This window comes from Lontra canadensis, unplaced genomic scaffold (assembly GCF_010015895.1).
Source record: "Lontra canadensis isolate GAN:19392208 unplaced genomic scaffold, GSC_riverotter_1.0 scaffold10, whole genome shotgun sequence".
NCBI lineage: Eukaryota > Metazoa > Chordata > Mammalia > Carnivora > Mustelidae > Lontra > Lontra canadensis.
Window position 1 is genome coordinate 17,946,831 of NW_022631004.1, and position 141,976 is coordinate 18,088,806.

Genomic DNA, 141,976 nt, shown 5'->3' on the forward strand with positions numbered 1-141,976 from the left:
CCCATGATGCTGGGGCTCACAGAGACTCCTCTTTGCTGGGCCTCCTCAGCAGCAGAGCTATAGCTGACTGTGGCCTTCCTACGTTCTCCCCGCAGAGGCCCAGCTCCCAACCCCCAAATCCTTCTGGCTGTAGCAGAGAATATTTTTAAACAAAGATTCTGTTTTAATCATCATTTACGTCGCTTTCTTCCGTGAAGGCCACCCTCGTGTACCTTCCTAACCCACAAACCTGTTAACATTGTCTTAAGGTGGAATGGCTGTAAAATCAGTATTTAACTAATAAATTCATCTGTACTCCTCTTTTCCTTCTCCTCCCTCAGAGGTCATTACTGGGAGGCTCGATGCCGCCCTTTGCGAGCGAGGTAGTCCTGAGTCGCAGAGGCCCCTTCGCCGATCTGCCCACAGACTGCACAAAATCGTGTTCTCTCTTCACTTACGTATGGCAGTTGGCCAGGACTTCTGTATGAGACGCTGGCTAGTGAAAAGAACCCTCGTCCCAGCCCTGCTACTGACTAGTTTGCCACCTTGCCCGGTAACCTCTAGGCTTTGGTTTCCTAACAGAGGGTCGGGCCAGCCATTAACTAAAGTTCCTTTTGCCCAACGGTTGCTGCCTGATGAAGGGGGCCATTTCTAGAGCTTTCCTCAGGGTCAGTGGGTGTGGGGGGTGGGGCGTGAGGCAGAGTGCAGAGCGGTGGTCTGTCCATCCCACCTGGCTTAAGATCACCCTAACTTGTTCTTGCCCTCATCCACTTCTTCTTTATGGTTTGATCCAAACCAGCTTCTAGAGAGGAGATGAAAACTTATCCCTTATCCATTTGTCTTCACCTGCTTAGGCGACAGAATGGCTTAATCACTTCATTGTAAAAGTGGGCTAGGAGTGGGGGCAGTGGGCCTGGGGCCACCCTCTGACTCAGTACCTGTGGGATGGGACCCACACAAGCAAACCTTCCCCCATTCAGAGCTATTCATGGTGGCCGCCTGCTGCTCTCACCTGGCTTTTGCCAAACCCACGGGCAACTGTGGCCTTGGCTTTTCAGAGCACCCCCATTATTTCTGAGCAGGTAAGGGGAAAAAAACATAGGACAACCACATTTTATGTAAAATTAGAAAAGCTTTTAAATTTGCTAAGGAACAGTTAAACCTACTAAATAAACATAGGTATAATCCAGAAGAACGTGTAGTGGATGACTGACAACTACGAGTAATAAGAGATTGAAAAACATAAACCCTAACAGGATTTATGCTGGTTTTGGGAAGCACACGTTTTCTGATGACTAAGTCTTGGCTGAAGACATCTGCCACTTCCCTTTAGGAATGGCTTTTTTTTTTTTTTTTAAGGTTTTATTTATTTATTTGACAGAGACACAGCAAGAGAGGGAACACAAGCAGGGGGAGTGGGAAAGGGAGAAGCAGGCTTCTGGCCAAGCAGGGAGCCCGATGCAGGGCTCAATCCAGACCCTGGGATCATGACCTAAGCCAAAGGCAGATGCTTAATAACTGAGCCACCCAGGGGTCCCTAGGAATGGCTTTCAGAACAACCTCATTCCTTACAGAGTCATAACTTGCTCTTCAGCTCAGATGGTAATCAGCAAGCTGGATTCAGCTTTCCTGCTCACCAGACTTGGTTGCTTCCCCAGATGACGTCCATCCTCAGAAGAGGTCAAGTTGCTATCAATCAGGATATTCTAAAGGATGCAATTCCCCGAAGGGCAGGAAGTGGCTGGTGTGGAAGTATTGGAGGTGGGGGGCTCTCTCAACGACGGCATCGTTACAGTGAATGTCTGGCCTGATGTGGTGAGTGAAGCAGATAAGGCATGTGTCCAGGTTAATCAATCCTTCACATTCTCACCTTTTGCTAGGGCAAAACCTTTGGAAGTGCAGTTTAAAGTAATAGTCGGAGAGCATTTTTTGAATTTTTGTAGCATGTTTAGCTGTGATTATACCTGGCTTGGGATGGTAAGAGTGAAAATATGTTTATATTCACTGGACATTCACCTCATGGAACTGGGTACGGGTTATTTAGATGAACCTCCCACCCCTTGAGCTCCTAGAACTTGACACACCTGAATACTGAGTGCACAAGAAATAGCCATTTGGAAAGCTGCTTTTGGAGTGGAAGGTTTTTTGTTGTTGTTGTTGTTTGCTTTTTAATCATTTTCCGACATTGGAGACTACTCTTCAGATTGCGTCCTTGCCTTGCTTGAAGCTAGAACAAATGCCATCTCCCGTAACAACCCAAATAGGTGTGTCATCCCATAACCAAGGACCAGCCTCAGAGCTTCAGAGTTTAGCCTGGGAGGTGGATCCTGGATTCCCAAGGTCTCTGCCCCCCGACACTTCTTTCATTTCAGCCACTGAGGCCTCTGTCCTGCAGCCTCCTGGGGCATACCGCTATTCTAAACCACACTGGGTCCAGGACGATTTTACTCTCCCCTTTAGGGGCTGTGGCATGTCGCTCGTGAACAGACTGTTCAGTAACTGTGAGAACTAAACAATCCAAGCGCAGAAAACATGAAAACAGACCTCATTTTTCCAAGTCCAGTTCGCTTTTGGTCTGAAGCCTGGGAATGCGTGGGTTCAGTTTTGCAGAGGTGATCTACAGTGCTGCTGGCAGTTACCAGGAACAGAGGAGTTAGAAAAAGCCTGCAAGGCGCCCTGCGCTCGGGCCTAGCCTCTAGAAGTGGTTGCAGGACCTTTGTGGGGAGGTCTTCAGATGGACGCGAAGAGGGAGCTTCTCCTGCTGAGTGAAGGGTGATAAATGAGACCCCCTTGCCTACACTTCACACACACACACACACACACACGCACACGCACACACATACACTCCATCCCCTCCTCTCCCTGCTCTCTGGTGATTGCCTTCTGTCCTACAACTGTGGTGGCTCCCTTTCACCTGAGAAACGAGGATGGGCCCACCTCCACCTATCCTTTTATAAGGATATTATAAGGTTTATAAGAGGTTTTTAAATAGGGGCACCTGCTGTTCTAATCACGGAGCAGTGGCAGGTTTCTAACCAGTGAAACTCTGATTGCGAGGAGTTACTCAGAAGAAGCACAATACTGGTAAATAGACCATACTGTAGACCCTTTACAAGGACTGCAGTCTCTCGTGCGGCCTCTTCTTCTTCTTCTTTTTTTTTTTTTTTAAAGATTTTATTTATTCATTTGACAGACAGAGATCACAAGTAGGCAGAGAGGCAGGCAGAGAGAGAGGAAGGGAAGCAGGGTCCCTGCTGAGCAGAGAGCCCAACTTGGGGCTCGATCCCAGGACCCTGAGATCATGACCTGAGCTGAAGGCAGAGGCTTTAACCCACTGAGCCACCCAGGTGCCCCTCATGCGGCCTATTCTTTAAAGCAGAGTTACTCAAATGAAATGGGTTCTAATGAGAGATGTAAACAATTTAGACTTCTTATTTCCTCCCTTGTTCTTTTCCTTTGGAACTCAAGAAAATAAAAAATTGGCAATATCTGTTATTTCTAGGGTTCTTGATTATCTGAAACGTTTGATCTGGGATGGGGGACGGGTATGGTAAGAAAAGACTGAAGTAACAGAATCCTCAATAGGCCCAAGACCAGGCCTCTCTGCCGAACAAAACAATGGGTAATGTGCTTTTCATCCTAAAGACAATGCTCTATTATTCAAAGAATCCCCCAGCACTGCTCTACCGATATGGGTGGGAAACACTTCCGGGAGGTCAACCCATGTCCCCCCTCCGGCTCTGTGACATCCTTGACAGCTGTTTCCTGGTGCAGCTCGCCTTGCAGATATCCTTAATATGGCTTCCAGCCTTATCACGGCCAAAGTCCCCTTCACCCCATCCCACCCCTGCCATAATTCTCATGATTTGAAACTGTTTTATTTACATGATTATTTAGGCTTTTCCTCATTTTTCACAGATCAAAGACAGAACCACATGTAAGTGACACCTTCATTTTTAAAAGAAGGAAGACAACTGCTAATCCCTGCTAACAAGCTCCAGATAGCTGATAACACTGAGCTGGTTGACCTCCCATCCATGGCAAGGACATCCAATTTGGTTTGCTTTATGATCCTGGTATGGCAATTAGATGGATGGTTACCTTGGACCATTTTGACTATTTAAAAATGGCTTGTGGATTCTTACTGGGTGAATCATAGGGCCCCAGGGGTTCTAGAAGGGGACCACTGTTGTATACTCCTGCAATGGATTCCATACCCATCTCTATCCATGCTTCTTCCCCAAACACTGAGGGAGGAAGCCTACCAGAAAGAGCCAAAGATGGAACCTGCGATTTCAGAATTATAGTTCGGTTTGGCTGTCATCTAGCTGCAATAGTTAGGGCAGTTCACCAAAAGGCTCTTCCCCTTAGCATCTTTATCTGTGAAATGCTTTGGACCTAGGAGATCTTTAAGGTCCCTTTGAGTTCTAAGCAGTCATGATTGCTCCAATAACCTGAAATCATCCTTGCCATGCTGCCTTTCCTTTTTGTCATGTTGTGAGAATGGTCAGGAAAAGACATAAAGACATTATTCCCCAGACACACACTGAACTCAGTTTAGCATCCAGGATTGGGCCAACGGCTCTGAAATTATAAGAAAGGGGCTCACCTCTCAATCTTTTTTTTTGTTTTTAAGATTTTATTTATGTATTTATGTATTTATTTATTTAGGAGAGAAAGCACAAGCAGGGGAAGGGGCAGAAGAAGAGGGAGAAGCAGAGTCCCCGCTAAGTAGGGAGCCCAAAGTGGGGCTCCATCCCAGAATCCCAGGATCCCAGGATCATGACCTGAACTGAAGGCAGACGCTCAACTGGGTCACCCAGACACCCCACCTCTCAATCCTATATGCTCTTGTTGGTACAGATGAAACCTCAGGGTCCCAATATCTGAAAAGTTTCCTCTGGAGACTCCAGGGTGAGGTTCTTCAAATGGAAAACTGTACCTTTTTCTTGTGACCTAAGTAATGACTTAAAAATGTTTCAGAAGCTATACATACATTAAGTATCATGTCACAAAGTAGCCATCCTGGAGACTACTTTTTCTAAAGTTGCAGCCATTGTATAAATACATGTTCGAATTCCCTTTAGATTCCCTTTAGACAATCTGCTCATCTCAACCTAAGAGAACCAGGCTATGGCTTCTTAGCCATATTTAGTTTAGGGCCCCAAGTAGAATTAAATCGCCTGACCGATTTTTGCCATCAGCCCTATCTAAATGTCCCTCATAAGGATAAGAATTTGTCATCAGTGACAAGCTACTGAGGAATGTTCTGTAGACTCTGAAAGGGTCTGATGCCAGCAAAGGAAGCAGGGAAAGTGGGAAACATTTTTCGGGTCTTCTGCGGCAGCTACACTGCAGAGGAAAGCATGCTATGTGTTAGTTCTGGTGCATTTTCTTAAATCCAGTGATGCAGGTGTCTTCCCTTACTACACAGCTGCACTGAAGAGGTTTGAGAGGTACCACAGGTCATGGAACTGGAACACACTTCTGAGGCTTCCTGCAGGGTCCTGCATAGAGAGCATTCTAAGTAAGTCATTTCTGCAATTTGGGGCAGTGGTTGTTTTTTTGTTTTTTTTTTTTTTTTTTAGATTTTGGGGGTCCAGACCCCTCTGAAAATATAATAAAAACCAGACCCACTTTCTCAGAAAGGTACCCATACCCTGAGATTTTGCACACTATTCACTATTTTAAGGGTTTTATGAACTCTGGAAACTTCTCCATACACCCCAGGTTAAGAACTCCTGCTCTCAAGGCTCTGGTTTAGTCTAGTGCTGCAAGGCTCTGTTGGCCAAACTGACCGGGTCAGCTCCATCTAGGGTATCCTGGCCCTTGGTAGGACCTTTCTATTAAAGCTATGAAGTCAAGCAGTCAAACAATCTCAGGGCAGTTGTCAGGGGCCCTGGTGCAGCTTAGGCACCCAGGAGGCCCTGCAGCCTAAAATCCAACTATTCCCATGAGGACACCCTCACTGAGGAATTCCTGGGAGCTTCTGGGTCTGAGTCCGCGGGAATACAATGCGGCTACAAGATACAAGCTGCTAAGGATTTGGGAAGTTAGTATTACCAAGGTTTCTAGTAGATGGCCTGGGAGAGTCAAACTGAAAGAAAACTGAACTCCGCTAGAAGAAAGGATACCTGGGTTGGAAGACCAGGTCTGACTCATTTACAGATCATGAGGGGTCTCGAGGATCATCTGGTCCAACCCCTCCTGTCCCACCATTATTGAGGGAACTCGCCCAAAGCCATGGAGCTGGTGTGAGGAAGAGCCACTCTTAAGCACCTACCCGTCTAGGGAGGCTCCTGAGACAGGCACTGAGGTCCCATCCTTGTAGTTACTGCACTCACCATGTGGGGGCACCAGTGTTCTCCTCGCCTGTGGTCACCAGACTATAAAAGCCTGATTTTCAAGCAGAGGTCAGCCCAGAAATCATGCTAAAAAAAGCACCTACCGCTTATTAAGCACTAGTGCAGGTCAGACTTTATATATTATATATATTATATATTATATATTATATATATAATATATATATTATATATTATATAGCTTTATATATTCACATAACACATGTATATCCCTCACAGTCATGTTTCCAGCACAAAGAAGATAACGACCCCTGGATTTTAAGTAGCTCACTGAAGGTCACAAAACTCATATGCCTCTAGACACAGGTAAAACCTCCTCTCTGTGGTTCAGAATCCCCAAACTCTTTCTTTGGCAGTCTGATTCCTCACCAGATTCTACTGCTTTTCTCCTATTTTTCTCCTATTCCTTTTTCACTGACTTTGAGGTGGCTGTATATTCGATTTTCATGTTCACTGTAACTTTAATCCTGTTGGAGAAATCAGGGACACAAAGGAAGACAGAGGAGTTGGTTGCATGGCCCTTAGAAGGCTAGGTGCTGAGGCCCAGGCTCCTGTGGGCTTTGGGGTTGCCCCAAATCCAGGAGACAAATAATAATAACTAAAACATACTGAACTCTAGGCCAGGCCCAGTACTAAGAGATTTATGTGAATCATCTCAGTAAGTCCCACTTTGGCCCAGTAAGTTACGCATTTCACTCCATTTTACAGATGAAGAAACTGAGGCACAGAAAGGTAAATTACTTGCCCAAGCTCCGCCCACTGAGTGTTGAGATTTGGACTCAGGTAGTCTGATGCAGAAACAGTATTCTTCACTTCACTGCTATTCTATAGATATACTCTTTTAGGAGTTTGTCCTTCCCCAACCTTATTGTCTTAGAATGATGTTTACATACACTTCCACAGCACTTTACAGTTTATGAGTGTTTTGCATCTAATGTCTCATTTAATCATTCATTCAAAGAATACTTATCACTGAGTGTCTGCCAACTGCCTACCAACTGTCAAGTCCTTGCTGCTCCAAGTGCAGTCCCTGGACCCAGCAGCAACAGCAGCAGCCCCTGGGAGCTTGCTGGAAAGGCACAATGTTGCACCCTGCTAGAAACCTGAGTCAGAATCTTCATCTAAATAAGATTCCCAGGTGATTCATTGGCATGAGAAGTTTGAGAAACAAGTTTGAGAAACCCTCCTTTTTGATATTTCCATGATAAATCCATATATATATCTCACTTACAACATGAATAGATACAGAGATACTGTGACTTGCTTGTCTTCCCACGGCTGATAATGTGGCAGTTCAACATAAAGAGCTTACAGCTGTGCTTTGCACATAGGATGTACTCAACAAATAGCTATTAGTATGAATGACAGAATCAAGCTGTGAACCATTTCTTTTTTTTTTTTTAATTTATTTATTTGACAGACAGAGATCACAAGTAGGCAGAGAGGCAGGCAGAGAGAGGAGGAAGCAGACTCCCTGCTGAGCAGAGAGCCTGATGCGGGGATCGATTCTTGGATGCTGGGATCATGACCTGAGCTGAAGGCAGAGGCTTTAACCCACTGAGCCATCCAGGCGCCCCAAACCATTTGATTTCTTGACTCTAGAGTCCTCTGGCCTCTGCAGAGCCTTCTCAGGCATCAGGCATTCATTCCAAAAGGCGAGGCAATGATTGTGGCTCTGGCTTCCCAGCTCAGCCAGGGTCTAGACAATGTGGATTTAGGGCTTCAGAAGCTACTGTTTGTGTACACCTGATCCTAGAGCAGGGGCATCCCAGTGGGGATGCTGTTCTCCAGAAGAGGCCAGATATAGAAAGAGGGAGACCAGAAGGTTCTCAGGGGATCCTTCCTGGAAATTCAGCACCTGCAAACCTCATGCCCTCTGTCTCCAGGATCCCACTGTGTTGAGGAACTTCAGTACCCCAAAACTTCCTAGACTTCCTGTCCTCACTTCCTGCCCCTATTCCCTTCAGGCCACCTGTACTGCTCCCTCTCAATCAGCAGTACACAACCTGAGAAAGAAATGGGCCTGTCTCCCGTCCTGACCAAGTCCTTCTCCTCAGGACTCTCTCCCGTCCATGGTTCCTGCCATCCAGAACACGTGCTCTGGCACTTCCCCAAACAACCCTGCTGTCTTCTTGGAGACCGCTGGCTCCCCATCCTCTTTGGAGAACTAACAATAGAAGACAATTATTTCTGAATAGTCTACCGTTTTATCTTTATTACTCTCTGAAACAAAAATTTAAATGTTACTTTTGATAAAGCAAAAGTTGCTTATGACAAAATCAATAATACTCAAATAATATAAAGTGAAAGATCCCACTCTTTAAAATTTTCATGAGAATTTCTTGACAACCTCTTTCCTTTGCCAAATGACCTGAGCTTGGAAGCCGTTCAAAATCAACTCAAAGAAAAGTTCTCAGAAGACCCTTCACTTTTCTCTATAACCTCATGTCTCCGTAAGACAATAAACAAAGGCGATTTGCCTCGTCTCTGCCACATGCCCGATCTCTGACCCCCGGCCCTTCTCCCACTCTCCCTGGCCCTTTACTCCCCAAGTGCGGCCCCGGCCCCGCCTCCAGAGACCCCCCCGCCCCCAGGGGAAGAGCCTCGCGCCCTCCCCAGTCCCTGCGGGGCCCCCAGGGGCTCCGCCCCGCCCTAGGGGCGGAGTCCCGCTCTATCCCACGTCCCGGGGGAACTGCAAGCTCTTCCCCGGCGAAGGAGGAGCCTTGCGCCACCCCGCCTCTCACCACTTCGAGACCTTTCCCGGCTCCCTGCTCCCGGGACCCTTCCGCATCCATCGACGGGCGGAGAGTGCGCGGACGCGGGGCGGCCGAGTCCTCTACGCCCTGCGTCGGAGGCGGCGTGCGGGCCTCGCCGCGGGGCTGGGGCGGGCCGAGGGGCACGGGCCCGGAGCCGGTGAGTGCAGCTGCTCGCCCCTCAACGCGGCCGGCGCGCGCGGGGAGAGGAGCAGGCCGGCGTGGGGGGGCGGCGTAGGCTCCTTGCTCAGCGGTGCGCGGAGCCGCTGCGGTCGGGAGTGCCCGCCTCTCCCGCGGCCTCCGCGCAGTCGTCGCCTGCTACCAGCGAGAGAGCGCAGTGACCGGCAGTTAGAAGAAGCATGCCTTACGGGACTGCACCCCGGCCCAGTTTTTTGGTTGGTGTATGCACCACTGGTCCGCCCTGCATTTATCTCTGAGAGCCTCCCCCAGTGCCCTTAAGCCTGTCTCCGAGACCCCCCATCTTCTCCCTCACCCCGAGAAAGAGTTGGGAAAAGAAGCCATTTTAGTCTCCCAGGGGGAGTGAGTGGTTAACCTCAGAGAAGAGGACGCCCTGACGCCCCTCTTCTCCGCCACTAGCCATTAACTAACGAGCCTCACTGCCGTTAGCGTCCTGAAGTCCTTTACGCATCTACTCCCTTAAGGCTAGGGCGGAGACAACTTGCTGCCCGCCTTTACATCTCCGTGAGTATACCTTAAATGTGCCCCTCTGTGAAAGAGATTTCAAGGATTAGGTGCATTTCAGATGAAAGCCTTTCCAGAAGCTTCGTTTTTTTTTTTTCTTTTTTTTTCTTTTTTTTTTGGAGAGGACCCGGGCACTGAGAGCTGGCTGAGGTTAACGTAGGCTGCAGTCAGGAGGTCTCCTTGCAACCCAACCCAGCGCTTTTGTCAGTATGGGCTCTCCAGTGTCTTGAAGATCTGACTGGGGGAAATGGCACTACTTTTTAGCAAATCTAAAGCACCACCAGGTGTAAAGTACACATTATTGGATGTGCTGCTAATTCAGCTGTGAGAAGGCATGGATATAGTAAGAGGCATCCTCGTTTTAGAGATAATTAATTGTGTTTTAGAATTGCTGAACTACGATAGCTACCCCCCTGCAGGGTATCCACGCAGTTCTTCAGGTTTTCATCATAACTTACAGAGTCTTGTGCAGGGGGCGGGGGTGGGGGTGGAGAACAGGTGGTTAAGCAGTGTAACCTGGGTGAGGGGGGCGGGAAGGGACTCTGAGTTTCCAGAAGCAAGGGTACACACCACTCAGACTCAAACATGTCAATGCTTTATACATAAACTCTGAGTGAACTTAGATGATTGGGGCAGAGATAGATGGGGTCACAGATAACCATACCTCAGGGTTAAAACAACCCCAGTTGTTTTCAGTTCCCAGGGGCAATTATCTGCGGTTAGGCTGGAGGTAGCCTTTCCATGCTCTGAACTAACATGACCCTGTGTCTGCACTTGTCATGGTCCTGAGCTCCGCCTCCTCATCACATACACAGTTCCCCTACTAGTGGTCCTGGGAAGTCAGTGGCTACTTTTCCCCATTTCCGCCTGTAGGGATGCCAGAGGGACCATCTGTGAGGAAGTTCCACCGCTTGGTCTCCCCCTTTGTGGGGCAGCAGGTGGTCAAGACAGGGGGCAGCAGTCAGAAGCTGACCCCTGCCAGCTTGCAGTCTCTGTGGCTCCAAGATACACAGGTGAGTTCCTCCGGGCTTGTTTGACACCTCAGGTAAATGGGCGGGCTCCATCACCACATCCTGTGATTCCCTTAGAATTTATCTCAAGACTTTGGTGCCATCACTTCCTCCAGCCCAGGGCAACCACACGAGGACCCCCATAGCGCTCATCCCCTTTAGGTCTGATGTTTAGGTCTGATGTTAGCCAGGAGTGGGCATTGCAGTGGCATATGGAACTAGATAAAGTACCCTGTGCAGGCATGGGCTGTAGATTCTGATTCAGAGTCTGGAGTGATTCTGGTCATCGAATGTGCTTCTGTGGTTGGGAACTAGCAGGGACGGAAGGAAAGAGCATAGCCTTCTGATCTGGATTCTGGTGGCCTCATCCATGCCCTTAGCATCAGGCAGAATTGCCTGCAGGGGCTCCCAGGGCTTCTGTGGTCTGGTTTGTGCCTCTTTAGGCCTGCTTCTTCCCCTGTCCCAAATCTCTCTTCCAATCCTGTCGAACTCTCTGGGGCTCCTCCACCAATCCTTATTGCCCATGGTTTTGATGTGCTGCTCCCCTGCTTGGGCAGATCTTCCTTTTTTCACCCCAACTCTGCTCCCGTTCTCATCCTTTCACGTGACCATGGTAATTCCTCGTCTTCAGGATTCAGCCTCTCCATCACATCCTCTGAAAAGCCTGGCCTGCCTGTTCTGAGGGTGGGGAGAGACTTCTCTGTGCTTGCTGGGGACCCTGTACTTCCTCCTAATAGATCCTTATTGCTGAGTTTCTCCTGCTGGTTGAGTGGAGGAGACTAAGCAACAGGGTAGACGCATGCCCTCATCAGTATTGTATGCCTAAGCACTTCTCTGAGTGCCAGCTCTTAGGAAGCATATATATGGTAATTGTCTATAGAAAAAATAAATTAGCTCTGCTGTTTAGCTGTGAGCTCCTAAGCAAGTTGCTTAATCTCTTAGCTGTAGTTTCTGCAGTTGTAAAATGGGGATAAATACTTAGCAGTTACAATTGTATTAAACAGACTTTATGTCTGGCACAGGTGCTCAATAAATACTGATTCTCTTTTTCCCACCTTGTCCTTCGCACACACCTCGTGGGTTATAAACCCATTCTTGGTTAGAACTGAAAGAGGTCTTCTAGACGTTCACTTACCTTTTCTACCTTTGGAGATGGGGCCCCAGAGGGAGAACCCTCCATCCAAGTTGATGTCGCTTGTGGGGGCCCAGGTCACCTGACCTCCAGGTATGCACTCCTACCGGGAGAGTTTTTGGACTCTGACCAGACCGCTGCAAGGTTGGCAGGGGCAGGATTAGATCCTTTCATCACTGGAACCCCAGCACTTAGCCTGTGCCTGTTACAGAGCTGGCTCGCAGAGATTATTTATGGAATGGTTGAATGTACAGACAGTGTGTGGACGGGGAGCCTTGAGATGGAACTGGGAGCTGGTCTTCTAGTAAACCAAGGCAGAGATTGGTGTTGTGGGAGCCCAAGAACCCTGAGGGACACAGCCTTGAGGAACTGCCTGGCATGTAGGGGTATAAGTTCTCATCACTGTGCTCCCTTCTTTGCACCTCTGCCTCCTAAGGACCTGAGAGTTGAATTTGGAAAGTAAGACCTGTATCTACAACAGGGGAAACTATTAGGTAACAGTGACTGGGAAGGAGGGGAGCATATGATTAAGGCTCATTTGAGGGCCTCAGCAGAGAAGAGGTGCTGTAGCCTGGAGTAAGAGACTTCATAGGGCTCCTGGGTGGCTCAGTTGGTTAGGTGTCTGCCTTCAGCTCAAGTCATGATCCCAGGGTCCCGGGATCAAGTACCACATCTGGCTCCCTGCTTTGCTTCCACCTCTTTCTCTGCCTCTCCCCTCTGCTCCTGCTCTCTCTCTCAAATAAAATAAAAAATAAAATAACATAAAATCTTTAGAAAAAACAAGAAGGCTTCATGAAGGAGGTGAGATTTGAGTTGGACCTTGAAGGATGGAGGATTTAGATCGACCAAAAGGAAAACAAAGGGCACTTCGGGTTTGTGAAGCAGTTATAGACAGGCAGATGGAGATAGAATGAGCACACTGGGCTAATGAAGGAGGGAAGAGATTGGCTGCACTCTGTGCCACCTGTTTTTTCTGGCAAGCTCCTTCCCTGTCTTTACAGGTTGGTTTCTCCAGTTTCTGTATTAGGATTGTGTTTGCTTACTCATAACGGATTCAGAAGAACAGATTATTTGTGTCTGGAGTGTGTGGGTTTTTTTTTTCCCCTCCCTTGACATAATGTCAAGTCCAGAGGAGGAAGTCCAGGATGTTATGGGAGCAACGCGAGATCACTGGGCACCAATGATGCTCTTCCACTCTCCCCTCCCTGGGGTGTGACCCTCATTCTCATGGTGATAACATGGCAGCTGAGATTCCAGCCATTACATTCTAGGCAGGAAGAAAGAGGAAGGAAAGGAGATAGGGCAAAAGGGACCTAGAAGCCTGTTCATCTATTTTAAAGAACTTTTCTGGAAACCACATTTGAGCACTCCTGCATATGTTTCACTGGCTGCCCCATCTCTAAGGGAGTCTGGGAGACAGATTTTTTAGCTGAGGACGTTGAAGCACCCTAAATCAGTAGCTGAGGTTATTGAGGTCCCTGTAAATTGGTAGATTTGTTAATAGGGAAGAGGGGAGAGGGATATTGGGAAATAGTCAGTAGTCTCCCTGCACCTGGTCCATTATCTTCTCCTGAGAAAGAGTGCATGGGGGATAAGTATTGAGTTCTTCTTTACATGGTTGTTAATGTTTCTATTCCATCCTAGTTTCGGCGGATTACTGAGACTACAGAGACTTATAACCAGTTCTCCAGCTTTTAAACAATATATAACAGCTTTACTGAGATAAAATTTACATAACATACAATTCACCCACTTAAAGTGTGCAGTTCGGTGGCTTTTAGTGTCTTCACACAGAGTTGTACAACCATCACCACAATCAATTTTAGAACATTTTCATCTCCCCAGAAAGAAACCGTTTGCCTATTAGCAGTCCCTCCTCATTTCACCCTTGCCTTCTGCTTCCAGTCGTAAGCAACCACTAGTCTATTTCCTGTTTCTATAGATTTGCTGGGGTTTTTTTTTTTTTGATATTTTACATATATGGAATTATACAGCATGTGTTCTTTTGTGAGTGGCTTCTTCTTTTTTTTTTTTAAATTAATTTATTTGTCGGAGAGAAAGAGAGAACACACAAGCAGACAAAGAGGCAGGCAGAGGCAGAGAGAGAAGCAGGGTCCCCACCGAGCAGAGAGCCTGATGTGGTACTCGATCCCAGGATCTTGGGATCATGACCTGAGCCGAAGGCAGCGGCTCAACCCACTGAGCCACCCAGGCATCCCGTGAGTGGCTTCTTTTACCGAGCATAATGTTTTCAAGGTTCGTGTAGCACGTGTCAGAATTTCCTTCTCTTCAAATACTGAGTTTCCAGAGGGAACTGAGTGGAGCCTTCCTCATCTGTATGCCCCTCTGAACCTAGCACACTGCCTGGCACATTGTAAAAGCTCAGTTAAGGGTCAGCTAATTGAAATAACAACAGTGTCCCAGGAATTTAAAAGAGGGACAGTAGAAATTGCCATAGTTGGAGAGGACACAAAGATGTCCTGACCTAGGCATTTTTGACCCGGTAAATGTTTTGATCCGAGGGGCATTTTGCATGTATTTTCATCAGCATTATACCAACATTGCTGAAATTGCATCAAAAAAATACTTTTTGGAATGAATTCTATCATGCCCACTTAATTCTTTTTTTTTTTTTTTTTAAGATTTTGTTTATTTAGGGGCGCCTGGGTGGCTCAGTGGGTTAAAGCCTCTGCCTTTGGATCAGGTCATGATCCCAGGGTCCTGGGATGGAGTCCTACATCCGGCTCTCTGCTCAGCAGGGAGCCTGCTTCCTCCTCTCTTTCCCTGCCTGCCTCTCTGACTAGTTGGGATCTCTATCAAATAAATAAATAAAATATTAAAAAAAAAGATTTTGTTTATTTATTTGACAGAGATCGTAAGTAGGCAGAGAGAGAGGGCGAAACAGGCTCCCTGCTGAGCAGGCTCCCTGCTGAGCAGAGAGCCTGATAATGGTCTCCATCCTAGGACCCTGGGATCATGACCTGAGCCTAAGGCAGAGGCTTTAACCCACTGAACCACCCAGGCGCCCCATGCCTACTTAATTCTTGCTCAGTTTTTTATGTAGTTCAGTTAAGCCATTTCTAATATGTGGCAGCAAACTTCTGTGCTCACGTTTGCTGATGAGTTATTCTGGAATTATTTAGAAAGGTAATGCCTTCTTTTAGGGAGAGGATTTCAAAGACTACTACAGTTAAGATTTTTATGCTAATTGACAAATTGGAGATCATATCAGAACTGTGGTCTCTAAGTATGTACTTTCGGAGGCCAAAAAAGTAACACAGGCATTTCCATTGTCGATGCCAGGTGTTTTGCTTTTAAAAGGCTGCTGGAATTTCAGAACATGCTGAACAGGCTCATCCTGGAATCTGGACTTGCACATTACATAGTAGGGCTAGCTATGAAAATAGAATACAAAGCACATGGAACATTCTTTTACATTTCCTGTTCTCATCCACTTTTCTTGAAATCGTTTTCATTGGGGATGAAGTTAATTCTTTTTCTTTGTACATTTTATATACATTTTACGGTTTGATCCATTCATCAGTGTTTGTGTCAATACTCACCTTCTATTAATTGTCGCTTTCTTTCTTTCTTTTTTCTTTTTTTTTTTTTTTTAAGATTTTATTTATTTATTTGACAGACAGAGATCACAAGTAGATGGAGAGGCAGGCAGAGAGAGAGAGAGGGAAACAGGCTCCCCGCTGAGCAGAGAGCCCGATGTGGGACTCGATCCCAGGACCCTGAGATCATGACCCGAGCCGAAGGCAGCGGCTTAACCCACTGAGCCACCCAGGCGCCCCTGTCGCTTTCTTTTTTATTGTGAGTTCTCTTGTGGCCATTTCTTCTACCAGATCCAATTTCATCGAGTGAGAGGTACCAAATTCTACAATGTGTAAAATTCGTTGTGTATTTACAGCATCTGAAATGTAGTGTACTTTAGCTGCCATCCATTAGTGTATGCGGTGTGTGTGCGTGTGTGTGTGTGTTTGCTGCTTATTTCTAACAAAGAAGTATTATGAATTAAATACAGGATGACAGTTTGTATTTCTTTCTCAGCTAATTCGTGAACACATCGGGAGCATTTCCCCTCCCTTATTCTAGGGTGGTCCTGCTTTCTAGCATGGATCTGTGTTACTGCTAGTCCAATTCTTGCTTTCAGTCACTTTGAAAACCATGTGCTAACTGCCGGTACCACTGGAGCAAAGGGCCAAAGGCAGGTCCAAAATACTCAGCTTGGGAAAGCTTCCTCGAAGAGGCAGGGGATAAGTTTGCATTATAAACATTGGCATATACCTCTTTAGTCTTTCCTTTTCTGGGTCTGTAAGGCTTAGGCCATTCAGGTCCTATAGCACAACAGCACAGACTGAGTGGCTTAAAACCAACAGAAATTTAGTTCTCACAGTTCCAGAGGCTGGAAGTCTAAGATCAGACAGCCTGGCAGTTTTGGTGTCTGGTGAGAGCCTGCTTCCCGGTTCATACACAGCCAGCTTCTCGCCTTCTTCACATCACATGGTGTAAGGAGCAGGGGAGTTCCCTGGGGCCTCTTTTATAAGGACACTAATCCCATTTGCATGGACTTCACCCTGCTGACCTAATTACCTCCCAGAGGCCCACCTCCACATACACATTTGCAGGGGGAAGGGCACAAACAAGTCCACAGCAAAGACTGAGATCGTGTCCTTTTTTTAATTCCAGGTCCATGGAAAAAAATTATTCCTTAGATTTGATCCAGATGAAGAACTTGGTTCCCTTGGCAACATCTCACTGCCAGAGTCTCTAGAAAAAGGAGAGAGGAAGGAGGAGGTCCAGGACCAAAAGCAGGCCTCGGGGCCCAGCAGCCAGAATACTTCTCAGCCGCCCTCTCAGTCCCTGGAGCATGTTGCTCCCAGTGGAGACAGTGGTTTGGAGGGTTTGCGGGGAGATGCTGCTGTGGGAGCTGCGGAGAGGTGGCTGCAGGTCAGCTTTGGTATGTTTGGCAGCATTTGGGTGAACGAGTTCTCCAGAGCGAAGAAAGCAAACAAGAGGGGCGACTGGAGGGACCCCATTCCAAGGTAATGGTGTGGTTGGGCAGGCTGTGGCTGTGGCTCTGCAGGTGTTTGGTGTTTGACACGGCCCCCCGTGTGCAGGCTTGGGGCTGGGCTCTGTGGGCTCACTCAGGTGGGTGTCCCACCGACTCGCCGGCAGCCCGAGTCCTAGCAGAGACTACCCGTGCTAGAAAGCGGACTGTGCCTGCATCCAGAGAGGGCTGGAAACATTCTGGGGCGGCGTAGAAAAAGGGAAGAACTTTCCCAACAAGCATGGCTCTTGAGAGTGGGATGGCGCTGAAGGACGTTTTATGGCTTGACGAGTGCACTCTGAATTCAGGGACAGAATTGTCTTGGTTTCCATCTGCCAGTGGTGGGAAGAATATTTTGGTGTGTAAAACTCAGTCCCTGTTCAGGATTATTACCTCCGTGTAGATTTCCCAGAGGAGTCATTGCTGGTCACTGAGAACGAACATCCTCACAGCCTTGCATATGTGCTCATTTAGCCGAATTCTTAACTAGCTTCATGTTGTTTGTATACTTTTTATCAGTTTGTGGAGGCTTTTGTATATTGCATGTTAATCTTTGTGATATGTGATGCCAGTGTTTCAAGTCTACCTGTGTCCTTTGACAGTGTTTGTGCCTTTTGGCATTCAAGATTTAAAAACTTTTTAGGGGCACCTGGGTAGCTTAGTGAGTTAAGTGTCTGACTCTCGGTTTCGGCTTAGGTCACGATCTCATGGATCATGGGAAGGAGCCCCGCGTCGCATCAGGCTTCACGTTCATCAGGGAGTCCCCTTGAGATTCTTGCCCTCTGCCCTCCCGCCACTCATACCTGCTCTTTAATCTAAAACTTTAAAAAATTTTTATTTATTTTTAAAGATGTTTATTGAAGTATAGTTGACATCAATGTTATATCAGTTCCAGGTATAGAAAATAATCATTCAACAATTCTAGACATTACTTAGTGCCTACGATAAATGTGGTCATCATCTGTCACCAAACAATACTATTACTGACTATATTATTATATAATAATATTTATTATTCTATATTATTATAGGATAATATTATTATTGACTGTATTTCCTATGCTGTACTTTTCATCCCTGTGACTTCCTTATTTTATAACTGGAAGTCTAGACCTCTTTTTTTTTTTTTTAAAGATTTTTCTTAATTTATTTGACAGAGAGCGATCACAAGTAGGCAGAGAGGCAGGCAGAGAGAGAGGGGGAAGCAGGCGCCCCGCTGAGCAGAGAGCCCGATATGGGGCTTGATGTGGGGCTCAATCCCAGGCCCCCGATATCACGACCTGAGCCGAAGGCAGAGGCTTAACCCACTGAGCCACCCAGGCACCCTGGAAGTCTAGATCTCTTAATCCTCTATACCTCTTTACCCATCCTCCCACCCCCTGGGATTTTAAGTTTTTATATAGTCAGTAATCAGTATTTTTTTTTTTAAAGATTTTATTTATTTGTTTATTTGACAGGTAGAGATCACAAGTAGGCAGAGAGGCAGGCAGAGAGAGAGGAGGAAGCAGGCTCCCCGCTGAGCAGAGAGCCCGATGTGGGGCTGAATCCCAGGACCCTGGGATCATGACCTGAGCCGATCCCTGCCTTGGGCTTCATGTTCTTGTGACTCTCCTGGGCCTTTTCCCGTATGTTGGTTTTGTCCTTAGACCAGTAGCAAGAGGCTCTTTTGCAGTTCCATGCCTTCTGTCTACACATGAAGAGGGGAAGAGGGAAAGAGATAGTCCTTTTCTAGAAGTTCAGATGAGCAAGCAGAGCTTTCTCAGAAAATCCCAGCCAACCTCTTATGGCCTGAAGCTGGTTCATGGGCGGATTGCTAAATTAGTCACTAGCTAGGGCAGTTGAAATGCCCTTCAAGGGGCGCCTGGGTGGCTCAGTGGTTAACGCCTCTGCCTTCAGCTCAGGTCATGATCTCAGGGTCCTGGGATTGAGTCCGCATCGGGCTCTCTGCTCAGCAGGGAGCCTGCCTCCTCCTCTCTCTCTCTCTGCCTGCCTCTCTGCCTACTTGTGATCTGTCAAAAAAAAAAAAAAATCTTTAAAAAAAAAAAGAAATGCTCTTCAAGAACAAGCCTCAACCCTAACTAGGTTTTCTGAATTTATTGTCACAGAGTTAACATATATCATTCTTTTATTTTTAAAATCTCTTCTTGTGAAGTTATGTCTGCCTTTTCCTTCTTTATGTTTTTTATTTTCATTTGTTGCCTACCTCCTGTTTCTTAATTAGGCTTACCAGAGTTTTATCAATTTTGTTGGTCTTTCAAATAAATAATATTAGTTTTATATACTCTATACGGGAAGAGTATTTTCTGATTTTCCAGACATTTGAGTGGGGTCATCATTTTGTTGTCATTTTTTTATTGGATTGTGATTAGGATATCAGTCTGTAAGTTTTCTACTTTGGGCATATTTACAGTCAAACACGTCATGGGTCTTTGTTTACGTTTTGTGTACGTAAATGAAGACAATATGTTCATAAAAAGCAAAACCTTATATAACTATTAAGAACAGGTTATTGCTTTGGTAATTTAAACACTCTATCCTTGCTTATTTTTTGTTTACTTAATATGCCAAACATGGAAGAGGAGCATTAAAATCCTCTAGGGTGATTGTGGTTTTATGGTTTCTCCTTGTCTTTCTAGTGTGTTTATGTGTTTGCTGCCCTGTTGTCCACAGCATCAAGGTCTCTGACTTCTTTGCAGCTTTTTAAAATAATAGCATACCCTTGGGGCCTCCTGAGTGGCTCAGTCAGTTAAGCATCCGACTCTTGATTTAGACTCAGGTCATGATCTCAGGGTTGTGAGTTTGAGTCCTGTGTTAGGCTCCACACTGAGCATGGAGTCTGATTAAGATTCTCTCTTCCTCTCCCTCTGCCCCTGCCTTCCACCTCCCTCACTCTCTCTTGAAAAGAAAAGAAAAAAAGAAAACAAAAGAAAAGAAATAATAACAGACCTTCTGTTTGCCTTTGGTCTTGAACTCGGCTTTGCTTGATGATAATGATGCCACTCTGTGTTTGGCCCACATAGTCTTTTTCCACTTAGTGTGTGCTTTACAGGTGTGCTTTTTCACTTATTTTAGGTATACTTCTTACAAATGGTGAGTTTCTAGCTTTTGTATCTCTTTAAACTCAAACTCCTTGTTTTGAAATGAGGTGACTATGGTATTTGGATTTTCTTCCTTTGCCATTTTATTATACCTAGTTTCTTTTTTTCTGTTGGATTTTTCAAGTTTCTTTCTTTTCTCCTTTCCCCCCACCATCTTTTATTTCTTTTGAGTAAGTAGCAAGTACTGCTATTCATCTTCTTTCTGTTGGTAATAATGTTCCCTTTAAATTAGACTCATATTTTTCTTGGTTAATAACGACCAAATGTTTAGTAACATTAAACTAATAACATGTCTCCCTTCTTATTGAAACTGGTTTTTTGCTCCTTTCCTTCATCCTTCTGAGAGGAGGCCTTTGAAATAGTTCCACTTCACCACTTCTTTTGTCCTGTTGTCCACCCTATTTCCTGCGGGAGTAAGGGGAGGGGTGAGATAGTTCAGAATTTTAATTCCAGATTGTTAACTATATAATATTATTAATTATGTGTAATTAAGTTAATTAATATTAAATATACATTAACATTATATCTTCTTTTTTTTTTTTTAATTTTATTTATTTATTTGACAGAGATCACGAGTAGGCAGAGAGGCAGGCAGAGAGAGAAGGGGGGGAGCAGGTTCCCTGCTGAGCAGACAGCCCGGTATAGGGCTTGATCCCAGAACCCTGAGATCATGACCTGAGCTGAAGGCAGAAGCTTAACCCACTGAGCCACCCAGGCACCCTGTCTTCTTTGTTTTTATTCAGTTTTGCAACCCTTTATTTTTGTGTGCATAATGCTGATTAACAAGTCTATTCAGTAAAGTTAGAATTCCAGTGAAAAGCAGTTTTTCCGTGAAAGCCTCAGGGCTCCATTGTGTGTCAGACAGCAGGAAGTAGCACTGAATTTGGTGTGAGACTTAGTGACCTTATTTACAGCCTCCAAGGAATCCTCCTGGGTAGTGATTTTTCGATTTTTCGCTGTGCTCTGATGACAAGCATACCAGCTTCTGCTTCTCATCTCCGCAGCAGAGCGATTTGGACACAGTCACTCCAACAACTCAAATCTGACATCTCTATCAACACTCATTGAACGAGCACAAATCTCAGAAATGTGGGTCCGACCCTCTAGATCAGGTAAGCTAAATGCAGTCTTTCTGCCCAGTCCCCCTGGCCTCATCAGTGCTGGTTCTGAAGTGTCAGGTCTCGTGGTGGCCATGAGCCCTTTCCTCTTACCTTGAGGATCAAAACTGCCCAGGTGATTGCTCAGTTTCAGGATCATTCTCTGCACTTCATTGTCTCCTTCAGCCACATCCTCGACACGAGCTCCTCCAGAAGCATCCATTTCACTGAAGAAGATAAGGCAGGCTTTTTTTGTTCTGGTTATTTCAAAGAGTTCCTGAACCATTCGAGCCCCTTCACTGACATTCTTTAGTACAAGTTCAGATCCAGTAACCTGGAAAGCAGACATCAGCCCTTTTAGCAACTGCCCAAGCACAGAATATCTTGCCTATACCTGTGGACCAAAGAGCAGTCCACTCTTGGGAGGCTCAATGTCAAGGTTAACAAATCTGTCTGGATGAAGTATTGGGAGCTCAACTACTACTCAGAGTTTCTGAATCCGTTCCTTAGAGCCAGACACATCACTGTGTGTGACATTAGGTTTTTCCTCCACCTGCATCATGGTAGCGTTGGATCAGTCTTCAGAGGCAGCAGAATATGAATTTGATACTTTGTTCTGTCCACGCCAACTCTGATTCCTTCTTCAGGGCAAGTAGGTGCTACTTGATCACTGAGATCCACCACAGACTTGGCGAACTACTTCACATTGATAATGTACTTCGGGTCCTCCAAGTCTGCACTGATTATCTTTGTACACCTCGTAACCCTCAAAGGCTGTTCACTCTGCAGTGTTTGCTTTTCTGCAGCCAAATCCCTGAATGTGGGTGGACCAGGCCAGTGAGCTCATTAAGCTTCTTAAGACGTTGTCGCATGTCATCTTCAACCCGCTCTATCTGTCTAGAGTCAGTGCTCTGACCATACGTGTTCAGCAAAACGCTCTCCCCCTCATCCAGAGTTAGGCTTCTCGTTCTCGTCCTCCTCCTCCTCCTCCTTGTTTTCCACAGATCAGCACTGAGGTAATCTGCCATTTTAGGAGCTCCAAGTGCCTCAGCTCCTTAGTGATCACACAGCACTTCTCTCGTTTCCAATGGTCAACAAGGGTATCTTCTGGTTCCAGAATTCCTTCTTAATGTGCTACAGTTCTCAGCTGTGCTATCATCCAGTCCTCTGGATCTCTCACAATAAATATTATGCAACCCAGGGCTGCCCCTTCTGTCTTACCCTTTTCCTCTCCCCTTGGCTTGAGGTCCCTGCTGATCTCATTTCCGTTAGGCATTTATTTTTCCTTGAGTAGTTACCTCAGATACTATGGTAGATGTGTCTCTGAGGCTTTTTCCTCTGAAGTTGTCCTGTTGGGGCACCTGGGTGGCTCAGTTGGTTGAGTGTTCAACTCTTGATTTCAACTCAGGTTGTGATTTCGGGTTGTGGGATCAAACCCCCATTGTACTCTGTGCTCAGCACAAAACCTGCTTGTCCCTGTTTCTCTCCTCCTCCCCACAATGACACACACGGAATCTCTCTCTCTCAGATAAATAAAATTTAAAAAAAAAATTGTCCTTTTGTTTCCACGCCAGAATACCACCTAGGTCAGATATATGGATATTTCCCTTCAGATAATGGAGTCTGGCTGATTATCTGCCTTTACATAGTAACCCATTGTGTCTTTATCAAAGATCAGAAAGTTTCTCCTGTGTCCTTGGAATTCAGGAAGTTCAGGGGCATGCGGGTGGGTATGTATTTCTCGTTAAATCTTGCCAGGACTGGGAGCGGTACCTCTCTAGTGTCTATTTCTCTGTCCTTCACAACAAACTCTGCTTTTGTGCAGGTACACACCTCCTGAGCTTTGAGACTTCCATAGGTCATGTTGTCTTTAGTGAACATGTATGGCCCTGATCAGAAAGGTGGAGCAATATATATATGTTTTTTTTTTTTTAAAGATTTTTATTTATTTATTTGACAGAGACCATAAGCAGGCAGAGAGGCAGGCAGAGAGAGAGGAGGAAGCAGGCTCCCCGCAGAGCAGAGAGCCCGATGTGGGGCTCGATCCCAGGACCATGACCCGAGCCGAAGGCAGAGGCTTTAACCCACTGAGCCACCCAGGCGCCCCTATATATGTTTTAATTACTGCATTTAGCCCTGAGAACCATCCCTTTTCTCTCTTGGGGTCTTAGCTTCCCTGGGTGAATCTTGACTGTGGAGTGGGAGCATTATGGACTGTGTGACTTAACTCTTGAGTGGGAGCTGTATGTACGTGTTGTGCCCTGAGCCGCACGCACTTAGGACCTTTTCTTTCTTCCAGGTTGGTCCTGTACTTTGGTGGTGGCGGCTTCCTGGCATTCTATAATTGTCAGATGTCTTGGAGCTCTTCCCCAGTGGTCAGACCTGCCTCTGACATCTTGTCGGAAAAGTTTGATCGACGACAAGCCTTGGAAGCTTTGAGCCAGGAGCAGCCTGTCTGCTATACCCTGTTGGACCAAAGATACTTCTCAGGCTTAGGTATGAGTGATGGGAAAGGGATGAGACCCACCACCTGTGTGCTTGAGGCAATCACTTAATCTCTTTAGTTTCACTTCTTCATTTTTTAAACTAAGGGAGTAAGGGTCGCCTGGGTGGCTCTGTCCATTAAGCATCTGCTGTAAGCTCAGGGCGTGAGCTCAGGGTCCTGGGATTGAGCCTCACATCAGGCTCCCCCCTCAGCGGGGAGTCTGCTTCTCCCTCTCCCTCTGTCCCTCCCCACCACTCATGCTATCTCTCTTTCTCCCCCTCTCTGTCTCAAATAAATTAGTAAAATCTTAAAAAAAAAAAAAAAGTAAATAAACTGAGGGAGTTAGATGAGGCAGTTTCTAACTTCTCTCCTGGCTTCAGAATTCACATCCTAATTACATTATCATCTGGAGTCTGCCCATGGCCACATCACATAATAACTTCCTAAAGGGCAGGAGTCCTGTCTTCTTTCTCCTTGAATCGTCCACTGCCTGGTGTAGCGCCTGGCACAGCGGAGGTACTCAGTTACTCAGTCAGTATCTGCTGGGCACCAGAAGCTGTGCAGTGTACTGAGGGAGAGCAGTGCGTTTGTTAATGGGGCCTCTTGGGCAGATGGCGCTGCCTGCCTGCTGGCAAAGCACAGATGCCTCAGGCCTCCATCAGGATCTTAAAAGATATGGATAAAGAAGCAGGTTCCCTCCCTCTGTTCAGGTGTCATGCACAATGAAACTGTGAGCATTTTCCAGGGGGAGGGAAAAGGAGCTGAGCGATCTGAAAACCAGAACAGCTAACTCACAGAACTAGAAGAACTGATTGCTCTTACTACCTCAGCAGAGGCCTTGTGCCCTGTGACTGGCTGCTGAGGCAGTTGAGGGAACTGATGACAAAATCACCTCATATCCAAGGCCTGATGGTGCCTATTGCTGGCACAGCTCCCCTTAGGAGCTGGGAGGAGGCCCGGGGGCTCCCCAGACAGCGGCCTTGCATTTTCACATTAAGATTATGGGAGCCCTTGTGCCCTGAGGGAGAAAGAGACCTCCAGAAGCAGCCTTTGGGTTATTTATAGCAGGACCTCACGCTCTACTGACTAGTCATTGTTACCAACAGTATTAGTAATAGCCGACATTTTTCGTGTGACTCTTAACGTGCTAGTCGTGTGGCTTCAGCCTTCCTGCTATTCTGTAGGATAGTGACTCGTTAGTTTTCCCTTTCCTCACACAAAGAAGCCAAAGCAAAAGACACGTTGCTGGTATGTGGTGCAGCTGAGATAGGAATCCAGGTAGTTTGCCAGGGAATTGTAGAGAAACAGTTGTGTATGACTAGGGGTGTGATTATGAAGCCCCTGCAAAGAGCAGTGATTTCATTCATCCATTCATCCCACACAAGCTGAATGCTTGCCTTCTACCGAGTTCAAAGTCTCACCTTCAGGAGGTTATTAATGGCCCAGCAAGCATGGGCTCAGTTCACTGCAATTTCAGATAGATTGTGACAAATGCCTGGTAGAAGTTAAAGTGCACCGTTGGGACATTTTGAAGAGAGTTATTGATTCTAGAAGGAGGGGTCAAGACTAGCTTCACCAAGAATGAGGCAGTAGTAGAAAAATAATGAAATAATACCTCCTAAATGATTTATATCTCAGGCAATCTGCTTGGCATTTTAAATAATAGCGGCTAATATTTATTGAGTACTCTCTACATACCAGCCACAGTGCTGAATGTGTATGTGTGTGTGTTTGTGTGTGTGTGTGAGAATTCTCATTTACTGCTCACAAAAGCCAGGTAAGCGATCCCTATTTTACAGGTGAGGAATGTGGAGCTTATAGAAGCTAAGGAACCTGCCAGGGTCACGTAGCTAGGATCTGGTTGAGTGGGGTTCAAATGCTGGCAGTCAGCTTCCTTAGGCTGTTTGGATAACCTCTTTCCTGTAACACGGGCCACACACAAGTTTCATTTTGTTTTGTCTCCACAACAGCCTTAAAGGTAAGTATAAGCAAATCCAGTTGGCAGACAGGGAGGTGGACTCAGAGTAGGTGACTTGCCCGAGAACCCGCAGGCCGTGACAGGGTTGGCCCCAGTCATCTGCAGGAGCCCTCCCGCTGCCATTGTGCCAGCTTCCATTTGTTTTGTCAGTTTTGTGGATGGGGCTCATGACCGAGGTGTTCTTTCTCTTTCCCTTGTCCTCTCCCTGCCTCCCTGCAGGGAACATCATTAAGAATGAAGCCTTGTACAGAGCAGGGATCCATCCCCTTTCTCTCGGCTCTCTCCTCAGCCATCAGCACCTTGAGGCCCTCGTGGATCATGTGGTGGAGTTCAGTGCGGACTGGCTTCAGGGCAAGTTCGAGGGCAGACAGCAGCACCCGCAGATCTACCAGAAAGAACAGTGCCCTGGGGGACACCGGGTCATGAGAGAGGCGTTTGGGCCTCCGGGTGGCTTCCAGAGGCTCACATGGTGGTGCCCGCAGTGCCAGCCCAGGTTGTCTCCTGATGAGCAAGGGCAGGTCCAGCTCTCCTAGGGGACTCCCGCCCATCTTCACAGAACCTGGACCTTGAGGGGCTGTGATTCTGAATGTCCAGAGGGTGGGTGTTGTCAGTGCTTGGGCTTGGCTACAGGAATAGAGGGTGGGGGGATGGGTGTCAGGACTGTTGCAAGCCATCTCACTGGACTTGGGTTGAAGGCTGTTCCTAAAGGGTTAGATGTTTTTTTGCTTCTCTCATTTCTGTTAATTCTTCCATCTAATTCTGCCATTGTGGAAGATGACGAAAAGTCATGAGGACGGTACAGGGAAACACCTCCCAGTGGGGCATTGAAATGAAAGTGCCTGCAAAACAGCTCTGCCTCCACATTGCTTTGTATGGGCTTGGTTTTGTGTTTGAAACCTTGGTTGGTTGTAAGGCTCTCCATTTGAGAAATGGGACAACAGAAGTCTCTTTCTTTGTTCCCCTGGGGGGATCCAGGGGTGAGGATGAGTTGCACACGAGAGGAGGCTGAGGCTGACTCATCCTCCTGTGTGGATCCTTACCCATGGGATGGAGACCCCGAGAGAAGGGCCAGAAGAGGAGAGGGACCAGGGAATTGGCCACCTTCCTGCTGTGCCCAGTGGGCTTTAGAAAAAAGGTACTTCTCTCTACAGTAAGGTGATATTTTTGTGATTGTTGGTGTGTTGAACAGTGCAGGAATCAAGGGTGGTAGAGACACACTGTCAGGTTGTTAGTGACAGCCAGAAGAAAGTAGGACAGTGACATGAAAATAAATCTCTTTGTTATTTTCTGTTGTCATTTTTATTTGGCGGTCAATGCTCTCACACTGTAAATAACTGGGCTCCTAGTGAAGGTGGCTATGTAGGGCTCGCTGAGTTGGCCTGATGGGTCCACTTAAAAGGAACAGGGTAGGGAGGGGGTGAAAACACACCTGCTCTTCTGCCCATAGGTGCCCTGCCAACTTGAAATCTGGCAGAGCGCAGGATTTCCTCCTGTTGGACCAGCCTCTGGCCTGCAGCAGATAGTGAATTGCATGAGAAAAATTGAAAACAGTGGCTAATGTTTCCATCTTCCTTTACTCTCATCTCTCTTACATCATCAAGATTTGTTACTGGGGAAAGCCACTTTATGGCAGACCTGTAACCTGTAGAATATTCATCTGTACTTAATACTTCCCAAAGGAAAGCCTTTAGCCTAATTCTTGCCATATCATCTGTAGAAATCCCTGTGGTGATGAGTACTCTGTCACTGTGTTTTATAGGTGAGGAAACTGACCTCCAGACTAGAGGCTGAGGAACTTGCTTAAGAGCATACAGTTAACAAGGTCAAGGGCGCGCACTTACCACCCACCACTTCGTGGTCCCCTCTGTATCAGGCCTCTGTAGTTGTGCCCCAGCACCGCCCCAAGCGCTGGCTGCCATCACTAGGGGGATGTTCCTGAAAGCAGCCAAGCTTCCTTTGTTCCATCTTCTCTGCAGATAGGCCCCTGGGAAGAAGCAGCAGCTGTGGTGTCTCATAGGTGAAGGGCTCTGTCATCAAATAATGCTCTACCCCCTCTCGGAGCTTGGTGGGGCTCATAAAAGCCTCCAAGAAATTCTGCAGTAGAACAAAGTAAAACACTTTGTGTTTCTAAACCTTATTTTACCATGAAACCCATTTTACCTGTACTCTTCTTTGGAACAGGGTGTAGAAAAGGCTATAATCCATTAAGATCCAACCTTTCTACACGCATCCTTTGAATCTGCTTTCAAATGTCCATCTCCGAGGTCTGTTTCTCCTTGGGGTCATTGTCTGCAACCAGTTTCAGCAACCCCCTGCGGTCATGACAGTTCTACATTGAATCTAAATCCTTCCTGCTTTAAGTATCTTACTCACTGTACCTCATTTATCTCTTTTAGTTGACAGACATGCCAGTTCTTTGGGCCTTAGGTTATGTATGCCTAAGGAAACAGCACGGTCTGGAGACTTAAATGACGGAAATTGCTGCTCTCGCAGTCCTGGAGGCTGGAAGTGTCCCATCAGGGTGCTGGCAGCTTTGCCTCTCCTGAGCTTTCACTCCAGGCCTTGCAGCTGCCTTCTGTGCCCAGGCCCTTTTCTCTATGTGTAGGCACTCCTGGGGCCTCTGCCTCTCCCTACAAGGACACCAGTCCTATAGATGGGTTAGGACCCCATGCTTATGATCTCATTCACCTTAATTACTTCTTCAAAGGTCCTATCCAAATACCCTACATGGTAGGCTAAGGCTTCAAAGTCAGAATTGGCTGGGGTGTGTGTGGTGAGGGTAGTGGACACAATTCAGTCCATAACAGGATACAAAGGGGTTTTGGAGAGAATCTTCAAGTTTTCAGAGGCCATCTCTCTGCACTTTTGTTCTTTTAACTTAAATTAGTTGGTAAAACCCTACTTCCAGACCAGATGGTCTGAAAATCCTATTTGAATAATAGATTTCTGTTTGTATCTACAAGAATATATTTACTCGTGTGTGTGTGTGTGTGTGTGTGTGTGTGTAGTGTTAAGATATATGTGGGGGGGCACCTGGGTGTATGTACACATACACATGTATGTATCCTTAATTCTAATTGACCTTTCTAACCCATACGGGTAACAGAAGTGTGAAATGTTAGGCATAAGCTGGGGCAAAGATGGTGTCCGGCCCGTTTCCTCTAAGTCAACATCTGATCAGTACAGTGGGTCCAGAGTACAGGAGGGCAATGAGATGGGGAAGGTCTGGAGACATGAGGGGAGGACTGGGTGCCATGGCCCACGCATGTGTCTGCACCCATTGTGATTGGTAGAGAAAGAAATGCTATTGCTGTTGTTGCTAAAAGTGCTAGAACTGGAAATAGCAGTGGGAATGGAAAGGAGGAAGGGTATAATGGCATCATGGGGTCGGGCTCCTGGGTGAGCTGGGAGTCGGGAAGCCGAAGATACTGAGGCCTGGCACTCACACTAGAGGAGGCCAGCTGCTGACTGACAGGGGAAGTCAGCCAGGAGCCGAGCAGGTTCTGTGGGGGAAGGTGATCAGATGTGAGGCATGTTGAGCTGAAGGTACCTGTGCGGCACCCCAGCTTGGGGGAGAGCGTAGTTAGGACATAGGCTGGGAGGCACAGATTTGGGAGCGTTCCTCATAGTGGGATGGTCAGTGAGAGAAGGTTAACAAGGGCCGTCACATGGCGTGAGAAAAGATGGCAATCACTGTGGAACCATAGAGAAAGTCTTGTGCTTAAGTGGCGAGAGCAGGAAGCGAAGCGTCAGTGAAAGATCAAACGTAACAGGAGGAAAAATAAGCTTCAGGTAGAAGTGAATAGTCCATAATACTGGCTTATGCTGAGTTGAAGGAGAATGAGAAGAGGCTTTTGGATTTGTCAGTCGATCACATTTGAGGTCATGATCACCTCCAAGAGAGCAATTTGTGCAGAGCGACTGCCAAGTCTGAAGGGGCTGAGACCTGCATGGGAGCTGAGGAAGTAGGAGCGGTGAGGGTGTTCTGCCCTTCAAGATGGCTAGTCCTGAAGGAAATGAGAAAGAGGAGGTCAGGGAGGGGAATCACTTATTAAAGGGTGGTTATAACGTGAGGATTTGTATATGAGGTGTTGAGAGCAAACAGTAGGAGGGCGAGAGCACGCCAGCACCACCAAGATAACTGGGCAAGCACAGGAAGACAAAAATAGATCCAGAGAAAATTCGCTGAAGGTGAGGTCTTTTGAAGTACAAAGGAGGAAGGGGAAGGTTTGTAACAGCTGTCCTGGGAATTTAGAGCCGCTTAGGGTTCCAGGGAAGGGTTATAGAGTCACACAGGGGATCCAGGCTAGATTGCTTCACCTCCCAACTTTCTCCTGCAGGATCTAGTAGCCGAGGATCAAATCCAATGATACAGATGCTGTATGAACCCCGAGTCAAAGGTGGTCAGGATAAGAATGGTAGAAAGCCAAGAGGGTGAATGAGAATATTTACTATTGAAAAATTTTATTATTTTTAAGTTACAAATATCAAAAGATTCAAGTGATATGAAAGTTTACAGAGCAGAACATGGAAGAGTAACTCTCACACCTGCTCCATCCTCTCAGGAGCAGACTTCTTCTGATTTCAGGGACTTAATAAAGTTCATAGAGTGGGGGAAATAGAGCAGCTAGCCGCTGAGTTGTAGGAGTTGTTGGGACCATCAGAATTAGAGCGGAAGTACGCGGACTGGGTTCTGTGTGGAAGAAATGTAGAAACAGAAACGTGGACAGCTGAGTGAAGCCACAGCTGCCATGCTCCCTTCTGAGATTTTATCCATCATGGCAGGAGGTGCTCAGAAAGTTTCAGTTAGTCCCCAAAGGAGGGAGGAAAAGGAGCCATAAGTGGAGTGAATGAGGGAGCTAGAAAAGAGGTAATGGGGGTGTGTGTGGAACAGTGGGAATTACTCAGATTGTCCGTGTGCCTTCAGGATGGAAGGAGAGGTCTTTTGCTTGGCAGAATTACAGGAGAGGGATGGGACACATAGATACAGGTTTCACTCAGAAGTAAGGAGAGATGAGATTTTTTTTTTTTTTTTTCAAATTTTATTTATTTATTCGACAGAGGGAAAGAGGGATCACAAGCAGGCAGACAGGCAAGCGGGGTGGGGTGGGGGGAGCAGGCTCTTTGCCAAGCAGAGAGCCCAATGCGGGGCTTGATCCCAGGACCCTGAGATCATGACCTGAGCTGAAGGCAGAGGCTTAATCTACTGAGCCACCCAGGCGCCCCAGGAGAGGATTTGTACTCAACAGATTCTAGGGGAAAGATTGATTTATCTCCTGAACTTGAGTTTTGTGATAATTGATATAGTGAAAAACTTGATATTTAATGTTAGGTTTCAATGGCCCTAGCCATTCAGTAAGTATTTCTGACAGGCCTCTTAAATGCTGAGTCTGAGAACACAAGAAGGAAAAATACAAAACCCCTACACTAACAGGAGGGGGTTGGCTTATTACCAAGAGTGTTAAAAGTCTTTCAGTAGGGGGGCACCTGTGTGGCTCAGTCGTTAAGTGTCTGCCTTTGGAGCAGGTCATGATCCCAGGGTCCTGGGTTTGAGACCCATTTCTGGCTCCCCACTCAGTGGGAAGCCTGCTTCTCCCTTTCCCACTCCCTCTGCTGTTGTTCCCTCTCTCGCTGTGTCTCTGTCAAATCTTAAAAAAAAAAGTGTTGCGGCGCCTGGGTGGCTCAGTGGGTTAAAGCCTCTGCCTTCAGCTCAGGTCATGATCCCAGAGTCCTGGGATTGAGCCCCGCATCGCATCGGAGCCTGCTTCCTCCTCTCTCTCTCTGCCTGCCTCTCTGCCTACTTGTGATCTCTGTCAAATAAATAAATAAAATCTTTAAAAAAAAAAGTGTTTCAGTAGGTTAGAGAAAAAATAGTGTGTGGGGTGGGGAGGATATAAGTGTGCTCTGAAAGTTCCAGTTCAGGGGCGCCTAGGTGGCTTAGTCAGTTAAACTTATGCCTTCTGTTCAGGTCATGATCCCAGGGTCCTGGGATGGAGCCCCACATCCTGCTTCCTGGTCAGTGGGGAGTCTCCCTCTCCCTCTGTGCTCTAGCACTTCTTTCCTGTCTTTCTCAAGTAAATAAATACAATCTTCAAAAAAGTTCCAGTACAGTCCCAATATAATCAAGCGTGTGTTTTAGATAAATTACTCAAGTTGTCACATGGGAATGCATGAAGAGAGATGGGAAGTGGACTTGAAAAATAGTTTGGGAGAGAAGATGGGGCTTAAACCAAGATGGATCAGAGAGGAGAGATTAAGACGAAAGAGGTTTGGTTCTTAGGCTCCAAAGACTTGAATGATTTCAAAGGGGGCAGGTGTAGGAAGAGAAGGGAGTTAGGGATGACCTCAGGATTTGATAATTAGGCAGCTGGGATGCTGTTAGTGCCATTATCCGAAGAAGCAGTTTCAGTGGGAGAGAGATTTCACTTAGGGACATCATAACTTTGGAGGACATCAAAGAGGAGGAAGTACTGGTCAGTTCGGTAAATACTCATTGTGCCCCTAATATGTGCCAGGCACTGTTCTAGATGCTTGGGGGTATATTAGTGAACAAAATAAAGATGTCAGTCATTGAGCTTCTGCTCTAGCAAGAAGAAACCGACACCGAGTATCATGAGTACATTTTGTATTATATTAGCACGTGATAAATACTATGGGAAAAAACTAGAACGGGATTGGGAATTAGCAGCGGAGGTGGGTGGGAAGATCCAGCTCCAGTGGGGGTTGGCGGGTGAATTCCCGCTCTGCCAGGAGTCCGCTTCTCCCTGTTCGCTCGCGCGCGCTCTCAAATTAAAAAGCAAACGAAACTAAAAACCAAAAAAACAAGGATGGAGATATAAATTTCCGTATCATACACTCTTGACACAGGGGTAGAAACGCTTCAGATCCATTTTGGGGATAAAGTGGGGTTCAACACATTGAAAGAGGTCCTAGAGTTTAAATTCTAGGGCTGAGGTAACTTCGCCCAGAGAGAAGGGAAAAGCCTTGAGGGTTGTGAAGCAGGAAAAGGAGGGGTGTTACTGCTGCACCAGGTGCCCGCTGTACTCTGCGGAGGCGCGCGGAGGTTGATGGTTAACAACTCGGTGGCGAGGCCCTCCCGGCTTTTAAAGGGTCCGCAGCCTCGCGCCGATAGTACAGGAGGGGCGCGTCACTGAAGAGCAGTTCTGGCCGCAGGACAAGCACGACTACCCACGTGAAGGGATTACTGACAAAATCCTCGCGAACTCTCGCCTGCTGGGCTCTCGTCAAAAGCCCACGCACAACGGGGCCAGGACCCATCGCAGGAACGTTACGGCATCGGGTCTGGGTTCGGGCTCCAACTGCTACATAGGGGAAGCGGAGGAAAAGGCCCACCCCCGTAGAAGCACCAATCCAGCTCTACCGTCCTTTTCTCTTCTCCAATGGGCGTACAGGGTATGGTCGTCACGCCAGCCTCATCCTGCCGCCGATTGGCCAGCGTCTTCCTCGTGCGAGCGGTCCTAGCTAGTCCGAGCCCGTCAGCCCACCCCGTGAGCCCACGAGAAGTGGCGCGAGAGCGAGAGACCCGTTGAGGTGGGCGGGGGAGTGGGCGTGGCGCCCGCTTGGGCCCGCCTCTGCTCCGCCCCAGCCGTCGCGCCTACTGGGTTTAATCCGCGGGTGTCCTCCAGGAGTATACGGGAATTGAGCACCGAGCCCTGGCAGCCAGCAGCCTGCTACCAGGATGGAGTTCGTGAAGTGCTTGGGGCGCCCCGAGGAGTTCTACAACCTCCTGCGCTTCCAGATGGGGGGCCGGCGGAAGGTGATACCCAAGATGGACCAGGTGGGACGAGCATCCTTGCATCCAGGCTGGGGCGGGGCGGCTGCGCGCGGTCCCCGGGCGTAGAGCCTGGCTGTTAGGCCCCACAATGGAGGGCGAGGGGCGCGGCGAGCGGGTGCCGGAAGCCTCTGGCGCTCTCCTACCCTAGGGGTAGCAGATACCCAACTCTTCTGGCGGCCCCACCCGCCCAGCCTGGTTCCGCTTCCCTTACCCCAAATCCGGCCCAGGTGGCCGACGTCCCTTCGGCGGGCCTCCGCTTCCCTTCCTCGCCCTCTCTCAGGTGATGGATGATCTTGATGCTTAAAACGTTTCTGTTTTTTTCCAGACATGGGTTGTCAGGTATTTTTTCGTCTGTCCTGTCTTTGAGCATTAATGTTTATCAGTGTCGTAATAGGTGGTTGCAAAATTGAGATCATAATGGGTAGATTAAGTGGGAGAGGACATGTGAGAGCATATCGTGAAGGGTATGAACTATGCAAATATTGCCCCAATACCTTTTCGGGAATGAAACCTTCCTTGCTCATCCTTCAGTTTTTGGTTACACCTCTTCCAAAAGCTTGCCTCACTCTCCTGCAGTCTGATCAATTCCAATTTCGCAGTGCGTCTTCGGTTTTTTTTATAAACACATATTTACTCTTCCAAGTTCTTATTGGTTACCTGTATTCTGTCGATTAGCAACATTGTTGGTCGCATGAAGGCCAGACTTGGTTTTATTTACTTAAATTTCATCTGCCTCATTCTTGTGTCCTTTGCTAAATGAATGCTTACAGAGTTATCTATTACAACAAGAAAATGATTCTTAAGCGATTATTGAATGAATAGACACATTCAGCCAAGTTCGTGGGTTATATCAAAACTTAAATTCTTTTCTCTGATGGGAACATCACGAAGACTATTCTTTGTTTAAATATACTCTTAACTGGTGTCCTTTATTAAACCACTTTAATTTCCCATCAGAAAAAAATTCTGCTCTTTCCCTCATAACTTGGCATCCCTCTCATCTTCAAGGTCTAGCTTCAGTGAGTGCCACCTCTATTCACCATTCAGTGGAGATTTTTGGACACCTGTTTGGTGCTAGATGTTAACGCTGGTTGGACCGTGGCAGGATGGCATGTATAGACAAATAAAACCTACAAAGAGCTCACCATCTTGTCAAGTCAATAAAACATTACGATTGTTAATAGAAAATTCAGGTAGGCACCATAACAAGTTACCTGTGAAACTCCCTCCACCATTTTCTCCGGTACTACTTTGTAACAGTCCCATAGTCTTGTATTGTGGTTATTTGTGTATTAGTCTTATGATCCCCAAATCCCTTTTGGATTTAAGATTCTATATTTGATTCTGGATTTTTAAGCTATTTGGCTATAGGAATCCTGTTCGATGTCCCTTTAGTGAACTAATGAATAAAAGGTGGGTGCACTATCCTCAAGAAACCTCTAGCTTTTTAAACAAGCGAAACTTAAATAACTGTGGCAGAATATAGTAAATGCCATAAGGAAATTTCCAGTAGGGAAAGCTCACTGCTGGCTGGAATAGGGGATTCATCTTTTGGGGGATGCCTAAAGGAATTACAACTAAACATTGCTCCCGTGCCTTGCTCAATAGATGTTTAATCAGAGATTCTTACTAAGAGTTTTTGGAGCTTTCTTGAAATTGTTTGCAAGTATTTATGTTACTGCACATTTGTGTGTTTTGAGGAGAGAACAGTGTCTACTGTCATCATATTCTTCCAGGGACCTGTGACCTAAAATAGTCACTGCTTTGTAATCCAGTTTGTACAGTCTCCTGAACACCGCCTGGGACAGGTAGCTCACTGCCTCTGGAGACTTGCCCACTCCATCCGCAGACAGTTTTGGATTTTAGAAAGTGTTACCTTACAGTAAGCTGACCTTTTTTTCACTCTGTTCTCCCTCTGGAACCAGAGTCCAATCCTTGTTGTGTAATACGGCACTTGCCATATTTTAAGAGAACTCTCATGTTCTCTCTGAGAATACTGATATTCAAGCCAAATGTTCTATGTTCTTCCTTTAGTTATCATTATCTGTTACTCTTTACAGATCATTTACCAACCTGGCGTCTCCTTTTAAAGTCTAGTGTTCAAAGTAGAATGGTACTCTTTCAGTGTTACCTGGTCATTTCGGAACTTAAAATTTCTTTCTTACGGATGCTGTGTAAAACTGCTTTCACTTTGAAAAGTATGTTTTAATTATAAAGTATTTCAAGCAAACAGAAAAATAATGAAAATACTCTAACCAATTTGTGTCTGTTTCCAAGATGTATAGTGTTTGCTATATTTGCTTCATCTTTTGTTTTTTCTTAAGAAATAAAATGGCCATGTACAAATAAAGTCCTTTTACCCGCCCCCCCCCCCCCCCTACATTGGTGTTCCTTGTCTTTTTTAGGTAGCCTCGTGGTGCTGTGGACTTTGAATAGTAGTCAGTTGGATCCCTAATTGCACTTGTTCAGGATGATTTCTTCCATTCTGATACCTGCTGAGAGACTTTTAAAACCTAGATCTTTTACCTTTTAGATAAAGGGCATCACAATAATGGCTAACATTTATTGAGCTCTTATCTATGTGCCAAGCACTATTTTACATACCTGCCTTGCATCTATTATTTAAATGTCCCAGTAACCTTATAAGGAAGGTACTATAATTTTTAGCATTTTGTAGATTAGAACAGAGGCATAAGGTGGCTAATTAACTGCCTGAGGTCCAGTTATCCTGGACTTTGAGCCTGGCTGTCTCACTCCAGAGCTCACTGTCTTACCCCCATCACGCTGCTTGTCATTCAGGTGATGGACCAGACCACACTAAATGAGCACTGTTCAACTTTGACCACTAGACTTTAAAAGGAGAGATGCCAGGTTGGTAAATGATGAAGCAGAGGAGACACATTGAGCAGAGGATTGTCCAGAATCAGCTAAAAATTGAGAACACTTACATGTGATGGACACAGAGTAGAAAATGGCCACCCTGAATATGTTCACAGTCCTATGGAGAATCAGTGTCCCAAGGTCAGATAACCTAGGCAGTGCCAAGTAATCTTTATTTATTTATTTATTTATTTGACACAGAGAGACAGCGCGGGCACAAGTAGGTAGAAGGGCAGGGTGGTGCGGGGGAGTGGAGCAGGCTCCCTGCTGAGTAGAGAGCCTGATGTGGTGCTCAATCCCAGGACCCTGAGACCATGACCGGAGCGGAAGACAGGCTTAACCCACTGAGCCACCCAGGCGCCCCAGTGCCAAGTAATCTTAAGTACACTTTGATTTCAGAAAATTTTAGTGAAATGAGAAATGTCTCCAAGTGAAACAATTTTAGAAAACACAGGAAAAGGGCTTGTAAGTTATTAGATTTAATTTAGTTGGGGAGCCGCCTCAGTTGAAAAAACTACTGTGGGCCAAGTTACAGGGGACTGAGCATGCCCTGAGCAAGTCATAGAGGACTGAGCATGACTGAGCATGTATGGAGTGAAGAGAAAAGGAACCTGAAATTGAAGAATACAAGCTAGAAGTATGAAGTTCATTGAGGGCATGTGGGAGTCCAAGAGCTGAGGTGTCTAATCAGTGACACAGGTAAGGGTTAAGAGCAGAACAGTGACTTGATGAAGGCAACATTTTTGGAACACAAATTTGACAAGTGAGTGGGATTAGGAAGAAATTATATTGTAAGACTAATAAAATTAATAATAATAATAACAGTGTCCTAATAATAATAGCATTTATTGAGTTTTTATGTTTACCAGGCCCTAAGGTCTTCAAGTCTTTTATCTCCAGTATATCAGTTAACTTTCATTGAATAACAAACCATGCCCAAACTGAGTGACTTAATTCTGGAGATTGGGTTTATAACATTGTGAATGTATTTAACACTGCTGAACTGCACACTTAAAAGTGGTTAAGGAGACAAATTTTATGTTCTGTATATTTTTCCATAATTAAAAAAACAAACAATTCAGTGACTTAAAATACCAACAATTTGAGTTCATAGTTTTCTGGGAGAGCTGGGGAGTTCTATGGTCTGGGCCAGTTTGTTGATTTCTTCTGGGCTTGCTCAGCTGGCTGGCCGGGTTGTGGCTGGACAGTCTGGTATTTGGCAGACGGTAGGTTGGAGTGGTGAGGAAAGACTGGTATTTCTGTGTTTCATCATCCACAGGCTAGCCCTGGTATCTTCAAGCCTTTGCATGAGTCACATTTGCTGCTGTCTTATTGGCCAAAAAAAATCACAAGGGAACCCACATGCAGGGAGGCAGAGAGAGAGAGACCCCATCCCTTGATGGGAAGAGCCACAAACTTTTGTGGCCCTTTTGTAACTCATCACATTTAGTCAATCTTGACAACAACCCTAAAGTGACAAGCACTATTATTACTCTTCTTTTATAGATTAGCAAACAGTGGCATAAAATAATTAGATAACTTGTTCAGGTAGTGGTTCTAGGATGCCCACCGAGGCTAGTCTGACAACCTCCATGCTTCCTCTTTGGAGGCTGTCTGCAATGAAGAGCTCAGGTTTGACTGGCCCCAGATCACTGATCAGATCCCAGCGCCATCACACGTGCTCCTGGCACATTGCAGATACCCTTTAATTCCTAGTTCCTTTCTTCCCTTCCCAACCTGGTGTATAGTAGCTTCCTTCCTTCTTTCCTTTCTTGAACAAATACCTGACCACCAAATGCATGGCAGATACTGTCCTAGGTGCCGGAGATAAAAGAGTGAACAAGATGGGCAAGACCTTGCTTTTATGAACCTTACTTACATTCTAAAGGAAGACAAAATAGGGGAAAAAAAAAAAAGCAAGTACAGTTGACCCTGGAACAACATGACTTTGAACTGTGTAGATTTACTTATACATGGATTTTTTTCCCACTAAGTACAGTACGGCACTGTAAATGTATTTTCTCTTTTCTTAAGCTTTATTGTAAGAATACATCATTATATAACATACAAAAAACTATGTGTTAATCGACTGTTTATGTTATCCATAAGTCTTTTGGTCATAGTAGGCTATAAGTAGTTAAGTTTTGGGGGAGTCAAAAGTTATATGCAGATTTTTGGCTGTGCAGAGGTCCATGTCCCTTATCCCCGCATTGTGCAAGAGTTTACTTGAGTAACGTTTCGGTTGGAGGTAAATATTACAAGGAAAAATAATAGCAGGGCAAAGGATCTGAGTGTCTAAAGTCGGGATACACAATTTGTAGGGTTGTGATTTAGGTCCAGAGACCTGACTTCTCTGACTCATTCTCCTCTCTATAAAATAAGACTGTTGGAGGAAAGGGTAGCTTGGTTACCCCTAGAAACAGAAGACTTTCCACGCTATAATCTCTTGATTTTTTTTTTTTTAAGTGAGACTCTTGTAGCTCTAAGATTTGATGAACAGTACAGTACAATATTATCTGTTTTGTTGCTCGCAGTTTTTCTGAGTCCGAAAAACCCTAAGAGCCATTAAAAAAGAAAATGGTTGAATAGAGGGAACATAGGTTCACACATTTTCTTTTGCTTAACATGATCTTAGTTTCTCTCTCTCCCAATATTTGACTTATTTGAGAGAGTGAGCGGGGGGAGTGGGGGGGGGAAACAGGGAGAAGCAGACTCCCCCTTGAGGAAGGAGCTTGATGCCAGGCTCCATACAGGGCTCGATCCCAGTACCCTGGGATCATGACCTGAGCTGAAGGCAGAGACTTAAAACCAGTTGAGCCACTCAGGTGCCCGCTTAGTTTCGCTCTTATGTAACAAAGAAACTGGGGGGAAACGTGCACTTAGCAGATATTGATGGCTGACTATTTCTTTCACAGAAGGATTTGGCTGTAGGAATTCAGGGTTCCGTAAACTTGATTTCTACTGAGTTTTTAGGAGCCTATCCATAAGTAGGGGCATGCTGGTGTGATCACCCAGATGGCACATCCTGGAAAAAGCAGGTGTTTTGTAATCGTGCATTTCTGGCCTCTATTAAGTCTAAATCCTGACTCTTAGCTAAATAACTTTTGGTAACTTAACCTCCAGGTAACAGCTTCTTCATCTATAAAACAGAGATACTGATTGCAGTCCCTGAACCAGGATTTTCCAACTCGGAAATGGTCTGAAGATGACAAATGTTTTCATAAATCTGGCTCAAAGTCATTTGGCAGCAAAACTGCCCCTAACTGAAGTGAATCTGGCTTAGTATAAATATGAGTTTTTGCTGAAGAAATATTAACAATTAATTATGGGATATTACTCCATAGCAGTTGGGGCTGTATGTGCATCTTACTGCCTATTTTCTGAAGCACTAAAAATTCTGAATTCTGCTATACATCTGGCCATGAAGTTTGAATGAAAGTGGATATAGGTCTGTAATATCTTCCTTAAAGGATTTTGTAAGGATAAAAAGTAATATTTGTATTGTGCTTGGCATGCAGGAGCTGCCCAGTCAATGGTAGTTCTTAATCTTACCTAAATTTGGTTAAATTTGTGGGGTTTCTCCCCATTCTGAGGAATCTGCATTCAAGTCTGAAGGAGAGCTGTGGGAATGGTTGATAGCTGTTCACCTGTGGACTTTTCCTGGGAGTCCAAGTCCTGGGAGTTTGGTCTCACACTTCTAGCCACTGCACACTCTTCCTCCAAATGCCCCTCATCCCTGTTTTTCTCTCACTTGCGCGTTCTTGGGAGCGTACTTGACGTACTTGGCGTCAGACAGCCGTGGAAAACATCAGGAGGCTCCAGAGACAGGCAACTGTTACCTCTAGTCTTTTTTCCACCCTCTCCTCCCTGCCAGCCTATGGGAATCAAGCAGTGGAAATTTTCATAGTGAGTCGAGTTCTCCAGTGCTTAATAGTTACAGCTTCCTGTATCTTTTTGGTCATTTGAGGAAATTATTGTTATGGAGTGAGGAACTGAAGCAAATAGGTAACAGGAAGAATGATGAGGGAAGGAGACTGGGAAGGGGTTTATTGACCTTGCTCACTTTAAGAGTGGAAGAGGTGTGTTGATAAGGAAGGGTAGTGTTCTTTAAGGTTGTTGCTCTTCAAAAACCTGTCCAGCTTTTATAGGAGCTCATGGTTAAATGTCAGCCCCTAAACCATAAGTTGTAGTTGAGGATTAAAACATTTGGCAGTGCAGTGAAAGGAATCATTGTGGCCTGGTAACAGCAGTTTCTGTGAAGAGCTGCCATAGAGCTCAGTAGTAGCTGTTAATTCTGTTTCTCTGACTTGACTGCAAAGCTTGAAGCCTGGCCTCTATACTTGAGAGAGAAGGAGTTGGTGAATGGTTTTTAAACACTCTCAGTGGGGGTGGGGGTGGGGTGCATGGGTGGCTCCGTTGGTTAAAGGCTTGCCTTGGGCTCAGGTCATGATCCTAGGCCCACACGGAGGCTCCCGGCTCAGTGGGAGTCTGTTTCTCCCTCTCCCTCAGCCATTCCCCCTACTTGTGCACCCTCTCTCTGTCAAATAAATAAAGAGAATCTTTTTAAAATAAATATATAAATACTCTGAACATATTCATTTATTCATCAAACCTTCACTGAGTATATTTGTATGCCAGACACTGCATGAAATGATTTTACTAATATGGTGCCCAGTAAACACTAATTTTTATTAATCATTTTTTATTGAACATGGCAAGAAAATGAAATTCTCATGATTATGTAATTTTTTTTTAAGCTTTACTCTTGTTAATATGATATGCATCCATGATAGGAAATTGAGGAAATAATACACATAAGAAAGAACATGGGCACGCTAGGGTTCAGGATTCACTGTTAACATTCCAAAGTGACTGCAGTATTTCCCACCAGTGGATATGCCATTAGGTATATTTTTAACCACTGCCCTGTTAGATATTTTAAATGTTTTCTTTTTCTTAAAAAGAGATGGGGGGAGACCAGGGGTTGGTGGGATACACAAGAACTCTGTACTTTGCACTCAGTTTTCCTCTGAACCTAAAACAGCTCTAAAATTAAAGTCTGTATAAAATACACAGCAATTCTTTCAGCTATGCTTGCTTTGAAACTATGGCTTTTTTTTTTTTTCCTGGAAAAAATGATTCTTGCTTTGAAACTGGCTTTTTTTTTTTTCCTGGAAAAAATGATTCTTGCTTTGAAACTATGGCTTTTTTTTTTTTTTTTTCCTGGAAAAAATGATTCTTGTGGGGCGCCTAGGTGACTCAGTGGGTTAAAGCCTCTGCCTTTGGCTCAGGTCATGGTCTCGGGGTCCTGGGATCCAGCCCCACATTGGGCTCTCTGCTCAGCAAGGAGCCTGCTTCCTTATTTCTGCCTGCCACTCTGCCTACTTGTGATCTGTCAAATAAATAAATAAATAAATAAATCTTAAAAAAAACAAAACAAAACAAAAAACGATTCTTGTTTTCCTTAGGGAAGAGTAAAGATCAGGAAGCAGCTCATTACAGCTTACTAATTTGAAAGAGAAAGAGGATCAGAAATCTTAAAAGTAGTATCTTTCCAGAGCATAGAAGAAGTGAGGAAAAAAAAAAAAAAGCCAGAGGTGGACGGTAGTTAAAGCAGTAAAAACAGTTTCCAGAATAGTCATTGCAATGACTCAGTATAGAAAAGAGAAGAAAAGAAACCTCAGTATAGAACTGGGCTTAGTTCTGGGTGCCTGGGTGGCTCAATGGGTTAAAGCCTCTTGCCTTCTGCTCAGGTCACGATCCCTGGGGTCTTGGGATCGAGCCCCCGCATCTGGCTCTTTGCTGGGCAGGGAATCTGTTTCCTCCTCTCTCTCTGCCTACTTGTGATCTCTGTCAAATAAATAAATCTTAAAAAAAAAAAAAAAAAAAGAACTGGGCTCAATTCTGAATACAACAAGGAAAAGTGGGAATTTCTAGCCAAGGAGCAGAGTGGAGAGATCGGTGGATGGAAAAGATGAAGATGGAATATCTGGGGTGAGGGGCGTTCTCACCACACGACCTAACCTAGTGGGATTCTTGCCAGAGGAAGACCAGGGTGATGAGATGATGGGGACTGAGGAACCCTGCCGGTCGGTCGGGTGATCAGTAGCAGGATTCTTGCTAAAATTGAGCCATGCAGGGGTAGACACAGAAGTACAAGAGTGGAGGGTTCAGAGGAGCCCCACTCCAGTTTGGTGAAGGAAAGATTCTGGCACCAGGAGGAAGAGCCAGCTTCTCAGAGTGGACTGGGCTTCGGCAGCTGGCCATGGGGTCCGGGGACAAGGGGAAGACTTGGAGGGAGGCACAGGTGGTGAAGGGATGGCAAGCGGGGGTGGGGGGGGCGGGGTGGGAGGGGAAGGGGCGGGGTTGACCTCGGCCCCCGGGGGGGCGGGGCCGGCCAGCCACAGGCTTGTTGGGGTGGAGGGAGAGCCCGCCCCGCCCCACGGGGTGCCTCCCAGCCCCGCTCGGGTTTATGGAGGAAAAACTCTGCTTGGGCCCCACGATTCCCATGGCCGATTCCCATGGCCGTGGCTGCCTGCGGCACCAAGGCCATGTCCCTGTTCAAGCGGACCTTTGTGCTGAGTCCTGCCGCGGCACCCCGGGGCACAGGCACGGGCGCTGGCTCCCCGCCGCGCGGCTGCCCCTTGTCTCCCGCCGCCTGGCCCTCCAAGGACTGGCCGCGGGGGGAGGGCGTCTGCGGCCGGCTGCGCACCCCGCCGGCAGCCTGCCGCCGGCCCCAGTCCCACTCCTGCTCCTCCGCATCTCCCACCTCAGTGTGTCTTCTCTGTCCCCAGGACTCGCTGAGCAGCAGCTTGAAAACTTGCTACAAGTATCTCAATCAGACCAGTCGCAGTTTTGCAGCTGTCATCGAGGCGCTGGATGGGGAAATGCGGTGAGTGGCCAGACAGCTCCTTTTCACGTGGGGGAGGAGAGCTTTTCCTGGGGACCTTGAGCTAGTCCGGGACGTTGAGCCACTCAAGGCTACTTTCTGACAGCCCCTAGCGTTGTAGTGTCCGCTTGTGGCTCATCTAGAGTGTGCCCCACCAGAGTGAAGGAAATGTGGTTGGAACGCCCATGTATTTACTTTAGAATGCCCTTCCAGGCACTTCGCCATCTAATAGTGTCCCTGTGGGCCCAGCTCTTTCAGGAAAGCGGGGAGGAAGGGGGGTGGGGGATGGTGGTGTTTATTGACTCTTTTTTAGTCCTGGCAGCTGAACTCTGAGTTCTCTGAGTAGGTCATGAATTTTTCTTGGCTTCACTATGCTACTTTGCAATTTTAGTATATGGGGTTAATTCTAATAGAGTTGCTTTTTTTGTTGTTTTAAGTTTTATTCAAGTAATCTCTATACCCCACCTGGTGCTCAAATTTAGGACTACTGTGACTGAACCAGCCCAAGATGCTTCTGGGCAGATTGCCTGCATGAACCTTGACCAATGGCTTTTGTGTATGGTAGTAATTATACTGAGAAGTTATTGTGTTTTTTTTTACTTTATTTTTTATCCGCAAAAATACTAGTTCCATGTAAACACTTGGCCTGTTGATCTTTGTACAGTTGTTCTACGTTGGTTAAATGTAACTCATTCTGGGAGTAGTTGTGACATCCAGCCGGCAGGATTTTTGTTTTGTTTTTTATAAGTAAACCACTGAAGTCTGTTGCTCCCACCTAAGAAAGGAAAACTAAGATGTCTTGTTGTATACAAAAAGCTTTGGCTATCCTTTCATAGTTCTTTAGAGGTAGGGTCCTAGTAGGGTTTGCATAAATGACATGTTATTTTGAAATAAATATCTTGGAATGTTTGTCCTGTTATATTAATAGTTCCTCCATTTTCACAGCCATGCGGTATGCATATTTTATCTGGTCCTCCGAGCCCTGGACACTCTGGAAGATGACATGACCATCAGTATAGAAAAAAAGGTTCCACTGCTACACAACTTTCACTCTTACCTTTATGAACCAGACTGGCGGTATATGGAGAGCAAGGAGAAGGATCGACAAGTGCTAGAGGACTTCCCAACGGTAGTGGAATTACAGATCTCTTCTGCCTATGGTTGTGTGTATAACTGATGATGTAATTGTTAGCCAGCCCTCATCCTTGCAGAGAACTGTAAAATCGTCAGTGTGAGGGTAGTGTAATCTAATGTGATGGGTAAGAACTCTGAAGCTACACTGCCTGGGTTGGAATCCCACCCCTTCCCCTTATTAACTGGTGTGGAGTGATGCGGCCTGTATAAACCTCAGTTTCTCCATCTATAGTGATAATAATAGTACCCACCTCGTAGTATTGTTGTGAGGTTTGAAAGAGTCAAGACAGGTTAGAATGGTATTAGCTACTATTACTGTTACCAGTATGTTGCCTATAAGTCCAGTGTTTCTTCCTTTGGAAGGATACATTTCCTTTTTTTTTTTTTTTTAAGATTTTATTTATTGGGGCGCCTGGGTGGCTTAGTGGGTTAAAGCCTCTGCTTTCGGCTCAGGTCATGATCCCAGGGTCCTGGGATCATGACCTGAGCCGAAGGCAGTGGCTTAACCCACTGAGTCATCTAGATGCCCCTAAATAAGTTCTTCTTTCATATCACATAAATAAAAGGTTGATTTAGTGAAATCTCATGTTCTCTAACAGACCAAAGAAGCCCTTCCTTTTGTAAACAGTTGCCAGAATTTGGGAGGAAGAATTGTCCTCTTGTGGCTGTTGCTACTGAAACAGATCTATATTCCTGAGTGGGGAGGGCTGTAATCCACCTCATACAAAAGAATGTTTGAGAGACTCCTTTGGAGGAAGGGTTATTTCAGATTACTGAGAGCATGTCTTTGGTGTCGAAGACAAAAATGAAAGACAATAAAGTTCAAACCAGAAGAAAAGAAATCTGTGAGAAGTAATTAACATGGAGCTGATACAGTACAATACAATAGAAAACAAGAAAAAGGAAAAAAGAACCCGTGAAGAATAATAAGGTAGAGAGTGAGAGCACTCACCTAGAGAAGGTACCAGTGATTTGGCTCTCCTAGAACACCTCTCACGACCTGAGCTGAAGACAGATGCATAACTGACTGAGCCACCCAGGTGTCCTGATGTGTATTCTCACTTAAAAAAGTTATATTCTAGCTAGAGCCTCCAAAAAAAAAAAAAAGAAAAGAAAAGAAAAACAAAAAACCTTCCACGCTATTTTTGAATTGAGTAGATTCATAACAATTAAATAATTTCTAGTTGTGGGATAAATGTCATAGGTATTTGAAAAATCAAGGCAGCCCTATCCACTTAGCAAAAATGAAAGAATATGAAAATGTGTGAATGTCAGAATAATTTGGGGGGATATAACGAGTAAATGTTTAGATAATATTTCAGTATGCTTAGAAAACCAAAGTTGTCTTTATAAATATTGCATTCCAATGAGAAAACAACAGTTTGTTCAAGCAAATTTCAACATTAAATCGATCTTTTCGTATGTTGGGTAGTGGGGTGAGAGAACAGAGCCTCCCCTGTGGAGAGCAGAAAGTCGCTCTGCCAGAATAGAAGGGAGCAGAGTGCACAGGCCAGGCATCACCATTTTGCTGGTGTTCACTTTTTATATCCTTAAGAATGTGAAATATACGAAGCTATGTGTTGGTGAGGATGGAATTTCAAATCAGAGGTCCTTTCAGCCTGTCATTCCTATTGAGATAGGAATATATGGAAAATCGTAGTGTCTTATTTTCATTGGGAAAGCTTTGCACACCTGCTGATCTATCCCAGCATCTCCTTGAGACAAGATGCACAATTTGAAGGGTAAAGCAGTGTCCTTGGGTTACACGCGCCATCAGTTTCAGGCGAGGTCCTAGGGAAGAACAGTTAACTTGGCCTCACTCACACAGTACTGCTCTTAGACTGAGGGAAGAAGGGCCCGCCCCTCCCAGCCCCTCACTTTAGAGGGCCCCACTCAAAGGGGTGAGGGTTCCCCAGTGCCATGGGAGTGTGCCTACCCAGATCTTACGCAGCTCGCCTTCTAGATTATATTCCAGGTATGTGGAATTCCTTGCCCTCAACTCCCTGAGCCTGCTTTCCAGGTTTGCAGTCTGTTTCCTCAGGCCTGTCTTCTCCAGGGTGAACTGTGTACCAGTGACCCTGCCCCTAGGCCTTCTGGGTGCTAGACAGAGTTGGGAGTGGGAGGGCCAGGCTGCAGACCAAAAGCTGGGGATCGCCAGTCTCTGCTCTGCCTCCTTTTGGAACAGAGCCCTGAGGGAGGTTTAAACTCACACCTGAGTCCTTCAGGTTGTGGTGAAGGTCTTTGTAAAAGCAAGAGAATAGCGCATACTGTTTAACAGGTTACTAGTGTGACTGATAATTTCAAGATTTTGAGCCAGTATGGTGTGTGCACCTCCTTTTGTGCTCTTGTCCCAGGTCCCACAGACTTTAGGCATAAACCTAGACAGAGTGTTCTCACCAAGTGAGCCTCTCCCCAGTGTGTGTGCATTGAGATTGAACCTGGTGTTTTATGCTTTGTGGTCATTAGTTAGTATCATTTGAAGCCAGGCTTTCTAGAACTTTCACTGAATATTATGGATTAGAGCTTATCTTTTTCGCCTGGTACTAGTGGAAACTAGTAGTCTTTGAGACCTACCCAAACACAACTTAAAGAATAGCGTAGGGTTATTTTTAAATGCTAATAGTGGTAATAACATATATTTATTGAGCTATGAATTAGTTATGAAATATATTTCAATGTTCAATGTTTGTATTTTATGGTAATGTAATTTTAACATTTAGCCTTATAGTAGGGGAGACACTATAACTTCCTGATAGAAATTTAGAAATTAATGATAAAAATGGTGGCTCATCTCCTCCGTAGAATGTAAACTGTACCAAGTTTAAGTTTCTGTTCCTTTCCAGGCTGTGTATCCCAAGTGCCTAGAACAAAGCTTGTTACATAGGAAGTGCTTGGTGCATGTTTGAAGGAATGAGTCTTCCCTATCATGAGGTTTGTCTAAAATGGGGCATTCTTCCTAAAATTCTTATGTTTATGTCCACTTTATGTTGAAACACCTCATTTATTATCTATTGGAAAGATGAGTGTAGAGTGAGACTTTGATTTCCTTTAGAAACTTTTTAGCAGTTTTTAGACCCTTCTATTTTAACAATTATAACATTTCTGAGCTTATTACGCAATATGTAGAAAACTAGCATGACCTAGGTTTTAGGCTTATAGATGAATCATCTGGGAGTCTTAATGAGTTCTACTGTTATTTTATCTTACGATCTGTATGTACCATGTTCCCAGTGTAAATACATATTTCATATTTTTTCTTTCTTTTTTTTTGTGTGTGTGATTTCCATTTCCAGATCTCCCTCGAGTTTAGAAATTTGGCTGAGAAATATCAAACAGTGATTGTTGACATTTGCCAGAAAATGGGATTTGGGATGGCGGAGTTTTTGGATAAACACGTAACCTCTGAACAGGAGTGGGACAAGGTCAGTGTTTACAAGCTGTGTTGGTGTGTGGCGCATAGAACAGAGCTGGCAGCACGTGCTGTGAAGTTCAGAGTGAGGAAGAAAGTTGTCTTACCAGTTCCAAGTTTTCTGGTTTTACAGCCCACCTGTGTAGCTTGAATGTCTCATCATAAACACTTAATAAAGGGGCTTAGAGTTGAATACTTGAAATAATTCATGCCCTAGGGAGTTTGCCATTAAGTTAGGCCAAAGTGAATTTAACCTGTCCCAGAGGTACAAACATTAAGCTTCTAGAAGTGCCTCTGACTTGCTGTGAAATTTTAGATAAATGGCCAAATTACTTAATGTAATATAGAGATAGCCGAGGTTTTCAAATCTTCAAAAATGTGGTTTTGGTTATTTGCTTTCTTCCATCACTGAGTATGTGTTTATGTGGACACACCTTAGCATCTGAATCAGTTTCTAGTTCGATCTTAGCACAAGATGACTTTTAAACTCTGTGCCAGCCTGACCCCATTTGTTGAGGAGAAGTAGGTACCACTTAAACTGTTAAATTATATGTGTATTTCCTTTCCAACTTTTTGAGTATCCAGAGGTACTGACTTGGGATCGTGGGTGTGTTGTGCTGAGGAGTGAGTAACTCTCCAATACCGTACTGCTTCCTTTCCTGTCATCTCCTTACCGAATTAACACAATGGGAGAAGTTCCAGGTTTCTCAGCCTCCCTCCCCCAGTTCATATGGCAGTTAGAAACGAATATGTGTGGGGATTAGCAGTGGGAGACCCCACATGGATGAGGTGGTCTTCCTCGGGAGGCAGGGTAGCTGGAAAGGGCAATGAGAGCAGATGATGTGGCAGATAAAATGATGATGACTTTTATTTGGCCTGAGTTTACTCCTGAGCAGCAGCTGCGTAGGATATGGCCAGGGTAGGAGTTAGGGGACAGGGAGAAATTGCCTGTCTAGACAAAGTGACCTAATTGACCATGGGGACTAAACGAAGCATCAAAATACTGGATAGGAAGGAGGGATGTTGCCCATTTTCCGTAGGAATGATGTTTGTGAGACTTCTTCATCTCCCCAGTGGAAGCAAAGACATTTTAAACATCTGAACTATGTGTGTATTTTGTATCTTTAATAGTGTTTAAATTAGGATCTCAGAAGAGGGGTGACTACATGCCTACTCCCTGGGTGAATGTAGGTTCAAAGTCCGGCCTCTTAATCTTTCAGTCCTCAAAACTTGCCAGCAACATCTTTGCGGCTGCTGGATTATGCTCTCCGAGTTAGCATGAGTGATGCTGCTGCTGGAATTACCCATTTATGAAATTAAAGTTAAAGCTGAAACTCCTCTGGGCCAGGAATCAGCACTGGTTAGCTGCGTGGTGACTCCCTTTTCTGCTCTGCAGACCTCTTAGGGAGACCCAGTGACAGTTTGTTGAGTATAATTTCTGATGAGATGAAATTCAGTACTTTGAGTGATTCTCCCCCCCCTTCAACTTTGGAGGAAGAGGACTACTTCCAGTCTAGGAATATTTCTATCCAAAGAACTGTTATCTTCAAATCTCCTTTTCCTAGGGCAAGTGCCAAGGACGTACTGATGTTTTTAAATTTCTAGTAATTCTTTTTAAGTTTCTTTTAGCTGTCCACAGCTCATTTCTCTATTTTAGCCTATCTTTACTCTTTCCAGAGTCTTCCGTTGTTAGACCACATTTTGAGTGCTTTCTCTTTGCCATTTCATTGTGCCCTTTGTTTAGTCTGCCTTTGTGTTTCTTTCATCCAGAGGCCCTCCTTGGGTCTTTCCCGACCATTCACCGTTGCTGTTGTCCACCCCAGAGCGTACCTTCTTTAACTGCTCTCCACCTCTTACAGTGTGTAATGGACATTCATTTCATAAGAGTATTGCATTAAGTTGTCTTGGAATATTCTTCTTAAGAGAGGAGAGCTTTGGCAAACTACTTTTACAGGAAAAAAACTTCTTTGACAATCAAGAATGATGTTTACCAAGATCTCTTTGGAGAAAAGGCAGTTTCAGCAAAGTTGTTAGAACCTGGCTTTTAAGCCAGACCACCTGGCTTTGAGTCCCTCGCCTCTAACTTCCAGATGAGTGATCTTGGGTAATAATTGACCGAACTCTGTCTGCCCCAGTTTGCACATCTGTAAAATGGTGGTAGTAATAACACGTGCCTCATAAAGGTGTTTGTGAGGACTGGATATGCAGAGTGCTTTGAACAGTGGCAAGAACAGAGAGCTGTGGTACTTTGTCCTTCTATGTAATGAAGATTTTGAGACACGGCAAGTTCTTGAAGTGTCTTCGAGACTAAGCTCCACTTACTATTCTAGTTTCTATTAGAATATTCCTTATTCCCTCATTGCCTTCACCCTCAATTTTAGATATTAAAAAGCTTACTGTACTAGTTTATTTTTTCAATGACCTTTTATTCTAGGAGTAGTGCATATGTCCACAGTAGAAATATGGAAAAGCAGGTGAAAAAATTAAACCATCACACCAGCCAGAGATCAGAGGTCACTTTGGTTAAATCTTTTGTGCACGTATTTTTTATTCTTCACATGTACACATGTGCATATTTGTGTTTTTTAATCAAAATCAGATCTTGTACATTCTGTTTGGAACCTGTTTGGGGATTTTGGTTTTTTTTTGGCTTTTGGGATCTTTTTTATAGGCAATTATCTCGGATGTTTCCATTGTAGTAAGTACTTCATTGTTTTTTACAGTACTGTCACTGTGTCGCCGGGCTGGTGGGAATTGGCCTCTCCCGTCTGTTCTCAGCCTCAGAGTTAGAAGACCCCTTAGTTGGTGAAGACACAGAATGTGCCAATTCTATGGGCCTGTTTCTGCAGAAAACAAACATCATCCGTGATTATCTGGAAGACCATCGAGAAGGCAGAGAGTTTTGGCCTCAAGAGGTAACAGATGTAGGAGATTTGAGAAAAATAATTTTAAGTACTTTCTGAGAACAAAACAAAACAAATCTTTCGGTTGCAAATGATAGAAATGTGAACAAACTACCTTAGACAATGTAAGAGAATATATGAAACAGGTTAGGATTTAGTTTGCTTCAGAGTAGACTGGCTAAATCCCGGGGTTCAGACTATGTATAGTAATGCGCGCACACACACACACACACACACACACACGCTCACGCAGAGGCTCTATCCCCGTTCTTTCTATCTCTTGAATAGGCTTTCTCCAAGTGGCAGATATAACAACTCATGACTCACAATCTACTAGCTTAATAAAGAAGTCCTTAGGAAGGCCCAGTTGATGAGACATGGATCCTGTGCCCAACCCATAATCAGTTACCGTGTGGCCAGACGGCTGAGTACTCTGGCCAGACCTGGGTTATATCTTCCCAACACACAGAATGGATTCCACCCCACCCCCAACCCCTGTCAAAAAAGGATTCTGTGGCAAGAAGGAGGAAGACCATAGAGAGGGAGAGGCAAAAACTACAGAATGTTCATTATAAGAGAAGAGTGGATCTTTACTTAATTTTAAAAAAACAGGTAGTCAAGGAAAGCCTTGGAGGTTGGCTTTATTCAGAAGGACAGCTAGAAAGTATTAGGACTATGTCCTGATTTTACTCCAGTATTTGTCTGTTGCTTTCCGTAAAATGATTTCCTAAAAGCAAGGGCTTTTAATTTTTTAATTTTTTTATTATTTAAATATTTTATTTATTTGAGAGACAGAACGTGAACAGGGGAAGGGGCAGAAGCAGAGGGAGAAGCAGACTCCCCGCTGAGCAGGGAGCACCTCCATCCCAGGACCCTGAGATCATGCATGGCCTGAGCTGAAGTCAGTCACTTAACTGACTGAGCCACCCAGGCACCCCAGCCAAATGATTTTAAAGTGAAAAAAAGGCAGGTGACAAAGTAGGGAAAATATTTGCAACTTAAACAGCAAATACGGGACTGCTATTCCTAATATAAAAACTGCTAAAAGTTAAGACCAGCTACCTTATAGAAAACTGGGTAAAGAGATAACAGGTTATTCACAGAAAGAAGGATTTTTTTTTTTTTTTGAAAGAAAGATCCTTAAACAGCTGAAAAGATGATCAGTCTCACACCTAATAAGAAAAATTCACATTAAAACGACCCTGGGCTGAGACATCCTAGTTTGCCAAGCTTCCCAGGTGTCTCCTCTGTGGGCAGGGTTGCCAAAGAGCTCTTGACCATCCTTCTGGGATGCCACGGCTCAGCAAAGGGAAGGGGTTTGTGTGAGGACCCGCAGTGAGTCAGGGGCCACCTGGAAGGGCCACTTGAGTCTCTGGGTCCCAGCCGGGGCTTGTCCCTTGTCATCACACTGCTGTCACCCAGGCACGTCCCCCAGCATGGGTCATGTGCACCAGCTCTACAGGTCTGCACACCGTTTACTTCCTCTTCTGTAATATTGAATAGCTGTTAGACCACAGGATAGTGGTGTGAATAAAGTGAGATAAACCTTGGCCAGGGTGCTTATTAAATGTCAGTCCAAATAGCTTCAAAAAAAGAGAAAAGAACCCTGAGAGACTGTCCAGCGCCGGACTGGCAAAAAGTCGTTAAGAAAAACTGGGGACTCAGGCACTCTGTGGCTGGGGAGAGTGTATCCTGGTGCAAATAGCCCCGAGCGCTGGCAGCTTGGCAAGTGAATAATATGGGGGCTTAGTGGTGCAGCTTTGTTTCTAATAGTTACAGTTTATAAACAACTGAGATGTCCATCTATACCGGACTGATTGAACGAACTATGGTATATTCCCTTGGTGGAGCACAGAAATAACTATACTACTATGGAGTAATCTCCAGGTTATATTATTAAGTGAAAAAAGCAAGGTGCACAGCACCGTAAGCATACTCAACGTAATAAAATGTGTACATAATTATACTGGGCATAATATTGTTATTGAAATACTGAAACTGTTACAGAAACACTGCAACATACAGCAAATAGGCAGTTGTGTTCATATCAGTCTGGGAACCAAGATGTTCAGTCTAAAATAAAAGGTACAACTATAAAACTATTAATAAAGTTAAGCAAAACTCCCATAATCCTAAACTGACTTGAAAATGTCAGCACGAATTCCTGATACAGATTCTCTATAAAAAAAAAAAAAAGTCTCGCTCTCTCTACAAAGAGGTGTAGAAACAAACCAGTAATAATGGGTACCGCTGGTGTTCCAGTTTGGTCTTTTAATACTGTTTTCCACCACACAGAATAAGGGGGTAGGAACTGAGAATATACTGTCGTGCCAGGAAGTAAGGGAGCTATCAGAGTACAAAGTATAGGGTAAAAAGGTATAGGGTCCAATTTAAAGGTGCCTTCACTGACCACATATGGAACAATTTGAATATCGAAAAGAATAAAGACTGCAGTGGGTTGAAACACAGCAAATGTGTTTAAATCTAAAGAGAAATGAGCATCTGCCTCCTGAAGGGTGGGGTGCTCTCTTACCGAGAGGCATACAACGTCTGATCTTTGCCCACTTTTGATGTTAGCAGTCATTGGGCTTCATGTCTAGTTCTGTTCTAGAGTAGATCTTTATTGGGGATCAAGTCCCACATTGGGCTCCTTGCTCTGCAGGGAGGCTGCTTCTACCTCATCTGCCACTCCCCCTGCTTGTACGCTTTCTCCCTTCTCTCTCTGTCTGACCAGTAAGAAAGTAAGTAAATAAAATCTTAAAAAAAAAACCAACAACAAAACCCATCATGATTGGGTTTAATCTGTGGTAATTATTCTCACTATTAAAGCTCAAAATTTCCCTCCTTTGGTCAGGAACAGGCTCGGGTTGGCTCCTGAGTCCTCATGAGGGGACCCTTAATACTTTGATAGCTTCCTTGCCTTTTGGTATGTACAGATGTTCTAAGCTCATTTTATACATTTCTTGCCTGAGCACTGGGCTCATCCAGCTCTGAGAAACCCCAGGTAAGACACCTGGGCTAATGGGAAATAGTACCCAGCACTGCACTTGGGCACTAGGCACAGTCACTGCTCTTGGAACAGTCGCTGTGTGTGTGTGTGTGTGTGTGTGTGTGTGTGTGTGTGTAGTTTTAAAGTTCAAATACCTTCTAAGTTTATGTTAATATTTCCAGTTCAGGGATTGTTACATAACCTCCTCCTCTGTATTACATTGCTACTTCATTTCTTCCTCATCGAGATTCATAATTCTCAGGGAAATCAGAGATGCTAGAATTAGTATATGCCATGATTACTCATTTGCTTTTCTCCCCCTGCATTACAGATCCTGCAGTCTCTCAATAGAGATAATAATGCAACTACCACCAAAATGATTCTTGAAAATAGTTGAAGACTATTTTTGCATATGCTACACTAATTTCCAATTTTTTATGATTATATTTATTTCTGAGTTGTCAGATTAGATGGCCACTGATACTGTAATATCTCCTTTCCCCCTTCCTTAGTCTTAGTTTAAGCTCACCTTGAATTAAGGTGAGCTTATATTGACGTCTGTAGTCATTTTGGTTGTCTGGAGTTCACACACTGATCGATAGGAAAGGCCCATGAGAATAATAATTCCTAATGTGTATACATATTGGTAATTTGTGACTTTGATATTTGAAAGTTAGTTTTTCTAGATATAAAATGTTTAGCTCACATTTTTGAGTATCCCGTTTTCTTCCGCTTTACAGACTGTTAAAATTCTAAGGATAACTTAATTTTCTTTTCCTTGTAAGTTATGGGTTCTTTTTCTTTTCTTTGGTGATTACTGCCTAGATCCCTCATCACTGGAGATGCCAAAAGGTGATGTCCTAAATTCTATCATCCTTTCTGTATTTTTTAGCAGGAATTTTGGATTTTGTAAAAATGGTAGTGGTGGTGGCCAGTCATTTATTGGGGGAGAGTATAAAGTGACAATAACCATTATTCTTTGGGAAACTTAAGAGTGACCAAAAATGAAATTAAGTTCTTTGTTAGCCTCAGAGACTCCTTTAAAAATAACATTAAAAATTGTTAAATCAATCACACCGTTGGAGTTGAAGATGTTATTTCACTTTTGAGTTACTAAGATCCAAGGAGGTAATGTTCTCATTGTGTAGACTCAGCTCATTCTCCCTCAAGACACTTGTTCGGCAGCATTCTTATCAGAATTGGGAATGTCATGTTAATCATTCATTACTTTGAGGCCTGACCATCTTCAGAATATTTAGCATTTAGCTTGCAGTACTCTTGTAGCTAATTTTGTTAGGAGACAAATGCCTTCTGGAACAACCAGGAGTCCTCTTTATTTGAAGTCATCAAAGTATTGCTTAGTACATGATGTACCAACTGTCCCTAAGGGACAGTTTCCCAAATACTTAACTGACTCCTAGGTTGTGATCAGACCCTGACTGGTCATCACAAATAGCCACTTTGTGGAGCTTGAAACGGACTTGATCTTGGTGAAAGATGAGTACGCAGCTAAGAAAAACTTCACTGTAGATCATAGTTCTTGTTGACGAAGATTCTTTCCGGTTGCTTGTATCTTCTTCACTTATGCCCGTGCTAACTTACTTTTTAAGGTTTGGGGCAAGTATGTTAAGAAGTTGGGCGATTTTGCTAAGCCACAGAACATTGATTCAGCTGTGCAGTGCCTGAATGAACTTATAACCAACGCACTTCACCACATCCCAGATGTCATCACTTATCTTTCAAGACTTAGAAACCAAAGTGTGTTTAACTTCTGCGCTATTCCACAGGTAGGCAAGGGAGCTATTCTTGTGTATGAGAGGCGGAAGCTAAAAGGACTGGCATGGTGGTGCTGATGGGGGTGGACAGAATGCATTTACTATTTTGGTTTGCTGTATTCAGGAATATGGTTCCTTTTAAAAAGATGACTCCAGTCTCTTTTCTTTTGCTGGGTGGGAAGGCAGGCACCTCCCCTCTGCCCCACAAGTACCACACCCAGCTCAGCCTCCTTAGATTCTTAGCCTCACAATTAAATCTAAGGCTTTGGCTTAGGTTTAGGGGGAATGCTGGGTAAAATTCAGGTGAAGGTTTATCATTACAGAGTCTTACTTAAGGGCCTTGTTTCTGCTCTCCTTTTCCCAGACTTGGGATAACAGAACCTGATCCTATGGACCTAGCCCCTCAGTCCTCTGGTACTTAGGCTTTTTTATTTATTTATTTTTTAAGATTTTTATTTATTTATTTGACAGACAGAGATCACAAGTAGGCAGAGAGGCAGACAGAGAGAGAAGGAGGGGAAGCAGGCTCCCTGCTGAGCAGAGAGCCTGATTCGGGGCTCAATCCCAGGACGCGGAGATCATGACCTGAGCTGAGGCAGAGGTTTTAAACCACTGAGCCACCCAGGTGCCCCACTTAGGCTTTTTTAAATGCCTTTGCCAATTATTTCAGTTTTTAACTCAAATACATGAAACTCATGGGATTTAACTGATTTGGAAACTTGGTTTGATTTTTTTTTTTTTTTTAAGATTTTATTTATTTAAGAAAGGGAGAGAGAGAGAGCACGAACGGGGGTGGGGAGTAGACAGAGGAAGAAAGAGAGGGAGAAGCATACTCCCCACTGAGCATGGAACCCAACACAGGGCTTCATTCCAGGACCCTGGGATCATCACCTGAGCCAAAGGCAGATACTTAACTGATTGAGCTACCCAGGCACCCCTTGATTTGATCTTTTAATGACCAGTCTTGAGAGGTTGTGGCAACTAAACTCTGCATGCTTGATTTAGGTCCCCATTTATCCCAGAAGTAATTTGCCGTTGAGCATGGGAACCATTCCCCTTCCCATTTGTCCCCCCATCCTTCTGTGCTTTGTTTTTCATGTAAAATGATTATTATGTTCATTGTAGGAAAAATAGAAAATTCTTTGTAGATATTATTTTGAGATACATTTTTTGGCTCTCTAACTCATTACTCTAGCATAGAAAAAGATGTATGGACTTAATGGACTTACTTTTTTCCAAATAAAAAGGAACCTTCATGGTCAAACCAAAGAATCATTTAAGACACAAAGACCCTTGATTCTGTATATTGTTAGGGAAGGGAGGAGTGGGAAAGGTCCAAGTTTTGACATGCTTTCTTTGTGGGTATTTTTTTCTTGGTTAGTTCCATCTTAGCCCTTTGGCACTTTCTTATCCTGCAGAACGTTTTTTCACCTTTTCAGAATGGTGATTGCTTGGAGTGCCATTTCTTTTTTCATGAAATGGAATGAATTCGTGTTTTTTCTCTTCTTCTCTTTCCCTCCTCATATCTGTAGGTGATGGCCATTGCCACTCTGGCTGCCTGTTACAACAATCAGCAGGTGTTCAAAGGCGTAGTGAAGATCCGAAAAGGGCAGGCAGTAACTCTAATGATGGACGCCACCAATATGCCAGCGGTCAAGGCTATAATCTACCAGTACATGGAAGAGGTGGGTTCTTACTTAACGACCTGGAAAATTTGTGTCTCTTCTTAGGATTTAAATACTGTCACTCTTTCAAGAGTTTATATTTGGCTACTAGATGATCGTAAAGACTCACAGTGTTATGTATAAAGAGACAGGAGTTGGTGTCCTTTATTAGGAAGAAGTGTGTGCACAGGTTGCTGATTGATCAGAGCTGCATGGCCCCCTGCTGAGAAGCTATAAATGGAGCAAGGCTTTAGGGTGGAGCCCCTACGGAGGATCAGATTTTTTGAGGGGGAAGATGACATTTGAGGCCAACCAGGTTTCATTTGTGAGCAGAGTGAAGCTGAGGCTTGTGCATGCTAATGCAGTATCTGACCAGAGTGCATCTCCAACCCCAGGCCAGGTTGCCTGACACCCAATCCAGTACTTTCCATTACGTGATAGGCCTCAACTGAGAAACCACAGTAGGGAATTGCAGCAAAGGAGAACCATCAAGTGGCAGTGATTTGTCAATTTTCTAATGCAGATCTCATTTCAAATGCCAAAACCACCCTATAAGACAAAACATATTTGTTCAAGTCAGATCTCCTGCTGTGGAGGATATAATACATGACTAGGTTCTTAAAACTTTTTCTTAGAGGCAAAAACTAATCACTAGGCCCTAGAGCGGTGGTTCTTAACTGAAAGGGCTTTTGCGCCCTCCCCCTCCCTCACCCCAGGGGACATTTTGCAATGTCTGAAGACATTTTTTTGTGATGGTCACACTGGTGAGGGGGGTGGCCACTAGCTTCTGGTGAGTGGAGGCCCTGAGATCTTGGGTTCTTACTAAAGATCGAACTACTATGGAAATACATGAAACATGAAAGACTTTCCTCCTTCCTCTCTCCCAGAGAGAACTCCTGCTGCCAATAATTTTCTCCCTCTTTCCTGTCCTCTGGTTACACCTTTACAGGGATGTGATGTGTAATAGTGGTCCGCCCTAAACAGAATTCTGCAGAACAGTGATTTCCTTTGATTTCTGTTGCATAGTGCACATTCTCCTTGGAGTTCCTCCCTGTCTTCCATCTGACAAGCTTTGGACCTCTGCATTTCTACCAAAGACACCGATAGAAGACATAAGAGCAGGGACCCTGGGTGGCTTAGTCGATTAATCATCTGCCTTTGGCTCAGATCGTGATCCCCGGGTCTTGGGATCGAGTTCTGGGTCGGGCTGCCTGCTCAGTGGGGAGTCTGCTTCTCCCACTTCCTTTGCCCCTCCACCCCCCACCCTCCCCATGCCTGCTTTCATCTCTCTCTCAAATAAATCAATAAAATCTTAAAAAAAAAAAAGAAGAAGAAGAAGACAGAAGACCGCATTAAAAAAAAAATCCTAAAATTCTTTTAGTGACTAGGTAACAGTGTTTAGCCATTGACCAAAAAAATTGCTGCTAATGAGACTTGGGGACAGTCTGGTTGACCATATCGCCTCTGAGCTTACTGCGCGCCTGGCATAGCAACTGACTAGGTGGGTACTATTAATATCAAGGAAACCTGAGGCTGGCGCCGTAATTTGGGCCCGGATCTGGCTGACTTCCGAGCCTTTGCTGTTCGCTACAATCTAAGGGGTTTGGATTACGCTTTCAAGAATGAGTAGTACCATAGTAGTTACTTTTCCTCCATTTTATATAAATGAGAAACCTTTTACGTAATATGTAGTTCAGAGGAGATTTATTTGAGTCGAGAGGCTGCAACAGAGGGTGGCCCGCAAAGCTGAAAATAGCTCCTGGCCCTTTAAGAATATTTGCAGACCCCCGATTCAGGGAGTCAGTTGTTTAAAGGTACTCCAGTGAAACTCAGTGTAATTTGGGGGACACATTAACGCTTGAGTTGATACGACTGAGAAAAATCTCTGAAGACTTCCGAGTCTGAAGGAATAAAATGTAGTAATGGTTTTGACGTCAGCATGAATGAAATTGCAAGTTAACTTTTTGTATCAAGTCCACAAGTTGTCTGGCTTTTTTTTTTTTTTTAGGATTTTATTTATTTTGAGAGAGAAAAAGAGAGTGCACATGACTGAGGGGCCGGGGCAGAGGGAGAAGCAGACTCCCCGTCTAGCAGGGAGCGCAATATGGGACTCCATCCCAGGGCCCCGCGATCAGGACCTGAGCTGAAGGCAGACGCTTGAATGATTGAGGTACTCAGGCGTCCCAGCTGCCTGGCTTTTTGCTGCTGTCCAGATACTAACACTGATCAAGTCTGTCCTTCGCAGGAAGACATGCAGACACATTTATTCTGTCAGGTCTCTGGGCCTAACAGGTGGTAACCAGAATGTCCTTGCAGGGGACTTGAAGGCTTTCCTCATGCAGCTCTAGTGTTTAAAGGAACAGTCAGAGTGACAGCCGACCGTTGCAGAGTAGGTGGGGTCCTCTGGAGCAGCCACAGCTTCAAACCACTCTGATTACCTATCAGCTGGCGAGAAGCTCTACCAGCTATCTTGGGACAGAAACAAATGCTGAGGCAAAGAGCCAGAAACTATTATTTCTTTCTCTGCCAATGCTTACTCCTTGGCGAGGGCGATCTTTTTCAAGCTGGCACAGCTTCCCGTCTCACCCTGCGCTGTGGTTCGTCTAGAGCATTGCCCTGCCTTTACCAAGCTCCCCAGGTGATCACCTGTGAACAGAAAGTCTGAAATGTGCCGTTGTACTCCCTATCCTCTCCTCCTCAGCTGGCACTGCCTTTTCACCGTGGGAGAAAGTGCGAGATTGTGTGTTGTGTGGCGTGAACCCCCTCCACTCCTCTGTGTCCACCTCTCCTGGGTGAGCCTTAGCCCTCCTGCTCCCCTCTGTCACCCCTAGATCCACCGCCTCATTATCCAAAGTCTTCCCCCCCCCCCATCACTCCTCTAGTTGGTATGTGCGCTCAGGCCACTCTGCTTCCAAAAGGGAACAGGTCATGACTCTGGCTTGACTTTGCTCCTCTCTACCTGCTCCTCTCTACCTACTCCTCTCCCCACTCTCCCTCACAGTTAAGCTTCTCGAAAGATACGTGTACTTCATGTTATTTATTCCCATATTTTTCTTTAATCCACCTCATGCTCGCTGGCTTTTTTTCCTACCTTGTCATGAGACTTTTCTTACTAAAGTGACTTGATGACCTTCTAATGACCAATTTTGAAAACATTCTCCCCAGTCCCACTGTATTGACCCTGTGGATCTTTCTTACCTTAAAAGCCCTTTCCTCTTTGGGCTTCTGTGACTCTGGCCTCCAGTTTAACATCTTACCTGTCAACTCCTTTGCCTTTCTGGCTTATTATACTGGTATTTTCCCGGAGTTCTGTCTTCATTTGCATTTTTCCTCACTGCACAAAAGCTTTCTGGCATTCTCTTCAATGGCCAGGCTTCTTTGTCCAATGCATGCTCGTCAGTCCTGACTTGATTAGTCCAGCTCAGGACTTGGTCATAAACTTTTTCTTTTTTTGGTTAATGATGTTATCATTCACCTAATCACGGAATCCAGATAACTCAGGCTCCTCTTTATTCTCTCTAACCCTCATCCATATGAAACTCCACATCCTGCCTATTCTACTTATAAGCTTTCTTACTCATCAGAATTTTGCATGCATTACCCTCTGACCAATTGGGAAGGAATTCAATTGGGAATCAATTCCTTATTGGGAAGGAATTGATTAAATTATAGTACATTCACAATATGTGGCTTGTGTTTAGAAACAGAATGACATCATTTTCTAGGTTCTGGCATTAAGAAATGTCCATAAAAAATTTCGTGAGTGAAAAAAGTCAAATTGCAATATAATCTATTTATAATCTATTTTAAAAATAAAATTGTGTATAGTTTTATATGTACAATGTAGTCATGTATTTATATGTTATATAGAATGATAGTCATTTTTTTTAAAGATTTTATTTATTTGATGGAGAGCACAAGCAGAGGGAGCAGAAGAGGGAGAAGCACCTCCCTGCCAAGCAGGGAGCCCAGTGTGGGGCTCGATCCCAGGACCCTGGGATCATGACCTGAGCTGAAGGCAGGCACTTAACCAATTGAGCCACCCAGACACCCCTAGATCATAGTCATTCTATGTAGTATATAGAATATATAATACGTATATGCATTTTATGTGTTTGTATATAGTTATATATGCACATGGCAATGAGTATAAAAGTAACTACACCAATTTATGATGTTATTAAATTATTACAGAAGACATTTATACATTTCTATATAGAGTTTTAGGGCATAGTGAGGAAAGGTATAAAATTAACTACACTACCCTATGGCTGAGAGAGTAGGATAAGGGAATTCTGGCTTTTTATTTTATTTTTGTATTATTTGTTTTGAAGATCTTACTTGTTAATTTATTTATATTATTTATTTAATTATTTTTAAGGATTTTATTTTTCAGAAAGAGAGCACAAGCAGGGGGAGTGGCAGGGAGAAGCAGACTCCCCGCTGAGCAAGGAGCCTGATGTGGGACTCGATCCCAGGGACTCTGAGATCATGACATGAGCTGAAGGCAGATGCTCATCTGACTGAGCCCCCCCAGGCACTTCTGGAGATTTATTTGGAGAGAGACCGTGAGCGTGCCTGCAAGCAGGAGGAGGGAGCAGAGGGAGAGAGGGAGAGAGAATCCCAAGCAGACTTCCTGCTGAGTATGGAGCCCGATGTAAATGGCGGAATCTCACGACCCTTGAGATCATAACCTGAACTGAATTCTGGAGTCAAATTTTAACTAACTGAGCCATCCAGGTGCCCCTGTATTGCTTGTTTTTTACAACTGTAACTCCATCATTAAAATATTTATTGAAAGAGGGGTGCTGGGGTGGCTCAGTTGGTTAAGTGTCTGCCTTGAGCTCAGGTCATGATCCCGGGGTCCTGCTCGGCAGGGAGTGCTTGTCCCTCTCCTTCTGCCCCTCCCCCTGACTCATGCATATGTGCTCACTGTTTCTCAGATACGTAAAGATCTTTTTAAAAAATTTAAAACATAAAATTTTTAAAAAAGAAAGTAAAGAGGAAATTGTAGTTTCATCCCAATTTCTGTTTTTCTCTAAAACTGTTCTTGGTAGCATAGTATTAGATATTAGATATTATTTGCGCATTTCTGTAGGCTTTTTTTTTTTTTTTTTTAATTAAGTGAGCTCTGTGCCCATTATGGGGCCTAAACTCACAACCTCAAGATCAAGAGTCACATGCTCTCCCAACTAGCTAGCCAGGTGCCCCTGTAGGACGTATTCTTTTATTTTCTTGTCATACTAGATTGTAGCTATGCCCTTTTGGTGGAGAGGTAGGAGGCTGGCAAGAATATATGTCTGTGGAAAAAAATACCCATTATATAATGAGAATTTTGGGAAAAATTTATTTAAAAATAACGCCAGCTCTGTCATCTTCCTTCTCTTTGCCTCCGTCTCGGCTCAGATCCTTGTTACTTCCCACCTGCATCATCTCTTAGCTGCTCTGTCAGTTTGAGTCAGTGGCCATTTGAGCAGGGCCTCCTGTGTGCCAGGCATGGAGCTGGGCTGGAGGCAGAAAGACCAGTAAGATGTGGTGCCTTTGAGACTTGCAGTCAGGGAGACTCATAGAAGTAGCTGAATTCAATGTTAATTGAGAAAGTAGGAGTATGTACAGGAGGGGGCATGTGACCCAACCTGGGGGTTCAGGCAGGTTTTCTTTTTTTTTTTTTTTTAAGATTTTGTATATTTATGTGAGAGAGAGAGCATGAGATAGGGGAGGGTCAGAGGAAGAAACAGAGTCCCCACTGAGCAGGGAGCCCCATGCAGAACTTGATCCTGGGACTCCAGGATCATGACCTGAGCCCACAGCAGACGCTCAACCAAGTGAGCTTCCCGGCGTCCCAGGGCAGGTTTCTAGAAGACTTAACACCTAATTTGAGACTTGGGCAGCAGATAAGAGTTGGCCAGGTGAAGGAGTGACAGGGGCATTCCGGGGGTTGTGGGGGGATGGTGTGAGTGAAGAGGGCAACAGAAGGGTGCAGAGCATCACACGAGTTGTTCCAGGTGGGCAGCGGCAGATGCAGCTGGAGAGGTTCAGTGGGCCCAGGTCATGGGTGGCCTTGTGCTCCATGTCACAGAGCTCACCCCTCACTCAGCAGCCCATGGGGAGCCAGTGGGGGTGTCAAGCAGAGGTTTCCGTTTCTTTGGTGACGGTGTGGCAAGCAGGTGAATGGACTTCAGGGCTCAGTAGAGTCAGAGCTCTGTTTGGAGGCTGGTCATAGCTCAGATGAGAGGCATCGAGGCCTCAGCTTAAGCTGTAGTTGGAAGCATGGACGGGAGGCCTGGGTTCAGCAAATGCTCTGGAGAGTTGTGGAGGGAGTAGGAGGGCCAAGAAGGCACCGAGAGAGGGTTCTGGGAGGACTACTCTGGCTCCCAGCTTCTGCTCTCACTTTTCCTCGTCCAGCCTGTGGTCCACACCACAGATTCTGTCTTGTCTGGCTGCATCTGCCCTGTCTTTTCAGTAGCCTTTTCGCTGCTGTGTGAGCAGAGCTGTCAAACCCTGCTGACATTCCCAGGCTCCCCCCGCCCCCCCATGCCCGGCTCTGTGTGAGGCACCAGGGAGGTACAGCTCGATGCGGAGGCTCCCCGGGGGCAGGGACTTCCCGGTGCTTTCGAGGACAGGCTGCAGGACAATACAGGCCTCCATGGACAGTCCTGCCTTATTAGTGGAGTGACTTTGGGTTATTCCTTCCGTCTTCTCTGAGCCTGTTTGCTCATTGGTAAGAGGGACATAAAACCTCCCTGTGTAGGGTTATTGTAAGAAGTAAATACAGAAGGTGTTTATAAAGTTCCTAGGACTCATAAAGTGGCACTTAAAATTTTCTCCTTTCTTTGGCAGATTTATCATAGAATCCCCAGCTCAGACCCATCTTCTGGTAAAACCAGGCAGATCATCTCCACCATCAGGACCCAGAATCTTCCTAATTGTCAGCTGATCTCCCGAAGTCACTACTCCCCTCTTTACCTGTCATTTGTCATGCTATTGGCTGCCCTGAGCTGGCAGTACCTGAGCACGCTGTCCCAAGTCACAGAAGACTATGTGCAGACTGGAGAACACTGATTGGGTCTTAGTTTGGAAGCTCAAGTTCACCATGAAATGGATTGGCCTTTTCTTCAAGAAAAAGATATTGGTACCCCTTGTTCCCCGCCCTTTTCCCTCCTGCTTCAAGCCCTGAAAGAACTCTGTGGACTTGGGACTTTTAGGAACTGTGACGTGCAGTCAAGAAGCTAAGAATAAAAGGGAAGGCTACCTCACCCTCAGCAAGCAGGCCCTTGTGCACGGTGCTCCCATCTACGCACCGTGGCCGGCAGCAGAGGGCCCCTCACTGCAGGTCAGGGGACATGGTGGCCTATGGGGCTGCTGAGAGATCTTATTTAGTGTGAATCCTAGCTAGAATTATAATTAAATGTATTTAATTTGAAGCAACCTTGGAATACATGTCTTTGTACAAAGTGAAGTGAATTTTCTTGGTTGGGTTCCCATTTTTCTCATTTTGTTTCCTTCAGTTGATTTGAATGTAGTAGACATCCATGCTTGTGGGTCTAGGCAACGGCCCCAGGTTTCCTAAGAATTGCAGACTGTCTTCTGCCCACGAAGGCTAAGGACTGACTGCTGGGGGTTCTGGAATCGCTTCTTGGTTTAAAAGGAGGTTAGCTTTCAGAAAGAAACTGCAGGACTGCTTTGGGCACCATCGTAGAAGACTGGCCTCCAGTTAAGGCTGACTTTTTAAGTAGACATCGTATCTCAAGATGTGTTTGTAATAAACAACTGAATTACTTTGCATTTGTTAAGGGCAGCTCATTTGAAAGCCTGGGTGCACGTGGCAAATAGGAACACAAGAATGGAGTTAGTGATGGAGGGACACAGCCCCATGGAGCCAGCCAGAGCAGGACCAGGAAGAAGGATCCAACCTGCCTGGGCCCTGCACGCTGTGCCCGCTGGAAGTGAGCGCGGGGCAGCCTCGCCTCCTCTGCCCGCTTGTGACCTGCACTCCCTCTGCCGGCCTGCTCTCACTTTGGCCAACTCTGCTAGCTGCATGCAGAAATCTTAACCATATCCAGGCTTTATGTGTTTTATCTTTTGTTTCTTTTTTTAAAAATCACCAGTTTATACATGGAGGCCTCGAGATAGGCAAGATGAGTTTTCAGGTGATGGGCTGGAAAGCCAAAGGGCATTTAGCATCCTTCTAGCATCAATGTCTGCCCTTAGCCCCACACAGGCCAAGGGGGCGCGAGGCACGCTCCTCCAGTGACTTACTGCGAATCTCAGCCTGGGCCGGGGAGGACCCGGTCCCTTTGAAGGGTGTTTGGAAAAGCCCCTCAAGCTGAGGGGTCACTGGTGTGGGGCATGAAAGTACTTTCTGGAAGCCATTCATGCTCTCGGTGTATGTAGCCTGCTCTTCTGCAGTCCGTTGTGTGGTGGTTTAATCATGGAAGCTGGGTGTTTTCCCGGCAGGAATGCTGGCCTCCCGTGATTATACACATACACTGATTTCCTCCTTGTCCTCGACTGCCACCAGACACAGTGGCTTAGTTTCAGTACATGGCACCTGCAGTGAACTGGTTCACTTGAGGCTCGGTCCTGGACAAACCTGTCACCATGCTGAAGTCAGGCACTTGCAACACGGAATATAGCTCTGAGCTGGGCTCCTAGCAGTTTAAGCATCAGAACTTGGTTTCAGATTCCAAGGTAGGTGGTTAGAAATGTGTGTAGAAATGATGGATGAGTTCTCTATAGCCTGTGTAGGACAGAGGACAACCTGGTAGAGTCGTGGTCTGAGGTGGTTGTACTGGAAGATTTCTTTCCCAGCTCAGTGATGACCTGTGGGACTTCCTGAGCTTCTAAATGGTTTAGAAGATCTAGGCCCCTCCCAGCTACAGAGTTATGTGACTTTTAGTGTCACTGACTTGTGCAAAGTCTTAGCTCTTGTGCCCGCTCCTGGGTGCTTCGGAAGATCATTTTCCTTCTAGAGTTCTCTATAAAAATTGCCGGGTAAAATACAGAATGACCAGTTCAACTAGAATTTGACGCCCTAGTTTTTGTTTTGTTTTAGTATAATTACGTTGCAAAATTATTGCACAGGATGTATTTCTACTAAAAAATTATTTGATCTGAAATTTAAATCTGATTGAGCATCCTTTGTTTTTGTTGAATCTGGCAACCACATCCTTTGCTCCACACTTTAATCATAATCAGATATATTTTATCTCTGGTCTCTAGTCTCCTTGATTTTTACTTACAGAGGAATATTTTAGCTTTTCCTCAGAGTATCTGACACATCTGAATCAGGGCTTTAAATTTAAAAACTCCATTACAACAGACAGGAGCAGGAGCCTGCTCTGCACGTTTTGGGAGTTTTGTTTTTTTTTAAGATTTTATTTGACAGACAGATCACAAGTAGGCAGAGAGGCAGGCAGAGAGAGGGGAGGAAGCAGGCTCCCGGGTAAGCAGAGAGCCCGATGTGGGGTTCGATCCCAGGACCCTGGGATCATGACCCGAGCCGAAGGCAGAGGCTTTAACCCACTGAGCCACCCAGGCACCCCATTTTGGGAGCTTCTAAGGCTCCAGATAGACCTGCATACATGCACACCCATCTCCATTTGGGGAAGTGCTTGGAGCAATTACTTGGAAGCCCCATTCTGTCTGAACCATTTCTGTGGGGCTGGCATGCACGTGTGTGTTGGGGGAGGAGAGGAGGCTAGCCATTTTGTTAATTAATCTTAGCAGTTTGGGAAGCAGAGCTCTAAAGCTGTGGTTCTCCAACTTATGCGTCCAAACTACCTGAAGGTCCCAGATTGCTAGGACCGTTTGTATCTCAAACCCTGAAGCATTTTTAACAAGTTCTCAGGGGATAAAAATGCTGGTCAGGAGCCTAGTTTGAGAACCATTGCTCTAAGGCCTTACTTTTCAAACTTTAATGAACATGTGAACCAGCAGGAGTCCTGTTAAATTGCAGGGGGCAGATTCACAGCTCCGGCCCAAATTCCGCATTCTAAGGTGCTAGGTGTTGGCCCCGCTTTTGGTCTGAAGCACAGCTGACACATTTTCAGAGTGGAAAAGCAACTACGTGCCCAAGCTTCAAAGTCTAAACTACACTCACACCCTCTTCTCGGTAAAGAACAAAAAGGCACGGTGCCTTCCACCGATTGACTACCTCGTTCCAACAGGCACCCGGGAAAAGCATACCACTTGATGAACTGAGGTGACAGGGTGTCAGTGAGGTAATTTGAGGTTTATTTAAGTATGGACATTGATCCCAATCCTAAACAAACATTGCTGGTTTTGTTTTCTAACAAAGGCTCCTAAGCCAAGTGTGCAGACGCCTTGCGGTTCACCTGGGTCCTTGCTGTCCGTGTCCCCTGGCTTCCTGGCTGAGCGCAGGGTGGACATGGGGCCATCCAACGGTTTGGGCGCAGGTTGAATTTGTCAGAACTACACTGAGGTTATGAAAGGTCTTCCAGTTGAAAATTTAACAATGAAGTGATTGCAAAGTTGTGGCTTTTGGCCTTTGTATTATGCTAGGTTTCACAGATTTTTAAATTTTTCATTTAATTCCGGCTTAGTTCCTGATCCCTAACTTCTAATTTCAATCAGAAGTCAAACATCCCATGCTTCTGAACTAGTCCGGCCCTCAGCTGGGAAAGAAGTTAGGTACTGACGTGCCAGTGCGATGGGAGTAATTTCTTCTAGTTTCCTGTTCCCTCAAACACTAGTATACTTCACTGCTTGGGATTCTTAACCAGCAACAGAACCCAGAGACGGGAACTCAGAACAGGACACACAAGCTCTGCTTCCACCCCATCCCAACATCGGCAGGGCCCAGGCAACCTGGCTCTCCACTAGGACAGCTGGCTTCCGGCATCACCCACACGCCACGCTTGTGTGAGTCCCCACATGGGTTACTGCTGGCTTGGGGCTGGTACAAAACAGACTACAACTATGTTCTTAGCTCTTGAAATCAAGCAGGGGCACAAATCATTGGGGCTTGAGACAGTTTAAGGGCTGAATTATAGAGCAAGGCTGATGAAAGTGACAGGGAACGACGAAGAGAGAAACCGTGGTTTGAGGCAGGAGTTCCCAGGTTTGAGTTTCAAGGACACCCAGATCCAGGAAGACAGGAATCTCCAGAGTTAAGAACGGACGGACCGCGGCATCCCACCAGAACACAGACTTCGCGTTAAGGGAGAAAACGTTTAATTGGCACAGTCATTCCTTTCCTGATTAAATTAACAGTGAAGCAGTGATTTTTACAGTTAAAGCTGGTTTCTCCCAAATGAGTGTCACTATTAGGCTGGGAGGCCAGTCAGCTCACGCCCAGCCGGTGGTATTGGAGGGACACAGTCTGTGAAGCAAGGACAGCTCTCCCAGCTGTTCCGCTTTCATTCACATGATCAGCTGAGGTGCACACAAAATAAAATGTTTATTTAAAAAGGAATCATGCCAAGGACAAGACCAGAGGATCTTTGCAGCAGCACCGCAAAGCTCATGAGATGCAGGTGTCCTGGGAGAATGGCTTTCTCCCAGGGCTGGCCCACTGGTTTTCTTTTCAACCTAGCCCACAGCTAGCGAGCTACTTGCTTAGAAGTACCCCTGCTGGTGGGGGACTGGTCTTGTTAGGGACTCCACTTTCCATTCCTCTGGAACGCCTAACATCTCTGGGTCTCGGTCTGGCTTCTTGGTGAGTGTGGCCGGGGAGGACGCGGGGGCGGCAGGCACTATGAGCAGCACTAGTCTGGGGGTGGGGGGGGGAGGACTCACTTCGCTTGCGGTGGCAGCTCACGTGGTCTAGGTGTGCACGGGGACTGCAGTCCACCCAACGGGCTGGGAGGTAGCCAGGCCTTGGATGTGTCTCCTTGGAAGACGGCTCTGACAGTAGACACGAGGTTTGGCCCAATCTCTCAGGCCCTGTCTAAAACCTCTTGTATCATATCTGAACTCAAAAGAATAAAAGACATTCCTACCCTCCATCTCCTCACCAGCCCAACTGGCTATATTTAGGGAAACAGTACCCCAGGGCTGGCAGAACTAATCCCACAGCAGATTAGATCTTTTTCCAGTACTGGTCAGTGCATGGAATACCAGCCACAATTTCTGATTCAATTCCACAGTGATCCTGTCCTCTGAGGATTTTAAAGAAGCCTGGAAAGCAAAAATGATATGCCTTAATAGTGTGCTAAGTTACGAGCCTTGCCAACATACTCAGATTTACTCCAGGAAGACTCAGGAGCAAGAGACACCAGCCTAGCCCCAAAGCAGTCACCAAACTAGCCCCAAGGTGCTCTCCCGACCTGTTCTGTTTGCCCAGCAGCCCAGCTCTGACCGCACTTCCATGTGACCCCACATAAGCAAGCACTGCATCCCGGGCATGGGGAACTGTGAGGGACAAGCACCTCAAAGCCACGGCCTGACCCTACCACCCTTTCTCGGGATCAGCGTCTGCCCTCATGGCAAGGGAACCCCTGGGAGGTCACTGCTGGGCCCCAGGCCCAGTGTTTGAAGCAGAGCAGGACAAGATGACCACCCCATCCTGGCCCACACACCCCGTGAGCAGGCAGGGGGCCGCCACTCACCATTGTCGCCCCAGTCCGTGTTCCAGGAGTTGCCCACCAGCCAGTAGGGTGTGCCATTCTCCACTCCCCAGCCCAGGATGCGGACAGCGTGGCCTCCCATCATTTCTCCAGTGACGTGCTGGTACACGCCTGAGAAAAGGACAGCCCGTTCAGGCAGAGACCGGGCTGCTGCCCCACTTACCAGAGCATCCCTCCAACCCGGCTGGCCCACCACGCCCTCCCAAACAAGGTTATAGAGAATGCCCTGATGTTCTCTCAGAAGGCTCCAGCGGCTCGTACGATGTGGGGCAATGATTTCAATAGGTTTTTGAAAGCCCAAGGCACAAATATGTTGAGTAAACGTTAAAGTGGAATCCAACAAAATGTGCTCATGGCTTGCCTTGAAAACTGAAGCTATAAAGTTTAAGCAGTAAATTTAATGTCACCATTCAATTCCGGTTACCATTCTACACGCCAGGACTCCACGTGAGGATTTATTTGTCAAAAGGGTTCTGTAACTTAAGTTTTAAGGTTCTGTCCCACACAGCACCCTGCGGAGGTGAAGTGAGAGGGAGGCCAGGGTGGTGGCAGCCGGTGCTGACAGAGAAAGCTACAGGCCAAGGTGCTCACGGGGCCTGTGCAGCAGGCGATCCCCACACTGATGAATCCCTCTGTCGAACTGGAGATGCACCCTTTTAGATTATAGGGAGGGACGACTCTTAAAAACAGCTAGCTTTATAATCTTGTCTTCCAGAATTATCTCCCTTTATCCAATGGTGTTCCCTAACTATGGATAGTGCTGAAATATTTGAGCAGGCAGAATGGAGACGGCAGGGCCAGCCACAGACTGTGCCAGAGTAGGGGGCTTTCTAAGGCAGCCCTCGGGCCAGGGGCGTCGGGACCTCCAGGGTGAATCCCCACAGCCTCATGCAAAGCCAGGTGCCTCCTGTTCCCCCGTCCACGCAGACTGTGTTCTGGGACTTCGCCAGCACATTTCGAGTTCTTCCTCCCTGATCTAGTCCTGTTGGTTCTCCGGAACCCACACCTCCCCTGCCCCGCTGCCATCAGGGGGCCAACACGCACCAGACTTGTACATCAGGAAGTCAGAATACACGGAGAAGGCCGCCTCTACCGGGCCGTTCTTGTAGATCTCTGCCATGATCTCCTTCTCGCTACTGGACACGCTGTAGGAACTGCATCCTGGCAAATGAAGCGGCCGAGTGGGTGTGAGGCGCGCCCCCCGCGGTGCCATCTTCAGCTCTTCACTGACTTACGGGGAGCCGCCAGGTGAAGCCTGCATTTGGGTTCTCACCCAGACCAGGGGTCATGGAAGGCTTTCCTGGGGAGGAATGAACGACGGCCCCAGACCCTGAAGGGGAGATGTGGGAGAGCACAGCTCTGCAGCAGGAGGGGCAGTGAGCAGGAGACCCTGGGAGAAGGAAGGAGCGGTGCCCTGAAGGTTCTAGGCCAGGTCACTCCCCTGTAAAACAAGGGGTCTGGTCCCTCCAACCCTAAGGGTCTGTGACTGACGCAACAGAGATCCTGGGGCTGGATTCGGCATGGAGACAGGTAGAAAACACAGTGTGCTGCTCCCTCTGACAAAGTCATGACCTTTCCTTCTCCCTCCTGTGTTCCTGGCTCTAAGGGTCAACTGCCCTGGCCTATCCCTTCCTCTGGCTCAGGAAGGATGTCAGAGGGTCCCTGGCCCCGGGGTGCTGGGCAGCGTGGGCCCCACCTTACCATAGTGCTTGTCTTCTTTGTAGGATGGGGTGTAGCCGGGCTCGCAGATCTTGCTGCACTTGGGGGTATCCCCCTCTCCTGTGCATGGGGGCCGGGAGCCATTCACATGGTGCTCACAGGGAGGGATGGAGTAGGGTCTGCAGCCTGCGGGGGCCCAGCGGAAAGGAAGGATCAGCTGAGAGTCTCTTCAGAAGCCCCTTTAGGGCAAAACTGCAGCAATGGTAACGGGGGTCAGATGTGCAGCACGGACACTGTTGCTAATTCTGCCCTGGAGGGGACTGCCTCCGATTCCTACTGGATTTTTCCACCTCCCGACCTCAACTCTCAATCCTCACTTTATAATGCAAGCAGATACCATTCTCACTCATGGCTTAGAAAATCCATCGGTCAGATATGGGCTGATGGCAGACACTCACCAACATGCGAGTCATAGAGGCCACCGGAAACCAAGCCTTTTTTTGTCCAGAAGTTCCAGGCTTCAGCAGGAAAGCCCCCATTACAGCTAAGGAAAGAGCCACGTATTAAATTCACTGTGCGAGAACTTCTAAGCTGTTTCCAGACCACACTGCCTGCTGCCTAAGACCCCAGGGTCCCTTAAGGATCCACCAATGCCTTCAGCAGCTGGCCTAAAAGTTCTCCTGGGTCCCAACCAAGCCCACTTCACCCAACCCAGGAGAGTCACTTCTTCCAGGGAATCTCCCTAGCTCCCGGGCCCACCCACCACCATCCTCAAAGAGACAGAAGGACCCTCGCATTCATGTCTACCCTGAACCAGGCTGTCACACGGATTCTCAGCACACTGCAAGTCCCTGGTGTTTTAATACAGAAAATGCTAATGCCGGGGACTGGGTTAACTGGAGGGAGAGGAGGCCTGGACACTTATTTCACTCCCAGGTATTCCTAATCCGCAGTCATATCTGAGAACCACAGCTGTAAAACCAAGGCCAGAGTCGGCAGAAAGGCACCTATGCTGGGAATTCAGTTTCTGCAACCAAGCTGGGGGCCCATCATTCCTCATTACAGAAACCAGGCGCCAAGGTTATTACATTTCCTTGATCAAGGAAAGGCAACAAGGAAAATAAGCAGGCTGGAGATCAGAAATGTCCCCACATATCCTGAGACCATGTCTGTTGTGCCAGGACGCACCACCCACACCCGGGGCAGGGTCAGCCTGGCTGTAGGCAGCTCCCGGAAGGCTTCAGTCCCACTGGGGCCTGCTTCCAGACTCCCCGGGCCCCAAAGCTGTCCCAGCAGAGGGCTGTTATCAGACTTGGAATACCACTCCTGCCCTCACGGAGGCCTCAACCTGGGGGCTCCCGTGGTGGGAGGGGCCCAGGGCTGACTCACCCGTCCCCACACTGGTCGCCACAGCAGGTGAGCATGTCCTCGGCAGACACCTCCACGCTGACGTGCCCATTGGTGCGGATGCAGATTCGGTCTGAAATGGCTTCCACGGCCCCAAACGCCTGCAGGAACGAGCCCCACCTGGGTAAGCCACAGTCCTGGGCCATGGGCTCTGCCAGGCACCATGTCGGAGGACCACAGTGGACCCCGCAGACCTTCCTGGTGGCTCGTCTCCCCCCGTGTCAGTGAGGGTCCTGGCACTCAAGTTTGTCTCTAAAGCGGGAGACCAATCCGCCCCAAATCTCCACCTGCGCACTTCTAAGATGTGGTTTTTGTTAACATAAAGCAGCTCACACGGGACGATTACTCTATGATTTTACCAACAGGAGGCAGCTCAACTGGTCGGTAAGAGACAAAAAACAGATGATTCAATGTACACCAAGTGCACCTTACCACAGTTTGAAACAAAACTAAGACAGCTCACTGATACAGAGGGGTACTTCATGGAGCAGAGCAGGGCTCCAAACTGCTGGTATTTGCTGACGACCTTGGGACAGCGTGTCCGAGAAGCAAGAACAGCTTTCCCACCGACACATGGGCCACCTATTCTTCCACGTCTTTGCCATAACTCATGACCACAGGGATCGTTATGATTTATATGTCGTCGGAAACGGACACGCAGAAAGTTTCTATAACTTGCCTAGTCACCTGGTGGTCTGGTCTGACACCTGCCCCACCCCCCCCCCCCCCCCCCCGCTCCCCATGGCTCGAGCCCCTCCCAGCCAGCAGGGCCTCACCCAGCAGGACCCGCAGGAGCCCTGGTCCCGGATCTCTTTGATGGTCGGGCAGTTAGACCACTGCTCCCGGGCATCGAAGCTTTCAGGCAGAATCATGTTCTCGGCAAACCAAAGTCTAGATAAAGGAAGGCGTCCATGACCAACTCACATCTTACAACTCTCCCCCATCCCTGCAGACGTTAGCACCTGCCACCTGGGAGGGAAGGCACAGGGAAGCCAAAGGTGACATCTGTGGGCACGTCCCCTGGGAACTTTATACAACCAAACCAGGAACTCTACCATTTAGCACATCTTGTTCCCTGTGTTTCTTGCTAGTCTTATTTATGGAATATTTTTCAGGAGTTCGGCCACAAGATCTATGTAACTGTGTTTCTTACTTCCCTCACTACCACCTTGGGTCTGCCCAGGGTCCCCAAAACGTTTTTAGCATCTTCGCCATTGCATGATGTCCCGTAACTATTCCAACCATATCGTTAGGTATTTCTAATGCTTCCTACAAGGGTAGTATCTACTTGAAAATGCCCATTACAGAGTTCTCTAGAAAAAAATGGAACACTGACGGCAGATCAGATAGCTTTTCTCAGATTCTCCTTCAATTCCTGAAGACTGGATCCACTAGGTCATACAGGGCAGACCTGGGGGCCTGCCCATTGGGCTCTGAGACATGTGGAGAAGCACAGTAGGAAACACGGCAGTGGAGGCGGAGCCCTGTCAGGCAGTCTCGCAGCTCCGAGGGAAGGGACACCTCCGGATGCCAAGGAGGACTTCTTACTCCCTCTTTCTCGCAGTCCCAAACCAACCCCTGCTGTTCCTAGGGCAGTGGGGCAGCTGTGGCCAGCATATCCATCCCCAGGTAGCAGGCACTCACCTCTGGGGCGGCTTCGGCCCACCCAGGAAGGTGCCACACAGCTTCTTCAGGTAGCTCCGGTCCACATTGTGGAAGTTGTGTCCAGCCTGCAGGACAGTCACAGCAGTCAACAGAGGCAGTGTGCAGGGGTGGGGTGCATGAAGGCCTGACAGGGCCAGGGGTCCCGTTTAGCTCAGGAGAGCAAGGGGGTTTGGGGGACTGCAAAAGAAATGTGTCTCCCCAAATTCATGTTGAAACCTAAACCTTAAGGTGATGGTACCTAGAGGTAGGGCCTTCAGGAGGTGATTAGGTCACGAAGCTGGAGACTTGGTGAATGGGGTTAGTACCCTAACAGGAGCTGTGAGAGCTGGCTTGCTCCGCCCACTAAGTGAGGCACTCCCCTAGAACCCAGCCATGCTGGCACCCTGCAACTGTACTTCCAGCCTCCAGAACGGCAAGCAATTGCACTTCTATTTATGAAGCACCCAATCAGTGGTATTCTGTTACAGCTGCGTAGACAGCCTGGGACAGGCACCCTGCACAGCAAGCGAGGCCCTGCCCCAAGGGAGCCACCCAGGGGGCACGCAGCTCCCAGACCACTGGGTATCTTATCGGATCTGCTACACTTGCTGAGGTCCAGAGAGACCCTCTATGGCCCTGAACATGACTCATTCTTTATTCCTGTAGGCCCACGCCTCAGGGCTGGCCAGAAGCAGGGAGCCGCCTGATGGGCCTTAACAACTACCAGGATTGTTGGGGGGGTGGGTGTCCAGGGTCTTCCCGGCTGTGAGCACTTCCAAAGCTCATTTATCCCCCGTACACCATCGTGTGCATGCACACACAGCACGGGGCAGGGGGAAAGAGCAGGGAGAAGGTTAGCATGGTCTGGAGTGGCTATGACTCTCAATCAGCCTGACTCTGGGACAGACCATGCCACGGCTGCAGCTGCAGCCACCATCCTTGGGAGGCAGAATGCATCAACTGAACCCCTGGGGGAGGGGCGCACACAGAAACGGTCCCCACAGCTCACCTTCCACGTAGTGTTCTGTTTGTTAACATAGTGGACCAGCTCATCCGACAGCGGCTGGAAAGGCGGCCTTCTCTGGGCACCCGTCAGCACCACCAGGCAGCTAAGGGTGGCCAAGAGCTGCCACATTTTGGAAGCTGGATCTTCGATTCACCTAGAAAAAACAAGACATCAGGATGCTCCAAGTGTGTAACGTACACGAGGGGGCCGTCTCAGGCAGCAGGGCTCTGGGGCCAGACACAACCCAGGGTCGAAAGACCCGTGTTCTCTTCCTGGCTCCACCATGTGTCCCCTTCTGTTCCTCAGCGTCCTTCTCTGTGAAGCCTGGGTGTGGGGGCACAGAGACCTCAAAGACCAACAGCGCCCATGAGCTCCCAGGCCCCGTCTCACCACAGTCCCCACCTATGCCCGTAGCACAACGGGCCACGCTGTGGACTGAGTGCGCGTCCACCCTAACCCCCACCCAAACTCATATTGAAATCCTAACCCCAACATGATGGGATTCGGAGATGGGGCTGTTGGGGGTGATTCTCATGAGGATGGGACTAGAGTTCTCACAAGAGACCCCAGAGAGCTCCCTCTCGCCCTCTGCGCCAGGAGCACACAGCAGGAAGGGGGTCACCTGGGAAAGGACCCTCACCTGACCATGCCAGCACCCTGACCTCACACTCCCACGGTGTCTCCAACTGAGAAACAACTGAGAAATAAACCAGGGGGGCGAAGACGGCCCTGTGCGCTTCTCCAGATGCCCGGGAGCCAGGAGAGAGTGAGCTGCGGGCAGGGAGGCCCCTCTGCGGCTGCAGCCTGGTAACTGGCATGCTGCTTGGGTCTCCTGGGGTCCCCTGAGCCGATCTCAAGCCGGACTCATGCTCTGAGACAGGGCTGTTCACTGATGTGCAGCTAACTGGGGAGCTGTGGGCCCAGGGCCACCCAGCCCTGCTCTCCATCATAACCCAAGGCCCAGGCCATAGGCAGTACCGATGACAACATCCGAAATCCGTCAACAAACCCATGTCTTCAGGCTAAAAGGAGTTCGGGGCCCTCCCTGCTAGTGTCAAACTGCCTCTCGCTGGTTTGTCAAACTGGGTTCAAGCCTTTTCCAGGCTAGTGCTCTGAGAGAGTGAACATTCTTAGGTGATTAGGTCCCAAAGGGAGAACCACTAAGATTAGAAAAATGCAGAACAAAATCTATTTCACAAGCTACATTTGGGATATAAAACGAGCATAAACAGGGAAACAAGCAAAAACAGGCCAATGAAGCCCAACAGCACCAGGGAGGGAGAGCTAGTCTGGCCAGTGACAAAAGTCTGGGACTTTCTCTGGTTTTTCCAGTCAGCCAAGGGCTCTGTTTCAAAGACAGTCCTTCCAGGAAGAGAACCCATCACATTATAACCACAGTCCTTAGATCTTAGCCTGGCCGGCAAGTCAGGAGACTGGCTCCACCTCTGAATCATGCTCTTACGCAAGCAGCTCTAAGGAAAGCAAGGAATGTTCCGGGTGCCACAGTCTGTCCCACAGTCTGTCCTTCCCCCTCCCCCGCTGCTGGAGACCCATGTGGGCAGGCAGTGGGGGTGGGTGGCGGCGGGGGCTGGAAGGGGTAGGGTTTCCTGTCCCTGACCTCAGGGGCTTCCAGAAGGACCCACCTCCTTCCAGGTCACAGCTGGGCCTGCGGCCTCCCACAGTGAATTATAGTTAAGGCAAGATTTAAACTTGACGGCTGCTTAAGCAACAACCCATCCGGAAGGACAGAGGTGTGACAACAGCAAACAGCTCTGGAAAAGAGCAGGAAGAAACGCCTGCCTGCCCCCTGGGGTAGTGGAGATCGTATACAGCCCTGCCTGACACTGGCCAGAAATAGTCCGATCAACAAAACCATTCAGAAGCTTAGGGTTCACGGCACTGGTGGGAGACGAAAGGCCTGTCTCAGGGTACGTGCCCGCACCACTAGTTCTGCATTGCGAAAAACATAGGAAGGCCAAATGCTTACACCTGATTTCTCACACACAAGTGGTATGCGGAACAAAGATTTTGAATAAAAACACATGAAGGAAATAAATGCAGTTTACAAACTGTACTATCCAAATGATAAACACCTATGATCGACAAACAGAACCTTAAAGAGACGGAGCCTGATTACTGAAAAAGCCTCTCTTTCTAGGAGAAAAACAAAACAAGATAAAAAGTGGCACACTGACAAAACAGTACTTCATTTCCTTAATATGCAAAAGGTGCTTAACAATCCGAATAAAAACAGAATAGAGAAATGGCAAAAGGACACACAATTAAATTACAGAAAAAGTAGTAAAGGGCACCTGGGTGGCTCAGTTTGTTAAGTGTCTGCCTTTGGCTCAGGTCATGATCCCGGGTTCCTGAGATTGAGCCCCACATGAGGCTCCCTGCTCAGTGGGGAGCCTGCTTTTCCCTCTGCCCCTCTCTCTCTCCGTCCCTCATGAATAAATAAAATGTTAAAAAAAAAAACAAACGACAAATAGCCATCAGATATCAAAAGATACGTAAGCACAGGGAAGTACAGATAAAATGAAGGGCTTGCAAAGGCTGGGCAGCTGGCCGGTCCCTGGCAGGGTCAGACATGGGCAGGCAGCGACGCTGGGCCACTGAACCGCGGAGGTAGGCCCAATCACGGAGACGATGGCCAAGACATTTCTATTACTTTTGCAATCTGCATGCCCTCTGACTCAGCAATTTGATATTTAGAAATTAACCCTACTGGCCTCAAATTCGAAGATACAGAACAGGTATACAGATGTTTACTGAATATTTTCTGTATGACAAAAGACAAGAAACAAAGCAGGTGTCTAATAAAAAAATAACTGTTAAAGTTATAGTAAATGATTAACAGAAGACAAAGCAGCCATCAAGAATGAACTAGGTGGAGTGAATCATATTGTCCTGGTAAAGTAAAATATGCCCAACACACGCGTAAGTGGAAAAAAGCAAGTAGCAGATGAGTCACGGTAAGCGTGTGAGCCCAGGAAGCGACGTACATGCCTCTTACCGTTACCACATGTAAAACATCAATAAAGTGTTAAAGTAGTATGTGTGGCGGGCAGACTTATTTTTCACTATCCTTTTAAAAAAATTAGATGAACACACTATATTCAAAGTTTGGCTCTTTTAGGAAGAAAAGCAGCTAGGACTACCCAAAACCCTGAGCCCCCAAATGTACTTCCAACTGACTCCTAGTCAACAGTGAGGCCTTCTCCTAGTGGCTTTCAGCTGAAAACACTTAACCTTCTTGTTTTCAGTGCCTTACGAACCTTCTTGTTTTCAGTGCCTTACGGGGAGGCTGCGGCTCCCATGACCATATCAGGATCCACATGGCCTCTCTCATGGTAGGTAAAGGTCTTGCCGTGTCCTCACACCTCAGAAGGAGCAACGGAGCAGAGGTCTCTCTCATAACATCTTCTAGAGCAAAGGAGCAAAGCAGTCGTGTTCCCTTCCTTTATCCTGATACCCTCTGACTTATACTCGCTCGGCAGCTTCACGTTCCCCCACGACAGGAGAACCTCATGAATGAACACTGGAGTGTGGGCTCTGGGCACATGGGCCATCAGACCCACGCCAGCAGGGCCAGGCCTGGATGATAAGCCCATTCAAATCACAACCGGGAGGGCTGCCCTCCCCGGCTTCCACTGTGACCCATCACGGGTCCGGGAATGTGGCAGGGTGCCAAGGCAGCCTCAGGGAAATATTCCCCACAGGTCACAGAGGGGCATCCCACAGTGATCCCTGGGGGCTCTGCCATCTGCTGAGATGTTAAGTCACGAGCAAGTGGGGAAGGGGAGCAATTCCATGGTAACTTGGACTTGAAACAAGCTTTCTGTTTTTTCTCATGGCAGAGAACAAAGAGGCACCACCCATTTCTCAGTCCGTTTCTGTGCCGAGGGCTGCGCCATGGCCATAGCCAAGTGAACTCCCGAGGCCGTGAGGCCCCCGCAAGCGAGACTTTCACGCACTTGCCCTTCTTCTCTTGGTTCCACAGGTCCTCCTCCATACTTCCTGTCAACGTCATTCTCCCCATCTTAACCCTGCATCAGGGAGAACCAAGGACTCCAGCGAACTGCAGAGCCATTAGCCTGGAGGTCAGGAGCTCAGCTTGAACCCCTGACTCCAAGCCCCACTAGCACTGAGCACGTGGGCACCCCAGGCATGGGGCTGTGGCTTTGGGAGAAAGTCTGGATTAGGGTTCAAGTAGTGAATAGGCTGCTGTGGCCCATGGTCAGGAGACCTGGGTTCAGACCTTACTGTGCACCCTTGAGTACCAACCTGCACTGAGCCTCAGCTGTAAAAGGGGTTGATGACCCTTCTTTTTTCCAGGTGGAAGTCAAGAGTGCCATAATGGCACCTGGTCTATAGCAGGAAAGCAGCAAAGGGCTACTCCCTTGGGCACCCTCAACTCCCAGGTCCCACCAGCCACCCTCCTTTTTTCCCTCCCTGCCCCCTTCGTCCCCACTTCTAGCCTGTGCCAAGTAACTCCCATTGACTCCAAACGTGCCCAGAGTACCTCTACACCACAGTCTGAATTAAAAATGAGGTTCTAACCTCCATTAACCTCCAACTGGGCTTCCTATTCTAGAGGTCAGAAGACTGCTGAGCCCGAAGACTGTGAAGTCAGATTTCTCCTGCTAGAAGGGACAGACACAGATGTCCCATGAGCAGTGGTGACTGCACCTCAGGGAGTGCCTGGCATCTTTCTGCATCTGCAGAATCATGCATAGCGGACCGGCTACAGCAGCTGGCTAATGTGAGCTGTGCTCTCAACAAGCCGGCCATGGGTCAGTCCTACGGCCTGCGCTTGAAACAGAAGCAGCTTTCGCTTCCCCTCTTTGGGGCAAATACTTCCCTTTTGTCAGTTTTGTGGTTTTTTTTTTTTTTTTTTAAATTACAGGACAGAATGAACAGAAAGTCCTTATTCTGTGAGAAAAGATGGGCCCAAACTGGGTAAGAACAGTTGGAGTCACCAGACTCGCTTGCAGGGCGTGGACAGGCAGAGGGAACAACTGTGGGCAGATGGTTGGTCCCTCCAAACATCAGGCAGCTGGCCTTCCTCGGGGGACCTGGGGTGCCACTACATCCCTCTGGCCCTTTGCCAAGCCAATCTCTGGTTACAAAAAAACAGGCTCTGGCACTTCTTCCCTTTCCAGACCCCTACAGCACTCGATGGTTTCTATGGAAGCACAGGCCACTGAAGTTCTGTAGAATGTTGTCATGTGTGAAAGGGGCCTGTGGCCAGCAGATCCTATGAACCCCGCTTACAGCATAATCATTCCCCGGATGACTTTGAAGCCATTCCCAGGACTACGGTGGACCTTGGGGCTCTGGAAGAAGACGGAATGGATGCAGGAGAGCAGCCAATGCTGAGTTGCAGGCTTCGGTCCTGTTATTCTCCAAGGACATGGAAACGGTTGGATCTGCCACTGAGCTTGGTTTTTACCAAAGCTTCCTTGTAAGGCTGTAGAGTCCTCGGGGAGACTGGATTCTCAATCTGCCCCAAATCTAAGGAGACAGGACACAGGTATGTGAGATTTCCAAGTAAGCCCAGCCGTGATCTTCTGGGCAATACCGACACAGATAAATGGGTCTCTGGCACGGCTCTCATCCCCTCCTCTGCTCGGCCTTGCCCGCTGCTGCTGTTCATGCACCGTGGGACCTCCTCCACAGCTGGCTCTAAAGGCCCACAGGCTGAGGACCCCGATTTTGCCCACAGCCACGGAATAAGGCTATGCCCTGCAGATCAGTAGCGGAGTGCCTGCAGACCAGGGGGCAGGTGGACAGGCAGTAGCGCTGGGAAGACTGAGTGGTACCTGTCTGGAGAACTCGGCTGCAACTTTCTCTCTCACATTCAAGGCAGCTGTTCCTGAAGTTTCGGCTGCTTCAGTGCACCACCTACACATCAAAACTAGGCAGCTCTTCATTTCCTCTGACGGCAAGTTGCCCAGCTACGCCCCCATGCTGGGGCGGCGCCATGGGGGCTGACACCAGCGCCTTCATCTCCGATCACACCAAAGGAGACCTTGCCTTTGAGTCTGAATCACGGCCTTGATGTTTCCTGTTTCTGCTCGTAATGGAAACGTGTCTAACTGCCTCATGGCTTACAATCCTCAAATTAAAAATAACAAAACCAAAAGGGCTCCTCATCGCCATCTGCCTCCTTAGAGCTGTGAGAATGAACGGGCACCAGCTGGCTCTCGTTGGTCTAGCGCCAAACTCCCTGCGGCTGAATGCCCCCCGGGCGACTGCTGTGTGACCCAGAAAGGGCACCCACTGCAGTGGGCCAAAGCTATGCGGCTCACAGCCCTGCAAGCCCCAGGGGGACCTGGGAAAGCAGTGAGAGGGCCCTGGCTGGGGGTGCCCGGGTGGGGGGGCTCAGTTGGTTAAGCATCTGCCTTTGGCTCAGGTCATGATCCCAGGGTCCTGGGACTGAACCCTGCCTTGGGCTCGTTGCCCAGCAGGGAGTCTGCTTTTTCTTCTTTGCTCCTCCGCCTTATGTACTCTCTAATAAATAAAATCTAAAAAAAAAAGGCAGCCCCCACCTGCCTCACCCACTTAAACAGTTTAGGTCACTCACAGGTACTCCCCCTGCCGCCCACCTGTCAACCATCTGTCCCAGAACCAGAGACTAATTCCCACCAGGCTGAGCAGGGCAGACCAGTCAAACTCCTCTCCCACAATGCCTAGAAACCATCTGGCTACAGTGCCCACAAATGGAACTCTGCTTAAGATCAGCCATAGCAGCCCACATCCTGAAAACAAGAAAATTATGACTTTGGTTTTCAAACAGTAGACCCCGGGAAGGCCCTGGGCAGGTGAAAATCTTTGTATTGTTGAGAAACAAGAATTTGGGCAAAGTTCTGGAAGCTTCTGCTCACAAGCTTTGCTCACAGACTCAGATACTGACTTACTGGGATGCTAAAGGGGGCATTACATTCTCAAGTCTCAGTTTCTAAAACAGGCATACCGCCCGGATTCTGAAGGACCTTAGGACTACTTTATACAAGCTGGCAGAAACCCTTGGAGATTGAAATGAGATCAATGTTCCAGGCCTCCCCAGCTCACAGGAGCACTGCGGCTTTAACTCGATTGCAGGCTAGATCCCATCTCCCAGCTGGCTAGGAGCTCAGGGGGACGGAGACACTGGCAGTGACAAAAGCAAGCAACTAAAAGACGCTGCCTCCCCAGCCTGGTTCTGGTTCCCCTTGAGGCCCCACGAAGACGAAGACATATGCACCTCACAAGGCTGCTGGGAGACGGAAGGAGATGGTCTTTTTCAAAGTGCCTTCCATGCAGCCTGGCTTGGAGCAGACAGCCCAGGCAATGAACTAACTGCCACCAGGAAATGGCTGTGTCCTCACTGGTGCGGGAAGCGCACAGCGCTCTACTCACAGGTTGGTCAAGCTGTACCATCCCAGACTAGTTTCCCCTCCCCCTCAGAAAAATTATGATCACCCTTTTATTTTTTAAAAGATTTTATTTTTTATTTGTCAGAGAGAGCGAGCGAGCACGCACAAGCAGGGGGAGCAGCAGGCAGAGGCAGAGAGAGAAGCAGGCTCCCCGCTGAGCAAGGAGCCTGATGCAGGACTGATTCCAGGACCTGAGAAGAAGGCAGCGGCTCAACAGACTGGGCCACACAGGCGTCCCCACCCTACTTTTAGCAACAAGTCCTTAAATAATGGTTATTTAATTCTGCTACCTTGACCAGCAGAACAAAGCACTTCCAAGCACCCACAGGGCTCAGTGGAGGAAAAGATGGCTCCCAGCTGATGTCTGATGATGCCTCAACCCCGGAGTGGCCACAGGCCTGGGCTGGCACCACCTTCCCAGGTCTTGTGCAAGCCCAGAGGCTGAGTGACTGGTGTATGTGTAAGCACACCCCACCCCAGCCTAGGTCAGAGGGTCAGGGAGAAGCCCAGCCCCTGCTGGGTCCTTTGGCAGAATAACTGGGTTGTTCTCAGTGTTTTAAACTGGATCAGTTTACTATTTTGGTGGTATCCATCCCATCCTCCTCCCCTCACCCTTGCTAGTGACTAGGTTATCTTGACGACCAGAGTGAAGTGAGTTAAGAGGCTGATAGAAACAGATAACACTGGCAGGCAGCCCCACAGTCCAAAAACAGTAATGCTGGGAAAGGACCTCTGGCTTGTATCGAACTTGTTTTATAGGTGAGAGAAAGTGGTGACTGAGAAAACAACACGAGTGAGCCCGGAGGAGGGTACCTGAGGAGGGATGGACAATTATGAAGAGATCAAACTCCCAAAACTCCACCACAATTATTTTTAGTGACCCCTGTCATGTCACAAGCTTTCAGGAGCCACAGTGTTCTCATCTGCAAAATGGAAGAATCAAACTGCACTACCCAAAACTCACATGCATTCTGAAAATTTAAAAAAAAAAAAAATTAGAAAAGTTTATCTAATTGTATAAGTCCAGATACCTGTTAGGATCTAAAGAAAGCTCGGGGAGTTCTAGCTGTTAACAAACACACTAAAACTACAAACACAGGGGCGCCTGGGTGGCTCAGTGGGTTAAGCCTCTGCCTTCAGCTCAGGTCATGATCTCAGGGTCCTGGGATCGAGCCCCGCATCAGGCTCTCTGCTGAACGGGGAGTCTGCTTCCCTCTCTCTCTCTGCCTGCCTCTCTGCCTACTTGTGATCTCTCTGTCAAATAAATAAAAGTAAAAAAACAAAACAAACAAAAAAACTACAAACAGCGATTCACAACAAAAATAGAAATCCTCACTCACCAATGATTTCTGAAAGTAAAGAATTATTTGAATTCCTGGTCATCAAAAAGAAAAGAGCAACATCATTTCAAGCCCATCAGGTGGGTAAAAATTAAAGTCTAATAATACCCGGTGGTGGTAAATGAGGAAAAGGGACCCTCACCCACTGCTGGCAGTACACAATGGTAAAACTCGGACAGCATTCGATCAGCAAAACAGAAGACGCACACAGTTTACGACCCAGGAGTTAACTGGACTTCTCGGGCTTTTGCCCTAGAGAAACTCAGGAGTGCCTGAGAGATACCAGGATTTACTGCAGCGCTGCCTGCCCTGCCTGCCGTGAACAGTGAGAAAGTAAAAACAATCTGCCCCTCAGTAGACACTAGACCTCTGTGCATTAAGAATAATCCTCATAGGGGTGCCTGGGTGGCTCAGTGGGTTAGGCCTCTGCCTTCGGCTCAGGTCATGATCTCGGGGTCCTGGGATCGAGCCCCGCATCAGTCTCTCTGCTCAGCGGGGAGCCTGCTTCCCTCCCCCACCTCTGCCTGCCTCTCTGCCTACTTGTGATCTCCCTCTCGCTCTCTCTCAAATAAATAAAATCTTTAAAAAAAAAAAAAACCCTCATAAACAGAAGCGGGAAAGGATACGAATGGCATAATTACAGTTACATCTCTTTTACTAACATTGTTCAGGGACTGATACAAAGTAATAAAAGCACCCCCCCAAAACATGCAAAAGAATTACAAAGAGACAAGATAGGAGCTACCTGTCCCTCAGGAAGACCAGAAGCAGGTTCTGGGGTGGTCATGAGGCTTGCAGAGCAAACAAGCCAGTACTGGCCTCTGGCCAAGAGGAAATGTACTTCCTGGGAGCCCCAAAGAAGCCTAAGCTGTGTGAGCCCCAGATGGGGGAAGGGGGGTGGGGATGAGGCTGGAGGGTAAAAATGATACAGGTTAAGTCTAAATATATACGGGCATTTGATCCCTTGGTGGGATATGAACATGAACAGCCATGGAAAGACGCAGGATTTACTGCCCACCCACCCTTAGGCAGCTTCCAGAAATGTGCGCGGAGCTTAAACCAAGAGGTGATGAAGGACACGAGACCAGGTGTAGACACTGCTGGCTGCCTCCCAACATCTACTGAGTATAATACACACCTGCATGTGCCCAACTACATGCATCAACTTGTCAACCCCACCACCCCTCTGCACCTGAGGTTGAACCATATGAAAAGTGCCTGATTTACTTCCTTCTTCATCTAGAAAAATTCCCAGTTCTTACCATCTTTCACATTTTCCTTATGTCAAACTATTTAAAACAGGCAGCAGACACCATGAGCCCTTACTCGGAAAAAGCCTAGTCCTGTCCTCCCAAGGACAGGGATATTCCACACAACCACAACTCCGTAACACATTTAAGAAAATACCCAGCGGACGCCCCACAACTACCCTGAATGTGCTCTCCCTTAGTTGCTAATCCAACTGCCCAACAGGAATACAAAATATCTCTTACTCCTAAAATGTGCTCAACTTCCTACCCCCACGCCCAGGTCCTATAATTGAGGAACGAACCAACTGGTCTCCAAGAAAGGCCTCAATTCAAGCTGCTGAATCAGCAGCACGTGGACAGGTTCATGGGGCCAAAGAGCTTCCACCCTCACGCCCAACCGACCAGTCCAGAAAGAGATGTCCTGACCCACCAGCAGGGGAGTTATTGGAGCCAGGGCTGGGCTGGCTTGTGGAGCCCCCAGGTAAGGGATCTACACCTTTCCACTGCCGAATGGCAATACCCCAGCTCCGGGACAGATGCCCAAAAAGTTGTGAGCAGAAGCTTTCTCCAGGGCACCTTCAACTCTCTCTCTGGGAAAGCCACACAGGGTGTGGGTGTGTGTATGTGGGAGGGGGTACAGCTCAGCCCCTTTCTCTATAAAGTTCAAGGGCTCTAATCACCATCACCAGTGCCAAAAGGAAACAATTCTCAGGGTGCCTGTCTGGGTCAGTCAGTAGAGCATGTGACTCCTGATCTCATGGTTGTGAGTTCAAACCCCACGGTGGGCACTGAGCCTACTTAAAAACAAACAAAACAAAAAACCGAAACAATTCTCCATTATTTAAGGATGTTATGGAAGAAAAGCAGCCCTTACCCAACCAGACACCCTTCTAAACCTATTCACCTTATCATTCTGAATCTACAGAATCAACGGGATGAATGCATTCCAGCTGCATTTGTGTCTAGTGGAAGCACCTGAAGATCAGTTTTTCTAAGCAAACTAAAGAGGCCAGATCTCCATCTGAACCACTGGGTGTGAGGGACTGGTAGAGGATGTGGGGCCTGGGTTAGCATCCTTATTCTTGCACAGCCTGTTGGCTTCCTCAGTACCAGGGCAAGAGAACGACCTAGGCCCACGAAGGCAAATGCAATTCACATCTACCTGGGTGGCCTGCTGAGCCCCCACACTCTGTCACCCCTCTCTGCTACCCAGATGCTGCCTCTCCCAGGACTCCAGGGTCATCAGCGGAGGAAGAGGTGGTGCCCCAGGGACTCTGCCCTGCTTTCCCTTCTCCCAAACAGTCCTGGGCCTATGGAAGGCACAGTTTCCCTTCCAGGACCTCGAGAGGTAGGGAGTGGCATCTTCTCCTTCCACCCCAGCCTCCCAGGGAGAGGGCGACTAGGACTGTCAAGCCCTTTACCTAGTCTCCTAACCCCTCTGCTTAAATTTGTCCTCCCATCAGCGGGTTTAACTCATCCTGTGGCCTCCACCCTACTCCACCCAGTTCCAGGTTCCAGTTTTCTGGTTTCTATTTCCCGGGGCCCCCAAAATTGTGCATGTGGTTCTGTGTAGAAAGTTGTCCAAGCAAACCCTCTGGAATAACACCTGTAGGGAGACACTATTATTTCGGCAATTTCCTGAGGAAACTGAGGCCCCGAAGCTCACAGGGGGTTGGGGAGCTGGATTCCACGCGAAAGTCACCAGGATCCAAGCCAAGCGCTTCCCGCAAGCTCCTCCCCCGGAGCGCCCCCGCAAACTCCCCCGCTCCTCCCCCGCTTTTCCCAGGCCCGACCCCGGAGCCCGGAGGACCGTGGGGGTCGGGCTGAGCCCACCTGGGGTGGAGAACACAGCCCTAGGAGAGGGGGCCGGCGGGCGCCTGCTTTCTGGTCAGAGTCGGGGTGGGTGCCAGGCTGCCCGCTTGGGTTGTTTTTTGGCCTTTCTCTCCCCAACGACTTTTAGGAGCTTGCGAGCTGCCACCCCCTGCACGCCCCGCTGGGGCAGCCCGAGGGTCCCCCGCCTTCTCGCCCCCCACCCCCAGGGATGCCTCGGGACCGCGCCTGGGCCTGGCTGGGGGCGCAGAGGGGCCCCGGCCTGCCCGTCCCCCTCCAAGGTCACTTCCACCGCGGCCGTGCCGCGCCCGGGCCGCCCGTCCGCACTCACCGAGCCCCGCAGCCAAGAGCCTGGTACTGCAGCCTGCAAGGGAGCAGAAGCCGCCGCCACTGCCGGTGCCCGAGCAGCCGCCGTAGCTTCCCGGAGTCGGCCCCGGCGCCTATTTACCGCGCCCGGCCCCGCCCTGCGCGCCTGGCTGACTCGCCACGTGACGGCTGCGAGCCGGGGCCGGCCCCCCGCCCTCTGCCCTCCACCCTCCACCCCTCCACCCTCCCACCCTCCACCCCTCCACCCTCCCCGCTCCGCCCGGCCGCCGCCTCCGCTGCGGACTCTGCGCCAGCCTCTGCGTCGCTGGGGGTGGGCTCCCTGCCCGGGGAAAAGGGGCTCCGAGCCCTGTGGGCGGCCTGCCTTCCCGATGGGGGCCAGAAGCGGAGGGGAGATGAAGGTGGCCCTAAGGGCTTCCATCCAGCCGGGAGAAATTCCCCAGGGGCCGCCGCCTCCTGAAAGCAGCCATTCAAAGCCGGATGGATCCCTTCTTGGAGGAGGGGATGACTGTCCCTATTTCATTCATTCGGAAACCACTGAGTTGGGGGTATCATGATAGCAGGTATCCCAGAAGAACCTGAACAGCCTCCTTTAGATATTCTGAGAACATGCCTATAAGGTCCTCTAGTTTTGTAATAATAAGTGGGTATGAATTTCAGGACCTGCGTCAGGGTGTCTATAGAGAAGTGTCTTAGGGGCAGAAATCTGTTTGGAAGAGGTGTGCCAGACCTGTCCTAAAGGGGACACGCACAGCAAATACACTATTTTCCCTGGAGTTTGTTCGGAGAGTGGCTAGGCAGGCTGATGGAGACGGTGGTGTGCCTCAAGACCTTGATGCATCCCCAGGTTTCTGATCCTTCTGACAACTTTGCAACCTAGGTATGATCCCAGTTTTACTCGAGAGGCTCAGGAAAAGTCTAGGATTTTATCTAGGTGCTCCTGGTAATAAGAAAGCTGTAGGTCTGGTGGATTCCAAGAGGTTCCAGGTGATGTATTTTTTGAGTAGTGCTCCAGCTAAGAAGGAATTTTTCAAAAGTCTTTAGCGCAAAGAAATTATTTTATTAAAGCAGGGGAACAAGACCCATGGGCAGAAAGAACTGCTGCCCCAGGGTTGTTAGTTGCAACTGACAATATACTTTGGGGTTGGGGGAAGTAAAGAAAAGGGAAGTTCCAAAGAACTTTCGTAGGCTAAAGAAGACTCACAAGGTCTTGGAGGTCTTGCTATTGCCAAGCAAAGGTTGTTTTCCCCCTCTAGCAAAGCATTAAGACGGTTAGGAGCTTCCTGGAGGAATGTTATAGTCTGAGGATCTCAAGTATTTGTCAATATGGGCTGCAGGTTATAAGGACATTTAATTTTTTTCTACAATTCCTTCTGCCTTTGTTTCCCCTATTATAGGCTGCTCTCTGCTGCGTCTTGCAGCTAGCTATTACACAGTCCCTGTGCCTGCCAGGGCACATCAGAGAGCTAGTTAGACACATGTACTTATACCCGTTTGGTCCCAATTAAAGAAAGGAGTGGAAGCAAGGAAGTCTCAGAATCTGCCCATGGTTACTAAACCCTCAACTGAGTGGGTTAGCTGAGGAGCTCGCAAGTGGGGAAGAAGGCTGCAGGTCACGATGGTCCCAGCTGCAAGCTCACCCAGTCATATCTTGAGAACCGTGGACTCTAGACTGCAAATCAGTGTTTTGACATTTCATCTCCCGCATGGTGTCAGTCATTTACAGACCCCGTAATGGTGCTCATAAAAGGAAACCCCAGTGGGGAAGACACACAGAGGACCATGGTCAAAATCTCCTCATCATAATAGGAGGGCTAAGTACATTTATCGCCTTTTTATGAAATTTTGAATGAGTGCCATTGGAGAGTGAGAAGTCATGTTTTTGAAATAAAAGAAATAAACAAGTACTGTTTGAGTAGAATTTAACCCTTCCTGCTGCATCTAGGACGGCTTCATGGAGAAAGGAACACACTGTATAACTGACTTGTTTATTCTCCTCAATGCCCTCACTGGATCTTAAACTCCATGAGGATAAGCATTTTTGCCTATAGTTAAAAAGAAAGCCACAGGCCCAGGGAAGAGTTGTAATAGGATTGTGGGGATACTTGTCTCTCAGAGTTAAAGAATGAATCTTGTGGACACAAAAGGGTGAAGTGAAGCGAAAGTTTATTAAATGAAGGAGAGAGCAAAAAGGAAAGAAAAAAATCTTTCTACAGTGACAGGGGTCCCGAATGGGCTGCCACTGGGCGCTTTTACTGGCAGTTTTTTACTGAGAACTGACAGGAAGCTTGTAGCCTTGAAATTCTTATGCCAGCTTGATTTGAGCAAGGACTAATGATAATACCCTTAGTGGCTCACTTCTTTGAGGTCTGGTCATTTTCTGTGATTACAGTATAGCTGTCAAAAAAACACACAAAAAAAAACACAAAAAAACACCAAAAAAACCCCCCAAACTCCCTGACATTCAAGACCAGGTGGTCTGATGTGTTCCCTTATCTCTGGTTTTGTCCACCTCAGCATTTCTCCACATTGGGGTTTCTGTGAGCCTATTTGGGATTTCTGTGAGCCTGGTCACGTAGCCCCCTGTGTAAGCCTAGTCAGGGGAGTCACGGGCCTCCTATCTTTCCCTGCCTATACCCTCTTTTCCTCAGAGTCACTTGCCCCCAGGACAGCAAACCAAGACTTACCTGCAGTTTCTGTCTTCCCAAGAATGGAATTTTAAGCGAATGAATCCAGAATTTCTGGTCAGCACCAATGAGGTAATCCATCACATGGGTCCTTTCCATCCCCCCACTCCCTAAGGAAAATGGCATGACCCTCTGCCCTTTTGGCTAAGGGAAGGTAACCTCACCGGACCAGTCCTTTCTTTGGCTAGTAACTTTTTGCCCCAACCTCTCTCCCATAAAAACCTTCCATTTTGTACAACTCCTCAGAGTTCCCCTTATTTGCCAGATGTGGGATGCTAGTCAATTCATAAATTGCTTAATAAAGCTCATTAGATCTTCACATTAACTTGGCTGAATTTTGCTTTCAAATGCTATGCTGTTATTTTCACATCCCCAGCATGTAGCAGAGAGCGTGGCACCTTGTATAGAACAAATAAACATTTACTGAGTGAATGTGTCCCGTGCATGAAGTGGGCCTTGAAGGTTGAGTAGAATTTCAGCTTAACCTGCTAGGTCTGAGGTCAGGGGCTCAGGGAATACTCCTCAGAGCTTACGGAAGGACCTGAGCCTGTATATGCTGAAGCCATTTGCCTGCTGAACTTCTGGAAAAGAGGCCTAGGTATATACTCAAAAGAGATGAAAACCTCTGTCTTCACAAAAACTTGTACTGAGATGCTCATTGCAGCCTTCACAGGATCATCAACTGTTACAGGATTTATTTCTCCTTCGGTGTCCGCGGATCTTGGTCACGCCACTTTGAAGAATGAAGAAGTTAGACCAGAGTGGTGGGCAGCAAAACAAGGTTTACTGAGCCCTATCAGGAAGCTCCCAGAGTGGGAGGGGACCCGAGAGGGTTGCCACCACCTTCTCTGACTCTAGGGGTTTTTATGGGATTGTGGGAGGGCCATTTCAATCTGATTTACCCTCCCTGTGCCTGTCGTCCAGTCAGGCTTTTGTCATCTATCTATTCCGTAGAAAATGGTGGAGGGTTCCCTCCAGGGTGAGTGTAAAAATCCTTTTAAGGGGAGAGGTGTTTGTCCCTGCCTGCCTGTCTTCCAATTATCCTTCATCAAAAAGATGGAAAAGCCCAATGTCCACCACTGATGAACAAAATGTCCTATACCCATGCAATGGAACATTTTTCATTCATAAAAAGGAATGAAATACTTGGGCATGCTCCAACATGGATAAAACAAACATTTATTGTAAGTGAAAGAAACCAGCACTCAGATACCTGACCAGCTGAAGCCAGGGAATTGATGATACTGACCCTTGCTGGCCCTGGTGACTTTGACCTAGACTCGGGCACCATACGATGACTTTGCCCCAACCCCAAGCTGTATGCGTATTGCACCAGGCCCTTCATGAATATGTATGCACCCTTTGCTTAAAACTGCCTGGTTCCACTGTGGTTCAGGAAGACACTGCCTCAGGAAGGATCCCAGCTGTTCTTCTGCACTTGGTGCAAGCAAAACCCTTCCTTTTTCTAGTCTTTGGCTTGTTGTATCTTTTGGCTCAACATCCACCAAGAGGCGAGCCCAGTTTCCGGGAAGCGTTTTAGCAGCAGTCAGTTCTTCCTCCCAGGTGTGGACCCAATAGTGACATTTGACGAATGAATCCCCTCTTGACCTTCTCTTTCCTCCTGATTAGCACTGGAACCCGGAAGTTCAGATTTACCTTCAGGCTTCGGGTTGCAAGGACATTACAAGGTCCGACCAACCGTCCTATCCAAACTGATTTAAAACGACAGCAGCAGGACAAGAAGGTTCTAGATCCAAGGCAAAACTGGGACAACACGGAGCTGTAGTCACGGTCCCCAAAGGAATAGGATAGTATTGAACACAACAGAACAAGTTAACTCCTTTTTCTTTTTGACAATCTGGCCAAAGACCAGAGGAAGGGGAATTAAAAAACAATAATTGATCATCTATTATATAATATGTACCTTGTAAAGGATATTCTCTACCTGGGACGTGGGAAAATTCCCTCCATTCTACAGATGAAGGACAAGGGACGCAAAAGACATATTGGGGCAATGTATTAGGGGTAGAGCATCTCATAACACAGCCTCAGGCTTGCTCCAGCTTCATCAGGCGAGAGGAGTGGCCACCACTCACACACCTGCGGGTCAGAGCATCATCAGTGATGGGATTTCACGAAGGGACAGAGGGTTTGTTTTTGTTTTTATTCCGGCCAAGGTCTTGTGTCCTCAGGAGATTGCTGCTGAAATGCACACAGGTAACCTGGAGAAATAAGTACCCAGGGTCCCCTGGAGCATTTTGGACTAAGAATTGCTCTCCCTTTGCTGGGGCTCCGCTGTGGGCCAAGTGTCCCTCTGTCAGGGGGTTGGGGACAGGAAGGAAAGGCGGTTCCCTTCCCTGCCTGCTTCAGGCTCTGGTCCCTCCTAAGGCGGCATGGGAGGCACTGTCTTGCCTCAGGATCCACACGCTTCATTCAGCATTCTCTCTCAAAGGTGGGGTCTCAACACAGAGCGGGTGCAGTTGAAGCTGAAGCTGCCTTGTTGAGAATGTTCCCTTGGTGTGGATTCTCCCATGTAGTCTGGTAGGTCACAAAGAGTGTTCTCTCAGCCCCCAGCCCCAAGCCTGTGATTCCAAAGCCCTTGCCTCAGTCCTTTGCACCAGCAGGTAGACAGAGTTCGCAGTCTCCCACGCAGAACTGTATGACTTGAGATCAGTGACTCAGACCCTCTGATCTTTAGATGCTTCATCTGGCTAACGAAGACACTTGCGTTTGCCTCATATGATTGTGATGGATGGAGTGCCGTGTGTGCTGTTTCCTCTCCATTTATATCCCAAACCCCAGCAATGACATATTCTTTCAAATCTGGGAGCTCCCCAGGGACATAATTGGCTCTCACTGGGTCAAACAGCCCATTCGCGGTTATTATTTTAGCAAGGCAGAGCTGTAACTGAGATTAGAGCTGCACCCAGAACTCCTTATCCCCAGTGGCAGAAAAGACCTTTGGAAAGTCTCTCTGGGCCCTTCATTCTTCCTTCAGACCTTTCATGGTCCTGAGAGCTTCATTTTCTAAGACCTCTAGCAGGTAGAAAGAGGCAAGTGTTTGGAGAAGGATTTCTCTCCTCCCTTATCCTCTATCCCCAAGTCACCCAAACCTACAGGGTCAGAAGCATCAGCTTCTAACATGAACCAGAATCTTCTGAGCTTCCCAGAGTGCCCTAATAGGAAACAGTCCATAGCACTCCTTTACACAGGGATCTCCCTTCTCAACACGTTGTTTTTAATCGAGGTGAAAAAAAAAAAAATGGGACCAGAAAAACCTGGGTTTGAATCCCAGTCCCACAATTACCTTACTTCCCCCAGCCTCTGAACAAGTTCTTAAAGGAATAAATTTAAATTAGATTCCGTACGGGATACTAACCACAGTGCCCACTGTACATGCTTCGTGATGGAAAGCCCCTCCCATTTCCTACTGTCTAGAGCCAGACATGGAGAAGGGTCTGGTTTTATTAAAAACACTGACAACACCAGATGTTGGCAAAGATGTGGAACAGTGGGGGTAACTGTCCGTCATTAGTGGGAGAATAAAAGGGTGCAGGCACCTTGGTTTAAGAAACACTCTGGCAGGGTTGTTTTTTTTTTTTTTTTTTTAATAATAAACTAAGCATACCCTTGCTCCATGACTCAACAATTCCATTTTTATGTGTTTACCCAAAACAGGTGAAGACTTAAGGCCCAAAAGGACGTGTGCAAGAGTGTTTATAGTGCCTTCCTTCGCATAGCCAAACAGTGGAAATAGCCCAAGTGTTCATCTTTAGGAAGATGGATCACCAGCCCCATTGGTATTTAACAATACTTCCCAAACTGAAAAAGAGGTCAAATGACTCGCTGTGCATAGCCGCAGGATCTGTCTCAAACACATTATGCTGAGTGAAAGAAACTGTTAAGAAAAAGAAAGCATACTCTATGATCCCTTTTAAATAAAGTTCTAAAGCAAACACAACTGATCTGTAGTGGAACAAATGTTATAATAGAGGTTGCCTCCGGGCACGGTGAGGGTGGAATTGACCAAGAAGAGGCATGACCACTTTTTCAGAGCGTTGCTCATGTTGTACATCTTGATAGGGGTTTTGGTCCACAGGGGTATGAATGAGACTGATGCCATCTTGGAAAAAAATCAGCCATGTTGACTGGTCTGTGACCTGAAACCTCCTTGAGCACAACTCTCCCTCATTCTTTCCTTTTGTTTAACCACATCCTTAAACACACCCTCAGAGCATAATGTCCTTCATCTACCCCGAGATATGACCATGATACAAACCCATTTTTAAACATTCTCCTTTGGGGGGCATCTGGATGTCTCAGTCAGTTGAGCATCCAACTCTTGATCTCAGCTCAGGTCTTGATCTCAGGGTCATGAGTTCAAACCCTGTGTTGGATTCCATGCTGGGCATGGAGCCTAGTTTAAAAAACAAAACAAACATTTTCCTTTTGGGTGATGCCTCAGCAAGTACTCCCAGTCTCTAAGGGCTATAAAAGTCTTAAGGGAGATGTGATTTCAGAGAGATCTGGTCTTGTATCCACGCAAGGCTCCATTCTTTCCTAAGTTCCCCAAATAAATCATTTCTCATCTAGATGAACTTATCAAACCTTTTCTTCCATTATAGGGCTCTTTTGGCCTTTCGAGGTCTTTTTGCATATATCTCCCTTTCCCAGAACAACAGATGTATATCACTGTCAATGCTCAGGTTTGTGAATTTCATCATTGTAGATACATTTTACATGAAAAGAAACCACTGTAAACAAATACTGGATTCTGGGTAATGATATGGATGCTGAAAGGGAAGTTACAGACATCTGCATTACAGACGCATTAAGACGATGGATGGGATGGAGAAAACGAGGAAGGGATGGGAAAATAGATAGGTGTGCAATAAAGCAAACACAGTAAAATATTAATGGTAGAATATTGGGTCCACATACCAGCGTTCATCATAAAATTCACTGTAAAATTCTTCCAGTTTTGTTGTCTTTGAAATTTTTCTTAATATCACCTTGGAATAAATGTTCTGCTCTTAGAACCATATGTAACAAAGTGTAATATAAGTTGGAAACAGCTCCACCAAAACTATATTTAAAAGGTAGGCTCAAATGTCTCTTTTTTTCACTGTGCACACACAATCCCTGGTGTCTCTTTTTGTGTCCTAATCTCCTTTTCTTATAAGGACAACAGTCAGATTGGATTAAGGACCTCCCAGCCCCAATAGAATCATTTAACATAATCAGGACTGCCTTTAAAGGCTCTGTCTCCAAATGCAGTCACATTCTGAGGTCCTGGGGCTTAGGGCTTCAACATACGAATTTTGGGGAAAGGCAATTCAGCCTCTAACACTGTCTTAGAGGACAGGGCTATTTTGGACTTCCCGGAAGAGGCAGGCTTATTGGCAACTCCAGAGGAAAAACTGACTGGGGACATTCCTGACTATATGTTTTTGAACCAAGAAGTGAGCAGAAAACAATGAGGCAGCGAAGGCTAGTCCTTCTCAGCAAATGTTAATAGACAGTCTATTGTGGAACAAGTGCCCTGACAGGTACTGGAAATTAAAAGGAAACTTTGCTACAAAACAAATTGGGTTAGGTTGCACACATGTTGGTAATCAAAATACATGTCCTTGAAGAAAAATGCAACAGCAAATGAGCTTTCCTCTACTCCTTTTAAAAGTATCTTTGTGTTGGGACATCTGGGTAGCTCTGTTGGTCAAGCCTCTGCCTTTGGCTCAGGTCATGACGCCATCATCCTGGGATGGAGCCCTGCGTTGGATGAGGGGTGGGGGTGCAGGTGGGTCCTTGCTCAGCAGGGAGCCTACTGCTCCCCCTATTTGTGCAGTCTTTGACAAATAAATAACATTTTTTTTTAAGAGTATCTTGTGTTGTTTCCTGGTTTATAATCAAAGATAGTATTCAGGTTTTTACACTACCAACAGATAGCTTTATCATTTTCACATAAGATACTGGCTTGGTTGTCTTGATGTTTAGAGCTGACCTTCCATTGTTCAACCATCCTAAATGGTAGAACCCACTTGCTGCCTGTGGCTCTGGTCAAGTGAGAGCTCAGTAGTCCCTGTTAAGAAGGACTCTTGGAGATGCATTAGTCAGGGTAAGTAATGCCAGGTTCTATAACAAATAGACCTATCCCAACAACAGTTCATTTCCTTTTTTTTTTTTTTTAAGATTGTATTTATTTCTTTGACAGAGAGAGAGATCACAAGTAGGCAGAGAGACAGGCAGAGAGAGAGGGGGAAGAGAGAGGGGAAGCAGGCTTCCTGCTGAGCAGAGAGCCTGATGCAGGGCTTGATCCCACGACCCTGAGACCATGACCTGAGCCAAAGACAGAGACTTAACCCACTGAGCCACCCAGGTGCCCCCAGTTCATTTCTTTTCTTTCTTTCTTCCTTCCTTCCTTCCTTCTTTCTTTCTTTCTTTTTTTTTTTTTTTTTAAGATTTAATTTACCCATTTGACAGAGAGAGAGAGACAGTAAGAGAGGGAACACAAGCAGGGGAGTGGGAGAAGCAGGCTCGCCACTGAGCAGGGAGCCTGATGTGGGGCTCGATCCTAGGATCCTAGGATCATGACCCAAGCTGAAGGCAGATGCTTAACGACTGAGCCAACCAGGCACCAACAGTTCATTTCCTACAGAAGTTGGAGACCAGTGAGGGTTGGCTGGGGGAAGGTGCTCTGCCTCCTGATGTCACTGAGGGACCCAGGCTGCTCCCTTCTTGTTGCAGGGCTATCTCCTATACATGGACTCTGAGGTCCCTGCCACAGGAAAGGGAGAGAATGGGGAAAATGTCCCTGTCCTCTTCACCATCCTGGCTTATGGGCCGTATACAGCGCTTTCACATATATTCCACTGAAGAAAACTCTCCAGGTAACAGGGCTGGGAAACATGGTTTAATTGTGTGCCCAGGAAGAAGAAATAATTTAGGTGAGTTCTGGAGGGTGTCTGCTGTGAATTCATAATCCTGGTTGATGGCCTCGGCCTTGGACAAGTTCATTAAACAATCTGGGTTCCTTTTTCCTCATCCATTAAATGGCCGTGATGACAGGGGCGATCTCAGGGTTGTTAGCAGAGCAAGGGAACGTCTGACTCAGCTTGGGCTGCTCCAACAAAATAGCATAGACAGGGTGGCTTAAAGAACAGGACTTTCTTTCTCACAGTTCTGAAGGCTGAAAGTCCAAGCTCAAGGTGCCTGCAGGGTTGCTGTCTGGTGAGGGCTATCTCCTTGGCTTGCAAGCGACTGCCTTCTTAATGTGTCCTCACATGGCCTTTCCTCCCTGTGGACAGGTGAGAAGAGAGAGGAGGCAGCCTCTTTAGGGTCTCTTCTTATTCCCATAACCTCATCTAGACCGACTTACTTCCCAAAGGCACCGTCTCCAAATACTGCTCCACTGGGGATTAGGGTTTTGACACAACTCCGTCTGTGGCAGAGTCAGTACACGTCCAGCCCCAAGTGCCCAGCACAGAGCGAGCTCAGAAAAGAGCCTGCTCTTTTCTGAAGCAGTGACAATGATTTATACTCTTAGGGCTTCTTACAGTTCACAGCACGTTCTCACCCTCAACTTTTTCTACTTGGAGCCTCTTAGCAGCCCTGTGATGCAGACTTTTTTCAGATGACAAAACCAAGGAAAGGCTGGGCGATTTTCCAAAGTCACATGCACTTAAGCAGCTATGCCTCCTGACTCAGAGCAGTGTTCTTCCTGTCTCACTTTCTGACGTCATAGTCACTACCTTCAGCGCCATGAGGTCCCCTGGACCCATTCCAAGGCTGCTGAGAAGCTTGACAAGAGGGTCTGAACTAAGAGAATGGATGAGTCTACTTTGGGTCTCCTACTTTGGGCTCTCATGGAATGTTTCAGAGTATTTTTTCCCCTAGGTGCTAAATTTCCCCCTAGGGACAGACCTAGTGACTTAGCTCTCTGTGAAAAGGCAGCTCCATGCCCTTCAGCAGTGAATACTGAGTGTCCAACTCCTGAAGTTACCAGGAGGGGTTACAGTAAGGAGGTACCCCAACTTAAGGTTTCCCCATCATTTGTGGCCCAACCCATGATCCAAAGGGAATGTTAACAGTGAACTGTTTCCATTTAGATGCATAATCATGGCTCAGGCTCGTTTTAGACATCGGTGAGATGGGCCATAGAGAGTGACCTAATTTCTCTATAATTTTATAATTTTTTATTTTTTAAAAGATTTTATTTATTTATTATACAGAGAGAGAGGGAGCACACAAGTGGGCAGAGCGGCAGGCAGAGGGAGAGGGAGAAGGAGGCTCCCTGCTGAGCAGGGAATCCAATGTGGGACTCGAACCCAGGACTCTGGGATCATGAACTGAGCCAAAGGCAGCTGCTTAACCAACTGAGTCCCTCAGGAGCCCCTCTCCATCATTTTAGAAACATGGGCTCATTTACTATAGAGAGCTAATAAGTACTTTTCAAAAATTAAGTGATCGTTGAAGAAGTGTTTTTATTTTTTGTAAATTCTACTTTTGCTTGAGAATGTCTTCAGACTTTTAAATTAAATTAAATTAAATTTTATATTTATTTTATTTATTTGTTTGAGAGACAGACAGAGATAGTGAGAGAGAGCCCTAGTGGGGAGGGGAGGGGGAAGCAGGCTCCCCACTGAGCAGGGAGCCCGATGGAGTACTCGATTCCAGGACCCCGGGACTATAACCTGAGCCGAAAGCAGGAGCTCAACTGACTTAACTGCCCAGATGCTCAAGAAGGTCTTCAGATTTTAGAAATCCATGGTAAGACATGAAATCCTTTGTTTCCTCCAGACATTTATGTGTGTGATCTTCCCATCCTTGTTTATCTAGGGTTATGCATAGACGAGACCTCCTCTAATTGATGTGTGTGTTCGTGAGTAAACATATAAAGCATGTTTCACATGTTAATCATCTCATTTGTGTGTGCCAAGGGAAGTCATGGCTCAGTCATCAGGGGATCAGGTGGGGGAAGTTGGTGAATTTTGTACCCAGAGCTAAGAATGGGTTGGACATTTGGTGGGGGGCAGAGTGCAGCCTTAATCTCAACTCAGTTTGCTGCCTTTCGTTCAGGCAGACATGGTCTTTGGTCCAGGAACAGGAGCTTCCTGCACGGTTGGCCAGGGTCGTGGACTCCAAAACCTATAAAAGAACAGAGCCTTCTGCCGGCATTGGGGAGCTGACAGGTAGGAGGCAGGGTTGTAGTGTGACAGAGTGAGTCATCAGAGCGAGCACTGAGCCAGATGTAGGGCAGGTGGCCTACGGCAAGAGGACAGTCTTTGCTCAAGCCTGAACCAGCCTTCCCGGTGAACCAGCACATCAGCTCAAGACCACGGAACAGGAGGGGACCCGTGGTCTGAATATCTGAGATTAACCTGAGTTAGTCTGGGAAGCTAGCTGCTCCTTTTATGGTTTTCTATTTTTTGCTTTTGCTTTAGGTTTTCAACTGGGGCTTCCCCTTTCTTTAGATCCAGGTAAAATGGATGGAACCCTTCTGTTTTCACGGCCCTTTGGCTGTTTAAAGCCCTCCCTTTAATGTTGGCATGTCTACGGGGGACGAGGGAGTGTTTGCTTTCTGAGGACGGAAAATTCCTCCCTATGCTTGATTTCTATACACATCTGCACAAATCCTGGCGAGTTTAGCAGACCCTCTGGGAAATTCCGGAGTAGGCAGCGAGGATGGGCCGGAGGTTGCCTAGAGGTGGAGAAGGGTTTTATCTTGCAGAAATGCTTCTAGAACCTGAGGCATCTCCTTTCAGAAAATGTTCTTTCGTGACCCCCAGCTCTGCTGGATTCCATTCACTCCCACGCTCTCCATCTTTCTGGCTCTCTTGCTCCTTCCCGTATCTCTCCACCTTCCTTTCAGGGCCCAAACAACCCATCCTGTTCCTGTGTCCTGCACAGTGGCCTCCCCATTCTGTGCAGTCCCACAAGCCTCATCTACCCCAACCTGGCTATATCAGTTAGAGCTCCAGGACCAGCCACTCTACATTTGCCTTTCAATTTGACTTCTCTGGGAAAGTTCCTTTTGGAAATTCCGACCTTGCTCAGTTGATGTAAGCAGGTCAGGGCAGGATTGCTGGTGGGATTGTGCGTGCTTAGAGAGCCAGCATTGTGCTGGGGTGTGCCTGGAGAGAGGACGTGCTGGCTAATAGGGCGTCCAGCTGTTGGGTCGGGAGTGGGAAGTCGGGGGCACAGCTCCTTCCCAGTTGGTACAATGGTTTTGCTGGTACTGCTGAAGCTTTCCTGGGAGAGGGGACACACCTGACACATCTAGACCCACCTCCCCAGACAACAAACTTGCCCTGAAGTGTTTTTTTTTATTATTATTTTTATAATAGACTTAATTTTTTTTACAGCCATTTTCAGTTCACAGCAAAATTGAGAGGAAGGGACAGATGTTTCCTATATCACTCCTGCCCCTCTTCCCCTGCCACAGCTTCCCCTACTATCAACATCCTCCACAGAGTGGAACATTTGTTACAGTGATGAACATCGACACACCATTAGCGCCCAGATTCCAACAGTTTATGTTGGGGTTCACTTTGGGTGGTGTACGTTCTGATACGTCCTTATGTCCACCAGTACACCCAGTAGCTTCACTGCCCTGAGGATCCTCCATGCCACCTCTTCATGCCCCCCTCACTTTTGCCCCAGAGTTTTCATCTTACAAATGCAGGTCAAGTTTGACCTTCATTCATAATTTCATATTCATGTTTGTGTTCATGTGAAAACAACGCAATCTTCGGATTTGCGGTGTTTATCGTATATTGATTCTGCTCACTGTGTGCCAGGCACTGTACCGGGCACTGGGAATTGAGGGGCAAGCCTGACTCAGGGGGGACTTAGGATCTAAGTGTAGAGACGGATGTTAATCAGTCAGCCTGCCAACAGAAAACACCAGCACTCTGGCTTTTATCTAGAGACTGCCTGCCTCGAGGGGTCTGGTAAACCAGATTAGCAAGTGCTATTTCACTCTTTTCCCAAGTTTTTCTGTAGCTATTCCAACACATGGCTCCCAGGGGGCACTTAGTCCATGTTGGTTGAATGAGCGAGTAAAGGGATAAATGTATGGATTATAAAGTTTGACTCCGATTCTCATTTAGGAGTGTGACAATTAATTTTATGTGTAAACTTGTCTCTTCTGGGGGATGTCCAGGTGGCTGGTAAAACATTGTTTCTGGGTGTATCTGTGAGTGTTTCTGGGAAAGGTTGCCATTTGATTTAGGTGGCTGAATGAAGAGATCAGCCCTCACCAATGCAAGCGGGTGTCATACAGTCCACCGGGGCTTCAATGGAACAAAAGGGCAGAGGAAGGGTGCCCTCTCTTGACCTGGGACAACTATCTTCTCCCGTCCTCGGACATCAGAGCTACTGGTTCTTATCCTTTGAACTCCCGGACTTGCACCAGCAGCTTCCTGATTCTTGGGTTTTTGACCTCAGACTGAGAGTTATATCACGGACTCCCCTGGCTCTCAGGCTGTTGCACTTGGACCGAATTCTACCATAGGATTTCCTGGTTGTCCGACTACAGCACATTGTGAGACTTTCTGGCCACCCCCATAACCGCATGGACCAACTCCTAGAATAAATCTCTTCTTATCTAGCTCTCCTTCTCTCTCTATAGATCTATCCTGCTGGTCTCTTTCTCTGCAGAACCTTGCCTAATATAAGGAGCTTGGTGGTACAGCCAGTCTGGAATAGAGATGAAATCCAGGGAATAAAATCTGAAATGATCTTCGGAGATGATTTAGCTTAACCTCTTGATTGGTCTTGAGGAGGAAGAGGCCTAGAGAAATAACATGGACGAGACAAGAACCCGAGTTCTTGGGAGGCACCGTGGCTCCAAATTCACTGCCCCAGCTGTCCATCCTTTCAAGCACACGCGGATGACTGGCATCACCCTTGACGTAGATGTCAACAAATGTGACACGGGCATTCACCTGATAGAGATCATCATTGTGCTGGTGTTTCTAGAGCCAGAGTTAACCAACACCAAGGTTCTAGTGTGGAGCCTGGCTACTCCCCCAAGCTCCTGGCTGCCCGAGGCATTGCAGGTCGAGGGTGTGGGGTGGAGAGAGATGGGGTGATAGGAACAAGGGAAATGGCTTGGCAGGAACGTGCTCTCTGTAAACCATCTTTGGATGCCTCCTGACTGGGTTCTCATTTTATTAGGCGGATGATGAGGTTGCCATCCCTGGAGAACTCCTGTCTCTTGTGGTGAGGCTACAAAAAGAGACTTCAGTGGGCTCTTGGGGATGTCTTCCTAGGGGTCTTGGGAGCAGCACTAGTGGGCTGCCCAGCTGGGTCTCTCTGTGTCATTTGGTTTCTCTCAGCGTGCGGCAGGGAGGTGGAGAGGGAGGACAGGCTTCAGGGAGATGGCCCTTGGGCTCTGTGCCTTTCTAGCTGGTGTCATCTTGAGCGAGTCACTCAGCTTTCTAAGTCTCACTGTCACGCTCTGTGTCCTCCATGATAGGGGATGGTATTCACCTCAGAATATGGATGTCAAGTGACTAGCATTGTGCTTGGTGGATGGAGGTTGTAGGTGGTGGTCATCATCATAATTCTTGGAGAAGGAGCCTGACTCTCTGCTGTCCATCGAGAGGGGGTTGAGATCTGCGTTTGTGGAAGAGTGTCTCTCTGGGAGAGTATGAAGAATGCTTACTCCTCTTCTGATCTGATTTGATTTGATTGATTATTCAGTCCTGTTGGATGCCGTGCGACTCTGATACCATGAGAGGCCCGGATGGAACACTCCCTGTCAGTCTGTCATCAGCTCTGCTGGTCCAGATGACCTTTCTGTGGGTGGAGGTAAAGCACGTTCAGGAGATTAAACGGAGTAGAGCCCCCTCCCCTTATGTCCCGGCAAGAAATCCCTTCCATCCGAGCATCTTACGTTGATTGGTCTGGTGCAGGATCAGTTTTAGAGTATTTTCCGTGAAACGTTAGTTTTACTGGGTGACTTGTTGTGGTAGAAAGACTACAATACAATGGATTGTAATACACAAGCCTGATAGAAGACAGGTTTTATATTTATTCTTCAAACCGTGCAGTACACAGACCGGATATAAAATCCTGGCACTGCTGCTCCCTCACTGTAAGAATTGGGGAGAATTTAACTGACTTCTCTGAGCCTCAATTTTTTCTTCCAAATATGGAAAATGATCTGAGAAGTTATGAGGATGAAATGAGATACCCTGGGGACAACGCTCTGTGAGGGCTACCCACAACATAGCACGGACTGGGGGGAGGGGTGTTTCAAGAGCAGAAATGAATTTTCTAAGTTCTGAGAGCTACACGTCTGAGACAAAGGTGTCCGTAAGTTTGGTTTCTCCTGAGGCCCCTCTCCTTGGCTTGCAATGGCCACCTTCTCTCTCTGTCTTCATGTGGTCTTTCTTCTGTGCTTGAGCATCATGTCCCCCAATGTTCCATCTTCCTGGGCTTATGACACTGGTCATCTTGGGTTAGGACTTACTCTAATGACCTCGTTTGAACTAAATCACCTCTTTAAAGGCCCGATTTCAAGGAGCACCTGGGTGGCTCAGTCAGTTAAGAATCTACACTCAGCTCAGGTCATGATCTTGGGTTCCTGGGTTGGAGTTCCGCATGGGTATGTGTGTGTGTGTTGGCGGCGGGGGAGGTGGGGTCCCTGCTCAGCCAGGAGTCTGCTTCTCCTTCTCCTTTATCCCATCTCTCCTCCCCACTCATGTATGCACGTACTCTCTCTCAAATAAATACAGAAAAATTTAAGTAAACAGAGGCCCTATCTCCAAATACAGTCACATTCTGAGGTACTGAGGAATAGGGCTTCCACATACGAATTTTGTGGGGACACAATTCAGCCCATGACACCAGGTGAGGATTCTAGCCAAGTAGAGGCTCCCTTTGATGCCCCCTTTGAGGAGACCAGGACATTTCTTTCCCCAGCCTCTTTCTCCCTGTTCCTGTTCTGGAATGTTTCTGTGGTTTGTGAGTTGGTGATTACACAGGGGGTGATAGCGATATTTTTCAGAGTTCAGTAGTAAAAGCCGATTAATGGCAGGAAGAAAAACATGAAAAGCCTGCTCAGCATTGCTCTCTAAGCAAAGTGTCTACCCTCAGGTACTTTTCCAGGGCTAGTATTACTGAGAAATTATTTGCTAGCTCAGGAATATGCAGAAAATGTGTCGAGACTGGGTCGAAAACATGCTGTGGTCACTACACACCTCTTGTGCCTTTTGTGATGGGCTGTTTGCTGCACGACCGAAGAAGGGGTGGTTTTGTGGATATTTATATACCCACATAAGTGGAGGCTCTTTGGTGAGAAGGTCTCTCTCAGTAGCATTATTATTCACACATATAATTCTTGACAGAGTCTAAGTAATCTTAAAATGGAAAGGCACTTCAAACACTATTGCATGTACCAGGTACCACAGCAGATACTGGGGATAAGACTGGCTCTTGATAGGCTCTCTCTTCTCCAAGAGGTCAAATTTCTTTCTTTCTTTCTTTTCCCGAGATTTTAATTAATTAATTAAATTTTATTTATGTATTTATTTATTTTAATTAATTAATTAGAGAGAGAGAGAGGGAGAACACAGAGGAAGAGGGAGAGGAAGAAGCAGACTCCCCACTGAGCAGAGAGCCCAATTCGGGACTCCATCTCAGGACTCTGGGATCATGACCTGAGTCGAAGGCAGACGCTTAACAGCTTAGCTCCCCAGGCATCCCAAGGGGTCAACTTTCTACAACATCCCACACACACATTGTCAAAAGTTTATAAGGCAATAGCACTTTACACACAGAAGCTGAACCAGGGATCGCTGGCCCAGTGCCAGCTCATTTGGGGTGCCAGGATCCTCGCTACCTCACAAGGCCTCTCCATTTTCTGAATCTCTTGGTATGGAGTTGGATCTCTGCCCTACCTGCCCCACTTCTCTGGTTTGAATATCACTTTGTGCCCAGGTGAGGCTGCCATATCCTTTGGTGAAGAGCCAAATGGCCTCCACTCCATCAGCCCATGCCCCTGGGATGCAGTTCCTAGACCTGACATCATCCTGGGCAGGCCTCTTACCATTTGCCACCATCTTCCTAAACACAGAGCCTCCAGAATGGCTCCAACTATGCGGTAGTGTAGCATCTGGAGGGTAGAACAGGATGGAGACTGCACTCCCCAAAAAATCCAAGTACCATTTCCTCCAGGGACAGTGAAGTCACAGATGGTTTTTCTAAGGGCAAGAGCCTTTTTTGGAAATTTCTAAGTCACCTGACTTCTCTGTCCTCCACATTAGGGTGGCATAATGAAGCCACGGGTCTCTCATCTTCTTTATTATTATGAATAATAATATTCATTTATTTATAAAAATGTTGACCAGCTAGGGAAAGTGTGGTGTTGCAAAAGCCCTGTCCTAAACATTTCATGAATTTCTTTTTTTTTTTTTTAAGATTTTATTCATTTGTCAGAGAGAGAGAGAGAGCACAAGTGGGGGGGAGCAGCTGTCAGAGGGAGAAGCAGGCTCCCTGCTGAGCAAGGAGCCCCCTGTGGGACAGCAAATGCCTCAGATCCTTCCAGGATCAGCATGAACAAAGTTTAGGCAGGAGGGACATGACGCAGCACACCCTTGAAGAGGGCGGGCTGTGGTGAGAATGTTGGACCTGGGGGTGGGGGTCAAGCACCAGGAAGGAGGAATGATAGACTCAGCAGCCTTGTGAAGTTTGTTTTCAGGGTGCCCTTTGCTTCAGACGCTCTCCCTCTCTCCATCTCCGCCTGGAGTTCCAGGCTAAGAATAAACGCATCTTTCTGCTGACGTGTTTATCGATCCCTGCAGCGGTCGGGAAGTGCTCTTCTCTCCCTCTCCTGAGGCTGCTGGAGTCAGTTCTCGGTTCTCTGTGGTCCCTTGCTGGCAGCCTGTGGTTATCTGGCGTTGAGCACCCTGGGGAGCCCCAGGACAGACAGATGGTGCCCTGCTCATCTCTGTCCCTTCTCAGGATCCTATTTCTGACCCTGCTCATGCGCATCTCAGCACCCATGGCGGCCTCCTTCCTTAATCCTTGCCTCCCCAGATCCCTCAGGCGGAAGTATCCACGGTCTGCCCCTTGGCCAGTCCCAAGAGGCCTTGGCACTCACTGGGCAACGAGTTCATTATACTCTGACATTCAGGTGAAACTAAGCTGGGGCCATTGTCTCGTCTTGACCCCTCACCAAGGTTTGTGCTTCCCTCTCTCAGGACATAGGTCGGACAGAGAAAGGTGCAAGTGTTGTACCTGCAAAATCTCTGGCAGAGCCCCTCTGGGTCTATACAGTAAGTTTGCTTTTTAATGTTTCAATTTGCATTAAAAAAAATCAAAGCACTTGCCTCTAGTTATTATAAACGAAGTAAGTGAATTATGATAGCGTGTCTGGGTGAGCCCCCATTCGGCCCTAGGGTTTGGGAAAAAGGTGCTTGAAAGCTACTACCCAGTGGCTTCCCCAGACCCAACAAAGTCCCCTGTGGCCAAGGGAAGGCCGCCCACTGGTAAGGAAATAAAGGGAACACTAAATATTTGGTCTAGTTTCTGTCTCTTAGTGTCTAGAACCTTCTTTACTACCATAAACAACATCAAATTGTTTGCTCCTGAGTCTGGAGTCCTCTGCAAACCCCAACCTCCAGCTCCTCTGACAAGGGCAAGGTGCACGTTGCTCACCTTGGACTTCAGAGGCCTCCTGATGTTTGCTCTGCCCTCTCCCCTTTGAGGATCAGTTGCTTTCCTGAAGACTAAAGCAGGAAGAGTTAAATGCGTGCATTTGCTTCTGCGGTCTGCTGTCATAATCAACCCCAAGCCTTCCTCATTTCAGTTCTTTCTTCTAAGAAAGCTGTAAAGCTGAAAGGGCTCCTTTTGTTGGCCCCCTACCCTACCCCTACCTTGCTTGCTCTATTCTCATCTGTGTCACATCCATATCTTTCTCATGCCTCCAGAATGCACTGAACAGCTGTGCAGATTGCTCACTGCACAACCCTGGAAGGGCATCATTCACAGGGGCAATGGCTCAGTGGGCCCCTTCAGTATTTCATACACTTTCTTTGTCACGTCAGAGTCCCTCAGAGACTTCCCTGAGTTGGCAGCTCTGAGTTCCTTTCCCCATTTTTGAGAGAGTTTTGCACAGAGATATATTTCTCTATTATAAGAAAAAAAGTTCATTATGACAAGTGGTAATTAATGCATGTCTCAGTATTAGGGAGAAGCTTGGGGAATGGTGAGGAGAGGGGAGCCATGGAACACACCCCAGATTCTTGCCATGCAAAGGATGGCAAAGGAATGTTGCCATATCTTCTGGTTTACCAGATGGAAGTAGAAATCTGGATTTTTAGGGGCATCTGGCTGGCTCAGTCAGTGGAGATGAGGACTCTTTTTCTTACCTTCCTTAAAAAAGTTTTTTTTTTTTTTTAAATTTAAAGTCAGTTATCAACCAATAGTGTACTATGAGTTTCAGAGGTAGAGTTTAGTGACTCATCAGCTGCATTGTAACACCCAGTGCTTATCACATCATGCCCTCCTTAATGCCCATCACCCACTTATCCTATCCCCCACCCACCTCCCCTCCAGCAGCCCTCAGCTGGTTTCCTAGAGTTAGAGTCTCTTATGGTTTGTCTTTCCCTCTGATTTTGTCTTATCACCTATGTTCATCTGTTTTGTTTCATAAATTCCACACATGAGTGAAATCATATATTTGTCTTTTTCTGACTTATTTCGCTTAGCATACCACCCTCTAGTTCCATCCACTTTGTTGCAAATGGCAAGAGTTCATTCTTTATGATGCCTGAGAAATATTCCATTGTGTATGTAGACCACATCTTCTTTATCCATTCAACAGTTGATGAACATCTGGGCTCTTTCCATAGTTTGGCTATTGCAGACGTTGCTGCTATAAACATTGGGGTTCTTGTGCCCCTTTGAATCACCATGCTTGCCTCCTTTGGGTAAATACCTAGGAGTTCAATTCCTGGGTTGTAGGGTAGAGTGGAGCCCGAGACTCTTGATCTTGGGGCCCTGAGTTTGAGCTCCATAGTGGGTGCAGAGATTACTTAAAATAAATAAATAGAATTAAAGAAAATGAAAATGGATTTTGTATTTTTCCCATTTTATTTGTTTATTTTTTAAGTTGTTGAATTTTTATTTTAAGTACAAAGAGCTAGCATTAGGGTGGAAATCTTGGATGACCCATTCAAGGTGGTTCATTTAATCCAATGTAATGAAGCCGATCTTCTTCACGTCCTGACAGAAACACTGGTGGCACATGTTGAGGCCATATTTCTGGATCAGACCCCGAAGCTCTGAGCAGACGCGGCAAGAATTCCAACCCTGGTGGAATTTTCTTGCATAGCTCCAGCAGAGTGGCTGGTGACCCACCTTAACTTTCTCAGATGCAATGAGGCAAAAAGGGAAGAGCTCCCAAATGCATGTGTTTTTCAAATTTTGGGGGGCAGGGAGGAGACACAGTTTACCCAGAAGGTGGTGCTCACAAATGAAGCGTAGATTGTGCGGCTGACTGGTTCTGGGGAGTGAGGGAAATCTGGATTTTTAAATGAAGCCTCCAGCTTTTAAATGTTGGCTCAAGGGCGCCTGGGTGGCTCAGTCAGCTAAGTGTCTGCCCTGGGCTCAGGAAATGATCTCAGGGTTCTGGTAACAAGCCCCCCACCCCATGCCTTGGGCTCTTTGCTCAGCTGTGGCCCTGCTTCTCCTGCCTCCGTGGATCCCCTGATTGTGTTCTATTTCTCGCTCACTCTCTCAAATAAATAAATAAAATCTTAAAAAAAAAAAAGAAGTTGGCTCAAATGAGAAACAAATAACAGATGGGACCAAAGAAGAATGATTGTGAACTGTTTTTGTCCTACAGGCTGCAGGGAGTAGTGATTTCTGCTCTAAATCCCAAAAGGGAAAATTGTCACAGAGAAAGAAAACTGTCACCAGACGTTCTGCCGTAGGGGATGGAGACTTTTTTTGGGCAGCATCTTGCAGCTTTGAACGCTATCTAACCAGGGGACACCTATGGGATGAGTGGGATTTTCCTATTATGATGGCACTTCCCCCACTGTGGTTCCAAATTTCCTGGTGAGTGTGTCTTTGTCCTTATGGCAAGGCGGCAACATTTGATTTCCAGGACAACAGTTTGGATACAGTGGTGTGCCCTTACCTGTCATAAAACTGACATAGTTAGTAGTGGTAAAGAGCCCCCGGGGATTCTCCCCAGTATTCAAGGCCTCTTTGGAACACTTTAAACACAAGAGTACTAAAGAGTTACTATTTAGCACAGCAGGAAGCCTCCAGGCTTCCTATCTACCTCCAGGCATCAAATTGGTCACTAAGTACTTTGAATACTATCCACATGGTTTCTATTTTTATACTGAGAAAGGAAACCTAGAGGTTTTCTCAGTTTTGCCCATGACCAGCCTTCTGGCTGGTGACTGGTAGATCATCAACTCAGGTCTTTTTTAAGAAGATTTTATTTATTTATTTGCCAGAGAGAGAGAGAGAGTGCGTACACTCGAACACAAGTGGAGAAGCAGCAGGCAGAGGGAGAAGCAGGCTCCCCACTGAGCAAGGAGCCTGATGTGGGACTTGATTCCAGGACCCTGGGATCATGGCCTGAGCTGAAGGCAGACGCTTAACTGACTGAGCCACCCAAGGCGTCCATCAACTCAGGTCTTACCTGGGCTCTCTCTTCATGAGAGCACATGATTTTCAGATATTTAACAGTTTTGCGTATGAAGTTTTGAAGACCAGTGTAGTCCCCAGGTCTTCACTAAAGGTAAAGAAACAATGCTCTGGGTCAAAGGACGCAGGTAGGGAAGAGCCTGGTGTGTACACAAGGTGGTGGCCCTCCTTTTGAGACACTGGTAAAGAACGGACATGCCCCTGGGAGTCTCTGCCTTTTCAGAATGGGTCTCAGAATGAACATGGAGCTGACCTGAACCATGGGTGCACACTGCAGCTTGGAGCAAGTCGCTGACCTAAGCCCAGTCTAGCTCTGCCAAATGAGTCAACTTGAAAACCAGTGAGCAAGAGACCAAATGCTTGTTGTTGCCCGTCACCAAGGTTTGGGGTGGTTTGTTATGTAGCATCATTGTGGCTGTAGCTGACTCATACAGAAGTTGGTTAGAATTTTGATGTGAGTCAGACATAAGTTTGGCTTGGCTTCTGTTATCACCTGTGTGATCCTGACCAAGTTACTTAACTTCTTACTACCAAAGCCTGGAGCTTATTCATGTGAATATTAAATGACACTGTCTGTGTAATTTGCTTAGAATATTATCTGGCACACAGTATCTTGTGAATATTCTAATTCATAATAATGTCAATTGGTTATTTGAGGAGAAATGCACTCCCATCAACCTAACAACTATTCTCATTTTGCATATTTCTTTCCATTCTTGCCCACGTGAAAACGTACTTTAGATCCTTGCAATCATAATGGACATAGCCATCTCTACTTTGATCAGAAATATTTCCCTCTGTTTCTGTATAGCTTTCATGAGCTCACATTTTTACTGTGTATAGAAGACTTGTAGTGAAAGACCACAATTTTTTCATGAATTTATAATAGTTCTAGTTTAAAAAAATGTTGCCAATGCCACAATAAGTACTAATTCAAACATTTTATTGGGCATCGGCTATATGCCAGACACAGTGCTAGGAGCTAGGGATGCAGGAGTAAATAAAAGCAGACAAAAATCTCAACTCCACAGAACTCACATTGTGGCAGTGGAATTGCCAATCAGAACCAACCAAATAAATATATTTGTGTCATTGATGATAAGCTGTGGGGAAAAATAAAGCAGAGAAGGTGGATGGGAAGTAACAGTGCCGATCAGGGTGTGGTTTGCAATTTTACGTAGGATGCTGTGGGACTATCCGCTACTTCATCACAGAGTACAGGAGGTAAACAGTTAAGCCATTCAGATATTTGTGGAAGAGCATTTTTTTTTTTTTTAAGATTTTGTATTTAAGGAATCTTTACTCCCAACACAGGTCTCCAATTTACAACCTCGCGATCAAGAGTCTCATGTTCTACCAACTGAGCCAGACAGGCACCCCAGGGAAGAACATTTTTGATAGAGATTAGTGAGGGCAAACGCCCTGAATGCCCTATGTGTTTGAAGAGTAGTTAGGAGGCTTATACAAGTAAAGAGGAATGCGTGAGTTGGAAAATGGTAAGAGATAATAAAGTCAGGAAAATAAAAGGGAGTCAGAATGTGTATGGCCTTAGTTTTTTTTTCTTTTTGAACCTATGTATCTTTTGTTAGATAAATAGCTATGCAACCATCACCACCATCCATTTCCAGAACTTTTGGAAGTCCCAAACTGAAACTCTGTACCTATGAGATACCACCTCCTCGCCTCTTTCTCTGGGCTCCTGGCAGCTCCCATTCTATTTCTTGTGCTTTGGCTTCTACGTTGAGTGTTATAGGAACTACTGGTGGGTTTTGAACAGAGAAGTGCTATGATTTGACTTAGGTTTCAACAGACACATCTGACTGTGTTTAGAATGATGTAAAGACGAAGAGGGGCAGAGGCAGGAAGGCTAGTTTGGTGGGAGAAGATGGAGCCTTGGACCAGGGTGGTTGCAGGGGAGGTGGTGAGAAGTGTTGATAATATTAAGGCAGGGCAAACAAGACTTTCGGATGGATATGATATGAGCTATGAGAGGAAAAAGGGAAATCAAGGATTTTTTGGCCTAAGCAACAGGAAGAATAGAGTTGCTGTAAAGTTAGGTGGGGAAGACTTCAGAAGAAGAAGTTTTTTGGGGAGGATCAGGAGCTCTGTTTTGGTTATATCCAGGATGACATACCTCATTTCAAGCTGAGATGTTGAATAGAGAGCTGAATCTGGAGTTCACAGACAGCAAATTGAGGATCAAGATTGGCAAGCAATAAATGTAATGTGTCTAATGCCATAGATGGATTGAGTTTACCAATGTAGAGAGAATGCCAAAAAACAAGTCCTGGGAGTGAGGTTAAAGACTCTCTAAGATTAAGAGGTCAAGGAGGAATCAGAAGGAAACATGGAGAGAAGCAGCTAGGGAAGGACAACCAGAAGGGTCCGTCTTCATGGAGTAACAGTGAAGAATGTGCTCCATAGAGCTCTACACAAGCAGGGGTGGTTTGTGCTTCATGGGATCTGTCCACGCACCTGCTGAGGGTGGGGGTCACTGGTAAGTCAAGGAGTGAGCCAGCATTTAGGAAAGGGGATTGAGGAGCAGTTCAGGGAAGGCCAGGGTATGGAGGAAGAGGGCCCTGAGGAGTGAGTGGAATTTGTGGCTTAGGGAAAACAGCTGTCCAGAAGTGTCCATTGTGAGCTCCAGATAATGGGGTCGAGTCCCAGAGTAAAGGAGACTAGGGCAGTAGCAAGACACGGGAATGCAGCAATCCCCCAGGTCCCTGGGCCCTCCCCCATTAGAAGGATCTCCAGTGAGCTTTGAGGCTGCTCGTGGAATTGTCCTCAGTCAGATGCACCCTGAGGCTACCAGTCTGATGGTGAGGGGCAAGGATAGTGGGGTAGATAGATTGGGTCTATGTTATGGCCTTATTTGAATCGAATCCCTGCCAATCCCAATTTCATATATTGAAGCCCTAACCCGTAGTGTCTCAGAGTGTGACTGTATTTGGAGAAAAGTTCTTTAAAGAGGTGATTAACTTAAAATGAATCCTTTAAAGGTGGGCCCTAGTCCAGTCTGACTGGCGTCCTTGTAAGAAGAAATGTAGATACCAGACAAGCACACACAGGGGGGACCATATGAGGATGCAGTGAGAAGGTGACAACCTGCAAACCAAGGAGAAGTCTCAGAAGAAATGAACATTTCCAACACCTTGAACTTGGACTTCCAGCCTCCAGAACCATGGGAAAATAAATTTCCTTATTTAAGTCATCTGATCTTCAGAGAGGCCCATAAGGCAAGAAACTGAGGGTCACTTCTGGCCAAAAACCAGCTAGGAACTGAGGCCCTGAGTCCAATAGCCTAAAAGGAGCTGAATCCTGCTGACAACCATATCAGTGGGCCTAGAAGTGGATTCTTCCCCAGCTGAGCCTTCCGATAAGAACACAGTTTTGACCAACACCTCAAGTGCCACTTTGTGAGAGACCTTGAAGCAGAAGACCGCAAAGCTGAGTTCAGATTCCTGGTCCACAGAAATCATGGGATAATAGTTGTGTGCTGGTTTAAGTGCTAAGTGTGTGCTAATTCATTACTTGGTGATAGATAAACAATACAATGTTAGAATGATCCTTGAGATGTAGACTGAGGTTTCTTTTGGGCCCAATTAACATTGGTCTGAGGTGGCCTCCTTGAATGTAACCAGAAATTTGAGTCTCCTGGAATAAATCACATTACTGATCCCCTGAAATTCCTTATGATGAAATGAGAAGTTTGCACAGATCTCCAAGATCTCTTTGCATGTAAACTTTCTACAACATAGATTGAGAGGCCACAGCTGGTACACCTGGATGGGTTAGCTTGTGACAGCCCATTTTTTACTTATTTAAAAGCCAGTTATTGGTATTTCAGATTTTTGCAGAAGGCAGCTAGAGTGGGTCAAATAGTGTCTCCAAAATTTAAGTCCATCTAGAACCTCAGAGTGTAACCTTTTTAGGAAGTAGGATATTTGCAGATATAATTAGGTTGAGATCATACTGGATTAGGATGGACCATACACCCAACAACTGATGTTGTAAGAATAGGAGAGGACCCAGAGAGGCAGAGAAGAAGGAGATGTGAAGACAGAAGTGAGGTTAGAGTGATCAGCTATAAGCTGATGAATCCTTGAATTGCCAGAAGTCACCAGAAGCTAGGAGAGAGGCAAAGAAGGAATTTTCTCTAGATACTTTGAAAGGAGTGTGGTCCTGCTGACACCTTGATTTCAGGCTTCATGACTGAGAGAGAGTAAATTTCTCTTGTTTTAAGCCACCTGGTGTGTGGCCATTTGTTATGGCAGTATTAGGAGACAAACCAAACAACATTACTTTATATTCCTTTAAACTCACATATACTATACAGAATCACTAGGATTCTTGGAATTTTCATGAAGGATTATAGGTTTCCCATTATGTGGCCATGAAGACGGACGAGTTTGAAGATTTTAGGTAATTTGGAAAGGTGCTTAAGATTCAGTGTTAAGAGCCGAAAGCAGAAGTGTGTACAGTATGACTATAATTTGTTTAAAAAGAAACCTCCCGCATAGGGAAAAAGAGGAGGCTGTGAGCTGAAATAGAAATAAGATGGTAGGGGCACCTGGGTGGCTCAGTGGGTTAAGTCTCTGCCTTCGGCTCAGGTCATGATCCCAAGGTCCTGGGATCAAGCCCCACATTGGGATCTCTGCTCAGTGGGGAGCCTGCTTCCCCCTCTCTCTCTGCCTGCCTCTCTGCCTACTTGTGATCTCTGTCTGTCAAATAAATAAATAAAATCTTAAAAAAAAAAAGAAATAAGATGGTAGGATGGGGGAGGATTTTCTCCTTTCTAATTTTTCCAAAATTCTTTAATGTGTCCATATTCACTGCTGTGGATAATATTATAGGAAAATTGAATAAAAGAAATACAGAGCTTGAGAGAGAATCTGAGAAACATGCAGGTTATGGACCGTTAGACTGAAATGAAGTGATCCAGGTACCTGACATAAGATGAACAACATTAAGACACCTGGGTGGCTGATTCAGTTAAGCAACTGACTCTTGATTTCCATTCAGGTCGTGATCTTGAGGTTGTGGGATCCAGCCCTATGTTGGGCTCCACACTCAGCGGGGAATCTTCCTCTGAAGATTCTTCAGAGTATCTTCCTCTGAAGACGCTCTTCCTCTCCCTCTGCCTCTCCCCCCCACCGTGCTCTCTCTCTCTCAAAATAAATAAATAAATCTTTAGAGAAAAAAAAGAATAACACCATTACCCATGAAAATGCCTGACCTATATCCTTCCCTATCTTTCCCCCTCCCTTTCAGAGCTTACAGCTGTTCAAAATTGAGTACATATCACTATTTTGCCTTTTTAAAAAAAGATTTTTAAAATTATTTTTAGGTAATCTTTAATCCAGTGTGAGGCTGGAACTCACAACCTTGAGATCAAGAGTCACCTGCTCCACCGACTGAGCCAGGCAGGCAACCCTATTTTGCCTTTTAAAAGATAGCATTATTATAGATTACGCATCTGTAAATGATCACTATTTGGTTCTGCTTATTTTGAGGTTATGAGAACGTTTGTGTGTCCTAGTATTGTGATGTGCTTTTTTCATCCAGTGTTACACACCTAACAACCATACGTGTTGATTTATATATAGTTATATTTCATCGAGGTAAGCCTGGTCTTAAAATGTATGCATTCATAGCTTTGTCTGGATCTTTGCAGGCACCACAGGACCAAGTCATGGTGGTGGTTTTCTTGTCTCTTTCTCTTCACCACTTTGTGTATTTCGTATTTCCTGTCAGGTGTGATTTATCTTGCGTACCACCAGGCCAGTTCCCCTTCTGGGAGGCAGTGAGGGCGGGATGATGGTGGGGGAGGGTGACGTTCTTGAATGAGGGACACCTGACATAAGAGCACAAGGCCCAGACTTCACAGCGCAGCAAAACTCTGCTGGTTTCTTGGAAGTCATTAGGAAGGATCTTTCATTTTTGGCGTTTCTGCTTTCTCTCTGGATCTTTGGTCCATACAGTGACCTCAGTGTCTCCTGACTGTGGAGTCACATGTCTTTTTCTACTTTGGAGTTTGAGCTTTCTAAATCTCCAACTCTTTGGCAATAGACAGCATGTGGGCCTGATGTCAGCAGCAGGGAAATGTCTTTGTATGGCTTTTCGTCAACATCCACATGACACCAATGACTCCTGGTGGACCCCTGATCTGACCCGCTAATAGAAGAGGCCACACTCTGCAGATTCTCCTGAGTCAGGGTCTTAAAGGCTAAAAACAGCATCTGTGAAGGACTGGAGAGTTTTACCAAGCCTCTCCAAATACATGGTCCATTTGACTTGGGAATAACTCCACCGGTGAGTGGTTCAGGTCCATCTGACAGAGTAGAAGGTCATTGTTAAGTGAGAGCTTGGGGCACAGTGTGGTTAAGAAGACAACCAGCATGTATTAAGTGTCTCCCCTGGGGCCCACCACTGCACTAGGGACTTTATGCCTCATCCATCCTTTGAACAAAATTGCGAGGCAAATATTATTTTCATGCCATTGCCTTTTAAAGATAAAATAACTGTTATGGATGAGGGCATGTTGGCTCACCCCCCACCCCCATTCATATGTTTAAGCTCTAACCCCCAAGGAGGATATTATTAGGAGGTGGGGCTGTGGGAAGTAATGGGGTTTAGATGAGGTTATGGGAACAAGGCCCCCATGCTGGGATTAGTCTCTCCGCCATGTGAGGACCAGACAACGGGGTGTGCTGGGACCTAGATCTTGGACTTCCAGCCTTCAGAATTGGGAGAAATTAATGTTTATTACTTATGCCGCTCAGTCAGTGGAATTCTCGTTATAAGAGCCCGAACAGACTACGACAATAAGTAGGTTCAAAGGAAAAAGTGGCACAGCGATAGGAGAAGACTAGAATCTGCAGCTCAACTCTGTCTCCTGTTCAGTGCTTTTGCGCATCACTATTCATGTTATCCTTTGCTGAGCAACCGAGTACCCTAAATCTTAGTAGTTTAAAACAATGGCAGTCATTTGTGATCTCACGTTTTCTGTAGATTAGGACTTTGGGAGATGTTGTACCTGGGCTGCTCTGACTCAGGGTCCACCATGGAATCCCAGCCAAGATGGCGCCTGGGGCTGTTGTCCACCTGAAGACTTGATTAGACCTGGAAGATCTTCTTTTTGGAGGATCTCCAGCCTTCTTGGCTGACTTACATGGCTGGCCAGTTGATGCTGGTTATTGGCTAGTGGCCTAGTTTCTCTGCATTCTGTGGTGTTTGAGTATCTTCACAATGTAGAGCCTGGCTTTCCAGAGACCCATGAGAGAGCCAAGACCGAGCCTTGGTGTCTTTTATGACTTTGCCTTAGAAACCACAAAAACCACAACTATCATTTCTGTAATATCCCATTGGTTGCAAAGGCCAGCTCTGTTTGATGTGGGAGGGTACTACACAAGGGCTTGGATATTGGGGGATGGCATTATTGGGGGCCATCTTGGAGTCTGGGTACAATACTACCTATGTTGCCTAACAATGTAGAATGCTGGTGTTGGTTAAAATCCAACGCAGAGATAGCATCTTCCTGGTGTTAATCGGGTTCCAGAAGCTGACAGCATGAAGCTTTCAGGTTTCCATGATTTTTATTTTTTTTTAGGTTTCTATGGTTTTATAATAAAAAATGGACTTAAGGGATTTTGTTTGCCAATAATGTAAACATTAGAAAGGATTAACAAAATATAGATAGCATTTTGAGGGGTATTTGATGATTTAAAAATCTCAAACATAGAGTATAGGTTTAAAAAAATAAAAGATTATCTCCCAGTATACTCAAGTTAACATTGAGTATTTAGTATAGTATAGCATAAAGTACAAAGTAACAATGTACTTTAAAAAAGAATAGTTCTAGGGGCACCTGGGTGGCTCAGCGAGTTAAAGCCTCTGCCTTCAGCTCGGGTCATGATCCCAGGGTCCTGGGATCAAGCCCCGTATCGGGGTCTCTGCTCCACAGGGAGTCTGCTTCCTCCTCTCTCTCTGCCTGCCTCTCTGCCTACTTGTGATCTCTCTGTCAAATAAATGAATAAAATCTTAAAAAAAAAAAGAGTAGTTCTTTAATACCAATCCAAGGAGTCTGCCAAATATCCTTTTCCGTTGGTTATACATTGCATTTGGTCGTTATGTCCCTTAAGTTTCTTTTATTCAAAAGCAGGCCCTTTTATCATGACCTTGACTTGGGAAGTTCCTGAGCCAGTGGTTCTGCAGAATGTCCCACTTTCTGGCCTTCTAACTGCATCCTTGCTGGGAAGCTCAGCCCATTTCTCTATTCCTTGAATTTTCTGTAATTGAAAGTTAGGTCTAAAGTTTTGAGGTTTAAGTTAGGTTTAAGTTAACTCTCTATACTAGAAGAAATCAAAGGACACAGATTTCATGTTTCTGCATATCAAGACACACATTAACTCTAGTGTTTGTGATATTGTAATAAAATAAGAAATATGTATTTGGTATGTGATAAAATAAGATATATATGTTTGGTTTTCATCGCTGATTCCTGGCACAAGATCTTCCCAAACCCTTGGAGTTTCCTGACTGGTAGGGGACAGAGGAGTGTCTTTTGTTATTCATAAAAAAAGCCCCTTTCCACTATACCTGGGTTTATACAAATGAAGTACCTCTTGGTGGATCCCTACATGGCTTCAGGACGGGGGCTGGTTGCCCATGGAGTCGACCGTGGGAGTAGAGGCTTGGGACTCTGAGCTCCATCCCCAGGCCTCCAGGACTGTGAAGAGCCTCCAAGTTGGTAAACATATCCTGGTGCTGGGAAAGAGATGCACCCCAACCCGACTGGACAGAGACTCCGGTACTAGAGATCCTTCTGGTCCTAACCCTACATACCTCTTTACCTGGCTTTTCATCTCTATTCTTTGTAACATCCTGTATACTAGACCAGTAAGCATGAGTGTATCTTGCCCTGAGTTTTGTGAACCATTCCAGCAAATTACTAAACCCAAGAAGGGGATTTGGGGACACTCCTGGTGTATGTATAGCTCCTTGGTCAGAAGTATGGGAGACCTGGATTTGCGATTGGCATCTGGAGTGGGGGCACCACAACCTGTGGTATCTGGGCTAACTCCGGGGAGTTAGGGTCACAACTGAAATCGTAGGACACCCAGTAGGTGCTTGCAGAGAACTGGAGAATTGATTGATATAGAAAAAACAGCTTCACACGTTTGGTGTGAGAGGTGCTGTGAGCAGAGAAACAGCTTTCCCTTAGTGTATAGGATAACTCTGGGGTTGGCAGCCTGGTGCCTTGTGGCTAGACGGTAGTGACGGGGTGGTGCTTTGGCATTATACAAAATTCAGCTCCCCGCTTACAATTCACTTCACAGTTTCAACATTAAGGAATAATTTTCGATGGAATCAATAATTTCATCAGGCTTGAAAAATAATGATTCTCCAATGCTGTCAACCCTTTTAGGTTCATAAGCTAGTTTTTTCTGTAAGGCAGGGCTTTCTTTCATCAACTGAAATACAGTTCCTGCTGGAAAAGTAGAATCAGTGTGAACGCCTTTCTTTTACATGACTGATTTTCAAAGTAAGGGGTTGGTTTTATAGTCACCCCCAAAATAACAAATGAATGTTTTTTACCCTATTGTCTTGGTTTTCTCTTCTTTGATTATCATCCTGGATTTGTGGAATTTTATTGATTCATGTGTTTCAAGCAACTGTGTTCATAATGTTTTGATGCTTTAATGCAATTTTTAACAGCTATTTTGAGGTATAATTGACTAATGGTAAACTACACACACACATATGTAATATACAATTTGATGAGTTTTGACATATGCCTACATTAATGGAACCATCACCAAATGAAGATAATGGATGCTTCCATCGCCCCCAAAAGTTTTACTCTGCCCTTTATAATTCATCCCTACTTCCACCCTTGTTCCCAGGCAATCATCGATATACTGTCTGTTACTACTTGTTTTCATTTCCAAGAAATTAATTTAATTTAATTTAATTTTATTATTATTTTTAAAGATTTTATTTATTTATTTGACAGATCACAAGTAGGCAGAGAGGCAGGCAGAGAGACAGGAAGGGAAGCAGGCTTCCTGCTGAGCAGGGAGCCCGATGCGGGGCTGGATCCCAGGACCCTGGGATCATGACCTGAGCTGAAGGCAGAGGCTTTAACCCACTGACCCACCCAGGTGCCCCTCATTTCCAAGAATTTTAAATAAATGGAACCACACAGTGCCTTCTAGTTTATGTCTGGTTTCTTTTATTCAATGTAATGATTCTGACAATCACCCATGCTATTATGTGTATCATTACTTTGTTCCCTTTTAAAAATTTAAAAAATTTAAGCAGCCTTATTGAGGTGTAACTGACATACAATCAGCTATGTATTTAGCATGTGCATGCGGGTAAGTTCTGATCCATGAATATACGCCATAAAACATCACTATAGTCAAGATGATGAAATCATACAATGTTGTCCCAAATTTTCTTGAGCCCCTTGGTCATCCCTCCCTTCTGCTTTTCTCTCTCCATCTCCATCCCTAAGTAACCACTGATCTTGCTCTCTCCACAGATTTGACTACATTTTCCAGAATGGAATCATATAGTAAGTGCTTGCTTGCTTGCTTGCTTTCTTTCTTTCTTTTTTTTTTTTTGAGATTCATCTATGCAGGTTCAGGTATCAATACTTCACTTTATTTTTTTTTGTTGCTGAGTAGTACTTCATTGAATGGATAGACCACAGTTTGTTCATCCATTCGTCTGTCAATGTAAGTTCGGGTTGTTTCCATTTGGGGACTATTATAAAGAAACCTGCTATGAATATTTGAGTACAGTCTGTGTGTGAATGTATATTTTCATTTCTTTTGGGTAAATGCCTTGAAGTGGAATGGCTAAGTCATAGGTAGGTGACTTTTTTTTTTTTTAAAGTAGGCCCCACACTCAGCGTGGAGCCCAGCGTGGGGCCTGAACTCACAACCCTGATACAAGACCGGAGTTGAGATCAAGAGTCGGATGCTTAAAGGACTGAGCCACCCAGGCACCCCTGTCAGTGACTTTTTAAGAAAACAGTCAAAACTGGTTTTGGAAGTGGTCAAACCCTATTACTTTCCCACTGGTGGTATATGAGTGTTCCAAATGTTCCCCATCCTCACAAACGCTTGGGGTGGGCAGTCTTTTAGAGTAATTAATTATTCCAGTGGGTGGGCAGCGGTGTCTCATTAAGTTTTTAATTCGCATTTCCTTGATGACTAATGACCTTGAGCATTTTTTCATGTGCTTATTGGCCATTCATGTATCTTCTTTTGTCAAGTGTTTATCCAGGCCTTTGGCCCATTTTTTGAAATTGGGCTGTTCATCTTCTGAGTGTCTAGAACACCAAGTATATAGAGTTATTAACACGAAAGCTAATTGCATGGGGACAGTGGTTTCTGCCTGTAGCTTGCTGCTCTGGTCATGACCAGAATGCTGTTGGCAGTGGTAGAAGGGAACTGTTAAGTTCCCCAGGCAAATGCAGCAAAGAGGGTCACACAGTAGGGGAGGAGGGCAGGTGGAAGAGAGGGAAGGAGGAGGTTGGCAGGCATTTTATGGCTCTAGAACCTCTAAAATGGGGCCCACGTGACTGGGAGGATCATTCTGTCTGCACACCTCTTTCCACTTTTCGGTCCTAGCCCATGGCTCCCAGTCAAAAATCCTTCAGACTACAGGACTAAATGACCAGGAAATTTGGCCACCAAGCGTGAACACTGTAGGTTAATCCCATCTCCAGACTGCTATTTGTGTGAAGTAAAAACAGCCAGGAATCCGGGTCTGGTGATCTTTGCTCTGCTGCCTCAGAGAGGTTTTGTAAATCACTGGCCAATGACTTTGCCAATAGTGATGATTAGAATTGGGAAATTCTATATTTTTTGTGTATGTAACAGTTTCAAAAGTAAGTCCTGGCTTAGTCTGCTTCTTCCCTTTGTGATGGGAAGGGCCTTGGTCAGTGTGGCCATTTTACAGTGAAACTGAGGTTCTGCCAAGTTGGGAGTACTGAGGCCAGGACTCCTTCTCTAGTCCAGGAACTGGATGGAAGTCATTTCCAGGATAGCATCACCTCCTTGTGACCTCCCATATGTTTGCCAGCTCTAGAATCATAGATCTAGCCTGTTTCTTTTTCTCTCTCTCTTTCTTTAAGATTTTCTTTATTTATTTGTTAGAGAGAGAGAGAGAGAGTGAGTGAGTACAGGCAGGGGAAGCCGTGGGCAGAGGGAGAAGCAGACTCCCTCCTGGCTGAGCAGGGAGCCAGATGTTCCACTGGATCCCAGGACCCTGGGATCATGACCTGAGCCAAAGGCAGACGCTTAACCCACTGAGCCACCAAGGCTTCCCCATCTGGCCCACTTCACACCAAAAACTCAACAGAGTGCATTTTAAAGATGTAATTGGTTTTATGAAACAATTCATGAACCGGGCAGCATCCCATCTAGCAAGTAGAAGGGCTCCGCGGAGGTGTACAAAATGGAAGGTTTTTGTAGGAGGTCAGGGCAAGAAAGTTATCAGCGAAAGAAAAGGATCGTTTCAGGCAAGGCTGCATTCCCGGAGGGGGAAAAGCCAGGGTCTCTTCATGCAGATTACCTCATCTTTCTTTAGGGGACAGAGAGGGCTCCTGCGGTGGACTCATCGGCTTGTTGGAAAAGTTCCTCACTGGCTGGTTGAGACAACATTTCCGGGGTAGGCTGACGCTGCAATTAGATTATGTTTCAAGCCCCGGTTTGGGAACTTGGTTTAAGTGATACCATTTGGAGCCCGTGGTTTGTTTTTAACAAACCGATCTTCCCTACGCTCTTTTCCCTGTTGATTTATTGTACAATCAAGCACTGTTCACAAAACAACAGAAAGAGAAACAACGGTGCCTACTGGACTGGGGAAGCAAAGAAACTAGAGCAAGTCCTGTAACCTCCAGGGGCCAGCCTCCACCACGGTAAAATGGCCAGCCAGCACCCCTGCCCTGTCATCTGAGTAGGTTCCACGGACCCTCTCCTGCAGCCCCACTCCGAAACCAGCCAAGAGCTGGCGGCCCAGGTTTGCGTTTGTTTCTAACTCAGGCCCGCAGGTGGCCCCTTGAAGTCACGGAACCCGGGTTTTCGCCGACCCAGGCCAGGCGGAGCTGGGCTGGGGGTGGGGACGTGCGGGCGGGGGGCGGGCAAGTCTCAGGTCAGGTGTCCCGCCTGCCGCCGCGGAGCCCCGGGTGCCCTCCGTTCTTGCCGACAGCGCCACCCAGCGGCCATCCTGGAGAACAACTCGCCATCGCCAGGAGTCGGGGACGCAGGCTCGCGTCGCCGAGCGGGTGGCCACAGTCCTGGGTCGGTCCGGATCCGTATCCGATCCCGCGGAAACCATCCCGGGCAGGGCTGGGCCTTCTCCCCACGGAGGCAGGGTGGCGACACACAGGCTAGTTGGAGCCACGTCCGTGGCTTCTGCTGTTGTGACTGGAGCTTTCCCCCCTTTCCTGCGCCCCCGTGCACCCGGCTGCGCAGGGGGGAAGCGCCCCGCGTGGGTCCACAGCACGTTCATAGACTGCGTGGTGCCTACAGGTTTCCATCTCCTCTCTCCCCTCAGGTCTCGCTGGAAATTCCTCCCTCCTCCCTTCTCCTCCTCCTCCGCAACCTCGTCCTTCCCCTTTATCTTTAAACTCCTTAGTGATTTGGCCACCCTGGTGTCTCGGGGCCGAATGACCCAAGCGTGGCGTCGAGAGACTTGGGATTCTGATGCACCTGTGCTGTGTCTTCTCACGATTAAAAACAGAGCCTCGGCGATTGGCTTGCGCCCTCCTGGCCCTGCCCTGGAGACCCCTGAGCCTGGAGGTTAGAGGACAAAAGACCCCGCCTGCAATTCCAGCCCCAGCCTATTCTTCCAGCCTCATTGCCACTATTCTCTCTCTCCAGGGGGAAAATGGGATCGCGGTGGTCACACAGGATCCCCATGATTTCCCACCTCCACACCATTGGTGTTTCATTTCCTTGGTCTGGAAGGCATCCACCCCCTCGCTGCCTGAAACTGGCACATTCCTACAAGCTCCGGCTTCCTACAAGCCTCCCAGGGCATCCAGAGACAGTCTGCTCCCAGAGCTCCAAGACCAAAAGCACAGGTTGAGTTGTGGATGTGTCTATTATCTTAATGTCTCCTCCTCCTCCTCCTCCTCCTCCTCCTCCTCCTCCTCCTCCTCCTTCTTCTTCTAAGATTTTATTTATATTTGACAGAGATCACAAATAGGCAGAGAAGCAGGCAGAGAGAGAGAGAGAGAGAGAGAGGAGAAAGCAGGCTCCCTGCTGAGCAGAGAGCCCACTGTGGGGCTTGATCCTAAGACCCTGGGATCATGACCTGAGCCGAAGGCAGAGGCTTTAACCCACTGAGCCACCCAGGCACCCTTATCTTAATGTCTTCTAACCAGAAGGGAAATATAGTTGCTGTTTTACACAAAAAAGGTTTGAAGAAAAGGAATCATCCATTTTCCTACATAATTACTATTAATGTAAAACTCATTTGAATTAATATAACCCTCTAGACTTATAAATTTTTTGTCTGCAAACACACGCATTTTACAGATATAAGATCATACATATTAAACATCTTTTAATGTGCAAAAGCGATGTTTCTGCAACTAGTTCATTGAGTGTGGAGAAAGCAGGAACTACTATGCACCCTTCAAAGCCCAGCCCACGTTCCTCTTCCCTACAGGACTCTGACTGGCCCGGGGAATAGTAACTGCCCTCTCATCTGGGTGTTGATGACCTAGTGACCATACTTTTATATCAGTACATACTGTTTTGTATTTGGTTTATGCATCTGACTTCCCCACTTGACCAGAAATCTCTGAGGCTGGGGACCCTTCTGATAGATTTTTATATTCCTAACTGTTAAGGGGAAAGTATTCTGACACTTGTTAAAATGGTAAGAAAGATTTGGTTCAGTGTATTGGAGTAGGGCTCAGGACTCTGGCAGGAGGGGATGGAACTGGGATTACACTTCGAATACAACCAGGACAAGAGGGAATTCACAGTCGAGGAGTAGGGTGGGGTCAGTAGATGGAAATTACTAAGAAGAAACATCAGATGGGGCATTCTTGCTGAAAGGATGTTACTGACGGCTTAGGCATCAGGGATGCTGTGTGAAGCACTTGATCAGGTAGGTATTCAGGATGATCAGATATCAAGGGTGGGGAACTCTTGTAAACTGACTTAGCAGGATTCTTGCTAAATCCTGAAGACAGGATGGGGCCAAGGTCAAGGCCTCGTGGAGAGGGGCACTAGTATGAGCTGCATTATTTCAAAGAGCGTTTTTGTCATACTACATATTCACTGAGTGTTGAAATAAGTATCAAGCATATAACTAAAATATACCACTCTATCTTTTTACTATCTACTAAAAAATGAAATTCATAGTTTCCTCTCTAGGGTTTATTGGCTTGAAAAGGAGTCTGGCACCATGCACCGTATTACCATTGGTGCCAGAAGACCTCCAGAGAACAACGAAGCTTTACAAAGATAAGGGATCCCCCAGACTGCCTTCTATTCTGGCATGTTGAACCCCCCAAATCTATTATTTATTCAGTAGATTTTTACTGAGCACCAACTATGTGACTGACAATGTGCGGAGAACAGTAGTAATCAAAACAGATCCTGGCCTTTCCTGGGGCTTGCAGTTTTCTGAAGGGAATGAGACAACAAGTTAAATAAGTAAAATAGATAGTATATCAGAGGAAGGAAAATAAATTTGGAAACGGACAATCCCATCCTTAGACCTGGGCAAGCGGAGCCCCTACCTTAAGCTCCACAATCTAGAGGCCTGCCCTGGCCCTCTTTCAGGGTAATGAAGGCCAAGGGGATCTGCCCCTGGGAGCCTAAACCCCCTTTCTAGACCACCTGGTTACTTAGGACCTCAAAATTTCTGCTCAAGTGACACCGAGTCCATGTCCCAGGCTTGCATGGATTTGCCATGGGTCTGACCTTGAAGAGTGGAATGTCCCTCCATGCCTGAGGGACATGTATGTGTGAAGCTCCTTGAGGTATTGGGTCAAAAATGGGGAGTGGGAGGAGAAAGGGGACAGGTCATATTTTGGGGACCATCACTTTTGCTCTTGCTTCAGGCTCTACAAATATTCAGGGAAGGCCTGGGAGAATAAGGATAGAGACTTCTTCCTGGGGTGGGGAACGTCACTGCAACTTTCAACAGGCTGGTCAAGGAAGGCATCATGGAGAGGGTGACATCTTACTAAAGACCAGAGAAAGATGGGAGAAGGACTGATGTGAATCTCTGTGGAAGAGTATTCTAGGCAGAGGAAAAGGTAAGTGCAAAGGCCCTGTGGCAGGAATGTGCCTGGCATGTTCAGGAAAAGTAAATGTAGCTACTCCCCAGGCACCTCAGCCTGTGGGGACCTGCCAGATTTGTGTTTGTGCAAAACATAACAGAAACAGGCCCTCCATAAAAGTTCTATTGAATGAATGAATGAATGGGCCAGTCTCTTTGAGGAGCCACTCCCAACAGCACACAGATGCATCTCCCTTTCCTGCTCTGTGCCAAACGGTATTTCTTGGCCAGCTCTGATATCCTGATGACCAGGGACTACTACTCTTTAGGCCAGGATTTTCCCAAACCTGTTGTTCCTAAAAGTTTTGACCAGTTCCTTCAAGACGCTCCCCTTATCACCTCCACCTTCCTGTTTTCCTCTCCCGGTCAGCCCCCTTGAATTCCCCATGCTGTCCCCGTATGTCTGTTTGTCCTCAACACCAGCATTTAGGATATGGCTGCAGACATAGAACTGAGAGGGGGCAGTGTTGGCGGGGGTGTGGAGCTGTGGCCTCTACTCTGGGCTGAGGGGAAAAGGTTAGGGCCTGAGGAAGGAAAGACTCAGAAACTGGAGACTTGATCTGGTCTCAGCCCAGGGTAATATGTACAGGTATTCAGATGGTAAGATTAAAAAAAAAAAAAACAAAACAACCCACAAACCTTATTTTTAGGGATAGGTCCTGAAGTTTTGACCTAACATGGAGTCTGGGTCTCAGATTTTCAGCTGGTGGCTTCTAGCTGCTACCGCTCTGAGCCTTTCTCCTCAGTCCTTGGACATGGATGTGGTCCTTGTTGGGGGGAGAGTTGTGCCCTCCCCTTTCAAGGACGTGTAGATGCCACCTCCCCACCCCAGGGCAGCCTTTTTCCCATTTCCCTTTGCACAGGCTGTTCCTCTGGGCATGCGCTTCCCACCCTCTTGTGTCCAGGAACCACCTACTCGTGGAACACTCTGCTCAGGCCTTCCTCCTCTGGGCAGCCTTCCTGGCCAGTGAGGCTACGTGGGTATGTACTCCCCCCACCCCGGAGGCCCCAAATTTTTTGTTTTGTTTCCTTGATCAGTCCCAGCCTCAATGACCTCATTTGCTTCCCTTGGTGTCAGAGGCCATTCTTATTCTATGTCCCGAGAGCCAGCATGGGCTGGACATGTGTAATAGCTGTTTGGACTGTTAGTTTAGTGAATGAATGGGTAGAAAGTGAACCCCAGAATATACTCATTGGAAATTTAGTATGTCCAAGGGGATCTCTAATGGTGAAGGAGAGTGCCAGGAGAGGGCACACATGCTGGGGTGAACATGGGGGCAGTACCTGGATTTGGCCATGATTTTTCATGCAGGCTCTGGAGGCCAAGGAAGGCAGTGCCTGCTGCCTATGTCTGCGGGGGTTGGGTGAGTAGGGGAGCTGGGGGAGTGCCTGACCCCTGTTTGTAAAATGCTTTAGATACAAAGAGTTCAAGGTTATCATCGAGTATGAGGTCCATTCCATTTGGGAGGTAGGCAGAGCAAGGACAGAATGCTCATTACAGATGGAGAAACTGAAGCCCAGAGAGGCCAGTTGACTTGCCTCTAAAGGCAGTGCCAGATCTGAGTCCAGTCTCAGGTTTTTCTGGGATCTGTCTGTGCCTTCTCACAGCATTTTGTCCCTCTGTACAGCCTTCTCCCAGTGACAAATATTGATACAGCTGGTGCAGAGAGGACCCAGGGTGTGTGTCAGCTGGTACTTCCATAATGCACGGGGCTGCTGGGTTTGGACCAGGTGCTCTCTCTGGCCTCTAGCAGCTCTGTGGTCAAAGCTTCTGGCCCCTTCAGGGGACTTGTAAAAAGCACTCTTTCCACATCTGCCCTTGAAAGATCCCTGTTGAAGGGGTTTGTGTAATAGAGCTGGCTGGTGGCTGTCAGGAGGTAGTGTTGGAAAGCAGTGGACTCACCTCCTGTCCCCCATTGCTCCTCCAGCTCCTGGGCCCCATTTGTGACAGGTTCTCTGGTTTTATAACTGCCCTCATCTGTCCAGTCTCATCATCACTTGGGGGAGGGATAAAAGATGTTTATAAAATGGGGCATTTAAATGAAATTGACTAGCTTGCATGTAGCATTTCCTTCAGCATTTTCTTATACATTTTGAGGTAGATATTGTTATTCCTACTTTGCAGGTGAGTCAACTGAGGCATGATTAATAATTATAATTAGACACTTAGGAAGTACCCAGTACTTTATTTGAATTATTTATTTAAGAGTAGTGGCTTCTATTTATTGAATACTTAGTATGTGCTGATACTGTTCTAAGCTCTGTACATACATGAAATCATCTTATCTCCATGAAAACCCTTGACAGGTAGCCCAGATGAGTAAATGGGGGCCAAGAGAGGGTCAATAAACCACCTAAGGCCATAGAAGTGAAGTAGCAGATCTGGGATTCCATCCAGGCAGCTCTGGAGGTGCATAGCCCCTACATATCTCATAGAGGCAGCAAAATCCTTTTTGGAGAAAGTTATCTTTATCCTAGATCTGATATCATTACCATAAATATTTTTTCAAGTATGATGAGTAGCTTACAATAAAAGATAACCTGGCACCAAAAGAAAAAATGTTACCATGAGAAGAACAAGCAGAAAGAACAGACAATAGAAGTAGATCTACAAGTACTTTGATTATTGGAATAAGTAGAAAGAAAGTCCTTCTCTGTCTGATTAATTTAAACCTATCCCTACCAAAAATGTAGTTAGTATGCTTAAAGACATAAAAGGGAAGCTTGAAAATATATGCAGGTAACTCTCCAAAGTGACATAAGAGGTCTTGAAAGAAACCAAGTAAAACTTTTAGAAATAAAATGTGCACTAACCAAAACTTAAAAAGTTCAATGGCTGGCTGGCTTTAATAGTAGGTGAGACACAAGTGAAGAGAGAATTAGTGAATAGGAAATTAGCCAGAAAAAGATCTCTTGGATTGCAACACAGAGAGACAAAAGCTTTAGAAAATGGAGAAGAGATATAGAAGGTAGAGTAAGAGAGTCTAATATATGTTTAGTTAGGATCCTAGAGGAGATGAGAGAATAGAGTAGAGTCTATACTTGAGAAATAATAGCTACAGATTTTCCAGAATTTATGAAAGAACTCAATCCACAAGTTCAAGTGTAATAGAATAAATCCCTAGGGGAATAAAGGAACACTAGCCATATCTTAGTAAAACTGCAGAAAACCAAAGACAAAGGAAAGAATCAAAAGTAGCTGGAGGGGAGATGACAACACCAATAATAATGGAATTCAGAAGGTAATCAAATATTTTCAACGTGCTGAAAGAAAATAACTGTTAGTCTAGAATTCTATAGTGAAACTTTTTTTTTTTTTTAAGGCATAAGAGCAAAATAAACAGGTATCTTTATTTTCAGGTAAAACCAGAGGACATTTCCAATATTAGTAGCCATGTAAAGGAATTATATAGGATATGCTACAAGCAGACAGTAAAACAATCCCAGATGGCAAGACTGAGATACAGAAATAGAGATCAGTGAAAATGAATAAATGTATGGGTAAATTTAAATTTTGTACCATACATGGTATGAAACAACAATAATAATAATTTGCGGGATTTAAAAGAAAAAATGGAAAGACTGATATATATAGCAATAGCTGAAGGGGTAAATGGAATTAAAACACTGTAGGTCATTATATTGTCTGGGAATAGGATAAACATTTATTCAACCATAGACTTCAATAAGAAGTTAACTCTACACGTTGTGGTTTCTGGTGTTATTACGATAAAAACAGGGCTTATGACTTCCAAGGTAACAGAAGGGGAAAAAACCATGATGGAATTAGTCAAGTTAAGTGATGTCAAGAAGAGAGAGGAAAAGCCAGTGTAGGGCAGCCAGGACAAAATACCACTTTGCTTATTCCAAAGTGGTAGACTTAAATATGTCAGTAATTATATTAAATATAAATGCACTAAATGCTCCTGTTAACAGACAAAGATTTTAAGACTGTATAAAGTTACTCTATGTGGACCAGAGAGGGAGCACTAACTTGCCCAAGGTCCCCGGGGGAGTTGAGTCTGGGCCGGCAACTGGGTGACCTGTTTCCTAGGCCTGAATTCTGTCAAGTCTATGCAACCAATTCAACTGAGCCCATTTACACCGAGCAGCTAACTGTTTGTCAGGAGGTGTCAGATGCTCAACATATGGATGATTGGAACAAAGTTGCTGTCTTCACAGCATTTTCCTGAAATAAAGAGAAAGTAGGTTTTAGCATGAATCCTAGAATACAGACTTCTCTAGGGATTCATGGTGACACCATATCTGCATGGTGGGAGTGATGGGGGTAGTGACAGTTTTGAGGCTGCATCTGAGACAGGCCTTGCCTGTGTGCCCGAGTGTCCGTTCTAATAGCACCACATGAAGGCAGAGGGGAGGGAGGGAGGGAGGAGGTGCTTTTCTGAATGAGAATTCATCAATGTATTTCTGTCTACAGGAGTTATCAGTGTTGCTATTTCAGTGAGTAATGGTGGAGCCTTCACCGGGCTCATGCCAGACGCTGGGGGTGGGGGCACAGGGCTGTGATATGGCAGGGGTCCTCTCTTTCGTCAGAAAACATGAGCTCATGCCAAGGTTTCCACAGGTCACCAAGATAGCACTGGCTCTCTGGAGACAGGCGTGACCCTCAGGTCGGCTCCTAGTCATTGAACTAAGTGGGCTCAGATAAGCGCCGGATAATGGTAGCCAAACTCCCACGGCCTCTTTGGGCCTCCCCCCAGAGGCCAGGGAGAGGGCAGGTCAGGGAGGGGCCAGTGGGAGGAACATTGACTGGGAGCTTGTTCTGTGCCCCCTGTAGCTGCCAGAGAGGGACCCAGGCCTCCAGGGGCTCCTGGCCCACACTGTTGGTCCACATCCTGGCCTCCAGACCTGAGTTATTAGGACAAACAGATGTCTAATGGGGGGACACTGGCCACTTTTAACTCCTGGAAAAATATTGAACTGGTAGCACTTCCTTCCCTGGACTCTTTCTGATGTCATCTGATTTAGAGTATCTGTTGGCATATTTTAGTGAGTGGGGAAATAAGAGCTGTTTGCATTCAGGGCTCTGCTGTGGATCTGGGACATCCAGGGTTAATCTGCCTCATGTTCTCAGGAAAAGCCAAAGCCTGATCCTAGTCCAGTTTCTCAACCTCTGTGCTCTTTGACCCTGAATTGGCCACCTATGATTTAGTGACTGGTGGCCATTAAGAATTCCTGGGACTTAAAAAAGCCACGCCCACTTAAAAAGAAAATAAATTGAAATCTGTGTGTCACCCAGGCAGGATGATGGTCGGGGACCCAGGCCTGCCAATCTCTGGGGGCTGCTACCCAGCCACGTGGGGAGGGTAGGAAGCAGATTTAGCCCTGGGGTGGAGGAGGGGTTGGGGAGGGACTTATATTTGGAGATTGTCCTCCAAGGTTGGCAAACATGGGGCATACGCACTGCCAGCTCCCCTCTATCGCTTGTAGATTATGGAACCTTTCTTTTTCTGCCCAGAGCAGTCCCCAGGGAGCCACTATCAAAGGACCAGGGTTCGCATGTGAGAGGCTAGGATTTGCTGTCTCTGAAGGAGTCCAACTCCTGTATTCTATGGGGGTGGGGGGTCCCTGAGGCCCTGGGAAGTTGGCACAACTGCTTAGTTGAGGTGCTGGGACTAGAAGGCAGATCTCCCCCTCCCTGCTCATGCCTTTGACCACACTCTGCTTTTAGGAGACTTCCCTCTAGGGAGAGGACTGAAAGCAATCCTCTGAAATATCACTGCTTACCAGACAGCTCTTCAGTTTTGCAAAAGAAAACTCCAGTATCCTGCATGTAGACAAACTACAGATGAGAGCTAGACTTTCCACAGAAGGAAGTCCCAAACCTGTCACTGAAAGCAGAAAAACAAAATAAAACAAAACACCAAAACAAGAGCAACAGATCCAACTCCAAAACCCAGTATCCCTCCCTGACTGGAACACTGGTGACATCTACTGGAATGTGCACATGTGGCTCCTGCCCGCTGTAATCCGTCACCCTTTTGTTTCAATACGATGTAATTTATGTAAACATTTTAAATGTATGTAGTTCTATATACATGTAGAAAAAGTATGAAATATACTTGCAAATGATAATATAACTTCAAGTTAGTAGTTACCTCTGGGGACGGTAGGATGGAGTGCATGGTAAAGGTTTTAGCTCTGTCTATAATGATTGTCTTTTTCTCTTAAAGAGATCTGAAGCCAATATGATGAAGTACTCACACCTATTAAATCTTGGAGGTGCTAATATTAGAGTCTGATTTTCTGCACCTATCTCTCTGTTTAAAATAATTCATAATGACGGTAACAATGATTGTATTTATTATGTAATATTCATTATATAGTATATGTTTATTATTCTATATGTTAGTTATATACTATAAATTATATGTTCATTGTACATTGTATAATTATATTTATATAAGGACAATAAAAAATAAGAATGTAAAACTTGGGGTTCAGGTTCTCATCCCTGGTAATCAGGCAACAGTTATTTGTAGCGTAATTATTCATACTTGCTGGCTACAATAATCATCATTAATAGGTTTACTGGAGTCAATGCAAGTAACTGAATAACATCCAAAGACTCACATATGGGCTAAAGAGGAATGGCGCTCTTCAGCAGAGGTGACAAGATGAAGATGACATGTGTACTTGCTGGCATGATACTGGACAGACTCACTTCTTCGCTGTTGCTGAAAAATGGTTTATTCCCCATAAGAAGATGTGTCTGGGACATCAGAATGTCAATGGCACTGAATCTAGGCTTTTCAGGGAAGATCCCAAGTAGGAGGCTGATAGTTGAAATTGACAACCAGTATTATTTCCAGATTAAGGTTACAACCTTGGAATGATCACAGACCACAACTTCCTGTTAGGAAATTAACCTAATTAGGACCATAACCCAAAATCTGCCTAATAACAGCAGCAGGGCTAAAGCAGGGCTCACTCTATGCTGACCATTCAGGTTTACTTACCTTGATAATTTTTTACATATCCAGGTACCTCATATATGATTATTTACATAATAAATTTTTATTTAAATAAACTTGTTTTTGGTTACTAGAGATTTGAGTGTTACTGGTCTGGGTGGTGTACTGGGATTTTTAAAAAAAATGTCTTCACTTGATTCTGAAATAAACCAAGGGGGAAAATCACTTCTTCAAAGTAAGAAAGGGGCAATCCTGGGGTTGTGGGGATGAAGAGGGAATTGAAAACGGGGACAGTTAGTATGAAAGCTGATACCATGGGCTCTGGAGTCTGGATGGGCTGTGTTCTAAGAAGGAAATGGGTTCTTTTGGCTAGAGGCTTGGTTTTACACTCTCATAGGGACATATGATGAGGCCTGGGGCCTGTAAAGAAGGGAAGTTGGACTTGAGATCTCTGCATTAAGTCAGGGCCCTTGAAAAGCTGCATGCTCAGTGCAAGAGGGCTAGATAACCCCTCCCACTGGTGAGGGAGACTTTGTAAGCCTGGGGCCCTAGGTGGAAAACTTCTCCCAGGATAACCCAAAACTCCAGCTAAGAAATTCACTTTAAAATTGGTTCAAAACAACCCAAATGTCCCACCACGGATGAATGGATATACAAAATATGGCACATACAGGTAATGGAATATTATTTGACCTTAAGAAGGAATGCGTTTCTTTTTTCATCTTCAAAATTGTGATATAATTGACATATAACATTGCATTCATTTTAGGTGTACAAGGAATGACATTTGGATACATGCTACAACATGGATGAAACCTGAAGACATTAGGCTGTGAAATAAGCCAGTCGCAAAAGGACGGATGTTGTATGATTCCACTTACACGAGGTACCAAGAATAGTCAAATTCATGGAGACATGGCCGAATTCATAGAATGGATGATGTCAGGGACTGAGGGAGGAGAGAGCTGGGAGTTAAGGTGTAATGGCCGCAAAGTTTCTGTTTGGTACGAAGAAGTTCTGCAGATGGATGGAGGTGATGGTTGCACAGCAAAGTTGAATGTACTTAATGCCACTAAACTGTACACTTAAAAGTGGTTAAAATGGTAAATTTTATGTCATGTCTATTTTACCATAGTAAAAATAAAATTGGTCCCAAGTTTTTGATGCCCCCTGGAGTGTTTGGCAGAATCCAATAAAATACTGCGTGGAGGGGGCGCCTGGATGGCTCAGTGGGTTAAGCCGCTGCCTTCGGTTCAGGTCATGATCTCAGGGTCCTGGGATCGAGCCCTGCATCAGGCTCTCTGCTCAGCAGGGAGCCTGCTTCACCCTCTCTTTCTGCCTGTTTCTCTGCCTACTTGTGATCTCTGTCTGTCAAATAAATAAATAAAAATCTTTAAAAAAAATACTGCGTGGAGGAGCAATCCTCTTTCCCAAGTGTATGTGGTTCCCACAGTAGAGCATCGAGGTGGGGTGGAGGGGGGGTCTGTGTCCACTGAAGATGGGTTCATAGTCATAAATTGCCAAACATAAGAAAATAGCTTGTCAGCAGACAAGACGAGCGGCAGACAAAAGAGTCAGCAGACAGGATGAGCAGCAGGATTAAGACCCTAAGAGTTGAGACAATGAAGCAATCCAAAAGAAAACAGATATGTTAGAGATGAAGGAATGAGAAACCATAAGAACATAACATCCTGTTGCACAAAAGAATAGCAGTTTAGATACAGCTAAAGAGAAGATTAGCAAATGAGAATATAGATCTGCGAAAACTGCCATCAATGAAGCCCAGACCACAAAAGAGATGGAGAACCCATGAATGAGGTTATGAGACGGGCAAGATGGAATGAGAAGTTTCACCATAAATCGGAAGTTGGTGTTGGTGGTGCCTTGTGCTAATCCTTTTGACCCGCCTGACTTGGTGCTGTTGCTGTGGCTAACTCCATGCGCCCTCAACCAATGGAGGATAAAAGTAAGTAAATAAATGTCTCAATTCAATTGAAACACTCTGAGACATACACTGTAAAGTTCTGCAAAGAAGTCTCTGCAGGATTGAGAGGCCTAGTTAGTCACAGTGATAATCAGCTCCACTTGGCAAATTTTATTGAATTTCCTATTTTACTTTCCTTTTAAAAATTTTTTTTTGTTGAGTACTTTTATTTTTTAAATTTACTTAATTTTATTTAAAAAATTAATATATAATGTATTATTTGTTTCAGGGGTACAGGTCTGTGATTCATCAGTCTTACGCAATTCACAGCACTCACCATAGCACATACCCTCCCCAATGTCCATCATGCAGACACCCCATCTCTTGCACCCTCTTCCACTCCAGCAACCCCCAGGTTGTTTCCTGAGATTAAGAGTCTCTTATGGTCTGTCTCTCTGTCCGGTTTCTTCTTGTTTCCTTTTTTTTTCCCTCTCTCTTCCTGTGATCCTCTGTCTTGTTTCTCAAATTCCTCATATCAGTGAGATCATGTGATGTTTTTCTCTCTGACTGACTTATTTCGCTCATCATAATACCATCTAGTTCCATCCATGTTGTTGCAAATGGCAAGACCTATTTTACTTTCCATAGCTCACTAATGCTGGTCACTGGGATCTATACCTTGCACTTAAGTTCTTCACCCATGCTCTGCTATCAGGGAATTCAAACTAAGACAAAAGGAGGAAATATAAAGGGTGCTTCATTTGAAGGGCCACTGCTTGAAGGGATAATATCTGAGAATTTTCCAGAATTAATGAAAGACAAGTATTTGTAGACTCCATAAACACAGTTCTAAACAGGATTAAAAATAATTCATTCAAGACACACTGTAAAACATCAAAGATAAGGAGAACAATTTCTAAAGAAATCAGAGAGAAAAGATGGAGTAATGTATCAATGTATGGCAATTAGACTGAGAGCAGAGTTTTCAATGGCTACAAAAGCTAGAAGACCATGGAATTAGGTACTGAAGGAAAATGACTGGTGACCTAGAATTTTGTACCCAGCTGACTGTGATTTGAGAAAACTTCTTTGGACCTGAGTGGGGAGAAATTGGGATGATTTCTTCTTTCCTCCTTTTGCTTTGCCTTGGCACCTCCCTCGTGTGTAGAGGTTCCATCTTGGGCAAAGAGAGTTGGGGAGCAGATCAGTAGAGCCTGAGAATTTTAGTCTTCGCCCTTCGGTCCTCGGCTCCCTGGCTCCCATCTCCCCAGGTCGTGAGATTTTGGATTGCGTTAGCAGTATCCGTGAGTGTGCTTGTTTGAGAGCTTTGCCTTCACTTCTTGGGTGGGGGAGGGAACATCTAAACAGTTGCCTACAGATTGAATTCCCCTCATCTGCCCCACAGCCAAGAGAGAGGAGGAGAAATAACCCTTACACTGCAGAGATGTGTGCTCTACCTCTCCGGCTTCAGTTTCTGTATTGATAAAATAAAGGAAAAAAAAAGTGGCCCACATTGAACCATTTCCTGATTCTATGGAAAAAAAACTTTCACCCACCTTCCCTGGGTTCTCTGCAGTGGTAGCTACTTTCTAGAACAACACAGGTGAAAATAACTTCCTCCGCCACAGCGTCCCCTCAGTAGACCAGGGTGTGTGGTGACTGAGCTGCCTTTCCTCTGGCTTGTTCTTCCTGTTCCTGCTCCTTCCTCCACCTCACCAGGAGGATGAGAACCAGGTGGAATCACAGGTTTGCCACAGAAAGCAAGATGTTTATTTTCTTTCCTGTTTTTGTTTAGATCATAGGGTCTATGGCAGGTGGAATCTGGTGTAGCTAATATCTTTAAAAAAATTAAAAAGTATTTATCATCACACGAATTGTACGGAAACAGCCTTCCATTATAAGAGAATTCAGATAATGACATAAAGCAGATCATTTCCCTGCCTTTAATCCCAGCTGTCTTTAGAAGAACCACTGTGGTCATGTGCTGTGTTCACCTTCCGGAACTTTCTCTCTTTCCTTCCATTCTCTCTCTCTAACATATATGGATATATATGAGCATATAGGAATATGAATAATGGTTATATATGATAAACACATATAATGGATATATAAATATATATATATGGATATAGATGAGATAGATATCTCTCTTTTTCTAGAAATATATGTATTTCTTTTTTTGTTCTTTATACAGTATAACCCATATAAATTCTGCAATTTGTTCTTTTGTTAAACTTAATATTTGGGGGAATCTTTTGGTATGAAGATTTTTCTTGTTCTTTCTGATACTTAACATTCCAGAGTGTTGACATACAAACTATGATATCTTTAGTTACTCCCCTGTCAACTGACGTTTAGGTTGTTTATAATTTTTGCTACTCCAATCATTCAGCAATGAACATTTTTGTACATCTCTTTGTACACATATGCGCGTATTTCCCTTGCATAGATACAGAAATCAGACTTACCAGTGACTAGAAGACACACTTAACATTTCAACATTTTAACATTGGGAGATTGCTCTCCAAAAGGGCTACACCACTATACAAGCTACCTAATTAATGTGTGAAAATACCCATTATTTTTTTCAGTCTTTAACCAAAATAGGTTGTTTTAAATTTCTTAAATATTTTCCCCTGCTGTCTTTTTACTCCTCTAGTATCTCCCACCTCTCATCTTCCTTTCGGGCATCTCCTTCTCTAACATAGCAAATACAGACGTGCTTCCCAGACTCCTACTTTGTACTCAAGTCATAAAATTACACAAACATAATCCATATGGTCAGAAGTCATGGAGGGAAAAACACTAAAAGACATACAGTGGAGTTTGCAAAAACACATGTCTTCACATACAAACAGTCTTCTTTCCAGTCAAGATAAGAATATTGGTGGGAAAAGTGCTGCCGGACTATCTCACTTCCCGGTGTGGGTGTCCCAGATAAGTGGCCTCCCAGATCTGGACAATAAAACCCAGCCTGACAGCTTATCCACAACCCTTCCCCGCCCCTCCTGAGAAGCCTCAGCCCCCATAGCCATGCCTATGGCCGAGCCCAGGACAGGGATGGGGGAACAGCTCTGGGCTGATTGGAAGGGTAGACGGTGACAGTGACCTAGGAAGCGGGGTCAAGCCCATGATTGCAGAGTTGCTGGGGATACGCTGGTGGGCAGAATCATGGGGGATGGGCGTAGCAAATCAGAGTAATCGGTGTAACCACAGGGGCTCACATAATCACTGTGGCCTGGAAGGGAGGACGGTGATGTGGCCGAGCTTGTGGTGGACGTACACCAAGTTTGTAAACTTCCTTCCTCCTTTTCTACCCAGGCGCTCTGGGTGGGATGCCCGGATAATAAGGCTTCTCTCTCCTGTCAGTGTCCCCTCCTGTCCCACACCTCTCAGGTTTACACTGTGACATCCTTCTGCCATAGTCTAATAAGTGACGGGTACTCGGCTAGTCCTAAAGAATACAAAAAATAGTAAGTTCCCATTTCTGCCCTTGGAAGGACCACTGGTGGCGAGTCCCGTTGGCATTGTAATTATAATTCTAGACAATGTCTCCCCATTGGGAGTCCTGAAGATAGCATAGTACGTTCTTTGTGTTCCTCTCTGTTGTGTCTGACATTTATGGTTTTGGTGCTGCTGGTCTAGGCTGCTCTTGGGACCCATTTTGAGTCCCTTCTTCTATATGTCATGTAAAGGCATGAGAAAGGGCACATAGGAGACCAGCAGTGACGGGGGGGGAGAGGGGCAGGATGCTCCTTCAAGATGGTGGCAGCTTCATACTGGCCTGAGGCCGGAGAATAGACAGACTTCTTCATGCCCTCACATTCAGGGCTGGGAAGGAGAGGCTGGCAGACCCTCTGAGACTCTGTTTGGGTAGCTGGCGGCCTTGTCGGGCCGTACAGAGTGTAAAGGTGTCTCAAACCAGTGGCCTCTGCTGGTCTTCAAGACGTGGGAGGGAAGTGGAGCAGGACTTCTCATATCCCTAGCAAGGGAGGAAATGGAGCCTACCAAGGTTCAGTGAGTGACTCAGACCAGGTTGCACAGCCAGGAAGTGAGGAAGCCAGGTCTCTGGACTTGAGAACTCTGGGCCCAGGCATGGACCATGTCAGTGGGAGCTTGGCAAGCTGGTGCCACATGAAAGTACCTTCTGGGTAGAGGAAGCCGGATGCTCTCCAGGTCACTCTCATGGGGCTTCTGACCCTATGTGCATCCTTAGGGAGAGGGAAGCAGAGCAAGTCGCATTTATGCCCCCAATGTGAGCATCTGGGTGCCATGTGGTTAAAAAGAGGGAAAGAAACATGAAGGGTGGACTTGAGTGCAAACTTGTGTGGAAGGCGGGTTTAGGGTTTGGGTGTGTGATACAGGCCTAATATTTCCAGCACTGGTTGTTGAAGCTACTAGAATTTTCCACTGAAACAGTTTTGAGTCTTTTGCTCTCCAGTCATGTTGAGACCCCCAAACCCTCAACGTTTTTCCTTTCTTACTGAACATCGACCTCCTAGCCACAGTCACAGCCACGTAACTGGGCTCCGATGTGAGGGGCTGCAACTTGGGAGTGTCCCATAGGAATCTGTCCACATCGGGGAGATTCAGAGAGGTGGGTCTGAGGCAGAATTCTGTGAAGGAATTTAGGGTTAAATCTCAAACGCTGGGAAAACCAAATGCAAACAATGGAGCTAACAGCAGGAGGGAGCCGAAGTCCGGAGCCCAAGATTTGGAGTAGGATCAAGAAGAGATTGGGGCTCGATGTGAGGCGAGGTTCAAGGAGAACAGCTGGAATGTTCCGGGATCCTGGTTTTAAAGCGCTTTGAGCCTTGGAGTCCAAATGGCCCATAAAATATCATTTCAGTTTTCATGGCTTCCAGCAAAGCGACACTTCCTGTTGACCAGCACTCTTGATGATACTCATTATTCTAATAAGAAAACGGTATGTTCCTGAAGATTGTGGTCCTGGAGGGTCTTACTGTCTTGGTGGAGAGGGAAGTTTAAGTGCCTGGGTGTTCCCAGTGCTCGCACAGTGCCCAGCACATGGCAGACCTAATCCTCGAAGGGATTAGCAGGAGGCTCTGCACAGTTACCATCCCAACAGGTGGGCTGTCAGGCCTCTAGAGGCCAGTCCCAGGTGGCCCTGACCTGCTGTCCCTAAAGGAAGGATCAAGCCTCCTGTCTTAGAGCAGCCAGATGGACACAGAACCAGAAGGTCCAGATGGAGCTGTCGTGGGGGAGATAAGGTCTGTTAGAGTCAGGAAGTGGAAAGATGAAAGCCTCATAAAAATGCAGGAAGCTATTAGAACTAATTAAGGGAGGGTAACAATGTGAAATCTGGAAGGGGAATACTGTCCTGGGGCCTTCCTGCCCCCTGCTCACCTGCCCCACGTCCAGCCTCTAGGAGGGATGTGTGGCTTTAACCTGGACATGACTCCTGGCCCAGAAGGGACACTCAGGGGCTGCAAGAAGGTCCCAGAGAGTAAACTGAGCTGGTGCTTCCAGAAAAGCATAGGAAGTAAACGGAAAGCGAGAGAGAGGGCCTGGAGGACAGCAGCTAGCTGGGAGCTGCCAGGACAGCATGTTCCACACCTATTGGCCCCCTCCCTCCTGGTGGGGAAGAGGTAGGAAGCAATTATCCCCTGATGTTTGACAAACGTCTCCCTGATCAAGCCCACTTCTCCATCTAGTAATTTCTGCAATCAAGAGGTGGTCGAGATATCAGAAATCAGAGTGTGTCCTGGCCTGGAAGGAGAGGATGGAGTCCAGGGGAGTATGAGGCCCACGTCCGTCCTGTGATCCAGCAAGAGGGAGCCCAGGGGCTCCTTAACTCTATGGGAGTCATAGAGTCCCCATCTGCACACTCAAAAGATGGCACAGGCTGTAGGTGGCAGAGGGAGGAAGGCAGAAGCTGACAATTGTACGAGACCACAAACACCAGACAGACTCTAGTAATAGCTCCCCCACCCCTTTTATTGAGTGTTTACTTGTGCTGTGCATAAACCACTAATTTATTAATCAATTTGATGGTTACAACTGTGGTCTGGGAGAGTAGCAATTCTATCCCCATTTTACAGATGAGGCAGCTGTGGTCAGAGAGCTAATTTACTTTGCTTAAGATCACGTGGCTGTGAGAGGGCAGGAGCCCCGCTCCCGAGCTGGTCCTCTGTGGGTGACAACATGAGGCTCACCCTGGCAGAGGAAGGAACCAGTATCCCTTAATCACTGGACCAGACTGGGGAGTGATACCACCAGCGCGATGACATGACCGGGCAGGACACAGCCATTTTCCTGGGGCCTGGCCGGTCTCCCCTGAGCTCCCTGTGGGTCTCTCCATGGGCTCGCAGGACCCTGGGGCAGGAGAGGACACACTGACACTGGACAGTGACCGAGACTTCAATTCCAGAGCAGCATTCATCACACACTGAGCTGGGCCAAAAATAAATGGTCTGCCTCGGCATGGGGACTCAGGACCAGGAACAGAACCTTCATATCAGGGGACAAAGGGGGACTCCTTCTGCCCTTCTGCGCCTGGCTAAGTGGTGGCTGCCAGTTATAGCTGCCTTGTACCCAAGTGTAGCACGGAAGAGGGTAGATGGAGGCCCGGGAGGGGGGGCCCCTTGCGGAGACATGGCTGGCCAGGCTGCAGGATCCCCCAGAAGGAGGTCAGGGCTCTTCCCATTTGGAGGCTGCGGCTGACACTCCACAGAGCTCCAGCCTGTGCCAAAGTAACCAGAGCTCCCACTGTCCTCTGCCTCCAGGCTCCCTTCCCCCTCTAGTCCCAGGGAGGCTGAGTAGCAGATAGGAGCTGGGTCCCAAAGATGAAGTCATCTGTTTTGGTGCCAGGGAAGGGAAGGGCTGAGGGGAGCGGGTGGAGGGGCCACGGGGCC

At 46.5% G+C, this 141,976-nt stretch overlaps 3 protein-coding genes and 1 pseudogene across 9 annotated transcripts; 2 read left to right on the top strand and 2 right to left on the bottom strand.

The window, feature by feature from the left end:
• The first annotated feature begins 9,212 nt into the window (after nt 1-9,212).
• On the top strand, nt 9,213-26,220 carry NEIL2 (nei like DNA glycosylase 2). 3 transcript variants are annotated; one of them, XM_032855748.1, is made up of 5 exons: nt 9,213-9,254; nt 10,670-10,809; nt 16,634-16,989; nt 23,489-23,685; nt 25,872-26,220. In XM_032855748.1, exons 2-5 carry the CDS (start codon nt 10,672-10,674, stop codon nt 26,183-26,185), a joined length of 1,005 nt encoding a protein of 334 aa, XP_032711639.1. In that variant the 5' UTR covers nt 9,213-9,254; nt 10,670-10,671; the 3' UTR covers nt 26,186-26,220. The 3 variants fall into 3 exon arrangements, with proteins under 3 accessions (XP_032711639.1, XP_032711642.1, XP_032711640.1); XM_032855751.1 differs by lacking the exon at nt 9,213-9,254 and adding an exon at nt 9,430-9,489; XM_032855749.1 differs by lacking the exon at nt 9,213-9,254 and adding an exon at nt 9,706-9,796.
• On the bottom strand, nt 20,894-23,319 carry LOC116866493 (annotated as a pseudogene).
• A 7,089-nt stretch (nt 26,221-33,309) lies between the features above and the next one.
• On the top strand, nt 33,310-64,875 carry FDFT1 (farnesyl-diphosphate farnesyltransferase 1). Of its 4 annotated transcripts, XM_032855753.1 has the most exons (8): nt 33,310-33,450; nt 43,122-43,219; nt 44,162-44,345; nt 47,644-47,772; nt 50,483-50,674; nt 55,262-55,438; nt 56,959-57,111; nt 63,931-64,875. In XM_032855753.1, the coding sequence occupies exons 1-8, from the start codon at nt 33,352-33,354 to the stop codon at nt 64,150-64,152; spliced, it is 1,254 nt and encodes a 417-aa protein (XP_032711644.1). In that variant the 5' UTR covers nt 33,310-33,351; the 3' UTR covers nt 64,153-64,875. The 4 variants fall into 4 exon arrangements, with proteins under 4 accessions (XP_032711644.1, XP_032711645.1, XP_032711646.1 ...); XM_032855754.1 differs by lacking the exon at nt 55,262-55,438; XM_032855755.1 differs by lacking the exon at nt 50,483-50,674.
• Nucleotides 64,876-69,057: 4,182 nt separating this feature from the next.
• On the bottom strand, nt 69,058-87,614 carry CTSB (cathepsin B). Of its 2 annotated transcripts, XM_032855756.1 has the most exons (10): nt 87,569-87,614; nt 75,400-75,550; nt 74,391-74,476; nt 73,523-73,637; nt 72,729-72,847; nt 71,798-71,883; nt 71,382-71,525; nt 70,725-70,841; nt 69,663-69,791; nt 69,058-69,231 (listed from the first exon to the last, which is right to left on the bottom strand). In XM_032855756.1, the coding sequence occupies exons 2-10, from the start codon at nt 75,523-75,525 to the stop codon at nt 69,134-69,136; spliced, it is 1,020 nt and encodes a 339-aa protein (XP_032711647.1). In that variant the 5' UTR covers nt 75,526-75,550; nt 87,569-87,614; the 3' UTR covers nt 69,058-69,133. The 2 variants fall into 2 exon arrangements, with proteins under 2 accessions (XP_032711647.1, XP_032711648.1); XM_032855757.1 differs by lacking the exons at nt 72,729-72,847; nt 74,391-74,476; nt 75,400-75,550; nt 87,569-87,614 and having other exon boundaries at nt 73,523-73,596.
• Nucleotides 87,615-141,976: the final 54,362 nt, after the last annotated feature.

Excerpts from the sequence above, each read along its gene's own strand:
- NEIL2 (XM_032855748.1), top strand. The coding sequence starts at position 10,672 with ATGCCAGAGGGACCATCTGTGAGGAAGTTCCACCGCTTGGTCTCCCCC. Across the intron at positions 10,810-16,633 it reads TGTGGCTCCAAGATACACAG|GTCCATGGAAAAAAATTATT; the intron begins GTGAGTTCCTCC and ends TTTTAATTCCAG. Across the intron at positions 16,990-23,488 it reads TGGAGGGACCCCATTCCAAG|GTTGGTCCTGTACTTTGGTG; the intron begins GTAATGGTGTGG and ends TCTTTCTTCCAG.
- FDFT1 (XM_032855752.1), top strand. The coding sequence starts at position 42,849 with ATGGCCGTGGCTGCCTGCGGCACCAAGGCCATGTCCCTGTTCAAGCGG. Across the intron at positions 44,346-47,643 it reads TGCTAGAGGACTTCCCAACG|ATCTCCCTCGAGTTTAGAAA; the intron begins GTAGTGGAATTA and ends TTCCATTTCCAG. Across the intron at positions 55,439-56,958 it reads ACTTCTGCGCTATTCCACAG|GTGATGGCCATTGCCACTCT; the intron begins GTAGGCAAGGGA and ends TCATATCTGTAG.
- CTSB (XM_032855756.1), bottom strand. The coding sequence starts at position 75,525 with ATGTGGCAGCTCTTGGCCACCCTTAGCTGCCTGGTGGTGCTGACGGGT. Across the intron at positions 69,792-70,724 it reads CTTCCTGATGTACAAGTCTG|GCGTGTACCAGCACGTCACT; the intron begins GTGCGTGTTGGC and ends TCCTTTTCTCAG. Across the intron at positions 69,232-69,662 it reads CACGGACTGGGGCGACAATG|GCTTCTTTAAAATCCTCAGA; the intron begins GTGAGTGGCGGC and ends TTTGCTTTCCAG.